Source organism: Brachycentrus maculatus, unplaced genomic scaffold, assembly GCF_059751285.1.
Source record: "Brachycentrus maculatus isolate JH-2025_06_01 unplaced genomic scaffold, ASM5975128v1 h1tg000498l, whole genome shotgun sequence".
NCBI lineage: Eukaryota > Metazoa > Arthropoda > Insecta > Trichoptera > Brachycentridae > Brachycentrus > Brachycentrus maculatus.
In genome coordinates, this window is record NW_028281244.1 from 802,572 (window position 1) to 946,750 (window position 144,179).

The following is a 144,179-nucleotide window of genomic DNA, read 5'->3' on the forward strand; positions in this document are numbered from 1 at the left end:
ATAAGTCTAAATAAATATGATCAAAAATGAAGAAAAAATCAGGTTTCGCAACTATGGCTTTAATAATATGTAGAGAAAGGTCCTTCGGAAAGGAAGAAACTTCCTAGCGAAACGCCAATCATGAAATTATACCTGTTTCAGAAATAGTTCATCCCTTTAGACATTTGTTCATACACAAATGACATATGGCAACTCGGTTACATATGGGTAAGGTAAGCGGTTCCACGTCGTGGCTAAGCTGGACATACGTCCAGTACTGATTGTCTCCTACGAACGTCTTTAATATTAAAATAGGCATCACTTTGGAAGAGTCGCGAGGAGTAGGTACTCACACAGACAAAAACGTCTCGTACGAACGAACAACACAGTTTATAACGATACAATAATTTAAAAAATTACATAAAAAGTTTAGAGTTTTATATGATACAAATGTACACCTAGTAGGTAAAGTTCATCATCCCTCTACGCGCTGCACTGTCCGCACTCGGCGTGGGTCCCTCCCCCCTCCCTCCTCCCTTCACCAGGGGCGCGGGCGGGGGGGAGGCTCGCTGGGTCAGTCCCCGTTCACTGTCACCGTCGTCCAGTTCCAGGGGCTGCTGTGGTTCTTCTGGCTGCGGACAAAACGACAAGTTAGGCAGTGCTACCAACCACACGCATCTTCTGCATCTAATTCAGCTAATCACCTTTAAAACATTGCATCAGTAATACAATGGAATATATTTACTCGTTTATTCAATCTTCTCAAATATGATTAACGTTAGTTAATTTTAAGATTTGACTAGACCTGTAAGTAGTTTAGTGTCTTTAAATATTTTTTTATCGATACACACACGATAAACACATTTATTTTAAAGTTGCGCTGATATACATATGATATGGTATGTACTCGTATTCCTTTGAAAAGAACATTTGACATTTCATTTAAAGAAATCAGCGCTGTCATCTATCTGTAAAATTAGTCAATATTTTGTGTAAAATAAGTTAATATTTTAAGAGCTTAAACCTTTTTTATGTATTTAAAGTACTTTCCGAATAATTTCCACACTCGAAATACTATATATTTATTTACAAACACCTGGACACACCAAAATATTATTATCCGCAAGTTATAATTGTAAGTAAAAAGAAACATACTCATTGGAGGATCATTGGGGATCCAATTAAATGGAAGAATTCTTAGGTGGTAATTTTCTTTTCAACCAATATTGTATAATTCAAATTTTTGACCTCCTGTGATTTAAAGGTCATTTAAATTTGTCAGCTTTTGTGACGCTTTAAAAAAAGTTCGCGAGAGAAAATAAAATAAATCATGATTTATGTCGCACCATTTAAAATTTAGCACAAGGCACAAATATACGAATACATGAATATATTATATATTACGAGCTACACAACCAGCAGTCGCAATCGGTAGCAAATCAGTAATAACACAAATGCTCAACTCATAAATCTGCGTGTATTTCTCGAATTAGTCAGTATTGCTTCCGGTGATCGCCAGATCGGTGATTAGTTCCGGCATTATAGTAACTACGAAACTAGTGGCCGACAGGAGGCTGGAGATGGGCGACAGGTGACAGAGACGGGGACTAGGATTGGCCCACATTCCCGTAATAGATGAACTTTACAGCGAGACCAGAAAATGCCAATGGCTTGTACTAGTACTAGCGTCGGACAAATAAATTAATACTGAAAATTCTACCTGTCGTCAAATTGCAACATCGCCGTACTAGAGACAGAAGACCAGACAGCAAAAATATTTTTATCGTATTGTACAGTATATGGTATACATTAAATATATCAAATGCAGACGCTTTAGTAAGTAGGTACTTATTAAAATACATGTATTGATATTTCTTCGCAATGAGCGGAGACACAGATAGTGTTGCATATTTATTCTTTTATTTTGTTGTGTGTGTACTCGCGTAACTGTAAGTTACGGATGAGAAAAGGCTGACATTTCAAACTCTCAAAATTATTGTATATCATTAGATTTCTTACATTTTTACGGCTATTTATATTGTAATTGGTTTTTAGAATATTATAACATTGCGCGTCGATACTATGAAGGAGGTTATAGAGATTCGTTAATCTCGATACCAGGTTTTAAATAAACCAAAACACGGAACAAGCCTCATATAATATATACGGATTCCATAACAAAAAATAAGAAAAATTATAATCTCAAATATAATTTCAAAAGAATTGTACAATATCCCGATTTTTTTTTTGGATTTCATTTTTGATGGATATTCTGGGGATGGCCCTTGCAAATATAGCTTATAGGTTATCTTTCCACAAACGTCATGTGATGTCGCAGTAATAATCCAGAGTCTCGACTCTGATTTCACGCTCTCTGTGTTGGTGCTATTTACTTTGCTATCTTTTTTATTTAAAATCGCTTAGCCAAAATTTAAAACTACTGTGGTGATACAAGTAAAGGGGGATTGATATCTAAGTGTAGCGTTTAATGATGTAGTATCGACGTGAATGTCACTACATGTAAGTAAATTTTGTAGGCGTATTTCTGTATGTTGCTAAAATGATTTAACGAGATGTTCTAAAAGATCCCACAGAGATGGATTTGGCTGTTTAAACACCGAGTCGAAGATATGTAACACGATGTCTTGTGACGCCTGTGTTTGGAATTATTTCCACAAAGGTTAACGGCCGACAACCGACAACCCGCAGTAATGAGAATCGGAGGCGACTTTAAGCTACTAAAATATTACCGACGCGTTTTGATCGTTAATTTTTCATAAGAGCCCGGAAGCTGTAAAAATATAATTATTTTATAAGTTTACAGCGGCACAACTGTAGACCATTCTTACATATCGCGTAATGAATTCGTATTGATTTAATGTTTCGTTTTTATGACATTCGAGCTAATTTTATGATGTATTTACATAACGTTTCAAGAGTTCAATGGACTTTTTAACATAACAGGCATGTTACGTCGTTATACTTACTAATGCTATTTTTATAATAACGTTTCGTAAGGCGAACAATGGCAGTCCAGGAATTATTATCAATTGTTTATGAGTTTTATATCGCGGTAAGTTATATAAAAATGTACACAAATTATACGGTGTTTGAAAATGATGCGGAATGCATCGAAACAAGTGTCACAGTAGATTTTAAGAAAAAGTGGTATTTACTAAGTAAAACATTGATTAAAAATAAATGAAAATTCCGTTGGAAAAATTACTAAATTTTTTAAAGAAGGCAAAACCAGTGTAATGTTGTATTATACATACATATGTAGAAATTAACGTCTATGAGGATCCAGGTTTGAATTTTGGATGGATCAAGATTAATAAATTGAGTTTCAATGATTTATTTACTACCCATACGTAATATTTATTACGCTATTTATCCTGACTGACTTCATCAAATTAATGCAACAGGTTGGTAAAAAAGGAAAAAATCAGCTGAAAAAGTACCGCTGAAATATAATTAAAAAAAACAACGTATTTCAACCAAGAAATTTAATTTCCTTCATCTTTTTTCTGTAATCGTTTTTTTTAAACTTATTTTTATTTAAACTCAAGTGACACAATAAAATTTCTTATATTTTAAGTTTGTTTATTAATTTTTAGCATAAAGTTGAAAACTAACAAAGTCCAAGATACATTAACCAACCCTGTTACAACGGGGTTGGAGTCCCAACATTTTAAAGAGGATTTAGACTACTATTAACCCCCTCCTGGTTACAAAAAACTTTTTATTAAAATAAATTGATTAAATTAAAGTGTTCAATTAAATGCATAATCAACATTTGCGTGGTGAAGGATTGGTGTATTGAATTGAAATAAAGACGATATGTATGGTTTTTATGCTTCGCTTTATGGATAATGCAATTTGAAATAAATAAACCGGTGACTTCTTCATATACAGTAATGGAGTAAATACGAAAATGAAGGTTCGATTTGTGTAAATAAAAACATTGGCATTTCAATGAATAAATGACCCAATAAAATAAATTAACACAACTTGTCATGTGCGTATGCAAATATGTACCCCACTCACCTCGCGAATTATATTATTTGGCGATGACGAACTAAACTGTTTATATTCATACCTACTTATAAATATGAAATATGTGACATAAATTTGGTATTTGGTTGCAAAAATATAATTTTACACTGTTACGTGAAATAGTGAGCTACTCCCACTCGCGACCCAGAACCAGTGCTAACATACTCGTAACATTAATATACATGATGTACAGATTTGCTTGTGACACAAATCGATGTATCATTAACGTGTAAACACACAATTTACAGTTTCTAATCATTATAATTTCTAGAAACCCCCTGGAGTGCCTCAAATCATGTCTTTATAAATTATAATGTATGATTATGAATGCTTATAAAGGGTCCGCCAAATAACTTTTTTTTTTTGAAAATTTTTTTGAAAACATCGAGTGTAGCTTCGGCTGTGTGGCACGTAGCGCCGTCCTGTTGAAACCAAATGTTGCCAATATCCTCCTCTTCAATTTTTGTGAACAAAAATCCGTTCAACATGGCCCGATAACGATCGCCATTGACTGTAACGGCCACTCCTTGCTCATTTTCAAAGAAAAATGGCCCAATTATGCCTCTGGACCAAAATCCGCACCAAACAGTGACTCGTTTTGGGTGTACCGGCTTTTCAATGTATGCGTGCGGGTTTTCTGTGCCCCAAATACGACAATTTTGCTTGTTTACATACCCGCCAAGATCAAAATGAGCTTCATCCGAAAAGATGATTTTTTTGGCAAAATCGGCATCTTCTGTAAGTCGATCGCAGGCCCACTCAGCGAAGCGAAAACGCATTGGATGGTCAGTTGGCTTCAACTCCTGAACCAATTGGACTTTGTATGGCGTCATACCAAGGTCTTTATGCAAAATTCGTCTCAATGATGTCTCCGAAATGTTCAATTGTTGAGAACGACGGTGAATTGATGTTGATGGCGCTTCACGCACACTTTCTGCCACAACATCGATATTCTCGGGTGTACGCACTGTTTTTGGCTTTTCACGCTTTGGTTTATCGATGAGGATGCCAGTTTCTTTCACTTTTTTCACAAGATAACGAACATACGGAGCTGACGGTGCTTCTCTTCTTCCAAAAACCGTACGCAATTTTCGCACACATTCTGCAACATTACCATGATTTTCAAAGTAATGTCGCAATATTTCCCAGCGTTGTTCAAGCGTATACACAACCATATTCGCTCAGCGGAAGGATAAAACTAATTATCTGTCAAATCAGACATGAGCTAAGTGTTACCATTCACGAAATAAGCACTAGTTGAAAAAAAAAACTTTAGATGGCGGACCCTATATATATATATATATATATATATATATATATATATATATATATATATATATATATATATATATATATATATATATATATATATATATATATATATATATATATATATATATATATATATATATATATATATATATATATATATATATATAATAAGGAAATCTTCCTCAATGAACACTTAATGGTCACGGAAATAATAGGGCAGCTACGAAATGAGTTACCTCTCAATAAGAAGAATGCACATTGAAAAACGTTCCTATTCAACCTCAGAACACTAACCATCTATAACATCATCACCTCCATCTGGATAATCTCCATCCTCCATTCAACTGCTTAATTGGTCTTATTTCACACATCTCCGCACTGTATTTTATTAATGCAGACCAACTACGAATGGGTAGTACTGTCTGCCAGCCGATCTAAGCTCTAAAAGGACAACTCTTGACACGTACCTTTCTGATGTTGGAAAATAATGCTTCGTAGCAATGAATCGTACAAGAAGTTTAAATAAATAAAACACACAAAAATTGAAAAAGTTATTTTGATTTATTGTTCCGCATTCGAGTGTAACATTAGAATCGTTCTTTATTACAATTTTATACTCCCAGAATGTTTACTTCATATAGCCCTTTCAACGTTTTCAATTCGTTTTAATGAAGGGTAGAGAGTTTCTTTTTCGATAAATCACCGTATGCGGGAGAAGAATGACTCATTGTTTCGGTTGAATTGACCTCTGTAACAAACGGGACATCAGTCCGGTAATTTAGAGTCGCGCTCTCGACTCGCCAGAGGCTGCAGCCTGTACCCTGTATTATGGCTGTAGAGTTCTGTCATGCGCATTGAAACGCCCGCGTCTGGTGACATTGTGCATATATTACCTTTTAAGTATAGTGTACATATGAAATAAATATTTTTAGATTATAAAAATAAAAATAATGAAAATTAGTATTACGAGAGAAAAAAGATACATACGAGTATCACTTGTTTATTTCCAATTTTTCGACATAAATACTGATTACTATACCATATTTGTAATAATCCTTTTCTCGTGTTATATTCTGTCCAACAACATGTTCTGTTTAAAGCAGCTTTTACATATTAAATCTGTGTTTAGAACTCTAGTACTCGTAGTGTATTATAAAGTTATATGGTATACCCTTATGGGTCCAAGCGTCTGAGGCGTCGAATACAAGGGGAAGTTAACGCGTTAACTGCATGGTGTGCAATATATCAATTTAAATTTATTAATATTCGGTAAAATTCCCGAAGTAAAGTTGCCTACACTACGTAGATTATATACGCTTAATTAACGTTTACGGTGCTCGCTACAGCGAGCTAGAACTAGCATGGATATATTTTTTGCAAAGTTCTAAAGTTTAGTGAGTTATTACTATACCTACATTCACAAACATGGAACTCTGCAGCAGTAATAATAATAAACAACTCCCATTTTTCCACAAGTCGACTGCTGTTGGTTACCGGCTACAAGTCGCATAACTCACCCGGACCCGGGACCCGGGATCCGGGACTCGGGACTCGGGACTCGAGCGAGAATCGAAGGGAGCGAAGGACCTAATTTAATTTGTTATGCCTATTAAGTGAGAACGGCGGGAACAAGAGATTTATGCCTTTTGCGCTGACCGGTGGCGGTGACCACAATCACCGCTTGTACTCAACTATTGCGATGTGCCTATTGTGCCGCCCACTAGGTAGGTAGGTCTGAGATAGTGGACAAAGCGTCAATTATTGCCATTTCAAACATGTGAAACACGCCATCAATATTTATAAATGCGTATATATAAATATATGATAAATTAATCTTTTATATAAAAGTTTGCTCGAATAAGTTAGCCAAATTGTTGAAGTTACACCAGTCTTATAAATACACTTTCGGTATAAAAGTACTGATTATTCACTGTTATCAGAAATTTGATACTCAGTATGATGAAACTAACGAATTGAAATGAAAACCATTATAGTTGAAAATTCAAAGAGCAATATTTAAAATATACTCTAGGAACTAAAAGCGGTTTTTGGTACTGTTGAATAAATTAATTTCCAGTAAGTTATTCAAGCAACGCCTCACTGAAAGAATTTCAGTAAATATGACTGAACGTATACAATCAAAATATATGACATTTGTATTATAAAGCACAAAAGCAAAAAAGCCACCCTGTCACATGTGACGCCATGGCGTATAGCGCTAATTTGAATGTTTATTTATTTATTTCAAGCCTAACTCAACTTCGTGTCGGGTTGTGGTCCCGTGGTAAGTATCGCGGACTCTGAGTCAGAGTTGCTGTGTTCAACCGCAATTTGATACATATTTTTATAATGAACCGGTTAGGTTCACTAAAATAGTATGAAATTGAAATATTTGCATATACATATCGCTCACTCCTTTCAAGAACGTCATAAATCAAAAATCGTCAGTTTTCAGATGTGCATATTTTCGGAATGCCCAGAAAATGTTCTATATCCCAGCAAAAGCGGCATATTTTAAACTTAATATTTACCCGCTACAGAGCAGAAAGTGTTGTTTTTGCATTTTGAAGAAATGGTATTGTTTAATTATCTTTTTAAATATACTAAGTATTTTTCAAATGGAGAAAAAACCTTCAGGTTTTACCTAAAAAGATCTGTTGCACAGTAAAAAGTTCAATAAGTGTCTTGATATTTATTTTTAATACATTGTATTATGTTTTTAAACTTTAAAAACGTTCTCCTGAAAAATCAGGTTTTTTTATTTATGACGTTCTTGAAAGGAGTGAGCGATATATGTAATACAAATACAAATATTTATTTTTTATAAAAAACATTAAACATAGATAAAATAGAGATATATAGGAAGTTAGATACGAAATAACAATAAGATTCATTTTGAAATGTTTGTAAATGTATGAAAACATCACCGGGCCTTAAATTCGGGAAGCTGCTTATTAGAAGAGGGGACTCGCACAGATACTCGTAGGGAGGTATTTATATTACATTAAGTCCTCATCCATTTATGAGTAGCTGCGGAGTGCACTGGAGCGATATGGGAGGTGGAAGACGGAAGGGCGGCGAGGGAGGGCGAGAGAGTACTTCACTCCGTGTGACTATAAACACGTTGCTCCGACTCCCGGGAGATTACTAGCTGCACACACAAAACTAGTCATACTTATCGACGACAGACAGATGAATCGTCCGTCGTACTACCGACAAATCGATTCGATGATTTCTATGCAGTTTTATCTACTCTTAAATTTTGAGAGATCAAAATTGATGTTTCGATCCGATATGATTAATGTGGAATATTTCGTCTTCCGTAATTCGAGAAGGCGTTTCAAAAATAAAGTATCACAAAAGTAAATATTTTATTATTGTTCGACGAGATTAATTATATAATAATCCTTCTACAGAAACATGGGCATCAAATAAATAAATAACTAACTAGGAAATACCATATTTCGAATGAGATAAAAGCGATCATAAATGAATGTTTTATTTTTAAATTATGTTATTAAGCTATGTTATGAGGGTGAGTTCATCTCCGTGTAGGGCTTAGGGTGGAATTCTGTTAGTAAATGTTATTTTAGAAAGGTCGTTTTCTTTTTTTACTTTCCTCATTATATTGTAATTATTGACTGGATTAAAAAATATTTCGAACATGAATATTTTTTTCGACATGGGTTGATCGAAAGATGAAACAGCCATCACAACATAAATATTCATCAGAATCATGTATTTTTTAAAAATTATATAAATATATATATATATATATATATATATATATATATATATATATATATATATATATATATATATGTATATATATATATATATATATTTATATATATATTTATATATATATATATATATATATATATATATATATATATATATATATATATATATATACATATATATATATATATATATATATATATATATATATATATATATATATATATATATATATATATATATATATATATATATATATATATATATATATATATATACATATATATTTATATCTATAAAGTAAATGTCAATTCAATAAATATCGTATAATATTTAGTATATAAAACAGGCAACTGAATAATGCATCCACCACAATATTGTTGTGAGCTTTGAGCACCGTGCTGGTGTGCTGGTGGTCCGGGTTCCCAGGAGGGTATTAATAAACATATGTATTTTTCCACTCCAATATTTATTTGACGTCATCCTGGACTGACGCCTGAAGCGCAGGATTGATTACCATGCCTTAACGCAATTAACTATCGAGATAACACTGCGTCTAAGTGATGCAGCTTCTTAAGCACCATTGAGTGTGGATGAGGGTAAAAAATTGAATGAGAAAATGCTGCGTGTTTTATAAATTTCGCCTCTTTTGTTTGCTCACCTCTTTAACATATTCTAATATTCTTATAGTCTAATATTCTAAATAGTCTTATCAGTTATTATTAGTTTTAAAAAATAAAAAAAAATTCTATCGACTAACTGATAAAAAAAATCACATGCGCAGTAAGATTCTTTTCACAGAATATTTCAATAAATTTATCGCTCTTACAAATTTCGACTAAATTTTGACGATTTGTCGATTTCAGGCGTCATGCTTATCACGTAAGAATCATACCGACTACGTAGAAGCTAACGTGAAGTCATAATATTTTAGTTGAATCCTGTTCTTTTGCTCACAACTTAATTTGAATAAGTGGAAGTTAAGGAAAAACTAAAATCATCTACGCCTAATTTTAGTTTTTAATTAAAAAAAAAGTCGGAAGATACATACAAAGACAGCTATGCTGACACTCGACTTACGCAACGAAGAACTTTTTGTCGTCTGGTTTTGAAGAATCCCTTTTCAACATATTTTTTTACTCTACCTTGGAAAAGGATTCACAAAGTTTTAACGTCGCTTCGTGAACCTATATCAAATTCGTTACCATCAGGCACGGGGAGTTTTCCGTTCATTCGTTATCTTTTTATATTTCTTTTTTTTTCTGTGGGAAGGTTATTGCACCACATCTTTGTTATCCTGGAAGTTGTGGGGCTTGATAAGTACAATGGTAAGTAAATGCTTACACATACATAAACAATAGATTAGGAAAGCTTAATGTGAAGAATAGGTGCATGAGACCTGCATCATTTTAAATATTATTCCCGTACAATAGAAGAACAAACCTAACGCTTACTATTTTCATATTATTTTCATTGACCTATTAAAAAAAAAAACAAAGTAAGTCGACTACGATATTTGCAGTATGCATACTATGTATAATTTCTCCGTTTATATTATAAACGTGACTATAAAGTGATATTTAATGTATTAGTAGCTAGTGGAAAGGTTTCACTCTGAAATAAAGTTAAGTAGGTTAGTATCACTTGACGTGTATGAATCCGGTTGAGCATGTGAATGGAAGGTGGAAGGTGGAAGGTGGAAGGTGGTAGACGGTAGTTGGAAAATGTGAACTTACTTAAATATCAAACGTTAATGGAATACAATTTTCATATTAATAACATTAAATAATTCTTATTAGAGTATACAATTATATTAATAATACCACTCGTATAAATATCGGTAAATACGAGTTCTACAAATTTAGTGACTGTGCTTATTTCGCAAAATTAGATGATTCTCATTTCTACAAATAAGATATTTCTTGGTAAATGAATTTATAAAAATGAAAGGAAATGGCGCAATCTGTATTAAGTTAACACAGATTTGATACCGACTAACCATCATTTAAACTTAATTGCGCAGTAAGGAGCCTATTGAGGTAAACAAGAAAATCTGCGGGACGGCATTTCCTTTTGAAGAAGCTAGAAAGTACGTCTGAGTAAGTATGTTGAAAGTATAATTTTTGTTTAAGATGCTGTCATTTCTAGCTTGCATATGGTGTACAGATTTTCGAGCTTGCTTGTGGTGCACATATATTTTAACTTGTTTGTGGTGCACAGATTTTGCGATAACTTATAATTACAATACTGAATGACTGTACCGAAAAACTTTATAATTCCGATTATTGTTACTCAAATATTGTTTGAATTAATTTATTCTCGGTTCATATTATGAATAATGTCATTAGTTACGCGCTATATGTTAGTAAATATGATCAAATAAAATAGAAAAAAATTAATAACAAGAAAAGTCTCTATAACAATTAGTAAGTAATTTTGATTATTTAAGTTACTTTAATTAAAATTATGAGCAAATTATATTTTATATTATTTGGTCAAATTATAAGCTCTACCAAAATTATAAATCTTGTTTTCAGGCGTCTACAAGTATATGAAATAATTCGATAAGAATCTTGCGTACATTTAAATAAGGGTCCGTAAAAGCGATCGATCGCGGAGTGTTATAAAATTTTCAATCAAGTAAAGATGTTCACATCAACTATAAAATGTATGACTTATGTGGCAATCTTTTTTTTGCCCGGACCGTATCTGAATGCTAGGACTTTTGAATTTGCAATATTTAATGAATCGAATGGTACCAAATTCAATAGAGCACATATAGAGTAAAACACTCAAACCCTTTACCCTGTAGGACACAAACATATTATGGATGTGTTTCCACAGGTAAATGATTGAATGGATTTTATGTATTTGCTGCGCCTGCGCATACTACTTGCCTAATTATCATTAAGTATATGCAAGTATATGATGATGCGTGGGACGAACATAGAACCACCTGCTACTGGCAGTTGCACATTGTACCGGACCTAATCCAATAAAGTTGCATTTAATAGCTAAACGCCATTGTTAAGTATAAAGCGATTAAAATAAATTATGAATATTTTTATAATAGCGCAACAACCGTAATCAGTGTGCCGTAAAATATAATGCATATTATATTCAGCGATTCTCAGAATAACGGATCAGATTATTACGTATTTGTGCAAACCTTGAATTGCTTCGGTTTACATTAAATGTGGTTAATCATTTTCAATCGTTATAGGAATCAAGCATTCAATTTCTATTGTTATATGTTTTAATCTTTCTTACCATTCCTTCCTCATATAGGGCATTACATTGTTAATGCACTGGTTTGTTGACCGTTAATTACATCTAGGCAAGTGTTCAGATATTCCGATATTAGGCTTTTCCCATACGAAATTCATATTTCAAGAGATAGAGGGGTTATCATAAACTCACGAATGATAAAAATATTTAAAAAAATCAAATTTCATTAAAGTTAATACGTGTGCGAAGACGGTAAGTTTTTATTTTGTGTAGTCCAATTCTTATTATTTCTTCATTAATGCATTAGATATTTATTTTGAAATGATTGGCAATTATTTATGATTATATGAACAAGTATTATGTACTAGTCTTACTCAACTGTTTTCGGATAGGTATCCTCCCATCGCTGTATGACAGTTGCCTTTTAAACAAATTCATTTGCATTGAATGAATAACGTTTTGAAATTAATGTTTGCTTATGTATCTGTTATTATTTGTCCGCCTCCGTAGTGTAATGGTCAGCACGCTCGGCTACCGTTCTGGAGGTCCCGAGTTCGATTCCCAGGGGGAGGGTCAAATAAATATAATTGTTTTTTTACACTCTAATATTTATTCAATATTACCCTGGACTGGTACCTGAAGCGGAGGGCTAATTACCTTTCTTTCATCAGTTAACGATCAAGATAACACTGTGTTTATATGATGCAGTGCCCTATGCACCACTGCGTGCGATCAAAGGTAAGAAGACTTTTCATTCATGTGTTAACGATCAAGATAACACTGCTTTTATATGATGCAGTACCCTTTGCACCATTGGGGTGCGGATAAGGGTTTGAATTGAATTATTTATCTGTATATTTTGTAAACTTTTCGGAAAAATATTATTTCACGTTAAAATCAATAAAAATGCTTTATTATTTACACTAATTTTTAAGAACAAAAAATGTACAAATTAAAATATCTTCTTATTAAGTTAAAGTCATATTCGATCAAAGATCGCTGACTCAGAACTAATTTGTCCTAATAAAAGATATATATGTTTTGGACATGAAATCGGATTAACAGAGTAAATAAAATAATAATCCCGAGTCGACCTTCTCTATCAGGATTCGTTTAAGAGGGGTGTTTTAATAACGCAAACTCACTCACAAAAAACCAAATAATTAACGAAATTGTTCAGTAGGTATTCGTTATTCTGGAAAGTCATGAGTTAATTTATAGGATATGTATATATATATTTAAGTACCTATATACATGTACATAAATATAAATGTACCAACTATAATTTTTAAAAATGCATGTTAAAGGAGTGAGGCAAGTTAAATAATTTGGCGATCTATCCTCTTTGCCTACCCCTACAGAGATGCCATAATGGTTAGTCAGTTTATAAATTAATTAATGTTTTACATTTTGGAGCAATAAAGTTTGGGTTAATGCGTAATGGATGACCACATAAGTGGGGAGAGTGGCAGTAGTTTATTGGTTAACGAGTTGTGTCTTAATGGGTATAATCTGCTTTAATATTGAGATGGTTTGGACATGTGGAACGAATGAGTGAGGAAAGAACAGTGAAAGAAATTAATGACGTGAATGTAGTTGGAAAAGGACCAGAGGAAGACTTTTTTTATAGATGGGAATTGTATTTATTATTTACCTTGCTTATTATGTACAAGGTTTATAGATCATTTAGTGGATTTTTGTTTCTTCTAGCTAATTCAATAAGTTTTTATTTGAATCTGTGTTGGGAACAGGAGGGATAATCTAGTGTGGGCCAGTCAGAAATTTCTCAGCATTTGCTCATTGCTGGGAGGAAAACACGTTGCACTCCTCAGGAGAAGCCGGACTGTTGACTGTCATCAGCAGACCTTCCGTTCCACTAGAAGAGGGTTTAGCATTTTGTGTCCTAGCTTGGTTTATGTTACCAATGGCCTTCACTATTTTTATCATGTATGATACCACCTAGGATACCGACAGAGGAAGACTGAGGAAAACTTGGTATGATCAGGTATGTCAAATACTTGAAAGCGGCCGGGTCAGGAATCGAAATAATCGACGGGTATATGGAGAGATGCATGAATGTGAAAGAGGTGAAGAATGTTTGCAAAGACGTAGTCTGGCGTTCTATTTTCTCTGCCTATCCCTGCGGCGAAGCGGCGAGATGGTTAGTTAGTTAGTTAGGAACGAAGTCGCTGTTCAAAGTGGAGAATGGACACCCTCCTTAAATTAAATTTGTCGTAACAGCTGTTAGCTACTAGTAGCTAGTAGCTACTAGACGGAACTAATCAAATTTGTGAAAATGTCACGAACCACTTAATACCATAATATTATTACGGGCTGCGGATAATATAATTATGAGAATATGAACTATATATACGTGTATTGGTCATATACGAAAATATAGGTACTTATAACTCGACGTCCTTACTACCTTACATATACCATATGCGTATACACTATTCATACGGAGTGAGGATTAATTTGGACAACTCGGACTCTACGGAGGTAGATTGTCACGGTCACTGTTCACATTTTTTGGATTATACCGACTTTTTTTATTCAGATCCATTTCGGCATAATTTTGTAAACACTGTATTGTATGCTGAATGCATCAAAACACGTGTCACAATAGATTTTAAGAAATAGTGGTATTTACGAAGTACTTTATAACTTTATAAACTTCTAAACTCTTTCCAGATAGAAGGCTGTAGGCTGAATGTCAACGGCACTCCCAATAATTAGTCAATGAATAAATGTGAAAATCCAAGAATTTTGATATTGTTGATGATGATCTCATATAACTAATATAAGAATGCTGAAAGATGGGTATTGTTCACAAGTTACGTAAAACACTACATTTGTGTTAATTATATTTACATACTCTGTCCAGTCCGAGTTGACGAAACCCAGTCGCTTTTTAAAAATAATAATAAGTGGTCAAAGCATATACCAAAAAATATATAATGAAAACCATCCAGAAATGTCAGAAATTGTCGATATTTAGGAGCAGCAGTGAAATGTTGCCGTATTGCATGGCACTGATTGCTACATAGTAGATATTATTATACGAAATAATTGATCGTAATTACGGGTGAAATAACTTGGATGGGATAAAACTCTCTTTATTTATCACTTGTCGTTCACTTTACTTAATAAGTAGGTACTACTTAAAAAGATGGATGGATGGGATGATTCAAAGTACACGATAATAAAAATTACTATTTTATATCCGCTTATTATGTTCAAATGGTAAAAAATATTGTATTCGTAAGTATGTAATAATAATAATTTAAAAAATTTAATTAAATTAGAAAATACAGGCTTTGCATTGCCGTTGTCAAAACTTAAGAGGATTAAATTATATATTTATTCATAATTTTCGACGAGCTATGCTTATGCTCGTACTCAGATATAAATCAAGATATTTAATTGAAGAAGATGACAAATATTGATTGCGGTTTGAACTCAAAGCCATAAAACACCAAAACTTATTTAATAATTTAATTCATGATCAAATTACGTATTTAATCAGTTTTCTATTTTGGTGTACAATTTAGTTGAAATATAAAGAAGGTGGAGAATACTCGACGAAAGACGCCGCATCTTATGGCTGCGGTATCGGAGTACGAGTTCGGTCAGTTAGTCAGTTTGAGAGTCAGCTGTCAACGAGACGAATGTTGCCATAATGACAACCACCGATGGCATCGAACTTACAACTTTCAATGTAAAAAAAAACTACCGAAGGCACACGAAGAAGAAAAACACGATTTCAACTGTCCCAAATACTAATAAGACACATGACAATTTGGATAAACAAAATATCATGAAAGAATTTATCGAAAATATTTAGTATATGTATTCATAAACAGGAGATGAAATTAAAAAGTGTCGTATTATAACCATTATGTTAATTTTTCAAAATAATTGCGATGCTCAATTAATACTTTATTACCACATCCGGTAAGAAATTAATGTTAAATTGTGATCAGCCACATATGTAGCTGAGAAGATTTTTTTTTTAAATATAAAACCATGACCGTAAATGCACGTAAAATACGACAGTTACTGGATAGTTTCGTTATGTAATTATATTTTTAACGCAACGAACCAATTAGAGGACAAGCATTTAGTACAAAACAGGCCAGTCACAAAGTTGAGGAGTCGTATCCGACGTCAGCTGACCCGTATCTACGGGACGCGCTTCGGCAGCAGAGGACGAGGAATAACTAACGAGGCATCCAGCTACTAGTAATCTAGGTAGCTATGGCTCCTAGTAGCGCTGATGACGTTGTCCGGTGACCGCTTGTACCGAGACCGAGCTGACTCATTCATTGCCTCGGGATGGGATTATGCAATCGGGTTAATTGGTAATTATTTAACGGACTTCTGATGGCTTGTATAATTTAATTTGCATCAACTGAAAACAGAAACTAGGACTCGCTAACTCACAAGCGATCCAAATAGGATTAGGTATGAATAGGTCAGTACGAGCACTGCTCACTTCACTCACTGGGAGTAATGAATCTCCTATTCATACATACATCCCTGTAATATTATACTCGTACAAATATTATGTCCCAGAAGTAGCGGGGAAAACAAGACATCTTTTGATATTTCTTTTTTCCTATTTGGAATCTTTTGGAGAAATTTGGTTTTGTGAGGAACAGATGTTCGAAACTTTCAGACTAATGTTTGAAAATAAAAGATGGTCATCTTTTTCTCAATGACGTTATTATATTAATTACTGATCTCTTGTAATATTTTGGAAAGAAGGATGTCACTACGTTGACAAGTAGCATCAACGCTTCAATTACCATTACATGGGCCGTCACCTACTTATGTATCAACGTTTGAACCATCATCAGGGCGATGTGTTACGGATTTTAATTATGATACTTAAATTCGGAACTTTAAGTATCATAAATAAAATTCCGTAACACTCTCGGAGAGACGGACTACCACAGAGGGAATGTTCAATAAATTATAACTTATGACGGTCAAACAACTATATGCTTAAACTATCCTTAGGTACATATACATTTAAGAATTTCTTTCACATAACACAATGAAGCACCTCCCTACAAAGCACGCGAGACACAATTAACGTAATCTATGGTGACGCACATACAAATACAAGATTCAAAACACAGAAACACATCAAATAAAATTTAACGCATAACGTTGAATATTATGAAATAAAGTTGTTCAACCCGCTTCCATTATCCATAAAATCATTCAAAATAGAAACTAAAATAAAAATAAGAGAGCTATTCATTGATGGATAATAGAAGTGGATAGATATGAAATGGATCGTATCATTTGGCCATGTCGTATTTGATTGTATAAACAATTTTATTTCATTATATTTTAATAAATAAATAAATTGAAATGTGCCCTCGACACAGGAGACACAGTGAAGGCACATTGTAATTTGTAATAATGAAATTAATAAATCAAATAATAATCTATAAAACGCGGTCAGTTTCTGAACGACCATGAAAATATTAGGATAATAATCTTCAAAAAGCTGTACATTGTTCTCGTTCCTTATTCCGATTTGAAAGAATCTCACATTCTTCATCTATATATATGGTATATTTGCGTTTTATTTTAATTTTAAGAGAATATGTTGTATATCATGAATATGATGACTGTACAAAATAATAACGTAACATGGATGAAGTATGTTATAGTTATTCAGTGTTAAGTTTAAGTAAATGAGTAAGTACCCATCACGACGCTTTTGTAGAGGTAGGCTGAGAGGATACATCGCCAAATTTCTCCGTCTTTAATGACACGCTTCACTTCTTGCACATACAACCACGTAGACGTTCCGACTTGTATGAGTCTAAGCACCCGACGATGCCATCTTCGGCCATCGCGTCTTCTACTTCCAGTCACATTCGCATTATTAATCCGTTTCACCGTTAATTCATCATTTAATCCCTCCATACACGAGTTATCTTAACACACCTTTCATTACTTTATCGAAATATAAGCCTCACGTTATTTAAATTTAATTTAAATTGGACATATTAACAATATGTCCATGTAAAAACGGCGGTAAAATATAATGATTAAATCGAGAATTGTTTATTTTGTACTGTCCCACGGGGCTGACGTTCGTGCTTTTTAGTTTTTGGTTTGTAACTACGAACACACTTTTATTCCCTTTTAATGTTAGAAAAGAGCCACGTAAATGAAATATACGAAACAGTCTCGCACGCTAAGGGGACACGCGACCACATCTTCAAACCCTCAATATCTTCTCAACGTAGGTACCTACCTTGTACTGTGCCGTGCGGTCGGGATTGTCATTCATGTTTTATCGATCTAAACTAAAACTTGGAATTGCGGTGTTAAATGTGTAATAACACTAAAACATTTTTTGTGTTCTGACTACAATAAAACAGGCGCAAAAAATAAATGAAACAACGTCGGACTAGGAAATAAGAACTCGGTTTTATTGGGCGTTAATTCCCGTACTGAATACCCATATATGCACGTTTATGATTGTTTCAAATGTGTTCATGCTATCGCTTGTCTATGTTCGAAAAAATATTTTTTATGGCATAATGATTGACACAGTTATTTAAAAAAGAAAAAAAAGAAGTAAAATAAGAAATGTATGTTTCTTTTGGTACAAACAACAGGGGTAGGAAAAGGGGGGTGAGAATCGGCCTAATCTCATTTTCTTCAATATTGACTTATTTACAATGAAATTTTTTAAAGACAATAGTGAATTAGCGCATACAACAAGGAAACCGATAAAAATAAAATAATAATGCAACTGTATTATTTATGTTTTATATTATTTTATGTGTATTAAGTTAAATTCAGTTGAAAGAATCTTTAGCGAGGTTCTCGACATCTCTCAATTTTTACGTAGCGCATAAATGGGAAGGTTTTGGAGATTTTATTTTAATTTCCCATTTTTCAATACCTAAACCACCACCAAAAGAAAAATTGTTTTGAAATATTAGTTCTAAAATACTAAGCATTTCCTTGTGTTAAAATAAATAAATTGATCATGAAAAATTATCTTCTATAACAATAAATATGAAAAAAATCTTTTAAACGTATCGGTTGGTTCAGTTAGTCTTTAAAGATATGCAATATGAATTCAAATTAGTAAAATAAAAACAAAAAAAAAGATAAAATACAAAAGAAGAAGAGTTACTTTGGTGATAAGTGATATGGAAAGGAAGGAAGGAAGCAAAGAGTGAAGCAAAGCAAAGGTACAACAAAAGGAATGAACAAACGAGTAGTTGGCGTGTTTTAAGATAGACGATGAAGACGTACCACACCTCTCCAAACTGCTAATGCCTCTTGTAATGGACTTTTAATTGCTGTCTGTGTAAATTGACTAAAGAGCAAATAGGTTCTATCAACTCGCACGCAAGCTTCGATACTAATGGTTGGCGATAGCACTCGGACTAACCACAACCAATCACACGTACTGGTGCACTCGGGAACTTTACCCACCAAAACATATTTTACACCAAATACACTAAAGTGTATTTTATTATAAAACTTAGCTACCTGATCATCACTCCGTTTCCTTGAAAGTAAATAGAATGCCAATGTTTGTGGGTATATCTTTGCTTATATTGACTTAGGTCTACATCAGCTATCTTTGAAGACATCTATATTTTACTGTTAATGATTTCAGACTTGTATTCTTTCTGAATTTCGTCCTTCTCAAATCACTCATACAGAGTTTTCTCAGACGTCATTCGTCTGACGACTTATTTTCCGACTGAAATCAGACTCTTTTCCTCCGTTGGTGGTTAGATATGTCGATTCAATTTACTTTGGGTTTTACTTTTATTCAATTAAATTTCTATGTGTACAATATGTATATACACACACACACACATATATATATATATACACACACATATATATATATATATATATATATATATATATATATATATATATATATATATATATATATATATATATACAATGTAAATATATTGTGCACATAGAAACTTATTTAAGCTACCAACAGAAAAGAGTGACAGAGTAAGATACTGATTGTATGTAAAATGTAAACCACCTCCGAGGGAGGCAACAATACGATACGAATGTGTATAAGTATATACGAGGCAAACAAGAAATCGATAATCATTATAAGCCTGACTAATACGCTGGAAGTATTATAAATGTCAAGGCAGCTTATTGTTTGTTGAGCTACCGAACCACAGTAGAATTTTACTGTCAAATCGATATTCAATATGTTTACATTTGTATCGGCCGATTATCTTCCTACCCACTTAGTATGGAGTGTAGAGCTTATAGCTCGGTACGTGGGGAATACGCGTATTATGCATGAAACACGGAGCGGTGCTAAGTGGGACATTGTCCCATTATTTATTTACCTCGGGAGCGGTCCTGCCCGCGGCCGCCATGCGCCATCGCCACCCCGATATAGCGCGCCGCGGACACTGCGCGGAGGCAGCGCGGAGCGACAGGCCAAGTGGCTCGCTCTGCTACGAGCTACGAGTATGTATATTTGGATTGTCATCCGACTACGAAGTACCGTGTGTTATCTGCCAATCCATTATTTAATATTTATTCGTTCGCTAGGCCACGAAACGTGAATAATATAGAGCGCGGCAAAGTACTTACGTTTGTAACGAAAGAGAACGACGCGCAATGTACGTATGAGTCTACGTTATGTATAGTGCATATATGTACTATCTTCGTATGTATGTAATGTTTGAAGTTTTATGTACATTACGTACATAAAAATATCTATAGAGAATTTTGGTAACGGAAATATGAATTTCGATTAAACTTCAATTGAGTGATTATAGATAGCGAGGGCGAAAAACCATTTAAGTATCATTTTTGGGAAATTTACTCGAGGCCTAATTCAGTAATGCTGTTAAATTCGATATTTCAATTGAATGTCCCTGTATCCTATACTCAACCAGTTCATATTTCCGTTAACACAAGTTTCGGAGAATATGACGATGTTTACTGGATGTAGGTAGGATACAGGAAGTAGAAAGCGGATTATTTTTTATGGATTTTTGGTTAGAAGGTCGAAATGTAAAGGCAATTGTGGATACGCGCAATGGAGGGTTAAAAATAACCCGGTAATTGCCTACAGAGTTTTTACTTTATTGTAATACCATTATGCTTAGATTTTTTTTAAAAACGGATAAATACCATTTTTATTTAAAAATATCCTTTGTCCAAAAATTATCCGACCAAGTTTTATTATTAATTTATCTATAAGCAGACTTTTAAAATAAAAATATAGAGTTATAAGTTGTACCCAATTCACAATTCATCGGTGGAGGCGCTATAGAGTCAAGGGTCTTCCTTTATCGTGTTCCAGTACAGCAACAAGTCCGCCATTACGCGAGTACTAGCTGATAGTATTAAAAGATTTAGGTAATTTGATTATTCATAGCTCAAAGTCGAAGTTTTGCGAGTTGAAGATGTTTCTGGAATTATAAAGTAAATATTATATAGTACTACGCCCCCGTGGGAGTATAAGGAAATATAGTACTATTCGTGACTTCCCCCTGCCGGTGAGGGGTGGGGAAGGGGGCAGGAAGAGGGAAAGGACTCATTCATAAACAGGCCACCCCCTCTCGAGTTCAGTTCGCCCCCCGCAGGCGCGCACAACACAGATCTTTCCTCAATTTAGCAACTAGGTGCTACTATAATATTGGGTGCCTACGCCTACGCCTACGTCAAGTTGCTCTCGGTAAAGGCTTGAATTTCTCCACGACTCTGTTTGACTGAAATGTTTTCAATTCGGTTTTGGTTCTAGCGATCTTCTTTCACCGCTTGTTACTGTTCTGTGGGCCCTGTTATAATGTCTCGGGCGCGAAAATAGACCTGCCAAAGTCCAGATACACCCTTTACTTTACAGTTCACCCGGCACAAACAGGGGTTTATATTTTTAGAATTTTATGGTTTGTAAAATTAACGGAAACTGTTTTAAATACAATTTTCTGGATTTTGTTTAAGCAAATTGATATTCAGAGATTGTCTATTGCAAAGCAAAAGAAGTGGTAAAAAAACGTTTCTACAGGTACTAAAATATTTTTTTTCAAAAAAGGAAATGATTAAAATAATGGAACTGTTTGCAGGAACCAGAAGGTAGGACCTACATAGGTGTGTCATAAAATGTCATTTTATCCTCTTTATGTAAGATTGAGGTATAAGTAAAAGGATCGAGATGGGAGTCAACTCGTCCAGACTGGTTGATTTGAAGGCTCTTTCAAATAAATAACATACGACGAAAATCAAACAATCAGCTGGAGGAAACTAGGTGAAAGCCATAAAATGTCTACGGAGAGTTCTACAAGTAATAGAGGAATCTACTCACTCGGGTTCCTAACCCCTCGCCCGCCGCTCGTGTCGCGTGCCGCGCGCCGCGCCGCGTGCCGCTCGGCGTGCGGCGTGCGGCGTGCGGGGCGGCGCGCGGCACGTGCCGGGGACGGGGCGGGCTCTCTGGCGCACGAGGGGTAGGCGCCCAGCGCCTCTTTATCTACAAGTTACGTCACCTTTAATACATTACCCGCTTATCTACAACCCCGGGGACCACAAACCTGGACAGTGGACAGTGCCCGATACTACAATTTACCGGGACACGAACGATCATTCCATGAAAGTTACCTTTTCATATATTAAAAACAAATCATAGATTTTTTTTAGCAAATTTGTTTCCCTGAAATTTGATTGGCTGTACAATTGTACAAGCCAGAACTCCGAATCTAACTTAAAGACAGAATTCTTCATTATTTTTTTATATTAATTTGGCGTAGTAAATACAAAGAAGGTACCGTTTTTAATCGTTGTGATGGTATGCATCCAACTGGACGTATTATTAGCCAGGGTTTAATTATCCAAATAGTATTTAAACTCGTTGTCTAATTAGCTGTAGGATCAGAACACCGGCCAATTATTGAATTTAGATTAGCCAAAACTCGATTAGCCGATTAAAGAATGAATAAAGACAATAATTATTTTTTTATGTGAATTTCTAATATAAGAACAGCAGCTTATTTCAATTTTATCCCGAGATGCCGAGATTTTTTTTCCACACACCATCCTTATGACAGATTTTGAACAATCAGTTTTAAGATAAATTAATTGGATGTAAACGTTAACTAATTACACTTCATCTTTGAATACGAGTATTTATTTTTCACAAGAGGATATATTCAGACAATTTATTATGATTAACGATTACAATAATGATTTACGAGAATATTATGAATGACGAATAGACCACCTATACTCCGTATTCCTGAGCACCCAACATACAGACGCTATATATTCTTATGGAAATAGCCTATGTATTAGCATAAAATTTTACTTTGATAACAGTTCCTTTAAAAAAAATTAAATAATTTTTTAACCCTTGAGCGCAAAAACCTAATATTTTAAAAAAAATCGAGAATAAAGTAAAGTTCGACCTGATAAGTAAATAGTGTCAAATAATTGTATAATCTTCGACCATTCCATAAATTATTAGAAATATCATTTTTTATATGTATCTACGAAAAAAACTGAGAAATTTATAAAATGTGAAATAAGACAATGGCACAACATCACTGTAATTCGGTATCTTTCTTTGTGAGCCGAAGCATTATATAATCAAAATAAATGTCCATTTTACCATTTATTTGTAGTTAAAAAAACTCAGCAAGTTTTCAGGAGATCTTTATTTCATGTTCGATTTCGTGTTATTCAGTTTACAGGTGCCATAATTAGGGTCACAACAAAAATAAATCTGCAGACAATGAATATAGAATTCAGGGATATATGTTACTATATGTCACGCGCCTCCTTGATCACTCTCCCTCGGGAACAGGGATAGCAGTCCCCTCCGGTCCCTCCGACACTTGACTCGCTAATAGCGCGGGGCGGGGAGGGAGGCAATCACTGCCGGAGTGGACCCCCCTCGCCGCGTGACAAAGGACAATTTATTGTGCGGCTACTTTGCGGTGCAAATTCCGATAGAGGGGAGATGGCCGACGCGAGCATCCACCCGACACGTAGGTACCCGTGCAATTTCATATAAATCAAATCTTACACTTCCTTAATTATACTCATTGTAACGTTAACCGTATAAGAAGTCGTGCAGTGGGTTCGTTATTTTCGAGTCAGAGAGTGACCCAGTTTTTATATGAACCTCGGTATCCGGGGAACTTTAAAATAATACGAATGTAAAATCTAAAAAAACTGTTAACCGAGATGTCGAGCAGAGGGACCGATACCCACTAGATGGACTGACCAAATCGAGATTGCCACAAATGAATTGGTTGGAGCGATGCAGATGACGGTATGTCGGGAGAGGCGGAGGACTACTACTCAAAATGTTTTAGGAGTAGTAGTCCTAAGGAGAGATTAGGCCGCGCCCTATAGCAATGAGGACAACGATTCATAAGAACTTTGTGATTTTTTCCATGTCATGTGCATATTAATTTTTGCTAAAACAAAACAATGTTTACCTAACTGACGTCAAAAACTCGATATTTTCCATTTTCATACACCCAATAAAATTTATTACAGCTACAGACAAACATTTCAGGGTATAGATCTACTCTTAAATCATATTTTTGTAACATTTAAAGGATAAGACAATGTATGAGAGATGTTCGAATGGTGAAACAAGGAAAGAATGCAAGGCTGTGAGCATTTTCGACAACAAGAAAGGTGTGTTTAGATGGTTTAAGCATGCGAATAGAACGACTTAAGAAAGAACAGTAAAACAAATTTATCAGGAGGATGTAGTTGGAAATAGAAACTGAGGAATACCGAGGAGAACTTGACACGAACTAGTAGTTCAAATACTTGAAATTGATCAAGTCAGGAGGCGAAATAATTGGCGGGTATGTATGAGGAGATGCATGAATGCGGAAGAGTCGAATATTGTTTGCAAAGACAGAGTGGTATGGCGTTCTATTCTCTCTGCCTACCTCTGCGAGGACGCGGCGCGATGGTTAGTTAGTTTTTAGAAAGGATGAGACAAGTTTGAGCGGTCTTCATCCAGGAAAATGACACGATACAAATAATATAACACTGTTGAACGATTAAGGGATTGGACCGTAACATACTATATTGACAGTTGAAAAAACAATTTAAAAAAATCAGTAATGTTAAAAAAAAACTTACTACTTTTGATGCGAGGATCGGTGTCCGACGAGTGACAGGATGATATTTTAAAATACAGTCTGTATTTCTCAAGAAACATAACAATGGTGTGCTTAACTTTAACAAAATATTAAATAATACACAACATGAAAGTGCGACGAACACGCGGTAATATTCGGTCGCTGTGACTTCTGTTGTTGCTGAATTATTATATTGTTCATTGCAACGCATTGCGCAATATTATTTAGGAGTATAACCTAAAGCTATATACATAGTTAAAATAATTGCTCTGCCCATACAGTTTTAATTTTACCATCGCAACGTTACTAAGTTGCGATGCTCTTTCGAATATAAATGTATATATATATAATATATATATATATATATATATATATATATATATATATATATATATATATATATATATATATATATATATATATATATATATATATACATAAATGTATATAAATGTATATGTATATATATATATATATATATATATATATATATATATATATATATATATATATATATATATATATATATATATATATATATATATATATATATATATATATATATATATATATATATATATATATATATATATATATATATATATATATATATATAACGTGGTAATATTTTCCTTTTGAAAATTAAGTGTAAATAATATGTAAAGTGGGTGTATAATAATAAAATAAACAATGTGTTGCTTTGTAATTAAAGTTTATTCTTAATTTATCTTTATAATAATTTTTATATCTATCTATCTATCTATCTATCTGATTCTGACAGTTAATAATATTATCGGAAGTCTTTTGTTTAATTCTGAGCGACGCATGCGGCATCTGGTGGTAGAACTGTTTTATGTAGGTACTTTTTGTAAGTACTTAATAAAATGTATAGGTAGGTACCTAGTTATTTTATTACATCTCCCCCCTTGGGGATGAAAATTCATAGTAAAATTTTCACTCGTCCTCTGGATCATCTTCTTGTATAAGTTTAGTGATATGATAAAGTTTTTTTTTTTTTTTTTTCTTTCTTTCTTTTTTCCTTCTTTTTTTTCTTTCTTGTTTTTTTTCTTTCTTCCTTTTTTTTCCTTTTTTTTTCGTTCTTTTTTTTTTCTTTTTTTTTGTATTTTTTTTTTCTTCTTGACCCTTTTAAAGTAGACACAGTTTTTCTCAATCCATTTGTTTTTTTCTTTTGAATTCCTTCATTTTTATTCAGATCTCTTAAAGTATCTTCTAATATAACCAAATGTACAACTTTTAATTGTTCATCTTCATTTTTATTCGATTCTAAAACTGGATTCCGGCTTAGACAATCTACTTCTAAATTCTTCTTTCCTGGAGTATATTTTATTTCATCTTTCGTAGAAGTTTTTTCTACTTTATTTTTATTTTCATTTTTCAAGCACTGTTTCTGTGTTATTTGTATGTCTTCATTTTTATTCTGATCTTTTGAAATATCTTCTAATTTAACCAAATTTACAACTTTTAGTTGTTCATCTGCATTTTCATTCGATTTTAATACTGGATTCCTGCTTAGACAATCTACTTCTAAATTCTTCTTTCCTGGAGTATATTTTATTTTATCTTTCGTAGAAGCTTTTTCTACTTTATTTTTATTTTCATTTTTCAAGCACTGTTTCTGTGTTATTTGTATGTCTTCATTTTTATTCTGATCTTTTAAAATATCTTCTAATTTAACCAAATTTACAACTTTTAATTGTTCATTTGCATTTTCCTTCGATTCTAATACTGGATTCCTGCTCATACAATCTGCTTCGAAATTCTTCTTTTCTGGAGTATATTTTATTTTATATTTTGTAGAAATTTTTTCCACATTATTTTTATTTTCATTCTTCAAGCACTGTTTCTGTGTGATTTGTAAATCTTCATTTTTATTATTAATCTTATCATCGTCCTTTGTTTTAAACCAGCATGTTGCTTCAGGGTGATATCGAGTTCCCTTATTTAATTTTTCACAAATCTTACATGGACTTTTATCTTTAATTTTATCACTAGTTCTTAGATTTCCACGTCTTCTTTGATTATCTTCTAATCGTTTTCTTTGATCATCTTCCAATTTTTCTCTCTCACTCCGAACATATTGTAGTAATTGTTTTAATACATCTAATGTTTCATAATCCATTTCCATTTAACAAAATTGTCGTTTTATAACGTGGTAATATTTTCCTTTTGAAAATTAAGTGTAAATAATATGTAAAGTGGGTGTATAATAATAAAATAAACAATGTGTTGCTTTGTAATTAAAGTTTATTCTTAATTTATCTTTATAATAATTTTTATATCTATCTATCTATCTATCTGATTCTGACAGTTAATAATATTATCGGAAGTCTTTTGTTTAATTCTGAGCGACGCATGCGGCATCTGGTGGTAGAACTGTTTTATGTAGGTACTTTTTGTAAGTACTTAATAAAATGTATAGGTAGGTACCTAGTTATTTTATTACATATATATATATATATATATATATATATATATATATATATATATATATATATATATATATATATATATACATACACCCACAGGCGCCGTGGCGTAGTTGGGTGAAGCTCGACTGCGAAACTGGCGTCGCGGGTTCGATTCCCTCCTATTGAAAAATAAATTCATGCAAGATTTATTTTAAATTTTCAGTTTGGGTGTGATTTTTTACGTTTACCTTCTCTATCCTTACTATCCTACCTGCAGACAAGCCTCTAAAAGATGTTTTGCGGTTTATTAAAAAAATATTATTAAAAAAATTATATTCCTTAAGCTAAATGTACCTACAATGTATTATACGTAAGTACAAGGTGGCTCAAAAGTTGTGACTCGATGTTTTATGGCTGTAATTTTTAACGGGTGAAAATGTCTACTATCGTATTTAAACTGTTTATTTGATGTATATATTTTTTTCTATCAAGTCGAGAAAACGATTTCGGTCAAGTGGCCAGAATTGATGACAATAAGAGACCAATTTATGGCATTTTCCATCACTCTTTCCAGAGCTTCCGGCGCTTGATTCTCGCAATATTGATGGATATTCTCTTTAAGGGCTTCAAGAGTCTAAAGTTTGTTACCATAGGCACGTGACTTCAAGAAACTCTACAAAAAAACGTCTGGAACGGTTAAATCGGGCGATCTTGCCGGCCAGTGCAAATCACCAAAACGAGAGATTAGGTGACCCGGAAATGCAGCCCTCAGAATTGGTTATGGCTGGTGTAATATGTACCGTTGCTCCATCATGTTTAAACTACATGGCTCAGTAGCACTCGCTGTCTAAAGTAGTCGTATGGCCCATGGCGTTTTCGAAGAAATAAGGCCAACGATATAGGTAAGATGACGCCCTTAGCATTACACCATGCAGTACCTTTGAGCGGATATAATTGCTATTCATGGGTTAAACGCAAGTTTTGAATGCCCAAGAAGTGATTATTATGCTTATTCACAACTTATCCACAGAGATGAAAATAAACCTCGTCGCTTATGATGATTTTCGATAAAATGTTGTCTTTCTCGTGGTCGAGATTTAAGATGGCTTGAGCGTAGGTTACACGCATTTTCGAGGATCAAAGAGATGTGAGTGTTGTGATGTGTGTTATGAGATGTTTTATTGATGTATATTATGTATCTGTTTACTTTACAAATGTCAAAGCAAAACTGACATTTGCCGCCATTTGCTAACCATTATGGCATCTTCCGATAGGGTCATGACTTTTGTTCCACCTGTTACTTCCTAATAAGAATATCCTTACGTACCGATCCTTAAATATTACGAAATATTTTGCAAGCCTAGTAGTCCTTCCTAACCAAGATGATCCATTATACTTTTATACGCGCTCGGGTTAGGGTGGAACGCGGTTTAAAATATAAGTCAAATTATATATAATATGGTAATAGTTATGCAATCGTTAATCAGAACGTGGTCATGGATTTTACATATTTAGTATTACCGTCGGCAGTGATAAGGACTTCTATCTGTATTACTTTGATCGCGAAACACATCGCGTGATTGTTTAAATACCGATAAATGATAAATAGTAGCGGGTCCAAATGAAATTCAAGTTTCTAAAATTCACGGGCGCCTTGAAGAAAGAGTTTTAACTTCGGTCTCTTTTCCGCGTATATTTACTATGTGAAGCGTGATCGTTGTGAAATCCTTTTGTTTTTTTTTTTTACAAGTGCAGTGCAGCATCCAAGAGGGAACAGAGCCGAGTATCGAGATTTCTCTGACGCAGACGTCCAGACTGGAGAGTCGCGGAGGTGAGTAGGCTTCAATTTACCTTCGCTTTCATTTCATTTGGGTTTCCGGTGTTTAAGTTTTCCATTGTTATAAAATTATTTTCCTATATAAAGTAGGTACATATGTACATTTAGTTTACTTCAACGTGTAATTCTGCGATATTATTAAGTATTGCGAAATTTATTGCGAACGCGAAATTTAATTTATTGCGCAAGCATACATGTGATTGCGTCTATTTATTTATTTTGTAAATGTATGTATGTATTATATATTACAATATCACTCGCATGCGAGAACGAATTTCTTCAATATAATATCTCCATAAAGCAAATATACTGAAAAGAAAACGGTAAACCGATATTTTTTATTTATCTTGCATTTCTGTTCACTCAAAAAAGTAATAATGAAATACACATTGTGTAATTTCAACGAGCCTAACGTAAAACATGAATTATAGGTACCTACGAGTAAAAAAAATAAGAAATTTCTTGGAGATTTAAAGTTTTTCGCACATTTTTACTTGCTTTAAAAATATATATAATGATAAAATTATAATATTCGTGCTATGGCGTGATGCCACACATTTGAAATTACTCGTACTGATATACAGTAAGCCCCCCTACAACGTTGAGATAGGTGCCCCTTTATCTTAGGGAATGTCTCAAGGGGTTAATGTTTTAAATTGTATTTTTACATTTTACTAGCGGAAATGACTGATATATGTAATTTAAAATAAAAAAACAAAAACATTATTCCCCCTATATCGTCTACTCCGATAACGCGATACCTGTCTCAACGTTATAGGGGGGTTTACTGTAAAGTGTATCTTTTACAATAAATACGTGGTGGTTTTGGTTTCATGGATTTTTTTGTAATAAAAATACCTCTTAAGAAAATCGTCATGTTCAAACTTATTACCATAGTACCTAAATACTTTTTGAATTTAAGAGCTAGGCTCTTTACCAGGCAGGAGTTCCCACAGATGTGTGATCTCTGTCCAAAGCTATGTTTTGTCCATTTATCTTCTCTCTTCCATATTATATTGTTTATTTTTATAAACCTTATTAGGTTCATTTTTATTATTCTCGAAACATATCGGTTTGTCTCTCGTTTCATCCATCTAATTTTTCCATACTTAGTCATCGTTCAGGTTTCACACATATAGAGCCATTCTCCAGTCACAGGTGTTATTAAAAATAACAGTAAATATTAATAATGATAATTTATATTTTGAGGAAAAACATATTTTCGTGATTTACATCTGCATTATGAATTCCTTGGGCGCGTCGGTTTATATTGCATAATATTGTGTAATATTCTGTGTTGTTGATGATCCCTTGGCATTGGCAGTATGCGGAGTGCGGAGTGCGGAGTGCAAGGTTGAATACCTCGGGGTTTATTAGCCCGTTTCACAATACCTAGCCCAGAACCGCGCATAATATGACTATCTACTATAGTTTCGTAACGCGATAATATAACGATGTTATACAATACACAATAAGGGAACATAACTAAAGTTATTGGGCTCAGGAGAGTACTTTGGCAGCACAAAGAGGTGTGCTATTGCTGAAGCTACATACACTCCTACATAGATAATCTTATGCGAGGATAGGCATACCAAATACTTATTCACAAATACAGCTTTCAAGAATAAAGTGTTTTGATTCATTCTATTATTTTATGTAAACATTATTGTGTTCGAGGTTTCTGATGCAACAAACAAACAAATCTAAATTGTAATTGCTTAATTGATTTCTGCGTTTTGGATATTAAGAAAAATAGGTTAAGATTATATACGAAAATACAGATCCTATAATTCGTTTTCTTGCAAATAATTACTCGAATCGGTCGAAAATATATTTCAAGAAAATATGAAGTACAGAAAATGTGCATTGTAAAGATGAACCTAGTTAAATAGCCCACTGATAAATTAGCGTCTCGTGCATAACCATATCAAAAATGGGAAAACTAATAAGTGTTTTTCTTATTAGTTTTCCCTCTTTTAAATCTTCTTTTCTTGTATAAGAATAAACAAAAGTTTGATATGCTTTGCTGGAAGCGTCGCAAGTTTTGTTGTTATTATTAGAATGAACAAAGAGGAAAAGAGGCCACTGTCGTATCGGTGTAGGTCTGCCGCCTTCAGTACCCACTCCTAGTTCCTCAGCAGTCTCGCTGTGCCCCGTGCGCGTATACTGTACAGCGCACAATGCGGCTGTAGTCTGTCTGCAGACCAGTGCTAATGACCTTACTCCGCGACTCGCGGATATCTAATAGTGTACCCGGTACCTTCTGCACCAGCGGCGGGGAACCTATAACACGCGTCATCACACCAAAATATTTCCGATCTTATTCATCAGGTCAACTATAGACGACCTGATGAGAGGATGGTTACTCGGTAGTGAAATAATGTGTTTGGGTGATATTATTAATGTAATGTGAAGTAATGAGAATGTTGAAATAGGAAGAGTTCATTGACTTTCAACAATTATATGCAATTGATGCAAATACTACGTATTTCGCATCATTCAAATTTCGTCTCAGTTCTAATTTCAATTGGAACAATTTTATTTAAATACCCGCATATACAACAATACAGTAATACGAGTACATCGCCTTACTCTACCGTTACGAAGGATATCTCGCTAGAACGCTATTATTGTGTTTATACGACACATATTGTAGTAAAATCTCACGCCCATGGCTAATGATTCTCAGGACCTTTTATATATTATATATTATTGGTTCTTTCATATTCAACTTGTTGACGATGACTCGGCTAACATAAAGTCTTTGCTGTGCGCATAACTATTGCAAAACGAGATATTACTGCGAGTGAGAATATTTATGTTGGAAAAGATTAGCCATCCCTGCTTTGATAGCAGGTAAGAAGTAACTCTACTGTTTAGTAAAACGTTTATGAATGCGCGCTAAACACTTGCCGTGTAAAGGAAACGGCGCGTCTACAGTATGCTGAGTATACACAGATTAAATTATAACTATTATTAAAATCTGTTATTACGTGTGATATCTACACCCGTGGCGCCTCATCTACATACGAATACCAACATGGCATTTCTCATCAACAAGTGATGCTCTACCTATATTCATTTATGTAATAAAGCAATGTCTTATTTTATTTGTACATATTTGTGTAAATAATAAGTTACGGCGCATTTTATATCTCGTAGTTCTGTCGAAACGAGATAAAACATTGGATCTGATAAGTTTTCCGGCGATATAATGGCTTGAGAAAATGAATAATGAATTATTAATGTCATAATCGTCGAAATAAAATTTAACGAATATTTTATTGAATATTTAATCATCGTAGTAAACAATAAATACCATACAATGAATTTTGGAAGTTAAGGTATACTGACGTAAGACACCTCCATTTTGGCAGTTAAAAATTAGTAGTGGTAAGCGCGTTTAGCTACCGTGCTGGAGGTCTCGGGTTCGATTCCCAGGGAGATCAAGATAAACACGATTAATTTTCTCTCTCACATTTATTTAATATCACCCTAGACACTTTGCTTGCGGCATTTCAGAATCAAGATACTACTGGGTCGATTCGATGCTGTGCCCGATGCACCCAGACTAGAGTAACAAGAAAATTGATAGAGACCGATGTCTCTGTTTAAATATTAAATAAGTCAATAATATTGAATATTGTAAATAATATTGGAAAGCTGGTAGAAAATTTAAATGTAGTGTTTGTTACTCCTTACCAGCAGAGACGAATAGTAAGAAAAAACTATTGGAGCATGATGTTATTATAATATTTAAGAGTAGATCGCGTGCTGCGTCGGAACTTGACTGTGTGTAATGAATTACATACATGGAAATATTATGTGTATTACTAATATGATACATACCCAGTAATAAGTATGTTACTTACTAGGCACGAGAATGTGGGACTAGTAGGTCGATATAGAAGGCATTCAAATCGTGTCGCTTCGTGTTATATCTATGTATGTGCATGTTGTACGTAGTGCACTCGCTGTTGGTATAACATACTGCTCGTATGTTGTGTATTCAGTACGGAATCGCTCCGGTAGTGGTGTTCCATCGCGAGGTCGATATTCTGCCATCCAGCGATGCTATGTGTGAATCTGTGCACTACCCTACGAGGTAGATAATTGTAGGTACTCGTAAAAAGTTAATAAGTAAATAAAGTAATAATATTGTTTAAAACGGAGACTCGTATCTTGTTTGAGCCTTTTCAGAATTATATTGGTCAGGTCTTTTCGAGAAAATCTTTGAACATAACGAAAACAGCAAAAATTGCCTCCCTGCCCTTCACTGTCTATCAGTTAAAAGGAAAATCATCGTAAAGATATCGCTCGTCTTTGACGTTTACAGAAAGTAAAAGGAAATGTTGCTCGGGAAAAATGAGCGAAACTCGAAATTCTAAATTCTTTAGGCTTTTAGGTCAAGCGCCGGTGACTTACCGGATGAGTACTTAATGGATGAGAGGAGGTTTTATTCAATACGTAGGATAAGGATCCGTTCAATCTTTATGTAGACTCGTTAAACGGAATGTTTTTTAATCTTTCGGCAAAAATTTCCATAATAATCGAAGAAATATTTTTTATCAGATTGTTGCATCAAGTGGAGTTCCACGGGGATACCATTTGGGACCAGTATTTTTATTGTTTTTCAATTATATAGTTTATATGTTTGAGTGAATTGTTATGATGTTTATTGTCCATGGCCTTAAGATCATAAAAGATAACTTCCCATATTATTCTAAAGTTTTCATACGTTTTTACGTGATGATATGTATACCATTCCCATTTGAATATTATTATAATATATATAATATTGTAGCGACACAGTGCAGTAGCCAATTCACCAGAACGAATACTTTAAGGAAAAACGGAAGTTGTAAAAGGACTACGAGAGGGATTGCGGGTTATTGTTATTTAGTGCGTGAAGACCTCGGAAGAGTTACGCGGAGCAGTTAAAAGAAAAGGGGGGCGAGTGTTGTACGGAAAAATAAAAAAAAATCCTGGCTTTGGACATAGTTTAATGTTTAAATCTATAGTGAAGAAATGAAAACAGACGTCATGGATATTCGGTTATTTTTACTGTTGCGAGGCAATATTATATTTCTAGAATTAAGTACTACTAGTAAATGAAAAACTAATTTTCAATATTTCTTATAAAGTTTACTTATAAAGCAGTTTTGATCAGATATGCGATCAGTATCGATGATCGGTAAGGTTATGATTTGGTATATATTTATCTACGAAAACAGCCCCACGTCCTTTCCCTTTTTTCGTTCCTCGCTCCCATAATCCACCCCGTCGACGGAGTCTGTCAAAATTTTAACGATGAGGGTGAAATATGTAGATCGATAGAATATCCTAGGTGACCGATTTTAGAAGCAAAACAACATCCCCAACCGCCCCGCTGTCGAATTTCCTTCTCAACTCGAGTGGAAACAATACGAGATGTCTCTTATTTACGTCCGGAACAATACCGCGAGCGACCGAGCGTGAATGCGCGATCGAACGGTCATCGAATGAGACAGAGCGGCGTTTATCAGCGATGTTTTCGAGCGAACAATTTAAATTTCCATAATCGAAAAACAACATTGTTCGAAATTAAATTGCACGGTGGAATCCAAAACACAAGTGACATTTTTTGTTAAATATATTTTGAGATATTCAACAAGAAAAATAGGTTTACTAATTTAAATGTGTCATTTATTTTCAAATACATGCTTGCATTAGTACAGGTATGCAACGCGAGTACTCATTAGTAGTCATTAGCTGCTATCCTTTTCCTACCAATTATCTATTTTCCACATATATATATATATATATATATATATATATATATATATATATATATATATATATATATATATATATATATATATATATATACATGGTGCATGGCGGTGGGTCTCATACGAAACGTGTCACCGATTTTCAGTAAACTATAAATAATACGCACTTGTAGATTTGTTGATGTATTTATGAGATGAGTTTCTCACCTACACACATTCATTACGTACGAGTAAACATACAATTCTCTCAGCACTTGTGACATTACTTACAGAGGTGAATTTTCCAATTCCCAATGTATGTACTCGTACATATAAACGAACAATAATTTGGAATTAGCCCTGTTTTACTAGTACGGAACAGGAGACGGCGAGTACTCGTATTAAACAATTATCAAGTATCATTATTGATCAAAGGTGACCAATTCCCATACTACAGTTGCGTAGCTAGTTATCCTTAATTAGTATGCAGACTGACCTTCGCTGTCTCGCTATATTGCCTATTTCTCTCGAGCCCTCACCCCGTATACTCTGCGGGATGACCAGAGCCTTCTACATCCCCGCAACGCCCTTGGCGGCGATTACTTCCACTTTGTGATCATGTTTTTGATGAAAATTGTTTCCCCTTGTTGCTATTTTGGGGATGCCTCCCTGTCTCAATCTCCGCACCTCATTTGCATTCGCATTAGCATACATAATTCTGATAAAATACGAGTATTAGATAATTTCTTTCAAAATAAACTGTCACTTTTGTTAAGTATTCTGTCCATGGAATATTCACTGACACGAATAAAATTTAAGGAAACGAGGGATCCGATACAAAATATTATAGAGAGCTAAATGTGGATTCATTTTATTTGTGAAAGTAAACTGTCAACAAAATGTCTACTCCATTTATGTGAAATGATTGCGATTATATTTTATTTTCCAATAATCCTATATTCCACTTTGTGATCATGTTTTTGATGAAAATTGTTTCCCCTTGTTGCTATTTTGGGGATGCCTCCCTGTCTCAATCTCCGCACCTCATTTGCATTCGCATTAGCATACATAATTCTGATAAAATACGAGTATTAGATAATTTCTTTCAAAATAAACTGTCACTTTTGTTAAGTATTCTGTCCATGGAATATTCACTGACACGAATAAAATTTAAGGAAACGAGGGATCCGATACAAAATATTATAGAGAGCTAAATGTGGATTCATTTTATTTGTGAAAGTAAACTGTCAACAAAATGTCTACTCCATTTATGTGAAATGATTGCGATTATATTTTATTTTCCAATAGGATTGCTTAAAAGATTTTTTGAAACATTATTCATTGCTTAACAAACAAATGAAAAATCACCGGTAGATTGTGAATGCGTAAAATACAACGAGGTATTTCTATAAATTTATTATTCTACAAACGTCATGCAGTTGAGAGTAAAAGGGTTTGAGCGTTTTCTCGCTCTCTGTAGTACGTGATATTAATTTTACTACCCTTTTTCGTTAAAAATTAAAAACAGATTACTGTCGGATGTGAGAGTAAAAGAATATTGACATTTTGATTACATATTTTAAGGTTATAATTAATGTTTTATCGCGCTCCGTGGTCGACAGCTTTACGGTTTTTCGGAATGCAATGGAGACTAGCATAATATGGAACGAATACTAGCAGATAACAGTCGTCTATTGCTAACCATAATAATTGTATTTATGCACCTAGCGACGCCGACGTGTACCCGAGCACTGTGTACACTGTAGTACTGTACATGTTATGATAAGAGAACAGCGTTAATAATTACCGGATGCAGTAATAAAGTTACTGCGAAATTGCACGCTTTAGTAATAATTGATTGATGAAACTGAATTATCCCGTCGCAATCTGTGTACTAAACCATGCTATTCTTTATATCCACCTACTCGCGAGGAGATCAATCGTAACGCTGGCGCTGTTGGGTGAAACCGAATGAGGAATTTATTTAACGCTAAGCCGGCAGAAAGCGCTAATATTAATATATTGAAAAAAAATTAAATGGTTTTATATTTAGGCTATATTTCATCGATAAGATACACGTGTGAGAATTGTTACCCGTACAAAGTCGCTGTGTACCGTCATATTTACGGCGTTGCATTTATTTAATACACCAATTTTGCTTCAGCGATCGTTTTTATTTCGCTCACTACCCGGTTCTCTTACCCTTATCTGCATCCGACGGCGGATTGGATCCATCGTTATTTATATCAGGGTAAGGTCATCCGTCCTGCGCTCCAGCTTCTTGGATCTAGTATCGGAATAAATCACCAATCCTCTTAAATTTTCAAATTATTAACACACGATAGGGGACGTCAGATTTTATTATTATTATTATTTGAACTTTGTTACCGGGTTATTTATATTAACAAACGTCGAAATCCTTAAGATGAATATGCTCTGAAGTCTTCCATGTTTCCTTCTCGTCAATATTGCTTCGTCTCTGTGAAGCATCGCTCGAGGGATAAAACCGGTATGGGTAAACATCAACACCAGTTTGAAACGACAAGTAACACTAATATGAGAACTGCTGAAATCGAATGAATATTTTTAAATTAAATCTTGATTTTACACAAAGTGTAATATTTTAGAGAGATAGTGGAAAGAATGCTGCAGTTAATTAATAATTGCGCTCGTCATGGATTGACTTACCGACCGAACTAAATTATTTGTTTCCGCGTTACGTAATTCTAACCGTATTCGATTTAGCTAGCTTCCGTACCTACTACCTACTACCTACTACCTAATGGACGTTGTATTCGAGGTTACTCGGGTTCAGTTCCCGGCTGGGTCAATAGAGCCGAGTGTCCTCTTCTCACGTGACACGTAATATGCTAACAGTGTACAGACTCGGTGCCTTACACACCATTATTTGAGATTACTGAGATTATTGAGATTTCGTCTCTTTATATTTTTTTCGCAATGTTGAGAATCGTTAAACGCCATCATATGGTAAAGGTTCTAAAAATATTAAGCGGAGTATTATAGGTAGTATTAAAACTAGAAAGGTGAAATACATTTACTTCGCTATTTAATTGAACATTAAAATTAAAAGTGGAGCAATAAATTCGCATAATCGGAATGGCCAAAATACCGATTTTTGAATTGAGTCCACAAAAAACACAAATGGAGTATTGCGTGAGAAAGTTTTCAATTCATTTAATTCTAATTATTAGTATTGTATGTAACTGTTGGAGGTCAATGGACTACATAATGTATAGATAAATATGTATCATTTCTAGGTACCAATATACATAAACATACTTTTCAATTTATTTTAAATGGGAATATTTACATAAGATTGAGTGTGTCCAAATAATTGTTCATAAACCAAAGTTTCACCACGGAGTTATTTTTACGTTTTTAAGATCTCAACAAATTAAAGATGAAGAAGAATATAGACTTCCATATTTTTCTTCATCTATGTATGTCGAGATGTCAAAAATGTGAGAAATATTTACTTTTGTTTTGAAATAAAATTGTCTTTAAATTGATGTTCAGTGCCAAACCAAATATATTCAAATATAAAGTGGCGTTCAAAAAAACCGTACATTTCATAGGTATTTATTATAAGTACAATTCAAAGGGAATTATTTTTATTGATATTATATTGTTAGTATATGTTATTGCTTGTATTTATGAGTAGATTATTACCAAAGAGGTGTCTGAAAAGAGAGGAAGCGTCTTTTTATACGAAGGAAATATGGCAGTCTGGCCATTCATAGGGCTCATCACTTTATGGACTGAGAATATGTGCTGTGTCATGAGATTAACGATATATCTAGGAGTTCCAGAAAATTGAGTAGGGCGGTGGTCAATCATAGTGAATGTTGCACGTGTGTCGAGTGATCACTTAACCAGCTTATGACAGATCATGAACCCTGTATGTATAGGGTACATACCCAGACTTCCATATTCTTCTTCATCTATGACGTCAAAAAAGTGTAAAAATAACTCCGTGGAGTTATTTTTAACAAAGAGGAGAAAACCTAGATTTGTTAAAAAGTATTTAGACTCAAAATGTTATGTATAATATTATAATGCGCTTAATTGATATTGCTTTTTCGAAATTGGTACGAATCTATTTGCGTAATCATATGAAATAATGCATAATACGAGTATGTAGTTTATATTTTATTAAATTTAAAATGTATACATAATTAAATGTTTATGTGGAATAGAATATTTTTTAAAAAGAAATAAATAAAAATTGCGTTATTGTGTATATAATATAGCCTGCCTGCCTTGTTGTGTATACTCGTATAACGTAGAATTTTGTCTAGCCTCACACCAGTGTGATGATGTCGGTTACGACGAAACCCAGTTGCTGGTTCTCGATAATACTAAGTAATTTACAAGTAAGCATTAAGATAATTTTAGATGATGGAGTTCTGTGATGTAAAAGTTAAGCACCATATCAAAATACTGGCTTATACGAGTACTTACATAGTTATTGTTTTGTGCACGATGCACGATGTCAACATTATTTGCGCAATTAAAAAACAGATGTGGAATTATATTGAGAAATACTTAACTGTATAATTTAAGCGAATTATGTACATATTTTGTAAGTGACTAATAAAATTATCGTGATTATCGCATGGTCCAGTTGCTTTTGGAAGGCAAAGAAATGTGCTTATGTTTCTGTTTCAGACGAGAGACGCCATGTCGGTGGTCGGTAGTCGGTAGGTACCATACCTAGTCAATATGTAGGTGCGTCGTGTAGCTGCTAGCTGCATACAATGGAGTTGATTTGGTATGCAAATTTGCCGCGTTCCATACAGAGTCTACAGGACTCTTGTATCCCTATACGAGTGTAAGTGTAACCTTAGTTCGCTGTTAACTGGTCGCCTTGTTCGACTCAGTAACACAAATTCGTTTCGTGAATACTTTTAAATTTATTCCATGCTGAGAAAACTTTTTCAATCGGTAAATATATTATATCGCTTCAAAATCGATAAAAATCTATTATGATTTTAAAAAAGATTCTATTTTTTATATCGATGAAATATTTTCTCGAATCAAATATTACTAAAAGCGAGCAAAAAACATCTTCCTTTCTGAAGTTTTAGTTCAGTGTTATATCACGATACCAGCATTTGGTGTGATCAAATGTTTTTGTAGTAAAGGATCCTTTGATTTTTTCCCAAAGCTTAACTGTACGTATATTTTAATATTGCCCACGCATTATGGCCTATTCTGAAATTTACCTTTGTGAGAAAAGGTGGATGGAAATGCCTTTGTTTAGTGTATAGTGCGTATGGTGTTGTTAAATAGAGCTGTTTGACAAAGTTTTTAGGATTTGGTCAAGATACGTTTTTAAATAATTTCAAAACTTTAATACCTGCAGCGGGCATATAATTTTATATATTTATTTATATCGAATTGCATTTGGATGGTAAATGGAGACAATTATTCGTTTGAAAACCATAAAGTTGAACTCATCGGAGAAAATTCAAAATATTTTACATTTTTGTTGATAAATAACAAAATACTCTGTGATCTTTGATAAAATATTTTAACCATGTAAAGTTCATTGTTCAAAGTGAATCAAAAGATAATGAATTTGAATGGAGCTTCCCTTGAAACGCTACGTATTTTAATCCAAAAATAAGAGCTAAAATTATTTTAATATAAAATAACGATTAGATATACCTTACAACATTTTGAGTGTGTCCAAATACTTGTTCACAAAATCTGGATTATCTCCAATTACAGGAGTTATTTTCATATTATTTTTTGACATTTCATCAAAGATGAAGAAGAATATGGAAGTCTGGGCATTTACGCATTTACATTTTTTCCCGTAAATGCCCAGACTTCCATATTCTTCTTCATCTTTGATGAAATGTCAAAAAATAATATGAAAATAACTCCTGTAATTGGAGATAATCCAGATTTTGTGAACAAGTATTTGGACACACTCAAAATGTTGTAAATAAATTATCTGGTCAAATTATAAGCTTAATAATAAAAATGAAAATGGTATTTTCTGGCGTTTCTCATGTGTGTGATTATAATCCGGGATTCGGATCTCACATACTAATATAAGAGTTTCTGCTTAATAAAAAAGCTTCTTTACATCTCACCAATAGATGTCTCTAGTGAAGTTCTAGTGATTCAAGAACAAAGTTTCTAAATTGGTTCATATATATAGAACTTCGAAGAATTTGAGTAGTGTGGTTGTCAATAATGGGTAGAATTGGTGAATGTTACACGTGTGTAAAGTGATCACTCAAACCAGCCTATGACGGTCGTAAGCCCCGTAAATGCCCAGACTTCCATATTCTTCTTCATCTTTGATGAAATGTCAAAAAATAGATATACCTTAGTGTTCTTTATATTTTTATATTTAAAATTATCTTTTATCACTGATATATAACGATATGACATTGAAACTAGTATTCTGGACGTAGATGTGTACCGCGATGGATTCTACATATCGCCCACTCCTTTCAAGAACGTCATAAATCAAAAATCGTCAATTTTCAGTTGTGCATGTTTTCGAAGTGCCCAGAAAATGTACTATATCCCATATTTTTAACTTAATATTTACACGCTACAGGGCAGAAAATGTTGTTTTTGCATTTTCAGGAAAAGGTATAGTTTAATTATTTTTTGAAATATACTAAATATTTTTCAAATGAAGAAAAAACCTTCTGGTTTTACCCAAAACGATCTGTTGCACTGTCAAAAGTTCAATAAGTGACTTATATTAATTTTTAATACATTGTGTTATATTTTTAAACTTTAAAAACGTTCTCCTGAAAAATCAAGTTTTTTGATTTATGACGTTCTTGAAAGGACGTTATGGTCGAATTAGTAATGTACGGAATAATCAGTTTTAAAAACGTAAGCAAGGGAGAAATCCCCATAACGAATGTTTTAGCAGTTTTGCAGGAATTTATAATTTGCAATCACTAATTACAATATAATGAATTGAAATAATTAAAATTGACATTAGCTATCGTTCAAATTTTACTTGGCTATCGTAAGATAATCGCATCTGAGCATCCGGTTTTTATTCATCCATGTCAGGACAAAAGCCGCGTTCAATATCTTCAACCTTCACGTACTGCGTTGGGTGCTGAAGGGGAAGAAATGTATCATTTTATTTATCGTGAACCCAGTTCTCCTGAACGGATTAGATTTACTCCAAAGTAGATTTGCCTCTTCAGGGATACTGCGGGACCTTGGTGGCAGTAAGGGGGTGCGGCAGGGGGGGGGGAGAAGGGAAGGGGAAGGGAGGACATCGACCGCTCCATAATCCGTACCGGAGTGTAGAGTGTGGAGTGAGAGCACGTACAGAGTACACAGTGCCACCCATAACCTCAGATGCACTCCTCGAAAAGAAATGTAAATTTTACAGGAATGCTGCAAGAAGGCTCAACGACTCGTGTCGTACACTTTTTAAGTACTGCATATCTCCTGACAGTATCGTGAAAATAATATTTTTATAAAAATATTATATTGCTGAAAACAAAGGGTAATAAGTATGATAATCATAATCTGTATGTTGTATGAATTTAAAATGGAATTTTTGGTATTGTTAACTCTTTTGCGAACATAAACATATATGTTCGCATGATACACTCAAATATTGAAATGCGATACTATTTTCAGGTAAGCCCGAACGGCTTGTGTACGTACTGAACACATACACAAGGTGGGTAGGTACTCGCAAGAATATATACTCGTACATTTCTATACTTACTAGAATGTTTTTGCCATTGGTTTGCATTATAATAAAGTATCTAAGTATGTATATATAATATGAGAGAAATATATCATTTATACCACGCTTATAAACTACTTGCATAAATAATTATAACAATGTTGCCCAGGTAGATGTGTTTCTACATATGTAGGTGTAAAGTATATAAGCGTATTTTACAGAAAGTTTTTTGCTGATACTTTGTTGCACATTTTAAAAACTTGATAGAAGGACGGATGTCCATCCCCGAGGATGACAAGGTGTTTGTCGAAACCGTTTAGAAAAAGCACTAAAAATAAAAGTAGTAAATAACAAAGTGTGTGTACTTATTTTCTTTATTAATTAAATTTAATAATGAAAATAAGTATACCTTAAGAAGATGACGATGCTATGTTAAAAAAACGTTTGTCTACGATGTATGAGTGCATCAAGCTTTAATTGTCTAAGGCGAAATGCAATTACATATACATAACCTTGGGTATTTAGGTACTTCGCTTGGTAACACCTACTTGCAAAATTGTCTCGTTTCCCGTCTGTCCGTGTTCCGGTCCTGACCGGAAGTGGTGCTCAGTACAGTAGTACCCCGCCATGGATCATGGATATTCACGGGAACAGAACAATTATATTGGTTGCGAAACTAATTGTAACTAATTCATTCAATAAATTGAATGGGATATATTAATGCGAAGACGTGGAAAAGCTTTTCATGGAGGTAAATGAAAAATTAAATTAATTGGTATAGTAAAAAAATTAAATTTAAATGTGACAACTCAAATACTATTAATATCATATATCTACTCGTAACTCGTATGTAGCCGAGAAAGACATGAAATAGTGCTTCACACCGTAGCTACGCGTAGGTACGTCAAAAATAAATTAAATCTAATTTACATTTTAATATCTTAACGTAGATGAAGAGGAATATGAAAGTTTGGGTATTTGCAGGGCTTATGACATGTCATAGGCTGGTTAAGTGATCACTTCACACGCTTGAAACATTCACCACTCTACCCATAGTTGTCAACCACACTACAATTTTTTTGAAACTCCTAATATATCATAATTCTCAGGACGCTTTATGTGTGAGTTCACTGAAGGCATTTATGGCTGGTTGGAGAAAGCTTTTATCCTTCAAAGACCTTTTTATTTAGATACATGGAAGATCGTAACCGAATATATGATTTTCAATTTTTGTGCAGCCTTTAATTTGACCGGATTGCTTAAATCGATTTTCATTACTTCGTTGGTTTGCGGTGAAGTATCCCCAGAGGACACGCTCACACGCTTGTGATATTCCGTAAGCTACCAGAACAAATTGACCTAGGAATATATTTTTAACGGTTGTGGCAAAATATCAAATTACATAATCCTTCAACCCCATCAGGCGGATATGTTTTGAACCTTATTCCGTAAAAATAGATTGTAAATCTGGTTTAGGGGCGATTTGTGATGTAACATCAGTAAATCCAATAATAATGGAAACAAGGGAAGTTAAAATCCCTATTTTAACTTCCCTTGTTTCCATTATTATTGGATTTACTGATGTTACATCACAAATCGCCCCTAAACCAGATTTACAATCTATTTTTACGGAATAAGGTTCAAAACATACTTCCCCCTGGAAGTAATCAAATCGTACGGCTCGATTGAATAAGAAGATATAAAGGAATATTTGGAAATTAATTAGCTGATTCTAAAGATAACACCCGAGTAAAGTCGATTTCCCTTAGTTTTGATCCCCCTTGAAATCCAACCCGAGTCCTCCAGCATGGGAGCCAAACGCGCTGACCACTGACTACGTAAACACTACGGAGGCGGACAAAACTAATCGAGTAGTGTTTTTTCGGTTAATTGTTTTATTTTAAAGTTTTTAAAATTATTTTAAAGGCGCCATTCTTTGTTTTGGATTAAGTAAACGTTTTACTCCAATTTCTCGAGGAAAACGATACCAAATAAAGTATTTTATAATTGTATGAATAAATAACGTTTATATAGTAGAAGTGCTGCGCTGTTTGCTCAGCTTTTACCACAATCGGTAATATTCGTTCTAGGCTCCCCCCGCAGCGCTTGGCTGTATCCACTGGTTTATTTCCTTGTTTCTGGTCACTGTGCCGTGTGCCGTGTGCCGTGTGCCGTGTGCCTTGTGCGTAACAATATGATATAATGATACAGAGAGATAGGTTACTGGCATTATGCTCCACTCGGGAATTAGCGGTGTTGCGTGTTTGGAAGGGTGCTTTTAAATATAATACGATAACTTGATACACAAAAAATAAAATTGGTCCACTGGACATCTGGTTAGTAAGGTTAGCAGTTCAATGAATAGGTACCCGATTTATGATTTGGGAAATCAGTGAAACGAACGGTTGATCAAATTTGATTATTGATAAAAAAATGCTAATTCTAGGATGATGGGTATTTTCTTATTTAGTGTATGAAATCCGATAAAGTTTTAACATATCGTCCCTTACCCGGGAAATGATCGGAAACGCCAGATAAGTCAAAGTTGTTTTGTTTCATTAAATCTATTCCAAATAAATATAAGCGTTATTTAAAAAATGCTAATTCTAGGATGATGGGTATTTTCTTATTTAGTGTATGAAATCCGATAAAGTTTTAACATATCGTCCCTTACCCGGGAAATGATCGGAAACGCCAGATAAGTCAAAGTTGTTTTGTTTCATTAAATCTATTCCAAATAAATATAAGCGTTATTTAAAAAATGCTAATTCTAGGATGATGGGTATTTTCTTATTTAGTGTATGAAATCCGATAAAGTTTTAACATATCGTCCCTTACCCGGGAAATGATCGGAAACGCCAGATAAGTCAAAGTTGTTTTGTTTCATTAAATCTATTCCAAATAAATATAAGCGTTATTTAAAAAATGCTAATTCTAGGATGATGGGTATTTTCTTATTTAGTGTATGAAATCCGATAAAGTTTTAACATATCGTCCCTTACCCGGGAAATGATCGGAAACGCCAGATAAGTCAAAGTTGTTTTGTTTCATTAAATCTATTCCAAATAAATATAAGCGTTATTTAAAAAATGCTAATTCTAGGATGATGGGTATTTTCTTATTTAGTGTATGAAATCCGATAAAGTTTTAACATATCGTCCCTTACCCGGGAAATGATCGGAAACGCCAGATAAGTCAAAGTTGTTTTGTTTCATTAAATCTATTCCAAATAAATATAAGCGTTATTTAAAAAATGCTAATTCTAGGATGATGGGTATTTTCTTATTTAGTGTATGAAATCCGATAAAGTTTTAACATATCGTCCCTTACCCGGGAAATGATCGGAAACGCCAGATAAGTCAAAGTTGTTTTGTTTCATTAAATCTATTCCAAATAAATATAAGCGTTATTTAAAAAATGCTAATTCTAGGATGATGGGTATTTTCTTATTTAGTGTATGAAATCCGATAAAGTTTTAACATATCGTCCCTTACCCGGGAAATGATCGGAAACGCCAGATAAGTCAAAGTTGTTTTGTTTCATTAAATCTATTCCAAATAAATATAAGCGTTATTTAAAAAAAAAAACACCTTTAATTTATAGCGATTCAATGATTCTCCAAGGATCAAGAAAGTGTACGATTTTTCAAAATTATGTGTGTTTATTTTGTAATTATTTACAAAAAAATCTGTATGTACTTGCGTACTGGTGTTAGTCTGTTTATAACCAAGTATACAATTATTGCTTCCTAAAACGTAATCTAATATGCAAAAAAGATGATTTAATTTTATTCATAGGTAATATAGGTAATTATGGAAATAAAAAGCAATAAAAAACAAAGAATTATATTTAATTTTTAAATGGCTGCTAGATATTTTATAATGTTAATATTGAAGTCTGGAGCTGAATGGCTGGGGGGGGGGCTCCGAGTTCGATTCCCAGGGGGGTCAAAATAAATATTAGTGGTTGCTCACTGTAATATTTATTTAATATTATCCAAAACTTGTAGCGCAGGATTGATACCTCCGTGTGAGTAATGATCAAGATAATACTGTGTCCAGAGATTGCAGTGCTCTATGCACCATTGGGTGCGGATAGTGGTTGCAAAAATAAGATTTTTAGATGTGGGTTAAAAGGGTTAAAGTCAATTTATTAAGAAATTTCGAATTTTTGAAAGTCATTATTTAATTAAGGTTCTTGTAGAAAGAAAACCATCTGGTTTAATTCGATGAATTGGAATAAGTTAATATGAAGTATTTGTTTTTCTAGGTGTTATACATGGTACGTACTTGCGCAATAGTTTGGCAAATGAATTGATATTCATTACGATATTATATGTTTATACAATATCGCCTGGCGCCGAGGCGGCACGATGACTGACAGGAATACTGACTTCGTGGGTTTCATTTCTATCAATTGAAAATAACCAATATCGTGAGTATCTCCAAATCTTTGTACGCATATTTATTTTTTTCCCCCGATAGCTTACCATCAATATATCATATATGTCTCAACAGAGACGCTGTAATTTATTAGAAAGGTAATCCTGAAGTCTAGGCATTCTGTACTCTGGGAAGTTCGCATGCCATATATAGGGTCCGCCATCTAAAGCTTTTTTTTTCAACTAGTGCTTATTTCGTGAATGGTAACACTTAGCTCATGTCTGATTTGACAGATAATTAGTTTTATCCTTCCGCTGAGCGAATATGGTTGTGTATACGCTTGAACAACGCTGGGAAATATTGCGACATTACTTTGAAAATCATGGTAATGTTGCAGAATGTGTGCGAAAATTGCGTACGGTTTTTGGAAGAAGAGAAGCACCGTCAGCTCCGTATGTTCGTTATCTTGTGAAAAAAGTGAAAGAAACTGGCATCCTCATCGATAAACCAAAGCGTGAAAAGCCAAAAACAGTGCGTACACCCGAGAATATCGATGTTGTGGCAGAAAGTGTGCGTGAAGCGCCATCAACATCAATTCACCGTCGTTCTCAACAATTGAACATTTCGGAGACATCATTGAGACGAATTTTGCATAAAGACCTTGGTATGACGCCATACAAAGTCCAATTGGTTCAGGAGTTGAAGCCAACTGACCATCCAATGCGTTTTCGCTTCGCTGAGTGGGCCTGCGATCGACTTACAGAAGATGCCGATTTTGCCAAAAAAATCATCTTTTCGGATGAAGCTCATTTTGATCTTGGCGGGTATGTAAACAAGCAAAATTGTCGTATTTGGGGCACAGAAAACCCGCACGCATACATTGAAAAGCCGGTACACCCAAAACGAGTCACTGTTTGGTGCGGATTTTGGTCCAGAGGCATAATTGGGCCATTTTTCTTTGAAAATGAGCAAGGAGTGGCCGTTACAGTCAATGGCGATCGTTATCGGGCCATGTTGAACGGATTTTTGTTCACAAAAATTGAAGAGGAGGATATTGGCAACATTTGGTTTCAACAAGACGGCGCTACGTGCCACACAGCCGTAGTTCAGTAGTTTTTTTTTTATAGCATTTTCAAAAAAAAAAAGTTATTTGGCGGACCCTTTACATCACCATAACAGTGAAAGACCTCGCAGAAAGTTCTTTCAGGTCAGTAACGTGAATGTAACACATTGCTTTAAGTTACTTACATCAGCCGACGACAGGCCCCAGACTTGTGTTGAGATGTAACAATATTAGTAACGTTAACAATACTTAATATAACGTGGGTGACATTTTGGATCATAACTTTCATTACATAAACAAATGTGATCGCAAAATGAATGCTCAAAGTGTTCCAAGTATCCCAGATTTAGTGTATATGTATGTATAGATATGAAGTTCAATTGTTTTCTATACCTGATGTCCGATTAGTGAATATTATTGAGGTGATGAGTAGAGTAACATAAAACAATGACATAGTTTTTAATTAACCTCAAAGTATTATACGAGTACTTTCAGTACAAAAAGTGTGAGGTATGTGAGTGACGCCGCATGTTACAAAAGACAAAGCAGACGGTTTTTTACTACTCGCTTCCAGTGGACAATTTATTCGAATGCTATAAAAGGAGAAAGGAATAATAATTGTATTGTTGACGTTTCTACGTCGCGCCTCCAACAAAGTCCAAAGTCTCAATGTTTACCATGCAAATTATATTCTTTGGGTATTATGTAGCCGTACCGTACTTGCGCAAAAAGTATATTTTTTATAACGTAAAACATAAGTCATTTTCCGAGAGCTATCTATGCAATCTCGTTTGCTATCATTGATAAATAATCTTGCTATCATCGATTAACATATGTACATAAATCACTGATCATGGCTCACTGATTGATCATTAGTAAGTCATTAAAAAAAACTAAAAAAACTCGCGTACTCGATGATTTTTAAAGCTCGACCGGTTAAATAAATTCTACCCTCACCTTTTAAAAATCATATTTTTCTCTAAAACTACTGTCGACCTTTACCCCTTGTTCTTAAAAGCCGAAGCCATCGTATGTTCTATATACAGCAACTGATGAAGAGTCATATGTTTGTCAAGATTTCCTAAGGCAATTTCTTCTTCGTGAGTTACAATCTACGCGATGATCGGTTCGCTTCTTTCGTGGTCGGAATGGGAGGCAAAAGAGACAAGTCCCTGACTAGCTGTGCCGAGACGGCGGCGTCGGCGGTAGCGCGGCAGCCCGCCGCCCTCGCGGAGTGGGACCATCCGCAGTTGCGGAGCTCCTCAGCAAGCCGCCCTCCGGCGCGACCCGGAAGAACGTTGCATTCGTGATTTTTATTTTTCTACCGAACATTTCAATAACTCGGATTTTATTCTACGGTCATGTTACGGGATTTTTATAATTTAGATTAAAATATATTTTTAATGCGCCTTCGAGGTGATTTTCACGAAAACGGCGCTATATCAATTATAAATTATTATTATTATTTGATCGATGATTATTCATTAATTTATTATTAATTTATTATCAATTTATTATTATTTATTATTAATTTATTAATTATTAATTAATTCCAATAAATACCCCTCTTTCGATTCCTGATCAACATTCTAAGATTTTTTTCCTAATATAATACCTACATCTAGTATTATATTAGGTGAATCAGCCTCCTCCGAAGAATTAGGTAACCAAAACGCGATCAACCTTGAAAACGTCAATCCAATATCCCACTAACTATAATACATGCTCGTATGTAGGCAGGATACGCGTAACGTGCCACTGCATATATACTCGTACGTACGTGCATAGCTTGTAAACTTCGGCTGAATTTTATAATCAAATGAGCCATTTAATTCCGCGTTTATTATTATTATTTGTAATTATCGAATATGGCGTGAACATTACATTAATTAGAATACAGTTTGTGTACATATTAAAGTGTGCCTCTTTTAGCGTAATTTTATTTATGTTATATTTATTGACGAATAATATTAGTTCATTTAGTTAAGAAATTGTCAGCCACTGTCTCTTTAAATTTAAGAGAGATCGAAACACTGCATCAACTACATCTCCAATAAAGTAAACTGGGTTTGTAAAATATAAAAGTTTAACGTTTGAAGGATATTGAAAAATAATTGTCATTAGATTAAATAAATCGATAAATAATAAATATGTGGACATATTATGTATTTGTGTAATATTATGTACGATATATCGTAGTCGTACAGGAGAAAGTGACCAACTACCAAAACGTAAAACGTTCAGGAGGGCCATTTAACTGACCTTTGCTTGCCGAGAAAATAAACACCAATGCAGTTAGTCATTTTACATAATAGTCGATATATTATGCTTCCAAGTTTAAAATCCTTTGAGATTATTTCGGGGCAATATTAAGCTAGTAAGATATCAAATAGTCAATGATCACGTTTTTGTAAAACAATGCACTTGGTCACTTTCTCCTGTATGACTACGATATGTATATAATGAAACTCAGAATGTGTATTGTTTATAAAGTGTGTGATATTTAGAAATTGATAAAAAAAGTTACACTTATTCAAATACCACGCAATTAAATATAGCACGTATGTTTATCAAATACAATACTCACTGATTATTTTGATCGTTTACATATTATGTGTACCTACAAACATGCATTAGATACATTATATCTCATACGCATGCAGGTACACACGTAAGTTTTCACGTGCGTGAAAAGTAATGTGTCAACAGGTGATTATGCTTTCGTGTTCCATTTTTCATGCTGTAAATCGCCAGTGATTTGCTGTACCTACCTTGTATCTATGTCATAAGAACGTAATGTTTCAATTTAAATTATTTTAATGAATATAATTATAAATTTTCCCAGTTGGTAACACAAAGAAATTGGTAGAAATATAAGTTTATTTTTATTTAGAAGTTGCACTATTAGTCACATCGGTTGCACTATTCAAGGATATGTATTTGGTATAAGATTGTCATTAAGCTTTTTCCAAAAAGATGTGAAAATTTATGGTTTATTTCGGAAATACGTAATTTAAAAACATTTGATTGAATATTTATAAATCCTGTGATTAAGGCGGGTTCTCCTTCGCTGAAGTTATAGTATATTTACTTTATTTCTTTGTGATGAATAACAAAATGAAATCACGTAGATCTGTCATGATCTTGAAATTACTTACGTACATCCTAGTACGAGAAGGCATGGCGGGCATGGCGGGCATGGCGCGTGGCATACATTAATAAATACACATATGTTACGAGTGGCGGATTTAGCAGCTAAGAGGCAACAGGCGCAATTCAATTTAGAGGCCCCCCTCTAAAAAAGGTTACCATAATTTGGATGCCCGCAACATTAACAAAAACGGGACATTCGACAAAAATACGTTTTTTCGTCATAATGAAAATTGATATTTTTTTCACTTAAAACACAATTACACTTCTTATCGTCACATTAATTTTAGAAGTACTTGTTTAGTCAAGTATTTGGTAAAATGTCTATTTATTGAAGTATTTGGACACTTTATCAGTGGATAGCAGTCTAGTGGACTGTCGCTGTCCATTTTCATAGAAAACTGAATAAGGAAACCTTACCATATTTAATTATTTGGTATTATCTTGATATTTGAACGAACTATTGCCGTGTCATATTATGTTTCATAGCCGCGTGGAAGGGGAGAAACTTTCGCACAAAAATCCTCTCGCGTTATTTTTTGTAAATGCAACGGGTATTCGAGTAAAATTCAATACTTATTTTAAACAAATACGAACAACGCGAGAAATTATGAGATAAAATCACAAATAACATATTTAATAGTAACGTCCATAGAACTGCAAGATCTAAACCACAGCAACACATCAAACGAAACCTGACACATGCCTCTTTTGGCCAAATCAACTTAGATTATTATGCGGTAAAGTTGTATGTACAAACTGCTTCCATTATCCATGAAGTCATAAAAATATTAACTAAATACATATACATAAACAGCTATTTATAAATGGACGATAGAAGTGGGTAGACCTGAAATAAATCGCATCCTTCGGCCATGCCGTTTTTGATTGCATGTCATAAATAATTTTCTTTCGTATAGTTTTGTAAATATTCATTCAAACCCTTATCCGCACCCCGATGGTGCGTTGGGCACTGCATCGTATAAACGCAGTGTATCTTGATCGTTGACACACGAAAGAAAGGCGATCAGCCCTCCGTTTCAGGTACCAGTCCTGGGTAATATTGAATAAATATTGGAGTGGAAAAATCTCTTACGTATATTTGACCCCCCTGGGAATCGAACCCGGGACCTCCAGAACGGTAGCCGAGCCTGGTGACCATTACACTACGGAGGCGGACAAATATAAATAAGTATTGTAAAATGAGCTCTCGGCAAGGGAAATCTCAGCGAGAGCACATTATTTTAATGTTTAATTTGTAATTATGTGTATGAGGATTACTTAATAAAGCCACACTCGCACTTGTATTTCTATTACTTATTTAATTGCACATATTTTTTTAGGATTTATCCGATCGAAATATTTAAAAAGGCTCTTAAAAAGAAATGATTCAGCCTCATTATATAACTGGGTATTTTTGAAATCCTTAATTTTTGAATTACGTAAATCAATTATAACATATTTTTGAAGAAACGCGCCTCTTACGCCTGTTTGATAATCGACGTCTGAATGTTACAGATTTTCTGTTGTTAAAAGTGTAGTCATTTCTGGGGGATATTTCGTCGCTTTTAATGTTGTCATTTAGCCTCGGTGCGACTGCTTTCTTTAGTTGTCACGAATTTATCCGGGTAACCGATGGTGTACATTTTAGCTAACCAGTTGAATTCCTAGTCTTTTCCTAAAGTCTCGTACTGCGTACATTCCGGTTCGGGGACGTATTACGCCATACATATATTATTAGTTTATTCGCGACACTTTCTCGTTATTTATTTTATCCAGGATGCGATGTTAAGTGATGCGGTAAATATGGCGACATCGCCATTCATTACATAAAAGCTTCATCCAGAATTTTCATACCTCGAATCGCGACAAAAATTCCTTTTCCAGACGACCAATCCGTACTAGGCTCCGTGAGAGTCCAGCGCGGCCCGCGGGGGGCGAACTCCTAACAAAAAACACGACTCCGGTCTCGCGGTAAAAAAACTCCCGGAGTAAATGCATTTCTCCCCTCGACTGTGTCACTTCGTTTTATCGTCTCCCATTACTTCACTTTCTCCCGAGTGGACCGGCGGAGCGGGAGAGGGGCGAGCGCGGCCCCGAGTAGCGAGGGAGGCGCGCCGCGCGGGGCGGCCCCGCCGGCGGGCCTGGCGGGGCGCGCCGCTCGACTCGGGGCCCCGAGATCGCGAATCCGCGGGCCGAGATGGGCTCGGGTCCCACGGAGCCGGCTGGCCTTGAACCGCGCATGCCCCCGCCCGCCGGGGCGCGCGAGGGCGCGGGGAGGGGCGGGGAGGGGACTTGCATCTCCCGGAGACTCGTGGTCAGAGAACAGAATGTGATTGCGGATATTTTTGTAACGAATAAACTCAACTTTAGGTGAAATAAATACACGTAACAAAATAAGTGTTGATAAAATGACGTGAAATGAAATGAACTGGTCGGGAGGTTCACTTTGGATACATTTTTCAAATATATGCTTCTTAATCGGCGAATTCCGATGTAGAATCTTCGAAATCTTTAATATAAAATATTTGTACACCTGCGTACATATTTACTCCGTTCGAGATATTTCAAAAAAACATTTTGGATTTTTCCCCATATATTATTTTTTATTTCCATCGGATATGAATTCTTCTTGTCAGCGGAGGTATTTTGGCCTGTTTTTAAGTTGATAGTATACTTAATATTGTAATTTATTTACCCTGAAAAGTTACTTAAAAGTAACGAACACCGGACTATGATTTGACATCCTCGCAAATCACGAGGATTTAATTATTTTTAATTTGATATTTTATAAAAGTAATGGAGCCATATTTATTTTGTTTACGATTGCTCTCTAGAATATAGACATATTTATCAAACGATTAACATGATTGATAATAAATAATAAAAAAAAATATATAAAACAAAAACATCAAATAACTTTTGATTAAAAAAATGACATTTTGGCGATCCTAGGAGATTTATGAATTTCTCGTGTTTGTTTCTAGGTAGGAAAAAATGCGAAGAAGAAAAATACATTTTAATATAAGGGTGAAGACTGACCGGAACCATTTCGTCGTAACGTAACACGTTACGATGCGAGCATTCAGGCAGTCAGTACCTACAGCGAGCCGAGCGCTCCATCCATAGTTTCGGATGCTCGCCGCGAGCGATGTTACGGCGTTACGTTACGACGAAGAGCTCCGGTCAGTCACCACCCTAACAGAAGTCGTGTTCGCAGAGGGGATATCGAGCATCGAACCGCGTATTTCCATTTGCGTATTCAACAGAACGCGGTAGTGCCTCCAAACAAGGATGGATTCGCACCCAATATGCTCGTATCTTACAAAAACTTGTTAAATTCGCAACACCGTCTTCGAAGTGCTCTCGGGTTTGTTGATTGAGTTCCACAAACCCGTATTTTGGGATGTACATTGCGGGCGCGGGGTAGCGGAGTAGCGGAGTAGCGGAGTAACGGAGAACCTACCATAAAACCCCTTTATCGCGATAATGCGAATTCAATACGTTTTTGTAGGTTGATGTCAGTTAAACATCCGCGTTCGTTCGAAAGCAGTACTATTACCCTATTGGACACGCAAACGCAAATACGCCACCGATGGTGGAAATAGTTTAGATTCTCCATGGCAGGAGACAATAAGGCGGTATAGTGTAGCGACGTGGCGCGCCGGCGCACTGCTCGGCCCTCCGTGCTCGGGTCGATGGCCTCTCCTCAGGGCCCATTCCCGCTTCCACTTCACACTCCGAGGAGGCCGCACCGGCAGCCGCACTGAGGGCCCCCCACCCTGCTGAAGGCCGACGAGATGAAGCTGACCTCGCTCCCAGGATTCTCCATCTCTCACCTCTCTTTATTGCAAATAAATATTTGATTCCGATTCTGTCCTCGCAATATTTCCGGGACGACAGACTGCGCGGAAAACGACACGTGTCTGTACAGACACAGTCTATACAGACCTAGCTTCCTCAACCTCCTGAAATCGAGCAAAAACAAATCTAACTTCAGTGTGTCAAAAAGCTAATTAAATAGTAATTCGGAAGCACCTTCCTGCCGCTTTCATGCTTCCTATCACCTACATCCGGCGTAAAGCTCATTTCGTGTCCTTATCCTTCGTTTTAGATTGTTCCGGTTTCGTTAATCAAGTCCAGCAATCATGCATGTTTATACCTTATTTCTTCATCAATTTCTTATACATTCTTTAAAACTGAAAACGTCAAAAGAAGCGTATGTATTTTTAGTAATAAAAAAACATATTCGGCCAATTCAATTAAACGAATTCCATAGTCCAAAGACGTTTTCGACACTGTTTCACGAAATCAAGCCGCCGCCAGGCACATTGCTTTAAGATTTTAAGCGTATTTTCAGAAACAAAAATAAGATAAAAATCTTGACATGTAATGTAGCTCGAAAGCATATTGACTTATAAAATCTTATAAAAAAATAAACTCTCTGAGCAAACATACATAGTCGGGTTATTCAATAGCCGTCGGAGTCATTTTGTATCTTTAACCCTTTGAACGCGTTAAGCAAAAAATAAAAGTTGATTTGAAAAAAGCAAATTTTACATTAAAATATAGTATTGTAAAAAATCCTTTTATTTCCTTTTATTTGTGTACCTTAGTCCATGGCTTGTAAAAGCCATGGACTATAGACGATCTACGCGTCCAAGGCGACTTTAGTCGATTTACGCGTCCAAAGGGTTAAAGAGGTATATCTATATATATGTAGAAAGTCCCAACATCGAAAGGTTTACATCAGCAACATCAAGTGGGAATACAAGGAGTGTACAATTTAAGTAATTACTTTGTCTAAGCCATTAAAAAAAAGGTTTGAATATTCAATTCCTAATTAAATTTGATGCTCACCAATATTTTAAGTGTGCAAAAAGTTTTCGTATTATGTCATTAATATACTATAATATAATATAATATACACAAAATGTGGAGCCACAAAGATTTCGAGCTCGTGAGAAAAACTAATAAAAATCTTCTGTAGCCCGAACGGTATTCCGAATTCAGAAATATAGGTTTGTTTTAATTTTTAGTGAGAGTATATATACACAAACATACACACTGTTCTAGATAATTTGTCAGTATGAATGTTATGTTTAGCATTTTAATAAGAGTAATAGCTTAATTCACAGATGAATTAGGCAATGAAGAATAGTAATTATGAGTTATTATAAAATGGGGTTAGGAAGATAAAGCGCGAGCAGTAAACAATATTAACATATTAATCGTACATTTATAGAGTTTACTTCACTAGTATGGATTTCCATGGTAATTACATAAATAAATAGCTCGTTACGAACGACAACATTATAATTATGGAGATGAACATCGGAGTAATTATTTGGTGGTTTAAAAACTGCCAGAAATAGCTGATATTTTCCCTACAAGTGGTAAAAACTATTACCAATAATGATATAATACATATTTTAAGATGTACTTATACTAATGCAAAAACATGTTTATATTTCAACAATGAAATAAATAAATTTAGAGTCGAGATGTTAGTGAGCCATATGTACTACATATAATATGTTAATTGATTAATATATTTTACGTAGATTTCGTTTCAGAATAATAGAAAGGTTTTATTCCCAACATCGCCAACAAGAAATTGCAAGGTCTAGAAGTCTAGATACACATGCTATATTTTAGCAAGCGCTACTCAGCAGCATGTGTGCTACTTTGGTAGAAATGAGTATGCTCAAAAATCGACAGTCGTTCGATGTTCGGGCATGCTAAATGCAGCGCGGGTGGAAGGAGGGGGGGTGTTTTGAGCATGTGTGCTTATTATAGCATGCTAGTTTCAAATCACGTTTCGTAATAGGGTTTCGTGCGCACCTTCGTTTTAAAGTGTCTCGCTGGGGAGATGAAAAAACATTTAAATTTGTAAATTTACCTACGGTACATCGGAACAATGAATGCCTCTGGAATCCGCGAACTCCCCTGTATAAAACAATATTGCAAGAAATAATGCATATCAAGATTTGATAACCAATACGAACGACCTAATTTTGGCTGTGAAATTTATAAAAGCAAAAATTAAGAATCGTCCTTTTCCTTATGTTTTTCTTTCTTAGTGACAGAAGGTTTTATTAGTGGCAGAAGGTTTTATTAGTGACATAAGTAGACACCGCGTAAATTGAGAACCAATCTTAATCTAGTATAAAGATTCCAAATTCCTATCGGAACGTAGCGGAGTTGTATTCTGTATGCAGATATGCGATATACTCGCGCCCGTTCAGTATTTACTATGCACACATACTGGCTGTAGCGCTGCACCGGCGCTCTACTGGGGGAGTGTGAGTACTGCGCGCTGCTGCACTCGGACTATGTCACGCTTCACGGTAAAGGTTTAATAGATTCGTGCTCGCGGAGAACAATCTACCTACTTCTGCTGCGCTCCCATACTCCTCGCTTCCATACGGGAGTATACGGTGGGTGACAAAGCGGAGTGGGTCGCCCGTTGACAGAAGGCATACTAAGTACACTCGTTCCTATTCTTACTATGTTTGATTGGATTCCCTATGACTCGAGGCGACCGCCGGACTATTCCAGCATTCTTCGAACTATATCTAGAACCATTTCAAAACTAGGAAAAATGGAATAAGGCGATTGGTGTGATGGGGATTTTAGCTATCCCGACAATACTTGTACGGAATGGCCGCAACACGATGGCGATGACAGCTTGATATACTCGTACAACACTTACTCCCTTTTGTGGTGCTCGTAGAACTGTCCCAAATATTGATCTCGTTACTATATCGCTCACTCCTTTCAAGAACGTCATAAATCAAAAACTGTCAATTTTGAGTTGTGCATGTTTTTGGAATGCCCAGAAAATGTACTATATCCCAGCAAAAGCGCCATATTTTTAACTTAATATTTACCCGCTACAGGGCAGAAAGTGTTGTTTTTGCATTTTGAAGAAAAGGTATCGTTTAATTATTTTTTTTAAACATATAAAATATTTTTCAAGTGGAGAAAAAACATTCAGGTTTTGCCTAAAAAGATCTGTTGCACAGCAAAAAGTTCAACAAGTGGCTTGATATTCATTTTTATTAGATTGTATTATGTTTTTATACTTTAAAAACGTTCTCCTGAAAAATCAAGTTTTTTGATTTATGACGTTCTCAAGAACGTGAGCGATATATGTTGAATTTGTTGCATGTACACTAGCTGTACCAGCCCACGCATTGCTGTAGCTGGTCTGCTTAGATGGAAAAGAAAGAAAAATAAGAAACACATTTTTAGTATGTTTGATTTCGCGATTAATATATTTTTTTAAATCTTCGAAACGACGAAGGAATCGAAAGTATTGAGACTCTAAAATGCTGGAGACGTCAGTGATCGATAGTATTGTGTGAGTTGCCGTAACGTTTAATAGATGGCGCTGTATTGCGGACAAAAAGGTGTTTAAAAAAATATGTTGACTTATCTCAGCTAAAACGCCGGTCATACTAATATAAACCACGTCATACTAATATAAACCACGCGCATAATTGAATATAGTGTTGTGTCAAAAATTAAATTCAATCGGCGAATAATTTTAAGAGATCAAATATTTTGATGAAGTGCGTTCCGGGACCTTTTTTGTTTTAAAAAAGCCCTGTGTATAAGTGTGTAGGTGTTCGTTGTTATATTAGTACCGAAAGTTAGAGGTGCACTACTAGCATAAATAATTGTTAAACCCGATATTGGCTATTGTGTGTAACAATGCATTATTTATTTCAGTTGGCGGAAATTAATTCCAATCGGAACATTTTCCGAGTGTTGACCAAAACTTTGATCGGACCATAAATCTTAACATTATGCAATAAATCTGACATTTCCAATATTGCCCTAGAGATAAAATGGAGAAAACATATATTCACTGCAACTTATTTTGTCAACAACAAAAACAGCGTATATTTTAACTAAGTAATAAACGAAAAATGAAATACATTGTATTTTTTGCTGTTGTTTGAGCTTTTACACTAGTTTTAATTCGTTAGTCTGAAACGAGTCTAAAATAAAAGTTCGCAGACTTCAAAATTCGCAGACTTCAAATTCAGAACGCGAACGACCGTGCTAGAGGTCGGTCGTGCTTGCGCGCGCCATTTTGTTTGTGAAAAATGTATCGGAATTAGGCTTTTTTTACATTATATTTTGAAAAAACTAATTATTCTTATTTTTTAACTCCTCGCCTTTCAATAACCTTTTACCTTTCAAAACCATATATTTATTTCGAAGAAAAAATATTTCTTCAATAGACAAACAGTTAGAACATAAGTAAAATTCGAAATAAATCACAAAGGTCAAGATTTATAAAAAAAAAATCCTCTCCTATATCTATAAATATAATGTGTCTTAGGAGATATTGCTTTTAACGTTTTATACAAGGAAAGATTGAGGGGCGAAGAACTCAGGGACGCCGAAGGACATCATGGCTGAAAAACCTACGACAATGGTTTGGCAGAAGCACCAAATCTCTGTTTCGAGCTGCAGCATCAAAATTGAAAATAGCCATGATGATCGCCGATCTTCGTTGGAAGTGGCACAGAAAGAAGAAGAAGTTATCGAGATATGTTATAAATGTCTCGCCTCTCTACGAAGCAAAAATGGGAAAGGAAAAAAATATCGCATACAGTTACTACTTGTTCAACAAAAATCTCTCGCACGTACTCGTAGATGGGCACTCGGACAATGCGTATATGTATACAAGTTTCAAAATCAAGTTTTATGTATGTTCAAAACATTCGTAGAAAGGTGACCGCCACGTGAGAGTTTCAAGTGATCACTTAAGCTGCATTCATATTATATTTTACCTTTTTATATATTGTGGGACAACACATGTTCAATGAGATATGAGACTCCAAGATGCAATCAACCATCGTGTCCGTGTCACTCGATGCTTGTTGAGTATTAATATTCAAATTGTACTTCTCATTCCGAGTGAATTTTATTGTAAATAAACATGATATAACAACGGTGAAAATGTATTTTCCTGCTTGGAATTTCCAAGGGCTACTTCATATCTCAACCAACATTTAAATCACACCGAGTTTGTTATTACCGTAGTTTGAGTTCCTTCTTTGGCATTGTGATTTCTGGAACTACAACCCTGTTACGTTAGACGTCAACTTGAATAGTCTATTTTCAACTCAAGGGTGAAAATGATATTGTTTCTTAACATATTTTGCGACAAAAAATAATATAATGAAACTATTTCTAAAGTTGAAGAGTAGAAATTGAATTTCTTTAAAGTTTGGTTGTCACGGCAGGACTACAAATAGCTACTAAATGTAACGTGAGGCGAGTAGTTTGGTCCGCTGTCTGCCGGGCGCTGGGCACTGCGCGCTGGTGCAGCAGCAGTAGGCAGGAGCGTGACTCCCCTCATTAGGGTTAAACGGGTCAACTAACGAAATGGATGAGAGACTGTTTATCTCTTGATACGGTCCTTTCATGTCACTCGGAGGAGTTCACTAAACCTACCTCGCTGCACTACACTCGTAATTACTAGGATTAAATTGATGCAGGTCTAGTAGCTATCTCATGCTTTCTTCCATTCATTGTAGTGAATTTAATTTATATATATATATATATATATATATATATATATATATATATATATATATATATATATATATATATATATATATATATATATATATATATATATATATATATATATATATATATATATATATATATATATATATATATATATATATATATATATATATATATATATATATATATATATATATATATATATATATATATATATATATATATATATATATATATATATATATATATATATATATATATATATATATATTATATATATATATATATATATATATATATATATATATATATATATATATATATATATATATATATATATATATATATATATATATATATATATATATATATATATATATATATATATATATATATATATATATATATATATATATATATATATATATATATATATATATATATATATATATATATATATATATATATATATATATATATATATATATATATATATATATATATATATATATATATATATATATATATATATATATATATATATATATATATATATATATATATATATATATATATATATATATATATATATATATATATATATATATATATATATATATATATATATATATATATATATATATATATATATATATATATATATATATATATATATATATATATATATATATATATATATATATATATATATATATATATATATATATATATATATATATATATATATATATATATATATATATATATATATATATATATATATATATATATATATATATATATATATATATATATATATATATATATATATATATATATATATATATATATATATATATATATATATATATATATATATATATATATATATATATATATATATATATATATATATATATATATATATATATATATATATATATATATATATATATATATATATATATATTATATATATATATATATATATTATATATATATATATATATATATACATATATATATATATATATATATATATATATATATATATATATATATATATATATATGTATGTATGTATATATGTACATACCGCCAGATTTAGGGTTTTTATTTGTCTGGTAGTGCCAAGTCTTTTTTGGCCGTCCTTTTCTTACTATTTATATCTATTCCATTAATGTTTACACCTATTTGAAAATCACAAATTATGTAGGTCAAAACAAAACAACTTCAAAATAAAGTTCGAAAATTAATTAATCAAAAATTACGAAATCGAAAACCGAAAAAGTTTAAAAATTGTATTGCAAAAAAGTTTTTATAAAATAATGCAATTATCATAATCACGGTAAAAACATTAGTAACTATTAAATTATATTATTATTGGATAATAAATATTTTAGATAGATACGAATGATGACTTACTTCCCGAAGAGCGGATGCCAGAGGGGAGTGTGGGGGTCGTGCGGCAGCTCCTCGGGGGGGTGCGTGGAGCTGCCCACCTCCGACGGCTCCTGCAGGTTCTGCAGCGACTTGACGGTGATGCGCGGCCGCGGCTCCGGCGCCGGGCCGGCCGGCGCGCGCGAGCTGCTCGCCTGCTTGCTGCTCAGGTAGTTGTTGTTCTGGTAGTACGAGTGCGGCGGGCGGCCGCGCTGGCCGGGGCTGTACTGCGTCGGGGCCGGGGGCCGACTGGGGTAGCCCGCCCACGGGAAGGGCGGCAGCACCGCGCTCGGCGCCACCCCCGACCCGGCGGCGCCCCTCCAGCCGCGAGCGATCGGACTAGTTCTGGCCGAGTGTCCTCTGGCTTGTTGGTGTTGCTGTTGGTGCTGCTGTTGCTGTTGCTGCTGTTGCTGCTGCTGATGGTGATGTTGAATTTTTGCCGCTTGAGCAAAAATATTCTGAGCCTCCGCACTTTTCAGGAAATTAGCCTCCATGCTGTTTTTGACGGATCTTTGGAAATTGGAGCCGTTGGCTTGCGCCATGGCTTCTTGCCACATGGCCAGCTCGAGTTGGTTCCCGTAATCTAATGGAGGGATGCCCGGGTACCCGGAGGAGTTCATATATCTCGACTGTTGAGAGAACATCTGACTCAGATCGGGGTAGGCCGACTGGGGGGGATAGCTCTGAGGAACGGGGGGGTTAAGTGCTTTGAGGAAGTCGGCATTCTGCGAGCAGGCCATCGCCGCTTCGAACTGACTGAGGTAGGGCAACCAGAGCACTTGGTTCAGGGCAGCTGACGTAGCTGCGTCTATATCTCCTGCCATGGCCTCAGCCGCGGGTGCCGCTCCCATCCCGGCTAGAGATCGCGGTGGATTATCGGTTGTTGGTGGTGCCGCTGTTGAGTGTACTCTCGAAACTTCCGGTACACTATGAGGAGTACTAGGTTTCGACGTTTTTTGTTCTTTGGGTTTATGGGAATCTTTTTCTGACATATTTTTTTGCCTTTGAAGAATTCCTTCGAGTTGTGATAGTGATACTACTAAAATATCAGGGTCTTGAAGGATATTCGGGTACGCGAAAGCCTCGGGTAACCTTAGTTCTGGCCTTTGTAATAAAAGAGACGGTATTTCTCTAGCGGGCGCTATAAGAATGGAGCTAAATCTCCCCTTAGGAACCAGAAGAGGATCGGGCACGTCAAATTCTGAACTACACCTCAATAGCTCTAATTGCTCTAGAGGACTAAGATCTGAAGAACTTCGATGAGTTCTCGAGTCGTTTTTCTTTTGTTTACCTTCTAAACTGCAGTCGCCAGATTTTGAAAGAAGCTTGTTTAGTTTTTGTAAAGGAGCTTCGTCGTTAATATCTTTCCTGTGTCGTTTTTCCTCGGGTTCCCCGAACGATTTAGTTTTCTTTACCTCTTCGGAACAGCTGCTTACAGTCGGACTGGCTGATTTTCTACTTTTGCCCAAGTTAAGAGGTTCGTTTTGATGTTTTGTAATAGTTAGTTCTGAGGAGAAACACATTTTTGGAGAGGGAGAAGCGAGTAATGTCTCTAAAAACAAAGATTTAGAATTGCATCTACTGTGAGGTGTTGGAAAAAGTTCAGGCGATGGAGGGACAGCTGGAATCCCACTAGGCTGAGGGGATTGTACAGTATCCGAGCCTCTCGATACAGGTCTAGGGCTCTCCATTCTTTGAGGTGAAGGATAAGGACTAGCTGGCCTTTTGCGACAACTTAGGTCTTTTGGCATTTCGTCGCTTTTGTTTGAGAGCTCATCGGTTACGTCATCTATAGCGTCGGAAGTCTCTTTGGGTGACGCATTCATACGTAGATCCGTGGGCATGTCATCTCCAGAATCGTGACTCTCGCTTTCCTTATCTCGAATACTGTTTTCTTTGATCGATTCATGATCATCCTCATCGCGAACTTTATTAATTTCCGTTTGAATGTAATCAGATTCTGAAGCTTGTTCTCCCGAAGAGTAACCTTCTGATTCAACAATTTCATTTTGATCATTTTCTATCTCTGATTGAGTTTCTTCTTGTAATATCATTTCATTTGATAAATTTTGCTCTGAAATTTCTTCAAGGTGGTCTTCAGTATCTTCGAGTTTAACGTTTTCACACTCTTGATCTTTTCCATCGGCTAAAGGAGAATTTGTTTTTTCGCCTCCCGGTGATGATAGCGGGATCGATTCATCTATTTTTTCAAATGCTTCATTTGCATATTCTACACCTTGATCGACATTCTCGCAAAGGTGTTCACCCGCCAAATCATCCGTTATCTGTTGTAAGTGAAGAAGACCCTGAGCTGCCGTCATACTGTTTTGTCCCGGCGAATCCAAGGATTGTTCTAGTCGATGAATTATGTCCGAAACTGGGGCATCGTCCATTAACATTTCTTCATCGTCGTCCTCATAGTCTCCGTCAGTATTTTCGTGATTTTCCGAAACTATGTTCGAAATTTTATCAAAATCATTTCCAATTATATTATGATCTTCGCAACCTTTTTCTACTAAAGAATCTAACAATTCATTGGCATTTATTGTTTCGTGATCGTGGTTATCTAGATCTACAGGCATATAATGACTTTCAGTTATACTCTCGAAGAGATCTTTGGCAGCGACCATTCCACCTTGGAAAACATTGTCTTCTTCTATCAACTTGCCTTCGGTTCTCGAGTGTTTTTGAGAGAAAAACTCATCTTGATCTACATTTTCATCCGCTTCGGGAATGTCAAATGTTACAATATCTCTGTCGCAGTCGTCTTCCGACAAGAATGGGAATTTCGCAAACTGTCGATGGAGGGAATCGGCCGATGTCTGTTCTTCCGCGGGTTCCGCGGGATCCGGGGACCGGTCACGCTGCTGGTTAAATTCTAATTCCGCGACGGCGAGTAACTTATCTAATGGGGTAGGATTAAAATCTCTTTCGGGAAGCGTATGTTCGGGAGAAGCGGATCGTTCTCGTCTTTCGGAACGTTGCGGTACGTGAATGGTATGAGATGGAATGCTTATTTCTATATCCGGCAGATTCCACGCACTCGGAGAATTGTCTTTGGAATTGTCCAAGTCCGGCCTCGAGCTCCTATTCGGAGAATCTTCTCGGCCGCTTCCCGCGGAAGGATGCGATCCGTCTTCGGAGTCCGTCACCCGGTGACGGCTCGCTTCCGGCGAGAGGGGGACGGGGGTGGCGACGGGAGAGGGCGGCGGATCGATAGCCAGGCGGCGGGAGGCTCGGAGGCGGCGCGCGGGCCGAGCTCTCCGGGCGGGCGGCGGCACCCGCGGCACCCGCGGCTCTGGCGGCACCGGCGGCACCGGCGGCAAGCGGATGGCGTCGAAGGTCTCCGTTCGCGGCAGGGCCCGCCAGCCGAGGGGCGTCCTCGTCAGCCGGAGGCGGTTCCTCGAGTCGTAGTCCTCGCAGTGCACCTGGAGCACGGCCGTGTCCAGCTGGCGCACCCACAGGAAGAGCGGACGCAGGCGAGGCGGCGGCAGACCGGCGCCCCCGGCGCTCTTGCTGCGTCTCGGGCCCTGAGCCCCCTCACCGCGGGGGCCGGGGGGAGCGCTGCCCGCCCTGGCGCCCGCCATGCGCCCCCTCAGCCCCGCATGTCCCCGGCCCGCCGCCGCTCCCCGGAGTGGAGCCCGTATTCTTCTCTTCAGCGGGCGCCCCCCGCCCGCGCGACCATCCCACGCACTGCACGGCACTCGGGGCGCGCCGCTCGCGCTGCACCGGCACGCCGCGCGCCGTCGGCACCGCACTCACTCGCTGCCGCACGCACTGCACTGCACTGCACGTATTCCAAGGGCGCGGGGCTGCTCCGCTCACTGCACGATACTCGGCGCTCGGCGCTCGGCGCTCGGCACTCGGCGCTCGGCTCGGGACGTACGATCGGCGCTGCCGCTCGCGATGGGGCGACTGGCGTGCGCGCGCGCGGGGCCGGAGGGCGCGGCGCGGGGCGGGGAGGGCGGGGGCGTGGCCTCGCGGTCCGCCCTCCCTGCCACGTGCGCGGGAAAAGCGACTTTCTAGGCCTTTTCCGTAAACAATGCAGCTACCCGTATTTTTAGAAATGATGCTAATAATAACATTACAGATATAAATGTACGATTATTATATTTGATACACGATTGTAGTTTCGTGAAACCAGTTTACTTAATTGGGGCTACTGCAAAAAAACAAGGAAATAATTTTATTAAAAATCACACGGTGGTTGACAATTAAATAATAAAATACAACTCGCGCAAATTCAACAGCCCATCAAAAAGGAGAGGGAAAGTTTAATATCTATTTAAATTCGTGAAATATTTATACTACGGTTAATATGAAATACGAAAACATTACATTTTTACTAGTTCTCTGGTAATAATTTATCGCTTATTGATCGGTTCACAAGACACGCGAGGAGTAGGAGTGTCGAAAAGTAAGAGAAGTACATAAGTAGGTAACCAAGTATTTAATTATATAGATATTTATATATAAACTTATTACCTTATGTCTAAAAATTAATGAACATATTTTTTGTAATTACTCAATAGAAAATCATCGATAAGATATTTTTTCTCTGAAAGGTGCTGCAATCCCTACTAACTACATTTGTTACATACCTGAATGGTAAATAGGGTGCGCAGTTAATATATTTGGATATCGATTGATGATAACAAATATAAAAAGTAAAAAAATAATAAAGGAAAAAAATACTTATTAAAATACATTTTCAATTGAAAATCTTTGCTAAGATTTGAAAACATGTTCTAGATATACAAATATGGATCATGAAATTATTAAAACACGAATTTTATAATTTTTTTTCATATAGATACCATCCAGGTCTCGTCGTTACCGACATCGTCAGTCCAGTGTGACGATGTCAGTAACGTTAAAACCCGGTCGCTGGAAATATAAACAAATCCTCCAAAAAAATTATTATTTGTCAGTAACGACCGGCTGGCAACTGTCGTTATTATTTGTAGTTATTAGTTATTAAGAAATTGGGTAGACCTATCTATACCTATTCAAAACTTTATATTATTTAATTATTGTAAACGGTGTAAACATTCCTTTGAAATATTGTAACGATCGATTCACCTTATTCCTCATTCGGCAAGTTCCCACTCGGCAGTGATGGAGTTGATTTCCTAAAATGCGCTAAAGACGGGAGTGGCTTGGCGCCTTGTACTTACGGCGTGCTGGAGATGCGCCGGCACCAGGGAGGCTCTGGAGGGGAGAGCGCAATGTGGGGACTGGGGACTGGGGACTGGGGACTGGAGACCTACATCATACTTTTTCTACGAGATTATACTTTACGTACTTCATCCTTAAATTCAGATTTAAAACATTACTAATAATAAAACAAATTCTATATACGATGAAAAAAAAATCTTCGAGCATATTCTTTATTTTGACGACATCTTTTCATCAACCATTTCTGCTCTCAAAACTAAGTAGTAAAAATATCTTAAGAGTTTTTGTCATTAGGGAACTGAAACCGTATTAGTTAGGTGCATAATTTTTTTAAAAATTAAAAATCTTTATCAAATAATTCCAAACAATTTGGAAATATCATTCAGCGAAAACTAAACTGTCAGTGCACAACGGAGTCCTGTCTCCAACCCTAATGTATGGAAGTGAATCTTGGAGTTGGTAAAAGAGGATGAAAGTAGACTGAATGTAGCCGAAATGGGGACGATTGTGAGGGTAAACCGATGTATGATGGATGTTCCAATGATGATGTAAGGAACGAGTCTACTAAACCTGGGAAAAGCATAATCGATAAAATTAAGAAAGGTGTGTTAAAATGGTTTGGGCATGTGAATCGACTGAATGAGCGAACAGTAAAATAAATTTACAAGGCGAATGTATCTGGTAGTAGAAGGAGAGGAAGACCGAAGGAAACTTGGCATGATCTGTATTTCAAATACTCGGGCGTAGTCAGGTCAGGAGTTGGAATAATCGACGGGTATGTATGAGAAAGATACATGAATGTGGAAGAGGCGAAGATCTCTCTGCCTACCCTGCAGGCAGCGGGGTGATGGTTAGTTAGTTAAATGCGTAATTTATATTTATACCTCAATTAGAAAGATAACTTGTTTGAAAGGAATTAGATTAGAATTTATCTTAACTAGAACTTAATAAGAACTTAAGTAAACAATTAGATCGAGAAAGATACAAATCGAAATGTAGTAAATATTCTGCACGACATGAACCTGATGATCCGATATCAACTGGTCAATATTTACGTTTGAATCAATAAGGTAACGACAGAAATATTCACGTTCAGTGATGCACCGATTTACTTTTTTTGAAATAAGATTGTTATTCGCAATAAAAACTTTTTAAAACAAGTATGAAGAAGAAAATGCTTTCTTGCGTTGGCGAAAAAAAATCTCAACTAATAGCAAATAACGCAGCATAAGCGACAGGAACACCTTTCTCCAGCCAAACTATCAGCAGGCACCTACCTAACCCTTACTTAACTGTTTTTTTAAGTTGTTCGCGTGTCCCGTTAATTATTATTGTTTGGTCAATCCTTTAATGTCACATTGCGAATATTTAATCTACTGGAATATGTCGGTAGTCACAACACCTTCTCACATTTTAATGTTCGCGAAGGACATTTAAACGTTGAACTCGGACCAAAAGTCACCGTCCTGGAAGATTGTCAATGACAAGGTAGGGAACTAGGGAATTTTGCTTTATACTCTATTCACTACGCTGTGCATTACGGTCGCGTGGAAACGTAGCCGCGCTACGAGTTCGCAGTAGGCTCGAGTCCGATCCGTGAACACCCTTTTTATGTTCCTCATATGGACCCCACCCCCTGAAAGTCTACCGCGGATATATGGCATGCTATGGCATGCGGTATGTAAATTATCTACTAGATCAAATGTTTATTTTTTTAAAATATTTGATTAGTAAGTAGTTTTCTGTATTGACAAAATTAACATCTAACTGATAAAAAAATCCTTTAGGGAATGTTTAGTAGGTGAAGTAATGGATCGACGTGACCGAATTTAGAAAATTCCAATAATCAGTTTCCCTGCAGCATTCAATACTGATTGCAATCGAAATATATTATTGCTCAGTATACATTATGCATCACTATCGACTGACATAGAGGCTATAAATGCATTTCTTAAATGACGGGAACCATCAGCTGGCAGATTATCGCGAATGCTCGTACTTCGACTTAGACGATAAAAGTATGGATTCGTTTTGTCGATTTGTGTTTTGAGAGACGGATCAGAATTGAAGGCTGTTTTAACTTTCGTTAGAATGGTATATTTGGGAAGTAACTATCTTATAACCGATCTAATTCTGTCCTTTAGTTTGAGAATGATCGTTGCCTTATCGCTATTCACGATGTTTTACCGGAAAATGATTGGTAAAATAAATAAATAATAAATTGGGTTATAATACAATTATATACGGTTTACAGTACATATTGCATTACCATTATTTTGAGATAATCTTTTAAATTCAGTTGGTTCGATCGGGGGGGGGGGTGTTGGTAAACAGCTCGGCCGTTCCTCTCAGCCCTCTCCTTCGCACCGCCCGCGCCCCCGGGACCGCGACACTATGTCCGTCCCTTTCTCTCGTCCGCTTAGCGTATCGGCTCCGTCAGCCGCTACACATACACTCATCTCCCTCTAGGATTGATGACCTCCTTGTATTCCCGTTTCCTCGTCCCGGTTAAATTTAACTACAGACACTACATAATCAAATAATTAAATTAAAATAACCAAAAATAAACACTTAAGAAATAGTTGTTCACCGTGAAATATCCTTGGAGGTAATTAGGTAACAAAGTTAATATTATATTTGGGGCATGTTACGCGACACGACGCGTTCCTGTCCCGAATGTGCCCTAGGAGTGCCTAGTGAGAGTACGCGGCCTCCACCGGCGCCGGCGCCAGCCCTCACGTGATGCGGAAATACCCAGGTTTAAGGCGCCAAAACGATACATAAAAACTACGTTATGTAAAATACCGCAAAAATCACATCTTCAGTCAACACGTGTCTGGGTTTTGAAAAATCACGGAAAAATGAAATTTTCTGAAAAACTGAGTAAGGGCGTTTGTGCACTACATAGAATTACACGGAATTTTACCGTCCGGCACTTTAGTTAGCGTTTAAAAACGATAATTGGCTTGAATTGGCTTGTGCTTTTATCCGTCTTTCTTCCGATCGGTGCTCTTGATCGGTGCGTGAACACGTTGCCCGTAAATTCGCTAAAAGTCGCTTTCATTTTTCAAAAACGGACTGCTGGACGGTAAAATTCCGTGTAGTGCCCAAACATAATATGTTTAAAAAGTATGTAAAAAAAATCCACTCTCCGCTAGTAAAAAATAAGACTTGTGAAATTTGATGTGTGGCGGTAATACGTGTATTGAGACAAGGCGGCAATAATGAGTTGAATGTGTTTTGATCGTACCCCCTGACGATTTGTTCGGTCCCCTGCTCCCCCGGGACTTGGGACTGGAAGGCACACGGCCCGCGCTCGAGAAACACACGTTTCACTAGTGCAGGAAGATCAGGAATTATTCATTGTAAAAAGATGAGTAGATAATCATAAAACTCTACTTACTATTACTATTGGTTTACTGGTGGTTTACTGTTTTCCTGTGTATTTAAATAGGTATTAAATTGGTAATGCTTTACCATTAATTATAACTATGTATTATCAAGAATAAATATTATACAGAATCATTCATTTTTCGGTTTCAAAGGAAATGTAAATAAAACACACACAGCGATACATTTTTTATGAAAATTTTATATTATTATAAAGTTTGGACTTATAATAATATACACATATATATATATATATATATATATATATATATATATATATATATATATATATATATATATATATATATATATATATATATATATATATATATATATATATATATATATATATATATATATTTATATATATATATATATATATATATATATATATATATATATATATATATATATATATATATACATATATATATATATATATATACATATATATATATATATATATATATATATATATATATATATATATATATATATATATATATATATATATATATATATATATATATATATATATATATATATATATATATATATATATATATATATATATATATATATATATATATATATATATATATATATATATATTTATATATAAATATATATATATATATATATATATATATATATATATATATATATGTATATATATATATTTATATATATATATATTTATAAATATATATATATATATATATATATATATATATATATATATATATATATATATATATATATATATATATATATATATATATATATATATATATATATAAACATTTTTTTTTATGTTTATATACATTATTGCGATTTGTATAAGTAAGTGTCTGATATTGCGAACAATAATAAAAATATGTAAATTTATTGGAGTACTTCGCGACCTCTGTGTCCTTCGTTACGAATCATAAACAAGCTTTCCGCGGAAATTATTTCCTGGTTCGTGCCTCGGCTAAAGAGCATGTGGTGTGTAAAGAATTTTACTTTAGTTTTTATATTTCCCGCTAGGAGGCGTATGAGCGAATAATCAACCATACAATTTAGATAGCTATCTATTGTATTAATTTATTGCCGTTAAAGAAGGATAGATTTCATGGTCGCTAATAGTTCACAAGGTTGGTAGTGAGTCGTCCGTATCTCGTATCACGTTCACGTAAATCTTACGGCCTCGAACAAAGTACATAATAATAATGGAATACATGTCATGTTACTGCTGTAGTATAACCTATCGCTATGATGCCCGACTTGCTACTTCTTTCTGACAAATTATAGCAATCAATTAGTTAAGATAAAGAGTACTTAAAATACCATTCGTTTTGAATGTACATTGTTTCAGATTAGAATAATTGTATGTACTTGACAAGAAACGTGATATAGGTGGCGAAAAATAATAATTTGTAAATGCATGCAATAGGTACCCTTATGAAATAATAAGTAAGTAAATGAAATGAAAAATCTTTCTGAAATACACGCAAGCTTCGGCATTGTTGATTCACTAATTATCTCGACTTGAAATAATTTTTCGTCAATGCTTGGCTTATTGCTTAGGTATTATAAAACAATAAAATATTCTGTGTATTAAAATGATATAGGGATATAATAAAATTAAAAGTTGATTAAAAACCACTTAACAATTTTTTTTGTAAACTTTGTCCAGGCAACCACAAAAACCAATAACTTAGGGCTCTCCTACAAAATCGATTATCTGCAAAATGTTTGTACGATACAAGATTTTTAAATTAAAGCTGAATAATATTTTTTTCTTTATAAGAAATGTGGTATAGAAATTTTATATACGCATTTTGTCGCTTGAATTTTTAACGATTAATCAAAAACACCAAAAGCAGCTGAAATTGACATTCATAGGTAGGAACTAAAATATTTTGTTTAAAACCTTTTCAATATAAGGTTCTTAATAAGTAGTGTGGTTGTTAGCACTGATAACATTCGCAAGAATCTACCTACGTATAATCTAACGTGCCAGTAGTTATCTGATCAATGCAGGAATTCAGCCTAACCCTTTTTTGGAATTATTTATCTGTATGGACAAAAGTCATATATCTTCACAAAAATTAATGGTTATAGCTACAAAATTTTATTTTAATCGGTAATATAACAATATTATGAATTTTGTTTCTATGGGGTGTTCGCCCTCTCCCCTCAGATGTCAAAAAATCATCCAATTTTATACCGACGACTAAAAATTCAGCACGTGGACGTGTGTGTAGGTACATAGTGATATACCGACCAACATATCGTAGTCGTACAGGAGAAAGTGACCAACTGACAAAACGTAAAATGTTCAGGAGGGCCATTAACCGTTTTTACACTTTTAAAACATAGAAATATTGTATTCACGATTGTGATTGTTTTTGTGTGAAAAGAGATGTTTGCTTATATTGAAATAATATTTTTTTTAAATTATCATCCTAAAGTTTTTAAAATTACTTAAAGCAGTTGGTCACTTTCTCCAGGCAAGAATCTAGGAAAAAATGCAGATAGTCACTTTTGATTCTTAGAATGAGATTGGAAACGTTAGTTACAGAAACAAAAGTTTGATTCAAACCATTTTATGTTATTAATTTATATTAAGAAAGAAACTTTTTTGGAAAATAAACTAGCTGGTAACATTTTAAAATTTTGTATTTTTTTTTTAAATAACTTTTTTTTTATTAATATACAAAAATTAAAGAAGTATCTATTATTCTGACTCACATTCAGTATTTAAGTTTGGTTCTGGTGCTCTGTCTTCTTTAATATTGACGGAAAGTGATCTGTGCCACCTATACTATTCCCGTGGAATTGCACCAGTATCACCATCATCAAATCTTTCTTCTTTTTCTTAGTTCTTCTTTGTATAAATAATTTAATGTAGGAAAAATTACTAAAAATCCTCGATTTTAAGATCTTCGTTATACGAATACTAATACATATTTTTTCCTGGTCTAGTGTGCTCATATCGCAAGCATTTAATTTGCAGCCATGAAACAATTTCGCTGTCTTTATTTTTAATGGGTTTTTTGTCATGTTTTTGGCAAGTGATTTGAGATCTGTGTATGCCTCCGTGGTGTAATGGTAAACGTGTTTAGCTACCGTGCGGGAGGTCCCGGGTTCGATTCCCAGGGAGGGGGGGGTTGAAAATAAATATTAGTGATTTTACACTATAATATTTATTTCATATTACCCTGGACTGGTCCCTGAAGCGCAGGAGTGATCACCTCGCCTTAATGTAAGTAACGATCAAGATAACACTGCATCAATACGATGCAGTGCCCTATGAACCATTAGGTGCGGATAAGGGTTAAAAAAAGATTTGAGATCAACCATATCGTCGTACATTAAATGGATCACTCTTTCTTGATTTTTACACATTTTCATTAATAATTTACCTCTACTGGCCATTTGACTTCGAATTTAGTCACTTTGTTTCTCTAGAAACATTTAAATGTCAAATGTTTCATACAGAACTTTAACTAACTTCATGGCGTTGAAAATCGTTACAACAAGCAATAATGCCAACTGTCACTTGGTCACTTTTGCTTGTAAAGAAAATAAACATCAATGCAGTTAGTCATTTTTAACAAGTCAAAATACTATACTTCCAAGTTTAAAATCGCTTTGGGATTTTTTTCAGGGCAGTATTAAGCTAGTAAGATGTCAAATAGTTAATAATCACGTTTTTGTAAAAACTGCAGTTGGTCACTTTCTCCTGTATGACTACGATATAATAGTACAACCTCGCACACGCAAACTGCAAGCAGAAGACGCATGTTCGGAAATTAATGTTTTCTTTGAAGCCTTTACGTATTTTATAACTATTAGGTCCTGATAGATAGATGGGGTCGAGTGTTATAATATGACAACCTTCAAATGTGTAGTCAATACTATTTATTTATACATAGCTAACGAGAATATCATCGCATGGAGAATGTCGCTAGGTGGCGCAGTCAGTCAGACGGACAGTCCGGTAATCGCGCAACCCGTCAAACTTCCAACCAACGCCTCTTACGATAAAATTACGTTTGTGTCCTGACAAGGATCGAATTCGCGATTCGGGTGACGTACGCCGGCGTATATATAAGAAATAGTCCTACTCGTGTCATGCGTGTAGGTTGTATGTCACCACCGCCACCGGCACCGGCACACTCTCGAGAGTGTCCTCCCGTATTATGGACAAGTAGGCTTCTATTATGTACCTGGCGCATATTGTGACACCCCTCCTCCCATCTCTCCCCCGCGGCCATCACGTGTCGATTTAATCGAGTCATTTCACCCGTAATAAGTGTCGCGGCGCGCGGCGCGGGGACTATCGAGTTACGGATGATGGGGCGAAGGGGAACAGCGGGAGACGAGCAGTGAGCAGTAGCAGTGAGCAGCCTACCTGCCAACTTGCCAACCCGTCAAGCAGCCCTCCTGCCCTGGATACATCGCTTCATTACTCATTACCCACCTTCCCCTCCGCACCCATCCCCGCTTCACCCGCACCCGCTCGTGCGAACAAATAACACTCTCTAATATTATATTCTTTTTCTTCCGAGAACGCCGAGTAAAAGCTTTTTGATGGAAATGTTAAATTATTATTTTATCTTAGTACGAGAAAAGTACACGCCGCGGCCAAGGGGGTGAGCGAGAGGGGAGAACGCCTAATAAAATAATCCCACCAGTGACAGACAGCCAAATAAAATGGGTTCAATTTAATAAAAGACGAAAGAAGAAAATAAATTTACGTACAATATTATATATTTTTAGTACCGGATGAAATCTCTTGTCGGTAGTTCCCGAGTCCGTCCCGGGACCTGGGACCATTACGGACACACCTGCTGCCTCCTTTCCTCTACATCTAGATCCCGCACCCGATCTAAATCTCTATCGAGAGATTTCACTGTCCTTTTTATAAATCATAATTTGTAGTATACCCACTAACGCGGCATGAGCCGGCTCGGCCCGATGTCGCGGTCTAGCGAGGGTAACTACGAGTACAAGATAAGGAAGTGAAGAATATTTACACGTTCTACCTAAGACTAATCTTTCGTTATAAAAATAATGGATCTAGACACGAACGACATAAACAACAAACACGATTTAAATAAATCCAAAACGTGAAAAGATAATATTTTTAACATTAGAAATGTTTTATTATAAATTCAACTTAAGGATTAAATCACATAAAATACGCTTAAATATTCCAGAGACGATTTCATTTCTTAACATACTTATTTAACATCAGTGGACCATTCCATCGCATAGTTATATAAATCAAATATTAACATTTTAAGTTTTTTGTCAACATAAATAATTTCTTTGTTAACTTCAATTTTCAATTACCCTATAACAGGAATACCAGACACTGAAAAAAAAATCGTAAAACAAATAACGTCGATTTATCAATACTAAAACAAAATCACAATGTTTTATTATTAAAAAATGTTTGCTGCAAAAGTTTTCTTTTGATTCGAATATCCAATATACTCAATTAAGTAAATTTATTTATAAACGAGTACATACAAGTTTTTCCACTGGAAAGAGAATTACTCTACATATTTATTTCCCGAAGGGACTCGTACCTTGTCCAACTTAGAAACTTGTGTAAGTACGGGTGTGCAACCTCGAGTACCCTAGCCATTTCTGCAATCATTCTTTTCCTACGTAATACTCATCCTCCGTATTATTTCCCATGTAGCGGTATGTCTTTCAGCCTGAGCTTATTGAATTATTCATTTGTGTCCTATGGAACATATTTTAGTACTAAATTCGAGGAACCCGAGTTAAGGGTTGATCAGCTCTCTTCCGTATAGTTGACGATCAGGGTAAAGCCGCTTCGATTCGACGCGATGACCTACGAGTATGTGTGCGGTGTCTGGGCACGGTCACAAAAATAATAGAACTAAAAAACATCGTTGTAGTTACAACTTTTTTCGTAGAAGGTTTGAATCTAAGAAAAAAAAGAGAAACGCGATTTTTATAATAGAAACATTGCGCCGTTTTCGTATAAATAAATCATTCCAAGAGCGCCGATAAGTTTACAGCAAAATATATGTATGTAATAAAATGTAAACTTTGCCGAGAGAGCTAAAAAGTAATGATCCTAATTATCCGGTGGAAAATATTATAAACTAGACGTTATGACAAAGGCGGAGAAACCCCGAGACTAAATTAACTGTACTTTATTCATCTTACATAAATGAAAACCCACTAGCCCCCCACGTGACCCCACATCGCTACCGCCGAGAGGGCATATTTAAATAATCTAAAAGGTTGCGTAATTTTATGCAGTAAATCATTTTTACTAGTCGTACGCATACGTCGCCGTATTTCTTGGGATCATTTCATTGTATTTGCCGGCGTGTTACGTATGAATGATATTAGTAATTGAAAATAGATAAGTAATAAAGAAAATCAGTGGAATAAAAGCGTAGATAATAAATATTGTTTCCTGTTACGTGGAGAGAAGGTAGGGCACACGTTTGTATCACCTCCGTATCTCGTCTCCCGTCTACTGATAAGACTTCATACAATTTCACATGTAACTAAGATAACAGCATAATCTAAGTATTCCTGGCTCGTAATGTAATACAAAGAATCAATTATGATTATGTCATTTAGATAAGAAAGTACAAATTTATTTCTTACGCTGAAATAAATGTTTTCCATGATTTTTCTTCAGGAATGCGTGAAACACTTATATAAATGATATATAAATCGTTTAGAGACAAGTAGTTAAAAGGAAAATAAATCTCAGGAAATACATGTAACCTAATATAATTATTTTACCAACATGTATATATTATATGTACTATTATATGTGTATCTACACCAATGATGACACACGATCTGGAATATCGAGTAAAAATATGTTTTTGTTGAAACAGAATAAGACGCACAACACACAACACGGAATTACTAATGCGATAAACATTCAGCAATACTGATGAAGTGATGAATCATTGCGAATAGCGGTGGGTAAGGTACGAGTAAGAGTAGGCGATCCGTATCTTTCCTCCGTGAATTGGAAAATATACGGATATGTGATCGAGTTAGGTAGGGAACGGCCTAAAGTTAGTGAATGTTAGTTTAATTACAAATTGGAATCCGGTCACTCTATAATTCTATATGAACTATGAACGGCTCATTCAAATCCACTCATTTACGGACAAGTTTTATTTAGAATAATTAAAAGTACCTATTTACCTATATATTATATGCGTCGTTTCGTTCCATTTTTGTGATCCACACATCTGAATTTTTCTATATTAATTTTGATTGTTTAAAAAAATGTTAGGTAAGGTTAGGTTTGATCATCATTTTGTTCACTAAAAAACGATGTCGCGGTTGAGAATGATTTTGCTTTATTTTAAGACTTCAGAATAAAACTTAAGCCGTCAGCGTCAGTAGCGTCCAGCTTGTGGGTCGGGCGTCTGGAGCACTGATGTCAAGCTTAAAAGTTAAAACATAATTTTATGAAAAATACGAGAAGCGAAAATAAATTAAAATATTGCCAATTTCTGCAAAAACAGTAAAATGAAATAAAATCTTTAAAACAAACGCTCTTCCCCTTCTTTTTTAGGTAAACACACATATTATATTTTATGCTCACAATTGAATGGAAACCTCAAGATATAAACATATGTTCATGTCTTGAGGTTGAGTAATGGTTCTGCATTTTTTCACAAATGGAGTTATCGAATCTGATGCGGATCGTATAAAGGAAATATGGCGTGATCATTTCCACAAGGCCTTAAATCGCCCTCCTCAACCAATCATCCTCGATATTCCCACAGAAGCTGCGTCAAGCATTCCGCGAGCGGTCGCCATACCTGATGGTCCACTACCGACACAGGCAGAAATTAAAGCTGCCGTGTTGAAATTGAAAAATGGGACTGCTCCTGGTGCTGACGGTATCCACCCGGAATGCTTGAAATGCAGCGTTACTGGCATTATTGGCCCTTTACACCAATTAATGTCCAGTGTGTGGGAAGAAGAGCGATGCCCAAGAGACTGGGTAAATGGGGAGATTACCGCGTACATAAGCAGGGTGATCCATTTAACTGTGACAACTACCGCAGCATTACGCTACTCAACGTACCAGGGAAGGTGCTTGTCCACGTAATCTTAAAAATCACGTAAAACCAGGCAGGGTTTCTGCCTGGCAGGTCGTGTGCGGATCAAATCCATAATATTCGCCACATTCTACAGCAGAGCCAGGAATTTAACAGTTCTCTGGCGATGTGTTTTATAGACTACGAGAAAGCATTTGATAGTCCGCACAGGCCTACACCCTGGAAAGTACTGGAAGCTTAATGGGTGCCTGCGAAATTAGAGGAGCTAATTAAGTCTCTTCACCTCAATAGTGAATGCCGTGTGAGAGTTGACGATGTTGTCACGGATTGGTTTGGGGTCTCTACCGGAGTCAGACAAGGCTGCGTCCTTACGCTTCTTCACTTCATCATCTTCATGGATTTCATTCTTCGAAAGTCATTACCATCTGACCGAGGTATAACCATTTCCCCCTCCCGGAAACTCTGCGACCTAGAGTACGCAGATGATGCTGTTATAATTGATGACTCCGTCGAAGGTTTTCAATCAATCGTCGACAGGGTAAATATGTACGCTCATGCCTAGATGCCCAACAACCCTTGACGTTGAGTAACCAGCGCATCGAAAGGGTCGAGAGTTTCAAGTACTTGGGGAGTGTACGCGACTGAAAATGGCAGCCTTTAAAAGGAACTGGAAGTGCGATTAGGACTCGCAGGGTACGCATTTAACAGTATGAAGGCTGTCTGGAGATCGGATTTATACTCGGTAAAGACCAAATGCCGTGTATACAATGCCTGCATTGCTCCTGTTCTTATACGGCTGTGAAACATGGCACCTTACAAGGGCCCAGAGCAGCCGTGTACTGAGCTTTGAGAATAGGTGTCGGCGAAGAATTTTAGGCGTGCGGTGGTTTGACTTTGTGAGGAATGAAGAGATGAGGCGTAGGACGCAGCAAATCTTGGTCACAACTGTCGTCAAGAAAAGGCGATTCAGTTGGCTTGGCCATGTACTCCGCATGCGTCTTGATAGCCTAAATCAAGTTTGCCTCTTTTACAAGGCATCAAGTTCGCGACGCCCACTTCTGACAATTCGTCGGCAGTTCTCGTCAGAACTTCGGGACGCGTATCTGACTTGGGAGGATACAAGGGAGCTGGCAGCCGACAGAAAAGCCTGGAGACAGTTTGTGGACTCCATATGCTCCACCTAGGGAGCGGATATGGTTAGATAATATGATAATCTTCATTTTTTGTGAGATGACAATATTAGAAATACAAACATCACATATTTCATTCAGACTATGACAACTAAAAAAATATGTTTTTTACAACGCTTCCATTATATTATATAACTCTCCAAATTACTTAAATTTAAAAAAATCTCACTGGCTTTGCTCTCAAAACAACTAGATTATTTATGAGAATAAAAATTATTTCCAAACAATGTACATTAGAGTGGGCCGATGACGTTTTATTGCGAATTTAGCAATGAAAGCGGTCTAAAAAGTTGCATTTCGGATTGCACATAACGAGAAAAATATTTTAAAAAAATATTCGATACTACTTTTGGCCCTCAACCAGAGCTCAAAGTTTTCGGAAAAGCCATTTTTTTACGCTTTACCAGCTGCCATTTCGTAATTTATTAATATAGACAGTCTAATTAAATGTTACGATGTGTAATATACTTTACTTAAATAGCACATAAAGGCAAAAGTTACACTTAACATTGTTTTAAATAGGTAGCGTTGTTTTAGTATGTCTTTATATCCATCAGTTTTCGGCCGGCGCGCGGCGCTCTAAGGAATCGGTTGCGCTGTCCGTAATTTTCTTTAGATCCCTGTACTTTAAAAACGAGTTAGATTTTAAAATATTTTATAATTTAGGTTACAAATTATCTTAAAAACGATTTAAGTTATTTTAAATACATTATTATGTTAATTAAAACCGAAATGAGTTCATCTAAACCCTGTATAAAATAATACTAGATTTTGGTTTTTAGCCTCTTTTATTTTTGGAATTTTTCTCGAACCGGTTTCAAAAAGAACTTTGTTATTTTCAGGGATAGACATATACATGTATATTCCAGAAGACAACAAGGTTTTTGTCGAAACCAGTTAGAGAAAAGTATCAATGGATGTGGTAAAAAACCAAGTTCTAGTTTTATTTCATACAGTTTTATAAAATGTGCCACAAAATATCTGCCAAAAATATTCAAGAAATAAGTTTAACCCGCTACTAACATAGACATAGTGAGATAGTTTGTCCCATATTAGGCGTACCATCAGGTCAAATCGTAGAAACGGTATAAAAATGATGATAGGCACTATTGACTTAAAATAATCTTCAAAAATTCATGGGAAAAACAGCCGAACTTCAAAAATAAATCGAAAAATTATCGCATATCAAAACAAGGTTACAACACCTTTGTTTAAATGAAAATGGAATAAATATTTACAGGAAACTACAGAATCAGTGAGTTAAAAATTATTCCCTGAACCTTCATCGTCCAAGAGGAAAACTTTACAATTATAACAAGTGTGTGTAAACGATTTGGTTTTTCCGACCGATGGGCTGCAACTTTGACTTTTGTTGTTCTAAAAGACTACAAGCCATACTACACCAATATGATTTTTACTTATGATTTTTACTGTATCTGTAAACCTACTACATACTCTAAGCTGGGACCATCTGTGTCAATCTATTACTATTGAACATTGTTAACCTGAAATCGTGAAACCTGAAAAAACCAACAACCTGAAAAAATGGCACACTCTCGATAACTGACAACTGTTTATTTTAAAATACACAATTAATTGTCAAAGTTTACGCTTCAGCGTGGTTAATTGTAATAAGAAAACCATAGGATAGTGCAAATTATGTAATTGAAATAATAAGTTTATCCGGAACTTTGGGGATGATTTAAAATCAAAAAAGATCCTGTCATTCAAAGGAATGCTTTTTTGTTCATCCTATAAACTCAGTTTCAACATTGTTATTGGATACCAGAAGCCATATCGGGACCTTAATTTGAGAAGAATCATCGAAACTCGGAAGAAGACAGATGCAAACCTTAAGGTTATTTAAGTTACCGAAGCTCAATTTTCAAGCTACCAACTACATAGAAATAGTTATTAGGGCTAAATCATAAGTTACACAACCACCAATCTTAATTAAAATATCGGACAGCTTTTAAGAGATGATTTTAATAAATCGAAGATCAGTTTTTACTGTATCCTCCATCCCTTGTCACATGTAGGCCTTATGGTGAACGAAGCCTCGATAACAGTAACTGGCCAGAAAGCAAAAGATGGAATTATACGAACTAAAATAATGTACAAGACTAAAATACCATCATTCGATAGTAAGAAACAGTGTAAATAAAAATAAAAATACTTTTATTTTCGCACTCTGCTTTATATAGAAAAATTTGTGAATTCCGTAATTTTTATGGTTTGAAAAATAAATATAAAGCCAATTTCTAAATTTCTAAATATTTTTTTTTCTTGTTGAATGACTTTTCTTTTATAAATATATATTTTTTTCTTATAAACGTGAAATTTTATATTTTGCGGGAATTGAGAATTTCGTTGAAAAATATCAAAATGTAAAAATTTCAATCTTGGTTGGTTTGTCGTTTTTAATTAACAAAATGTATTTAAAATAATTTTAATTGTTTATAAAGATAATCTTTAACATATACTTAATCACACTTAATATTATAATACATTTTAAAAGTACCGGGATATAAGAAAAAACACGGAGAGCGCAACCAATCTCTTTGAGCGCCGCGCGCCGGCTTAATACTGATGGAAACAATGACTTACTAAAACAACCCTACTGATTTATAACAACAAAAAGTGCAACTTATGACCTTGTGTGCTTATTAAGGAAGGTATGTTACATATATTAACATTTAATTAAACTGCTTACATTACTAAAATACGAAATGGCAGCTGGTAAAGCGCAAAAAAATAGCTTTTCAGAAAACTTTTAGCTCTGGTTTAGGGCCAAAAGTAGTATGGAATATTTTTTTAAATATTTTTTACGCTATGTGCAATCCAAAATGCAACTTTTTAGACCCATTTGTCTTTGATGTCTAAAAAAATAATTTTTTTCATACATCAAGGGCCCACTCTAATGTACATACATAGATAGAAAGTGAGGCAGAGGCGCGGGCAAGGGGCGGGGGCGGGGGGCGGGGCCGGAGAGATCGATTGAATATTTTATAATACATAGAGGATAACAACCAATTAGGTACTGCGTGTATGTAAATATAAAGACAGGTAGTTGGTAAGTGGGTGGTATTTGTCTTTGGGTGAATGGAATAAATACATTTCCCCTTCGGGATGGATTGTGTACACGTACACGTACACGGTACACGTGGAGGGTGGGACCCCCACCCGCGACTCTCCATCTACTGCTCGCGTCGAGACTTTAAGGAACCAGACATTACATGTCCCAAGTTACATTCTCACGTACTGAAAAATTAATATCCTATTTCAAGTAAGACTGGTAATCCATCGTGATTTCGGTAACGCACCACGCGGTGGCTCTGGTCACATAAAATAAAAGTTATCGACCTGTTGCTTTATTATTATATATCATGCGATTCTACCAACACATGACAGTCAAAAACTTCAAATAGATGATATGGTCAATCATTTGTAGAATGGTGAATATTAATCAGTGTATAGTTTATGATTCACATCCGTATTCAATGGTGCTTAGGGCACTACATCAGACGGACGTAATGTTAACTTGATCGTTGATTATGTAAGTCAAAGTGATCATTCTACGACCTTAGGTACCAGTCCAGGATAATCCCCCCAAAGGTATTCACCGATAGCTTTAAAATGTTCGCACAACGTTGCGTTCGAATACGCACGTGTTTTCGTATCTATATAAATAAAAAATTAAATGCTGATTTCCAAAACCATAAATATCCTAAAATGATATTCACAAACAACATACAAATTACTATGAATATAATAATAAGGTGATAATAAAAAAGGAACAAACCTCGAAGCGTCGATAATAAGGATAGGGAGAGAAAATTTAAAAAGTACATTACTTACACCCAGATCAATTTAAAATAAATATTTCGTGAATTAATGCTGAAGTTGGAGTTGGTCGGAATCAAACCCCGTTTCGCAGTCGAGCGTTTACCCAACTGCGCCACGGCGCTTTCGTAAACCAGCCAATAATAGGTCGTAATCCCTTCAAATTCCCAAACGTCCATACTCACACATCAAGAAACTTCTTCACTGTGTAAATACATCCATAAAATCACGTCGTTCAAATCTTTGAAAAAACAAAACAACGGGTACACATTAAAGTGGGCGTTTTAACGCGTACAATTTGTACATACACCTATGTATATATGTATTTTAATAACCGTGAATGTATATAAAGACACATTCGCCACAACTGTTATGATCGTAATTTAAAAGTTAAAAAAAAAGTTAAAGGAATTCGTTCGACGCCTAACTTCTAAATAGAGTTTATTGTGAAGGAGAAAGAAGTGGTAGGTATTCGATAAAATTCAACAGAATTTATTAAATAATGTAAATCAACCAGCCTCCAGTAAATAACATCCCCTTGTAATGAATATGGAGGATGTAATGAATATTAAGGATAGAATTTCTTCTTTAGAAATAATGGAAATAATTTGGAGTGTATGACTAACTAGATAGGTACTTATGTAAAAGGTAGATATCATGTTAACATTACATACTCATATGTATCTCTATTATTGTTTTCATTGAATAATTATGTACATTGAAATCAATACAAGAATATATATTATTTATCTTTTAAGTAGTTATATATTGTAACATATAATTAAAACCCAGAAAGGGTAATTGATAGTGGCAATTAATATAAATAAATAAGAGTAATAATTAAACGAGGAGTAAGGCAAGGCAGCTCACTTTTGCCCATAGTATTTGACATTTACGTTTATCCGAAAAATAACAAAAAATGCAATGAAACAAAAACAGATTAATAGGAAATTAATATTTGGTAAAGAATTTGATTTTCAGACGACATATCAGCATTAATTAAAAGCGAAATAAAAACGTTAAACTAGACACAGCTAAACTAGGCATCAAATAACACAGCTTCAATATTCTATATAGAGAAACAAAGACATTTGTGTCACCAAATTCCCTTCAATGTCCATAACAATAGAATTAAAGCAAGTTCCCTAGGAGCGAGTCAAAAATTTGAAGTATCAAGGATGTACAATCACACAGGATTCCAGGTGCAATAGTAAAATATATACCAGAACAGGTAGAGCTAAATAGGGATTTAGTATGAAACATTATTTCAGAGTAAAAATGTAAAGAAGGAATTTAATACAAGATATGTCTGCATAGCACTCTATGGAAGCTAAAACTGGATGATGACAACGGCGTATAGAGAATTTTGATTTGAATCATTTGATTTGTGGTATCAGTAAATCAGTAAATATATATATATATATATATATATATATATATATATATATATATATATATATATATATATATATATATATATATATATATATATATATATATATATATATATATATATATATATATATATATATATATATATATATATATATATATATATATATATATATATATATATATATATATATATATATATATATATATTTATATAAATATATATATATATATATATATATATATATATATATATATATATATATATATATATATATATATATATATATATATATATATATATATATATATGTATATAAATTCGCTCAGCTAACAGTTATTAAAAAGTTATTGATATTTTTATACTTAATTTTATGGTACATATTACGTTCCGTTTCATTTTAAAATTCAATTAAGTTCGCTGGCGCTAACAGTGCTAAGGCCGGTTGGTGCCGGTCCACGAATTTTCATTACTTACACTCTTTCACAATTTCTTCATGCATGAAGTATTTCTGTGTTTTGGATTTCTTTCTCCCTAATCTTATTTCCTTCAAACGATATTTTCATATAACCAGTTATAAGAAAAAAATTAAAATGTAATAGAACGGATTATATTATTGTTTTATGAATATATATATATATATATATATATATATATATATATATATATATATATATATATATATATATATACATGTATATAAATATGTGTATATATATATATATATGTATCTATATATATGTATATGTATATATATATATATATATATATATATATATATATATATATATATATATATATATATATATATATATATATATATATATATATATATATATATATATATATATATATATATATATATATATATATATATATATATATATATATATATATATATATATATATATATATATATATTTATATAGTTGTTTGGGCCTCGATCCCCGATTTTTGATGAAAATAATGTAATACCTGCCTATTGTACACGACATGGTTTTGAAGTCGGTAACTATGATGTACATAATTCGGTAGCAGGTACCTATGGAGGGCGCTAACCCTAGTCGTTCAATACTATCTCGGTACATTATTTTTCTTGTTTCATGTTTCCTACGCTATGTTTAGAATTTGCGGACTGAAAGGCCGCATGACGATTTATATATTATTAGAATAGGTCACTTAATCATTTGACGTTTAACGGGTTGACAGGCGCTGTGGCGTAGTTGGGTAGACGCTCGACTGCGAAACTGGCGTCGCGGGTTCGATTCCCGCCAATTGCAAAATAAGTTAAAGAAAGATTTATTTTCAATTGGTCTGGGTGTTTTTGATGTATTTTTCACATTTACTTTCCTTATCCTTACTATCCTACCTACAGACCAGCCTCTAAAAATAGAAGCTTTGCTGGTTATTCCATTAATTTAAAAAAAATGGCCTACTGTTTGTTTTCCGAAAAACACATTCGAAATTCCAAAAAGAGGAAGTAAAATAAACGAAGAGTCTCATCGGGATGTTCTAATGTAAATCAAAATGTTATCGAATATTATTATAGCCACGCGGACATTTCAATTTAATTCTATTTTCTTAGACCTATGTTGTGGCAGATTGGACTCGAAATTTGACAGATTGGACCAGAAATTTTGAGAACGCGACACTAACTTCTGGACCATAATCCGACTAGAAACATTAAATAGTCTAAAAATGGTTACTGTGTCATGTTTTATACCTTAGTGTTGACCATACGTGGCCCGAGAGACCCGCTGTAGAGAAATGTGGTTCTGCATAATTAATACAATTGTTTTATTTTTATTCGTGTCCTTGACGAAATAAGACATACGACTGCCTCTAGATGTCGTGATATATTACGTCAGATGGATAATATTTTAATATTGTTTTGTGGAATTATTATCCAACACGATTTTCACAAAATGTATCTACGTGTACAAAATATGATGTTCCGCAGAAGGGTAATATTGTTTGTGTAGAATGACTTGTAAAGTTCAACTTGTGAAGTTATCGTATCTGACATGATGCGGTATTGGTGTGGCGGTGTGGCGGTGTGGTGGTGCGGTGGTGCGGTGGTGTGCCGCCACAGCATCCCAGTATTATTTAATAATAATCTTCCCCTTCGGAAGAAGTGATCCTGCCAAGCGTTATTACGTCCCAACTCCTGACACTTTTATCCCGAAATCGTGTTGCTATCCTTACGCATTGTTCTTCGTCGGGAGACGCGTTCAATTTTACAACATATTATTGTTACACATAAAGTCAATTTATAAAGAGCCTTAGTGAATATGTTTTAAATTAAATTTTCAACCACCGTTTTCGCTATTTTTTATTACAAATTATGATTACATTACATAAAATGGTTTTCGGATATATTTTAGGCTGAAAAAGAACCCTCGATTGAAATTTTGAGTCCTCATAGTACATAATATTCTGTATACTTTTACCGCGTAATATTTATAAGTGTTACATTTCGAGGAGATTTTCAAAGGAGAGATTGAATAATTATAGTTTTGATGAGAAATTATTGTACGCACTTACTTATGTTCTGTTTTCATTATGCAAAAAACTTATAATTTACCTATGTAAAAATTGCGCTTTAATATGAAATAAGAAAAAAATGTAATTTAAAGTGTTCAATTTGAAATTAAATCGTGTGGGTTATGTTACAATATAAACTGAAGCCATTTATGGCCGAGATAATTCAGTCGTAAAGTGTGTTGTTGTGTTGGCGCCTCAATTTGACTGCTGCCGAATGAAATCATCGAATTCCATTATTGGCACCGACATATCCGAGCCCATTATTCATCACGCGTCATCGAGTCCACAATGAAAACATACTCGTACGGGCGCGAGTGTTCGGAGAACATTTAGCGTGGAGTGTGCTGGACTCATCGCCCATCTCTCGCCCGTTCCACCACTCACGCCGTGCGACACCGGCACACCAGACATACGAGAACTTGTACTTGCTATCTACACAAGTCGTAACGCATCTCTGAGATTTTGTATTTATTTAAAAGCAACGAGATTAGCTCTATAGATTATCATTATTATAATTACTACCTTAAATCGGAAAGGTTATGTTATATAATTTTATTAATGTTGGAGAAACGAGATTAATGATTGCATAATAGAAGTGTCAAAAATTTAATCATCAAAAACTAGTTTTCAATAATTTTCGAATTAAGAAATAAAGTTACCTTTTATACGTAAAACTCAAATATACCTTAATACATATTCGTTTATGCCAATCACTACACTACACTAATACATATTCGTTTATGCCAATCACTACACTACACTAATACATATTCGTTTATGCCAATCACTACACTACACTAATACATATTCGTTTATGCCAATCACTACACTACACTAATACATATTCGTTTATGCCAATCACTACACTACACTAATACATATTCGTTTATGCCAATCACTACACTACACTAATACATATTCGTTTATGCCAATCACTACACTACACTAATACATATTCGTTTATGCCAATCACTACACTACACTAATACATATTCGTTTATGCCAATCACTACACTACACTAATACATATTCGTTTATGCCAATCACTACACTACACTAATACATATTCGTTTATGCCAATCACTACACTACACTAATACATATTCGTTTATGCCAATCACTACACTACACTAATACATATTCGTTTATGCCAATCACTACACTACACTAATACATATTCGTTTATGCCAATCACTACACTACACTAATACATATTCGTTTATGCCAATCACTACACTACACTAATACATATTCGTTTATGCCAATCACTACACTACACTAATACATATTCGTTTATGCCAATCACTACACTACACTAATACATATTCGTTTATGCCAATCACTACACTACACTAATACATATTCGTTTATGCCAATCACTACACTACACTAATACATATTCGTTTATGCCAATCACTACACTACACTAATACATATTCGTTTATGCCAATCACTACACTACACTAATACATATTCGTTTATGCCAATCACTACACTACACTAATACATATTCGTTTATGCCAATCACTACACTACACTAATACATATTCGTTTATGCCAATCACTACACTACACTAATACATATTCGTTTATGCCAATCACTACACTACACTAATACATATTCGTTTATGCCAATCACTACACTACACTAATACATATTCGTTTATGCCAATCACTACACTAATACATATTCGTGTAGTGTAGTGTTTTCTACTCAACTCGTTTTCTTGCCATTCATTGTGTAGCTATGGATAATTACGCACACATGAACGTATAATCTAGTGGAATTTTATATAGACTCTTCTATCCACAAATAAGTATTCAATATGTTTAAAAATTTTTTTTAATGAATTTTGAAAGAATGATCGATTATAATTCTTAAATATTATATTATAAACGTATTTTTTAAAATAAAAATTACTACATAAATTTGCGTTATTAAAAACACACATCATTTGAAAATTTTTCACTAACCTGGTTAACGTCCATAATATAACCATTTAGGGTATTTTTTTAAGAGCTTTGGTTTTTAAACTGGCAACATTGTTTCTACAGACAGTTGACAGATGATTTGAAGTCAGTACGTTGTGCCATTTTACCATGAATACACCGAATAAACATTTTGCACGTCGTAGGTTCGGTGAATGGGCCGAAAACAATATTCAGCTTCAACCTCTTTTTCAACGCAAAAAATTGTTCACCGATGATGCACATTTTTAACACGACTATGTCGATAAGCAGAATTACCGAATTTGGAGTGGAGAAAAACCAGAAGCCTTCGTCGAGACGCCCTTACATCCATTAAAAGTTGCTGTTTGGTGTGCTTTATGGGCAGGTGGAATCATCGGCTCATATATTTTTTTATAGAAGATGCCGGCGAGAATGTTACGGTCAATGGAGAGCGCTACAGAACCACGATTACTGACTTCTTCGTACCTCAGTTGAACGGCATTGATGTGACAGAGCTGTGGTTTCATCTAGATGGCGCAATATGCCACAATATAATGACTATATTATTTCCGCTATGGTATTTAATATAAAAAATATATATTATGGAAGAAATCAGTCGCTTTTTAGAATTCACTATTGTCAAATATTACGTGATGAATCAATGAATTGATTATCAATATTATTGAGTGTGAATTTTCCGCTTTATATGTTATTTTATGAGCCACACCGCGTGTGAGCGTTAACCCCTATCAGCTGACCGCGCTATATGGAGGGTGATATTAGGTGCTAGTTTTCCGCTTACATATTACACGCGGAGGTCTCCCGTTCCCACCCTACTCGGCCCGTGGAGCTGAATCTAATAAAAAATGCCACAATAAAATCTCCGATATTGCTCCATAAATAGTGTCTAAACGGGCGGGGAAGGGGGACGGGGGGACGGGGGAAAGGAAGAGAATTGTCACGAATACTTCCCGTTCGAAGGGCACTAAACTTGTCCCGGGAGAAGGAAAACTTTTTGGGAAGCAAAAATATTTCACAATATCGTAACACAGCCATACCACACACAGCGGAGCACCTACAGTCGGCAGTCAGTGAACACAGCGGCAGGAGATACTGAACGGCGCAGAACCTGGTCGGGGGACATAAAACACTTTGTATTCTGAAAACATTGAATAACAAGGGGCTCTGTATCTCTCTTACTTCTAACTTCTTACGAGAATTACTCAACGCGTATATCAACGCCTGAGGAACTTTTTGTTTGTTAGTGTCGCGATTATTTCACCAACTGAGACCATGTTATAATACATGTAATACTTAGAGAGTACAATACAACATTTTATAAGCGTTGTAGGTTTAAAAATAAACTTAAAGCAAGGAATAATATTCTTAAAGTTGTAAATAATTATAATGAGAATAAACGCGGTCTAGTCTGCCCTCACAATTAAACGGTTCATGTGGTCTTTTGGCTTGGCGCCGTGTAGCTGTCGGCCGAAGCTGCTCCTTAACCCATCGGACTATCAGCCGCCAACCGTTGGCGGTAGGTATGTTTTTACATTTGCAAATCAGCCACCGTTTAAGCCACGCCCCCATTCTTTGTAGTTCATACCATAAAGATACTTTCTTGTGATATCTACAAATCAGTAGAGAAAGCTTTTTGTAATGCATTATTTCTTATAATTTTAATACAAATTTACTAACGACACTTGACCAAAGATGTCCCTGTAAGGATAGAATTATCCTTTTGATTGAAATATCAACTAAAATCAGTGAGAAATCAAAACTTTACATCCCAGGAGTAATGTTTTTTGAGTTATTTTTTCAAGTTTTCATGTTAATTTATCACATTTCTGATCTAGACACACGATAAAATACGTGCATAATAGTTATATGTACCATATCTATTGGTAAAACAGTAAAAGTTATAATTATATGTGTTTATTTTTATAACTCGGGTTGAATTTCAACGCCGTTGACGCTGCAGCCACGCGCGCGGCGTCATTGCTGTTGGACCGCGCACTAAACATCAAATGTTTAGTGCGCGGTACCTTTTTCTGCATCAAAGATTATTTCTATGTTTGTTCTCGTTTTATCAGGTGCAAAATATTAGCGCCCCTTGTTTGACAACCCATATCACCTCCCCTCCGGGCGGGGCAACTTTCTTACTTGCGGAGATACATTCAATTAGTGTCTTTATATACATGTTTTGAAAAAAAAAACTGATATGCGGATATACTTCTATTTTTGCAATTTATTATTGAAGCTTCATGAAAAAATATCCTCGCAGTAAAAAACACATAAAATTATTGAACTTTATGGAGTACAGTGGAAATTTGAAAACCCCAAAACACGCTAGCTCGCATCGACTACGTTGAGAAAGTTGGGGCTGGTACGCCCCACCAGTGCCTCCAGTGACAGCAAGAAGACCAGCGATACCCCCGCCATCTGCAGATGAATATCCACAATGACGGGACCTTAACAAGCTGCTCTCCGGCATTATCATTACGCGGTGAGGCGTGCTGTCCAACATCTCGGCCATGCTCCAGCCCAAGAAGACCGAGAAGAAGTCATTAATACGGTGGCTCCACTTTCCTCAGAAAATGGCGCTATATAAATTATCCAAGATAATTTTTATTATTATTAATGTATTTATCATATTATTAGTAATTAGGTTAATGATCCTTATAAAAATAATTTATTAAAAAAAGGAATTAACAATCAATATTTACTAAATCACCAAGACTCGGACTCTTTTTTAATGCAAAATCGTATCGCTTCTATCTGTCGGGTAAGAAAATATGTTACTCTATTATTGCAATAAATAGTGCAATAGGATTTATATGTTGAAATCAATCGCTAAGCTATTTTTTTTACACTCCAGTAAAATATATATGTAGCTTGTCCCAAAATATATCGGAAAGAATAAACCCGAATAATCTCCAAAAACTTTTAAATATCCGGATATCCAAAACACGGTGAAAGCGATCCCGGATACTGGGGAGTCTGTTTATCAATAAACATATGTACAAGTGATACAAGTACACGCGCACCTACTTCTACGGCACATACGGTAGTCACCTACGACATAACGAACTAGAGGGTAAAAAATAATTCTTTACGGAGAACGAGTACTACTAAAACATTATACTTTAGTAATAACATACCTTTCGCATGTCTGAGGTCATGTACGTATTTATATTACCTACATATATGTATAACATTTATATACAAAAAGATAACGTGGTATTGATATTTGTATCGTGATGCTCGGATGGTGAAATAATGCAGGGATGAAATAAGCATTACAGATAAAACTAAGAAAGGTGTGTTAAGATGGATTAGACATATGGAACGAAAGAGTGAGATAAAAAAGTGTGAGGGGAATATAATAAGAAATAGAAACAGAAGCTTGCATAACATTAAAGGTCTCAAATCTGGCTTGATATAAGATATTTATATATTTCTCGAACCTGTTATTTATTCTATCTTCAAACATAATATATTTGAACACGAGATTATTAAGTTAAATTCTATAAAGTTGGATGAATATAGAAGGATGAATAGAATACAGAAGTAAAGGTTTACGTTGGGAGTGGGGGGGAGGGGGGAGGGGGGAGGGGGAAGGTCGAACCTTTGGTACTTTATATTCAAATCTTAGTTTAGAGACAGACATCTTTTATTTTAGCATAGTTAAAACTGTAATAAACGTATTAGTGCAATATACCATATTATGTTTAATATTAAAGCCATTTCAAATTCTTGATTTTTTAAAACAAATCTATTAATATTTCACAAGTAGTTTTTGTGTTGCTAAAACTACTAGCTACTAGCTTACTTTATTACAAGACATCTCGGTTAAATTGTAGTAGAAGTTAGTAGATAAACGGTAGGGCCTTTCAAGTTGTTTAAGGTGAAAAATGAGAACCCTCACTTTGATCGGCATAAAAACTCTCATTTTGATTGGAATAAAAATATATAATTTTCTACGGAAGAATCTGTTTCGAAGAGCTTGTCGAAAGATTACACGAGCTAACGGCGTTCTCGATGTTAATACAAAGTTTTTTCCTTAGGGTTTGGACAAAATCGGCCCATTTAGGGGGAGAGAGTGAGTGGTGGTGCTCTACACACATGTATAATATACCATATATGAGTAGGAAGTATGTGCAATCGAAGTGATTTCTGAAAAACACGAATGGGGAAATTTTCCCTCCATTTTTCGGTCATTGTATTCGTCCTCTCCAGCGGGCCCTAGCGAGGTCGCCTCTCCGCCTACTCGCGCGCTCCGGTGACGCGACCGCGGCGCCCCGGGCAGGCGGGGGCGCTCCGACCGCGGCGCGGCAGCCTCCCGCGGGCGGACCTTGCTGCGCGGGGCGCGCGTGTAGCCGCGACCAGCCGCAGTCGGGACTGCCTAATGCACCGGGAGATTGATGATGTTTCCCAGGAAAGGTCCCGCGGGCGCGCGGGTGTGGGTGCGTGTGTGCGCGGGTGTGCGCGTGTGTGCGCGCGTGCGTCCAGGACGGAGAGGGGGAGGGCCTCTTCATAATACATTTTATTTGCGGTTCCGTTCTGTGCTCAATAGCCATGAAGTGATAACGGGGATGTAATGTATGGCCCGCCAGTCTAGTGCGCTATCATCGCACCGCAATACTAACATACTAGATACATACTTTTTCACTCTCACATTTCCCATTGCTCGGTATTCTGTAAACACGACAACATCGCATTATGTTCATAAAATGAAAAAGAAAATAAAATCCATTAGGTGTATTTCCATGCAGTCTTCATATTTTCACGGTTTCACCATCCTCTCCCTATTTAACTAGTAGGTATAACCTAGTGAACTAGTCGATGTCCCCTGTGCGTAGTTCTAGCGCCTCCGCTGTATCACCTGTGTCGTGTGTCACCTCGGGCGGATTGTAGGTTCTCTGGAATCCAGGAACAACGGAGGTTCAGTTAATAGATATAGTATTATGAATTCGTGTATGTAACTTCACCTTAATTCGGAAACTTACTTTATAGAGCAGAAAAGAAAATCAACACTGCGGCCAGAGTAAAGCCTACTACTTCCAGACATCTCTGCTCACTGCTCACGTACCGACATACCCACTTCCTGTTCTGATACAGCATACCTACTGACTGGCACAATCATCATTATGTTATAATTAATTTCCTACATTCCGCTTCTGAGCTCCAGACGAACGTTCCCCTCACCGCACACTTGATGTCGATCACTAGATGGATTATGCAGTAATATTCCTCCAGGTGTTGCTCCTGACCAGGACACCATTAGTGACGGGTAACATTTTCTAAAGAGGCATTTTAAACGCATTTCTTTCATAAGCAAACCGTGATCAAAATTCCGATTATCGAAGTGGATTTACTTTAGAATCAATAACGAAATGTGAACGAATAAAAATATTATTGGAATTACACCTAACCAAATAAACAACAAATCAGTTTCTAATTAGATATCTTTATTACATTTTAAATAAAACGCGAGTCTTACTTTTTCCAGACATATTTTTATATTTAAAAAAAAGGTTACTTGTACGTATATTGAGACAAGTAGATGGAGAAAATCCATATCTCAGAACTATTTCCACCTCATTTGGTTTCAGGGTGTCAACAAAAAAATAACAATTTCATATCGATAACTAAAATGTTCTATTTCGTTATATTTGTTGGTGGGCGAGGACTGACTACATCTTATTTGATACTAGCTACTACGAGTATACGAGGTCACGCGTTGCTGTAACTCAGTCTGGTTAAATTGAAAAGAAGGAAAATAGAAATCTCACATAATGTTTAATTTCACAAAGGTTGTGAATCAATAAAGATATCAAAAATGTACTTAAGAGCAGTGTTTAGTGTCAGAAGCAGTCAAGCAGCACGCTGTTTGCCAAGAGCAATATTTAGTATAAGTGTGCTGCTGTCTAACTGGCCAACTGACGTGCCGGACGGTAACATTCCGTGTAATTCCGTGTAGTGGACAAACGTCCTAGCAAACGTGTTACAATAAACTACTGCCATTTAAAATGTACTTAAGAGCAGTGTTTAGTGTCAGAAGCAGTCAAGCAGCACGCTGTTTGCCAAGAGCAATATTTAGTATAAGTGTGCTGCTGTCTAACTGGCCAACTGACGTGCCGGACGGTAACATTCCGTGTAATTCCGTGTAGTGGACAAACGTCCTAGCAAACGTGTTACAATAAACTACTGCCATTTAAAATGTACTTAAGAGCAGTGTTTAGTGTCAGAAGCAGTCAAGCAGCACGCTGTTTGCCAAGAGCAATATTTAGTATAAGTGTGCTGCTGTCTAACTGGCCAACTGACGTGCCGGACGGTAACATTCCGTGTAATTCCGTGTAGTGGACAAACGTCCTAGCAAACGTGTTACAATAAACTACTGCCATTTAATGTTTTATTATACCAGTTTTTTTTAATAAATTATTTTTAACTATAAGGAATTTAAATACTGCACCAAACTCAATATTTGTCATTTTAAAATTAATGTCTACTTAGTTACTCGTTTCACCGATTTAATTCGAAAAACGAATGGAAAAGGGGACGTCTCTCTCCCTCGCAGTAATTCTGAGAATATTGAAAACTACTCACGTACCTACCTACCCACTGACTGACAGCAAATGAAATGTAAACTACGTGTAGTTGCGTATGGGATCGGTACACAAACACATTAATATTAGTACCGAGTCATGTGTACATACAATATGTATGTCGAACTAATGCTGGAGGCTAATGCTAATACACAATGTTCGATAATATTTGTTTTTCTTTTTTTTTTATTGACAAATGTATTGACACATGTTTAGCAAAAATCCCCAGGTACATAATATATCATTATCAGATATCTACACATGTTGAATTAAAATAATTATCAAAAAAATACGGTTTGATAAATGACGTTAAAAAATCTGCCAATTGATATTACCAGTTTATCAGTGAACATTATGAGACTTCAAATTCCAAGGTATACATATTTTATGAGCGATGAAATTGTAAAATGGTTATTTCATTTATTGTACAATGCGGTGGAGATTTGCCACGGAGTGGTGACGCCGAATCAAGACTCCCGCAGAGGATTGCGTTGTCGTATAATATGCATTAGGCCGGGCCGTTTTCAGTTGTCTTTTTTGGATTTCTTAATGGGCACTTAAACCACCTGTTTGTGACCTAGCAGCCCGTTTTCATTCTAAAAGCTCACAACATTAATTACATGCATCATCTTACACTGATTTTTTGACCAGTAGGAAAATATAACTGAATCACCAATATTTCAATTGATATCTGAAAAATATATCCAACAATTTGTCACACGAAAGGAGAGGGAAAACTGTCGTTTTTGGACCTCTCACATCATACTTAAGCAGTTAAAAGGACAATAAAGAACGTAACAGCTTCAGTTACATTATGCAGAAAATTTGGAAAAGGAAGCTAGGTATATAAAAACCCAGATAAAATATCGAAAAGCCAAGTAATATCGAAAGCAATAAGGATTTTTGCCAGGATAAATTATTTTGTTATAATTCTTCACACACTTTACAAGAAAATTCCTCCCCAGCTAAACGAAATACAAATCGCCAAAAACACACTGCATGAAGCTTACATAGAATCACAGGATCAAAAAACAGAAACACATCAAAGAAATACCAAGTATTGTAAAATAATCTTTAAGTATTTCGCAATAAAGCTCTATAACCTACTGTCATTATCCATAAAATATTCAACTTACGGAAGGAAGGTCATTAACCCACGTCATCCATAATCGCACGAATAATTATTGGCAAACAACTCACAAATAATTTATTTATCAAATACAGTCGGGACAAATTTTTGCAACTCTAAATTGTTTATATTTATGTTGGAGTAAATAATATTTTTACGAATGGCACTTTGGCAAAATTCAACATTAATGTGTTACTCTTTCTATTTAATCTTGTTATAAAGTGCATATATTTTTAACTTTAACAATAACTTTTTTGATGTTTTAGCCTTACAGCAAAAATTAAACTAAAAAACAAACGAAAAACAGTATTTCAGAGTCGATCCGGAGACATAGGATGATTTCCGATGTGTATAAAATTTTGTATATACGGTAAAAACGTCATTTGGCACCTTTTTGTGCCCAATAGAAAACGGATAATTTTTTTTACTCCATACAACCGTGGCCGGTCTAATATGCATATCCCACGTCTGATCAAACGTCGCGCGTCGGTAGTGACTGGCGACTGGCGACTGTCGACTCGACGCGACCGACAGGTCCGGTCCAAAAATATCGTCTGGGTATTCCCGCATACGCTATACTTATTTAAAAAAATCACTCATAAATATTGGTTCGACACTCCCATTAAATCAATTCCAAAACATAATTTTATCTCGGAGGTGACACTCACGCGCTGGTAGTCTCACAAAGTTTCGTTAGCCATTCGTTCCAAATAAAGAAGGTAATTGTTCGGACGGACGTCTAGCGGCTCGCTGGCGGATGGGGTCAGACGGCGTTTCCTAAATTTGTCGGAAATAGAACAGAAGTTGACACATGCCAACCCAATCTCCTAATCTCCGTTCACTCCGATCTGTCACGATTCCTCTTCTGTTCTTTCTGTGTATGTTTTGTGCATGCGCTTAATTTCGGAATTGCCCTTTTTCAGACTCGTCCGATTATGTCGGTAACTAAGAAACCCGGTCACTAGTCATACAAAACAAAAGTGCAAAAGGTATGTGTTATTACCCAAAATGAAATTCCACCAAGAAATTTCAGCACAAAACTTCATACTAATAAAGTGATTCATTATTAAAAATAGGTATCAACTTGCGGTAGAGTGGGTTTGAATCCAGACTGTCTTCGAGACACCCCGAGACCAGAAGCCGACACATTTTATCCGTGAAAATGTTTTTATTTTATTGTCATTCAACATGCGTAATTTTGTTTACCTACTTTGATTTAATATTCAGTTGAAATACTCACCCGCTGAAGTACTAGTACAAGTATACTTGTATGATGATATTGTGTAACTCTCGATTCGATCTTCAATTTAACTTAATTATTTCGGCAGACATGTTTTCAATTAGTAAGAAAAATAAGAGTACGCTCAACCTTGCGACTTAATGTGAAAATGTTATATGATAAGTATACATACAAGCATAATATTGATATGAGTGGTAAGTATTACCCGTATTTGCCCGGGATTTTGATTTTTGTATTGTTTTATGGAAAAAGTTTGTTTTCGATTTTGGTTAGAAGAGGAAGCCTTCCAGTTCAACAGTAATAAACATTTCGGGCGAATTTAGATCCGAGCCTGAGGATTTATCTACTGACTACCAACGTAGACATGCACTCTTAGTTTCATCAGATTAGACCCGAACATAGCCCTAACACAGGTGCAATGTTTGTATATGTGGACGCCCCGCCCCTTAGAGCTATGATGTATGTGTATAAACAATACCTCAATATTTGATAGATCAACTCTCATGGTGAAATCTATAAATAAACTAAACTATGTTGGTATCCACATATTATCGTATGCAGTATTTGGTATCGCTGGGGTTATTAGAGGTACAGGTATAGATACAAATACAAACACATTATCAATTAATACAATAGTACAGGTATAGCGTCCAGCGCAGACGTTATTCGAGTGCTTGCTCTTTGCGCCAATTGGAATGTTTCGTATAAAAAATGCCTCGGAACCATCAAGGCGAGAATGTTACTGAATTCTCTTACAGGTAAAAACATATATACATACAAATATAGACGCGCTGTCGACTTGATACATACAAGAATCGGCGAGTAACTGGACAACCGGTTTGATATTCGGCGTTCCGAGAAGCTGTTTTGGCCAACATGCTAATTATGTTCATCGTCGTCTCTCCGTCATTTCGCGGTGAACTATCAATGTTTTGTTCTACCGATGAGCGCGTGAGCACACACGATGTGACGAGCGCGGGCACGAGGTGGCGACCATTCGACATGTAGGTTGTGTTTATCCACCTGTGTGTTCCATGTCTACAGTCGCAAAAGGAGACACATGTCCATATCCGATCAAGATGAGATTCTTCATGAGATCTTCTCACTAAATTTCTTGTCCATTAACACCATCGAGTGACCTCATTGACTTCACAAGGGCTCACCTTTGCCGAAATTACTTGAACTTAACTTGAATCCACCTGATCCCCTGTTGTTGATCGTTGTGACGTAATTATTGCGCAAGAAATAAGTGTCGAGAACGAGATTCGTCACGACCTGCGGTGGTGCGGTGGTGCGGTGCCGCGCGCGTCCTGCACGCGCCAGGCGCGTACTGTGCCGACCTCGACCCGATCACGGACCTTTCTGAGAATTGAAAATTATTTCATCAATTTGGGTGCGAATGGGACATTCGATCTTCGTTCAATTTTGCCCTGAATTTCAGGAGACAAATACCTCTCCCACGTGATTCCAATCAAAATTAATTGAGGAGGAAAATAGGTTGGTAGGTACCTATTTAATGCGTTGGCGTAGTTAGGTAGCGAGGAATAAATACTCGAGACCGTACACCCTTAATTTTTCCGTAACGTGAATTTAGCAGTTTCGTTTTTATCAATTTTCATATAGGTATTGTCATTTTCGTTTGCGAGTAGTAACTACACATTTTATAACAAGGGTCGATAATAATGGAAAGTTCGAAAACAAAAAAATATATAACTAAAATTTAAAATTATTCATGAATGTTACACATTCAAAATAAAAATAAAAAGTAAGAATTTGTTTAACAAATGACGATCATACATATAACAGAATAATCGAGTCGACCCGTTCCGGGCAAAATATCGACTATCGTTAGTACCACTTGGATATAGGACATTTAGCTTTTTCAATAATTCTACACTAAATCTAAATTAATAAACACACGATTTGTTCCTCACTATTATGAATTAGTTGTGAAGTAGACTCGTGTCTTGTGCAAATAAGTAAATACCGAATTCCAACTGTTATGATATTAAAGAATTTGACAACATTTTTGTGATCGTAAGTCGACATTAGATATACTTACATACATATGTGTGTGGATAATAAATACTACACGCGAATGTAAGTATTATACAGAACACAAAGCTTCAGCTGGAGAATGGGGAAATATGTTTTTAATTGAATTTTCCTTGTTAGTTATGGAATATTCTTATAATTATAATACCTAACAAAGCAACGTGGTATCTAACGATGTTTTTAATAATAAACACATTTTTATAATTTTTCTCCTACTTTACAATCACATTTCAAACAAAACACCTACATATCTATAGACAGCGCTGGATTTAGCGCACCTACACATATTGAAAAGGGATGGGAATCGTACACGTGTGTAAATTAATACCAACACATTAATCTCCCGTACCAATTGAACAATGCAAGCTCGGCACTGCTTATCGGTAACAGAGTCATTTCCCTTCTGGGTAGGTATGGTAAGATAAGGTTCTCTTTTACTCCATCATTCAGTTTTGATCTTTCTTCGGAAAATGATATGAGGTCGACAGTTAAAAGAAGCATCATTGAATGTTGTTTTTTTCTCTTTCGTTTCTTCAACGACACCTTATTCTTTTTATGTAAACTAGATTTTATAGAAAAAAGTTTGACGTTGCCCACTTTATCAAGCTGATATACCTTGGGATGTTAGAAGGGGGGTAGGGAGATGAAAGAAAATTCTTAACAGAAATATATTTAAACTAATTTAATAAAAAAATACATAAACGAGTTTAACTTAAAATAATCTTAGTTGCTATCTTAATTTAGCTTAAATTAAATTTATCCTAACTTAAATTAAACTTATCTAACCTTTGTGAAAGCCGCTGTATGTAGAGCTGGGGGGTGGCGGGCTTTATGACGGACCGCCGCACAGTGGGGTATATTAGCGATCTGGGCGGCCAAAAGTCACTTTTAAAAACATTGTCGCAGGTGTATGAAAAATATAGCAATATGAAAAAGAGCATTTTGTTGATGACACACAATAATTGTTATCCCCCCACGCTCATCTCACGTATCTAATGGTCAGTCGCAAAGTTGTTGTTATTGTGCGTTCAAATGTTTCTCTTTCGCTGTTCGTTTAGTACGCATACATTTCAGTGATTATTAGTATTTTTTTGTATGACGCGTATACAATTTAATAATGGATTGTAATAAAGCAGGTAAGAGTGTCTATTTTACATAGATTTAAGTTGCAATAGCTAACATATTTACTTAAATAAAACTAATTTAAATAAGTGCCTTTAAATGGATTTTTCCTGATTTTTTTTTCAAATTCAGGATATTTAGTTGTGCTTCCGAGCATTTCCCGGCAAAAATTTTGAATGTAGATAATAGCTTAGCCCTCTTTCTTTATATAAATTGAAAATTGGTTTGCGGATTTTTGCTCTTTTTAAAGAAATCGCTATTTTCAGATGAGTCAGCATAATAATGAAAACTGAACTACGTACTGTTTTTTGTCTTTAAATTGTTACATTTTTATTTTAGGACCAGTGGATGTTAGATTAATGACTAGAAACAGTTATTTATTATCATGCAGCAACAAAATCCTAATAAAATTAATGAAAAGTTAGAATGTTTGAAAAATTACCTATTGAAATCAGATAATTTGCCTGACGAGTATGCAAAGAAAATAAACCACGATTTTTCGGATTTTTAGGTCTGAAATGAAATAAAGATGGACTAATGCACTCAAAAAGGAGGAAAATTTCTTTATAAAAAATCAAAATTGGCTTGACGGAACTTTTACAATTCCTAGGGTAATGAATCGATCAGGACGACCATCAAAGATCATGAGCTAGCATAAAAAATTACTTCAATTGATGCGAATTTGATATATCGTCTGAAAGGTATATTAGAAACATTATCAAGCGGACATAAAATTGATACTTAAAAGTTTTCTGTGTATCTTTAGATCAAACTATATCCTTGGAATCCAATGACTCCTACGATGCACAAAATTTTAATGTATGGATCGGAAGTTATAGAAAAAGTGTTTTCAGGCAAAATATTGCTCGAAAATTTTCGCGAGAGGCGTCATAACAGGAATGAGATTGGTAACTCGTAAAAAAAGCAAACCTTTTTTAACAGAGATTATAGCATTGTTGTTCCCAGCTGAACTCAATAGAAATATCAATGAAGAATCGTCAGATGAGGAAGAAGGACTGTGTCCGGACGAGGAACCATGGTCATCTTTCTCGGACTAATATTTTTTTAAATTATTTTTTGTACGATTTTTCATTTATATTTTTTTTTACTGATTAGTCTTTTTAACTCCATATAATACAATAAATTAGTCAAAAGGCATATTTTGAATCGATTTAGAACGAAAAATAATATTGGCCGCCCAGATCGCTAATAAAGGGTCCGCCAAATAACTTTTTTTTTTCAAAAACAGGGCGCAAAACATCGAGTGTAGCTTCGGCTGTGTGGCACGTAGCGCCGTCCTGTTGAAACCAAATGTTGCCAATATCCTCCTCTTCAATTTTTGTGAACAAAAATCCGTTCAACATGGCCCGATAACGATCGCCATTGACTGTAACGGCCACTCCTTGCTCATTTTCAAAGAAAAATGGCCCAATTATGCCTCTGGACCAAAATCCGCACCAAACAGTGACTCGTTTTGGGTGTACCGGCTTTTCAATGTATGCGTGCGGGTTTTCTGTGCCCCAAATACGACAATTTTGCTTGTTTACATACCCGCCAAGATCAAAATGAGCTTCATCCGAAAAGATGATTTTTTTGGCAAAATCGGCATCTTCTGTAAGTCGATCGCAGGCCCACTCAGCGAAGCGAAAACGCATTGGATGGTCAGTTGGCTTCAACTCCTGAACCAATTGGACTTTGTATGGCGTCATACCAAGGTCTTTATGCAAAATTCGTCTCAATGATGTCTCCGAAATGTTCAATTGTTGAGAACGACGGTGAATTGATGTTGATGGCGCTTCACGCACACTTTCTGCCACAACATCGATATTCTCGGGTGTACGCACTGTTTTTGGCTTTTCACGCTTTGGTTTATCGATGAGGATGCCAGTTTCTTTCACTTTTTTCACAAGATAACGAACATACGGAGCTGACGGTGCTTCTCTTCTTCCAAAAACCGTACGCAATTTTCGCACACATTCTGCAACATTACCATGATTTTCAAAGTAATGTTGCAATATTTCTCAGCGTTGTTCAAGCGTATACACAACCATATTCGCTCAGCGGAAGGATAAAACTAATTATCTGTCAAATCAGACATGAGCTAAATGTTACCATTCACGAAATAAGCACTAGTTAAAAAAAAAAACTTTAGATGGCGGACCCGATATATACCCCACTGTGCGCCGTGCGATGATTTCACTTTCTCCTTCGCTGTCTTCTTTCTGCTTTTTCGTTTAGATCTCCCGCTCTTCTCCTTACTTGAACGCTTAAACCCTGGTGTAGGTATGCTTCCTCTTTCTCCTTTTTCTGTTCCGTCCAGACTCATGGTTTCTTCTTTATTCTTCTTTGATAAGAGCTCCCGCTCTTCTCCTTACTTGAGATTTAAAACCTGGTGTAGGTATGCTTCCTCTTTCCCTGCTTTCCTCTTTGTCCTTCGCCGTTCAGATCTCTCGCTCTTCTCCTTACTTGAAGGCTTAAAACCTGGTGTACGTATGCTTCCTCTTTCTCCTTTTTCTGTTCTTCTTTCTTCTTCTCTCTTCTCTTTGTTCTTTCCTGTTTCCTCTCTGTGTCGCTCCCATGTTATAGTTTTCCTCGACTGCGGAATTTCGAAGTCCGCACATGACTTCTCATTCAAGGTGTATAGGCCGTAATTGCGAGGTCCGACTTGAGTTAAGTCGACCAAATTACATAGTTCAGAATTACCCTCTCCCGACTGATAATCCTACTGATTCGAGTCTTCTCGAATTACTGACTCCACTGATCTCCTCTTCCGACTGATTCGACTGATTCTCCTCTTCCGACTGATTTCGAATCACTGACTGTATCCCGTTATATTGAGTTTCTTTCCTGGAGATCACGCTCCCAAAACTATCTGTCATTGGTTAGCAACGAACAAAGGTACCACCCCCAAAATTAATGTCTAGACTCCAAGTCACCTTCTTAATTAGGAAACTATGATTAAATTTGCGCTGTATAATAAAAAAAATGCTTTAAAAAAAGACTACCGGCAAAGGGTAATTGTTAATCCTTTAAAAGGCTAAATAAAATCTATCAAGGCGACATATTTAGTTTTTATGACTCAACCCTTTTAGTAATTTTTATTACAGGTAATCGAAGAGAAAGGATTTTACATATTTGAGCGCAATAAAACTAATTGACCTAAATTGTTATTGACAATTGATTATTTTTGCCAGCCTAGGAGGATAAACGTGGATTCATCACGTCAAGTTTTATGGTGGATTACTTATTCTCGCACTGAACATGTGGGATGTAGCTTTAGTCACCGATATAGGTGTCTGAGGGTGAAACACAGGTTATGTACTCATTTTATGTTGAATGGAGGTGGGTACATGTACACACTGGCAGGTACTCGTACATGTACCTACACGAGTAGAGCGCCATCTGATTTCGTGCTTGCCATGCAAAAAGACAGAAGACACTCAAACGTGAAATGGTATTGGAGTCAGATGTCTCGATTATTAAAAAGGTAGGTGGTCTTCGCAAACATGTAATATTATGTGTGTACAATAATACGTACCATTATATTACATTAATAAAAATATTAATAAAGGTTCCGTATTTGGAATGTACAAATTTTCATACCTACTTGTCTTCATTCTTCAAACCCATAACCGCACCCTAATGGTGCATAGGGCACTGCATCATACAAACGCAATATTATCTTGATCGTTAACACACGAAGAAAAGGTGATCAGATCATATTGAATAAACATAAGAGTGAAAAAATCACTGATATTTATTTGGCCCCCCTTGGAATCGAGCCCGGGACCCCCGGAACGGGAGCCGAGCGTGCTGTCAACGGTAATGACACTACGGAGGCGGATGTGTAGTTGTAGGCATGAAAATTTCACGACACCATGTTTCGCTTTGATACGATGCGAAGAGTGACCTTTAAAAATGCTCCCGGTCATTCAAATTAAGTCTCCAGGAAATCTGCTATCGGATAAATATTGCAGAAAAGTAAAATGCACGTGTGAATCGAATATGTGCAGGAAAATGTTAAGTACGTAAATTTATAATGCGCATATATTTGTTATCTCGATGAGATAATCGAAATTTCGTGGATATTTATTTTCAGCCGAGGTATCGCGGACTGCGTTCTATGTACATATGTAGGTAGATGCTAGAGTTAACAGCGGAAAGGATCTGTCAAGTGTAGAGTCCTCTGCGGGCTGTCAGGATGGAGTGGGATGGAGTGGAACCTCTCGATGAAATAGCCCCGCACCGCGACCACTTTATTTAGCTATAGTTCGTGTCACCTGGATCAGGGTAAAGCGAAAATATCATAAATGCCTACACTGTTCCACGAGTAGGTCCAATACATAGGTACTCGGATATTGTAAAAAATCAACAAACTCAAAAATTAAATGGACACTTTAAAACCTCACCGCACTGATTTTTTCAAAAAAATTAATAATTACAGATAACATATTCGTTAAACATATATTATGGTACTAATTCGTGACAGTTACTCAAAGCCTCATACAGTTGTTTCTGATTTAGAATAACGCAAAACGGGAATTGGCGAGTGTAGTGCGGTGAGGAGAGGAGATGCGGAGTGGACGAGGGGTTGAGGACGGAAGGGGATGGACTTTATTAAAAATAATGGTATCGGGGCTAGAGCGCTAGAGCAGTCGGCAGTCAGCAGCGAGCAGCGAGCAGTCCCTTTGGAGGGAAGAGTGGCCCCTCTCGGAGGAGGCAGTTTATTCGCCGATAAAACAATTAATAGCCTGTAAAGCTTCGGGAGATAATTCATATAATTTCCTTGTTCCCTGGAAGTTTGTTCCATTCCCCGCGCCCCTGCACCTCGCACCCCGCACCCGCACCCCGCACCCCCACGCCGTCCTCGCTCCCCAACTCACCCGTGTCTTGTAATAATCAGTTCATAGATTCTCGGGATTAGGGGGTAAGTAACTAAGAGGTATTATTATCTGAACTACCTTTAGAAAGTCCGCCCTATATCTACTTCCATATTCTAAACGGGAAAGTATTATAGTGCGCACAATGTGCTGATAATTAAATACTGCTAGGGTTACATCTGATGTCTATTCTGCTGTTAATGGTTTACTGACTCCCATTATTTCGTAAGAACTATTTCTATAAGAAGTATAAATCTGGTAACATTAATTTAATTAAAAAAAACTATAAATTTAAAACGAAAACAATTATATCTATTAAACAGTGTACAATATGTTGTGTGTGTGCTTATACATATAAATATAAATATATATATATATATATATATATATATATATATATATATATATATATATATATATATATATATATATATATATATATATATATATATATATAGAAATATAGAATATTATGTAGAATGCACTCCTGGCGGTCGTGTACCTGGCATGTACTCATAACGCGACAAATGACAGATTGGAGAAGAATTCTCTGGCATAGAGGAAGGGGAGGGGACCCCCCAAATCGAGACAATATTGGATCTACGTATGTACCATTAATTCTATACGGTTTCCTTTCAGATAGGGATTATTGCTCACTGCCTACCCACTCCCCGGATTAGGTATTGCTACCCGAGAGTTGATGACAGGTACAAAATACTAACTGTACTCACTCCCCGACGATAGTAGTAAGTACCATGTACTTATATGTCAATACACTTATTACATTTTTGGAAAAGAAGCTAATGTCCACAAGTACCCGTTCGTCGATAGGCCGTGGAAGGTGTTCGTTTTCCGTCACCCTTCCGGTACTCGTGAACCGCAACACTGATCCGAGGAGCCTGCTCAGATATCCTAGGAATTCTTTATTACCTACCGTAACTATTATAATATGCATGCACGAGTAGGTATACCAGGAAAGGAAGAATAAATAATGCGAGTGTTTGGTTTTGAACGAGTATCGGAAGAGCGTGAATATGTTCAATAGTAGAATATGGTAAGAACGAGAAGAATAATTATTTATAGTATTTTATTTTTAGTATTTATAACGTTGGACTTTGTGGAGTAACAGCAATAACGAAAGGCTCGAATGAAAGTAATTTTTTATCAAAGATGTCTTAACAGAGATGAAGTAACTTTATAGGAGAAAGTAATGTGGAGGTCAGGGCATTTACAAGATAAACGCGTTGTCATCAACCAGCGTAAGCGATCATTATATTTTTCATTGTTATTGTATCAGGTTAATGTTTGGCACTAGTACCTACATACATATATTATTCGCACTGTGTGAGTTAGAGGTGACATCTATGGAGATCATTGTAAAGCGCTCGAAAATACCTTGATAACAATCTGCCTGGGGTAAAATTTAATAATAGCATATAGTAGATATATTGAAAAACAAAGCAATTACCACGGTGATATGATAAATAGTACAACATAGGTTTTTAATATTTTTGTATCAATTCATGTTTTTGGCAAACAAAAGGGCATGTTTGCATTATTCACTTCATCCGAATAAATATTTGGTTAGTTTGTAGGGAAATAATGCTATGCAAAATGGAAAATGGCCAAAGGCTCGCAGTAAAAATGCTGCGCAAGTATGGGAACTGAGCGTCCCGCCGGCGCCGTCCCCCCACCCCTACCTTCTCGGCAGACTGACCGCATCCTCCCATGCTCTGGACTCTACACAACTGCAATAAATATATGCAAATAAATCTGAAGCGTAGAGATCAGTGAAGAAGTACGTATATATGAATAGAGAAAGCCAGTAAATATTTTCTTAAAACTATTATTAATCTTCAAATCTTACGTGCGTATGAATATGCGAGTTGAATATATAAGTACTCGTATATCACCATTTTCTGCCTTTGTCGGAAAGTAATACAATTCGTCGGCCAATTATCGGAAAGAGTATTCTCGTGTTACCCGAGAGTGGAGTGTGCGGAGCGTGCGGAGTGTGTGGAGAGTGATACGGGTTGTGCGCGAGTCAGGAGGTCCTCCGAGTACCTACCTCGGGGTCGGGGGCAGGCAGTGCCCGTCAGGAGGAGAGAACTGTCACCGGATACCCCTCGCCGCTAATGGGACCCCCGCAGCACCCTCGTCAATAATTCAGAGCGATTCCGATAACAAGTTCTGCCGACCTCCGGGAACGGATATTATCTCCCGAATTAAGCTCCCTTCTCCTCCCACTCTTCCCGCCCGCGCCCCTTCGATGGCCTCCGCGTCTTCCGCAGTTCGGCTCTCGAGATTCCTCGCGGAAAGTTATTCTTTCGCGAAACTTCTAGAAATTATAACGGTTTCGATGAAATATCGATCCGAGTACCGAGTACCGACCACCTACTACTGACTACCGACTCGCATTGCTGTGCGGAGCTTCCGAGGGGTAGGAAGGTATTCCGAGAGGCAAGAAGGGGAAATATCTGTTCAGAATACGATTCTATTGTCCCGCGGTACGATTATCCTTTGAAATATTTTCGCGTTGAATTTTCCTTTCAAATAAAATCAATATTTAATTAAGGCGTATCAATACGTTCCTAGGGCGATCCTGGGCCAGAGAGTACGGAAGCCCTTCGAGTTCGGGTTGGGGAACTACTAATATACGATTACAATACAAAATGATTGCGACTGTAAAGGGAGAGGTACAAGTCTCGATACGTAGTAACGCATACATATACAATACTCTGGTTATCTGATCTTACCGGGTTGCCCTTACTCTTAACTTACCTAAGGCTTACTGATGGCCCGAGGCGAGGAGCGAGAATACGACATTTACAGATCAAAATCTGGATCTAAAGAGATAATATAATAGTTGATAAATAATTAAAATACACTATTTAAATACCTTAAGGGTGGGCCTCTGATATTTGGAATGTGAACTACCAGTTATTTTGACTTTGTATGGTTTATACCTACATTATCAGTACATGATACCTATATTCACGAATTGACAGAAAACTATTTTCATTCATATTATATTTTGACATCTCAACAAAGATGAAGAAGAACATGGAAGTCTGGGTATTTACGGTGCTTACGACCGTCATAGGCTTGTTTAAGTGTTCACTTTATACACGTGTAACATTCACCAATTCTACCTATGATTGACAACCACACTACTCAAATTCTTCCATATGTATATTATCCAATTTCGAAAAATTGTTCTTGAATCACTAGAATTTCACTAGAGACATCTATTGATGAGATGAACAGAAGCTTTTTATTGAGCAGAAGCTCTTTTATTAGTATGTGAGTTTCAAATCCTGGATTATAATCACATACATGAGAAACGCCTATGACGGTCGTAAGTCTCGTAAATGCTTCATATTCTTCTTCATCTTTGTTGAGATGTCAAAAAATAATATGAATAATAACTCCTGTAATTGGAGATAATCCAGATTTGTGAATACACTCAAAATGTTGTAAATTATTTTCATGTTTATGAAATGGGACGCTTCACGCTTGAAAAAAATTGATAAATATAGAAAACTTACTTGCAAAATAGCTAGTCTTCTATTGTATTGTAGATTTTTTCTTATTAAAGTGGGATTTTATATTATGTGGGAATTGAGAATTTCGCTGAAAAATATCAAAATGTAAAAATTTCAATCTTGGTTGATTTGTCGTTTTAATTAACATAATGTATTTAAAATATTTTTAATTGTTTGTAAAGATAATCTTTAACTTATACTTAATCACACTTAAAATTCTAAAACATTTTAAAGGTACCGGGATTTAAAAAAAAACACGCAGAGCGCAACCGATCCCTTTGAGCGCCGCGCGCCGGCTTAATACTGATGGAAACAATGACTTACTAAAACACTACCTATTTATAACAACAAAAAGCGCAGCTTACGACCCTGTGTGTTTATTAAATAAGGTGTGTTACATATCTTAATACTTAATTAGACTGTCTATATTACTTAAACACGGAATGACAGCTGGTAAAGCACAAAAAATGGCTTTTCCGAAAACTTTGATCTCTGGTTGAGGACCAAAAACACTATCAAATATTTTTCTCGTTATGTGCAATCCAAAATGCAACTTTTTAGACCGCTTTCATAGTTGAATTCGCAAAAAAAACGTCATCGGCCCACCCTACCAAACATGTATTGAAAAATTGGGTTGATCGAATGGGGTATTGTTATGGCAGTCATTTGAACGATGTTGTGGTTTATTCTTAAATGGAAAAATTCAGTCTTTCTAATAAAACCATATTGTTGGAAAAATACACTAATGTTTTTTTTATAGCCGATTCAAATTACAAATGTAAGATAGCTCATTCCTTACTTTTTAATGTAAAAAAAACATCACCTGTATTCGTTGTGCAAAATAGCAATGATTTCAATAACTTAGTTGGTTGACCAAGAAAATGATCCGTACACATTATATATATAGATATTAGATATAGATATAAAATGTATATAATATATAATGTCCCGACAAAGTCTAGTCGTCCAGTGAGTCAAAAGTTTTTTTTTTAATATTTCATCACAAAAACAATATTTTTATGTGAACCTTCAGAATGTCTGTTTTGTCGAAGCGCGTGAAATAATACTTCAGGTTTGCTTTACCTACGTGGTCCCGTGTTCAGATATCTGAGGGGGCTGCCAGGAACACTGTCCGAAGGAGATGATCGTGTGAATAATAAATGACACGAATAAAACACGGATAGGGTAAAGAATGGAGGTTTTCCGAAAGTCCTACTTAATGATTCATTACTGGAGTACAATACGATATTAGCACATACCGCCCTCACTGCCGCCCTCACATACTGTAGAAGGAGGCACCCAAACGGCAGCGGCTAGTAGTCAGCGGTGTCCAGTCGCCCTAGATGCCGGTAGAGGGTATATCACTAGACCTCCTCCTTTACCCCTCCCACATACATTTCCCGAATGTAGCGAGAAGATTTATTCTTCTACGATATTAGTTCAGGCTAGTGAGCGACTTAATGAAGTCGGGGTAATATGGAATGTTTCCTCATGCATTACATCAGCCGAGCTCATATTCGGGGTCCTGGAGGACCTCAGCTTAGACCCGCAGAGGGGAAGTAACTTATAATCTTGCGCATCTCAATCGAGTATGTAATCATACGGCTACTACATACATATGTATGAGAAAAGTATACTGAAATGGACTTGGACATGTCACGGATATAATATTCACAGATAAATCTGGCATATATGCGAACGTTTCATATCATTAATATAACGACGATAGGCATAAGGGTGCCTACATGATTTAAAAATAACGTTAACTTCAACTATTCATTTATTAATATTAATCATTATTTTTCTACGACTTCGATTAGTTCCTCCGAAATGGGCAATATTTGGAGTCTAGATATTCTTTTTTTTAACAAACTCACCAGTTTTTCCTTGTTTTGACATATTATTAACAATGTTTTCATTTCATATACTCGTATTTACACATGATAGGAGTATAGGAGTCGTAATAATCGTCGGGTATGTATGAGGAGATGCATGAATGTAGAAGAGGCAAAGAATGTTTGCAAAGACAGAGTGGTGTGGCGTTCGATTCTCTCTGCCTACCCCTGCGGGGAAGCGGTGTGATGGTTAGTTAGTTAATAATAATAATAAAACCCTTATCCGCACCCCAATGGTGCATAGGGCACTGCATCATATAAACGCAGTGTTATCTTGATCATTTAGACATGAAGGAAAGGTGATCAGCCCTCCGCTTCAGGTACCAGTCCAGGGTAATATTGAATTAATATGACAGTGAAAAAATCACTTATATTTATTTTACCCCCCTTGGGAATCGAACCCGGGACCTCCAGAACGGTAGCCGAGCGTGCTGACCATTACACTACGGAGGCGGACGAAAATGGACGTGATGGTTAGTTAGTTAGTTAGGATAAATTGATTTCTTTAATTTGCATGTATTAACTTTTCAACGAGTATCACTTTATTTTTTAAAAAATTGTTCTGTTGAATAAAAGCACCGAAGGGGAATAATCCTTGTATACCTTACGCCAAAAGAGTTGACTTGAACGAAACACGAATACCGATGCACCGCTTGTCTATGGAGTATCAAAAAACTTACATTATATTCGAGTGTAAGCGACCCTTAAACCTATTCAATTAAATTCAAACCCTTATCCGGACCCAAAGGTGCATAGGGCCACTGCATTATATAAACACAGTGTTATCTTGATCGTTAACACGCGAAGGAAAGGTGATCCGCCCTCCACTCCAGGTACCAGTCCAGGGCAATATTTAATAAATATTAGAGTGAAAAAATCACTTATATTTATTTGACCCCCCCTGGTAATCATACCAGGGACCTCCAGAACGCTAGCCGAGAGTGCTGACCATTCACTACGGAGGCGGACCTATCTATATAAATATAAAATATGTATTATTTTATCATTAAAACCTCGGTATTACATTATTTAAGGAACTAAAAAGAGCTGTGTGAAATGGAAGAAAGTGGGGAAGTTACAAAAACTTACAAAAATGGAATGGTACAATTTGGATTAGAGAAAAACCTCGATTTAAGGTACTTTTTGACGTTTACTTACCAGTTTAGATTGTGTCGGTTCTTTTTTTTTATTTACTAAATGATATTTTTGCCACTTCAAAAATGTCACCACCTAGTGCCGCGCTCTTACCCCAAATTTTTACTTTTTGTAAAAAAAATTGTGTAAAAAAAACAATTACCTCGCTATTATTTTTTATTTTGGCTCGTTTCTCACATAATTTTCTTAGAAATAATTATTTTTCCATATCTTTTAACATCTATTTTATGTTATTTAAAAATAATTCACTTCAAACGGTAACATGAAAAAACGAAATTGACAGGCGCCGTGGCGTAGTTGGGTAGACGCTCGACTGCGAAACTAGCGTCGCGTGTTCGATTCCCGCCAAGTGAAAAGTAAATCCAAGAAAGATTTATTTTCAATTGGTCTGGGTGTTTGTGATGTATATTTCCCATTTACCTTCCCTATCCTTACCTGCAGACAAGCCTCTAATAGAGGCCTTGCGGGTTATTCCTATTTTATTTTATCTAGAAAAAAACGGATTACGGAAAAAATATTTTTAACAGAATTGCACCAACCGATTGTACCTTCTTATTTTGCTGTATTTGTGTAGGTATAATTTCGAAGCTGCAAAAAATATGCCTTATATTGGATATTTAAGGAACAGAAACAGACTTTTTGGTATAATTTTGTTCTAGACGTTCTTCTTCTAAGATAGTTCAAAACATTTTTTGACGTACCTACTCCAAACTATGAACATGTTTATGTTGTGTAAAACAGTGTTTATACTTAATACTTACATGTTTTAAACAGTAAATTTTAAAATGACTTCAGTCCGAAGAATTCCCTTATTTTAGAGCCTGCTTGCTCTGGACAAATATGGAAAACTGACAAATCATGATAAAGGGGATTTGACAATATAAAAAAGAAACGCTTTTGATTACAATAAAATGTATTTATCTTCGAAACGAAAACATAATATTTGTATCTTAACAATCACAATAATAACACAACAGATAGTAGTAAACACAGATAACAAAACAATATTTAAAAATTAGACTATCATATTGTATCACGTGGTGTCCAGGAATGTCTTGGAGTTGTCGAGCAGCCTCGCGAGGGGAGGGGGGAGGGAAAGGGGAAGGGGAGGGAAGGGGAACGCATTCAGAATCATATTATGTACACATTTGCTGTAGAAAAAGAGCACAAGACATATAATTTATTTTTTGTATAAAAATACTTGGCAACACTTAACGCTTACTTCAGTTCAATCTGGAAATAATTTGTAAGCTGGAAGGCCAATGGTTTACAAATGCAGTATATAATTCTAGTTATTACTCTTTCCATACAAAACACTTTGGAAGAATTGGAATACAAAAACAATTATAGGTAACTATAATACTGTACTACGCGGACACGGACAGTGGACAGTTAACCGAAACGCTTAGTTTAGTAGAGACTAAATAACAAATAATATAAATATTATTCCAGATTCTCAAATATCGTTCTAACGTACATAGTAGCTAAATATAAAATCAGATATCACGATTATTTATATTTCGGGTACCACGGGACCCATCATGCTAAACTGGAATCATCCGTTCCAGAGACTTTGCTATAGGTCCAGAGGATGGACGCCACTGTCGGAGGCTGGGAACTGGGTCTGGATCGACTACTCGCATCTCCGCTACCGTCGAGTAGTAGTACTGAGATCAGACTCCCAGGATTATCATCCCCGCCACGAGAGTCGCAAACTATTCTTAATGTTTTTGGGATAAGACACTCGCTTTACTTTCAAACATACAGTAAAATACACTTGTAATTGCCGGTAACTCGCGGCAATACCAGTATTAAGTACCAGGGAATACGAATAAAATTAGCAACCTCTTTCGGTACCTAATCCAGTCAATATGGCTTTCTCCTAATTACAAATCACGGATGGGTCCAGCACTGGCCGGTGCAGGGTCGGTGCCGGTCAGTCAGCGCGGGGCGGCGGGACCGGTCGGTGGCGCTTCACACGTTGGTGGCGCTTCCGTTGCAGCCGACAGTGGTGACTCCGATGGCTTCCGAGGACGCTCTGCGCCACTGTAACCAGGGGGGAACCTGTCACAAAAGCGAATACTCTTTACTCACTTACCGGTCGTTCGGCAATTAAATCGGTGTACATAATCAATACTAATCGGACAATTTTCTGGTACAATATCGTAATCGTAATGTTTATGGAATCTACTCGATAAATATACGTTAGACCGCGAGTAGAGGCCTTCGAGTTGTGGTCATATAGAAGAATTCTAGGAATTTCCCGGAGGTTTTCGACAGAATCGAAGAAGGGACACCTTGCACAGTCCTTCTCAGAGGGGCGGGCCACATAATACGCCAGGTTTACGAGGACGCGAGCTGCACCTCATACCTGGAGCTGAAAAGGGCTGCGGAGGAGCACTGCGGGTGGTTTTGCCGGAAAGGTCGATCGATATCTCATTGATCTTTCGACTGACTGGTTCTATCTGCGTTGCGTTAATTTTACAGAACATCGTATTTGTATTCTTAAGGTTATTACCGTTAGTTAATTTTGAAAAATGTGAACTATGAGCTCGGGGGCTGTCATAAGTGTTGATATAATAATCATCTCGATACAACATAAAATCCGCAACAGTGATTAGGAGAGTTGTTAAGAAGGGGAATCATTTAAATAATTTAAAACTTCATTATTAAAGAAAACGTTTGTTTTTTACCACTTTTTTACCAGCTTATTTTATGACTAGTTTCGGAAGCTAAACTTCCATCTTCAGTTCTAAGTGTAAATTTACATGTTTTACAACAAAGTAAAAGCCGAAACAATAAATAAAACTTCGTTCCTTTACAAATCTTGTTTCGTTATTATACAATATAATTGACTGCTTTTGGCATGCTAAATTCACTGTTCGTCAATTGCCACGATATTTTTTTAGGAGGGACGGAATATTCTGACTCCTCGTGGAGGCATCACGATGAGGCATTGTTTCCCGGACCGTCCATCGGTAGCGCCGGGGACGGGGCGGGGCGGGGGCGGGGGCGGGGGACGGGCGACACGGAAGGGGCGGAGTAGAGACATCCGGACTTCCTGTAGGTAGCACTATCGGTGAACCTACAGAACAGCCATCCTCGGTAGTATCTGGACAACAGTAAAACTCCTCTTCCGAATTCGCGGAACTCGCGATTGACATGTTGGATAACATCCAAACATTTTGTGGAAAATTTTTCCAAACATGACACATATTATAGTAAGCGGCTGGGTGCTTACTGGTCTTACTTACTCTGGTGCTGCACGCGACGATTCCGTACATCAAATTTTTATCTCGTCTCATTCATAATAATAAAAAAAGTTTTGTACAGCTGAGAGTCCGACAACTGTGTGCTCTGCGTAGGAAATTTGGCAGAAATCCAGATTTCTCGACACCAACTTGACTAGTAGGTACGTAGATAGCGTCGCTCTTCTGAGTATACATATGTCGTGTCTGCGTTTGTACAAATTTCACAGCAGAGAATTACATGATCGCAGTTGTAAACTTTAATTTGCCTTTATAAGCTCCAAAGTGTATATTTTTATTAGATAATGTGTACATTTTTTCAGCGAATTTAGGTATTCAAAATGATTACCAGATTGGAATTTGCGATGTTACAATAAAATTTCCAAAAAAACAGTCGGGACAGTAAGTCTGGAGAGCGACGATATGTACTTAATTAAACATACCGATAGAAACAAAACATCGGAAATAAATAGTGAATAATTAGTTTGCTTTACCCATAGAGCGATTTTCCTCCACAACAGACGACGAACGGCCGGACGGACGAAGATGAAAAAGATGATGATGCCCTGGACGGCGTTGAGTAGGTCGCTGCAGTACCACAGCGGACCCGGCCCGCCCGCGGCCCACGAGATGACCTCCAGCAGCCACGACAGTCCCATCACCAGAAACAGCACCAGGCACAGCCGGAATCTGTCGAGCGGAGTCGGGCCGGTTACCGAGGGACGGCACGCGAGACCGAGCCGGGCGAGAGCGCCTACCGACTTCTCGCTCTACCATGACCGCGAGTTACGCGGGTCTGCTCGTAAATACATACTATCGTTTGACTTCGACATATGCACCAACTACTCTAGATAAGTGCGATCGGGGCAATGAGTAAAGTAAAGGTGTTACTATCTATCTGTACACTACAGATAGTCGCGATAAATATGATAACGGTTTCACAAACATACTCGTATTATTATGAATTTTGTACCGGCATAATTCGGATTTGAAATATATATACCAGGAAACTATTTTTATTACAAATAAACTTGATATGATATGAACACTTAAATGTAATAAAGTTTGTAATTAAAATATGCTCGATAGATTTTATTAAAAAGTGTACGAATATCTAACTCGGATTCTTTGGATATTTTACAATGAGTCAGAAATACGAAATATTAGTTACCTATTATACTATAAGTCATTATATTAAGAGACAAAGTCAAAGGTAAACGCAGCAAAGGTGGCATACTTATATCCTACATTTGATTACACTCGAGAGTGGTTCCGCTGTAGTACTAAATCGCTGTTTAGACCAGTTGCAGACAGAACAGAAACGATGACTGCCAACCTTCAGTGTGAAGCGGTACAATAAGAAGTACGATTATAGACAATACACAAATATGCACGATAAACTATTTGGTATGTGCAGATGTCGCTCACTCCTTTCAAGAACGTCATAAATCAAAAAACTTGATTTTTCAGTAGAACGTTTTTAAAGTTTAAAAATAAAATACAATGTATTAAAAATAAATATCAAGACACTTATTGAACTTTTTACTGTGCAACAGATGTTTTCAGGTAAAACCTGAAGGTTTTTTCTCCATTTGAAAAATATTAAGCATATTTAAAAAAAATAATCAAACAATACCTTTTCTTCAAAATGCAAAACTACACTTTTTGCCCTGTAGCGGGTAAATATTATGTTAAAAATATGCCTCTTTTGCTGGGACGTGGTACATTTTATGGGCATTCCGAAAACATGCACAACTGAAAATTGACGATTTTTGATTTATGACGTTCTTGAAAGGAGTGAGCGATGTGTGTAACGCTTTTATAACGTCCATCGATGTACATGTAAAAGTTTAAAAATATAACAAAAGTACTTTGTTAAGATACTTATAGTATATAATATTTTAATTGCGTAATATACCTACTATACCCTTATGCAATTTGTATGTGGATAGGCGTATGTATTTACATACTGTTTTATTAATATACGGAAAGGGCTCCGTAAATATACACGATATTATAAGACATGTTCATTTAGGTACTCAGTAGGTACTCACGTAACTGCTTCACAGCTGTATATAAGTAAAAGCATGTATGCACAGAGCGATGATAAAAATCTAATTATCATTAATATCATTATTGTGCCTTATATGTACACATTATACACATAAGTACTCTTAATTTAATATTTATATATGCATGGCATAATAAGCTCGAATCCGTTACTCAGTTTCCGGTAAACTGAAATGAATTCGTACTTCGTGTTGTACAATAATCTCAATACGGTTCTTATACAGCTCTTTATTATCTTTGTACGTTTTTTTGTTTATGACAATAGCCAATTGAAATTAGAATTTCCGTAACAAGATAAAACGTACATATTTTAACACGATACCAACATTATAAACTGATATTTCCGCGGCTTGAATTTGTGTCCCATTATATGATGGCTCGGGAGAAAAATGTAAAATTAAAGTATTTGACTGTCGCATGTCTGGCGAATGCTGAGTGCATGTAGCAAACAAATCCTAGCGAGAAAACGTTTAAAAAATATTCGGCTAATGATAAGGCTGGGAGGTATGCGGAGGGGGGAGTAGTAGGAAGAGTTATCTCCGTTATGACTGTTTTCCATTAAAACTTCGGCATCCCTAATCGGGGATCTACACCCCCCCTCCCCCTGCCCGGCTGGAGCCCTAGAACAAGTTGCAGTACCCCCCGCTAGTACCTACCGTGATCAACTTTCTACAAAGTGTGAAGTTGTGCCCAACTGTAAGTAGTAGGGGATACGTACTCGTCTCTATTAAGTAGTATAATATACGCGAGTCTAGTTAGTACGTCCTCGCAAACTACCGCCAACCTAAATAAATATTTACAAAAGACGTTCGAGTAAGGAAGCCTTCGATAGTAAATATTTCCATACCGCCTGTTTGAGTTCTATTGGGTGCGGGTGGGTGTGGGGTATAGAAGCGAGCGGGAAGGTACGCACATTCTGGCCGAGGTCTCGATGCTGGAGAGGCTGCGGGCGAGGGGCTCGGGGCGCCGCGCGTCCAGGGGGCGCGTGACCTCGGGCCCCGCGCCCACCACCTCGAGCGCGCCCGCCAGCGAGAGCGCGGCGCGCTGCCGCGCCAGCGAGTAGGCGCTCAGCGCGAACAGCACGATGTTGGCGCCCAGCAGCACGCTCACGGGCGCGTAGAAGTAGGCCAGCGTGGAGGCCTCGCTCTGGAACCAGCAGCCCGCGGCGCCGAAGTTGGGCCGCAGCAGCGACAGTGGCAGGCCGGGCGTCTGGTCCAGCAGCAGCGTGAGCAGCGTGATGAGCGCGGGCGCGCCCCAGCCCCACAGCAGCCAGGCGGGCGGCAGCCCCGAGCGCGCGCAGCCCTCGTCGCTCGGGGCGCGCACCGCCGACCCGCCCTCCCGCCCGCCGGGGTTGAAGCGCTTCCTGCGAACGGACATCCTTTACGCGTGACCATAAGCGAAACAATACCATTTCGAGAAAAACGTCACAAATGGAAATATACCCACCACATGGGTATCTTAATGGTAAGATATCCAAAATGCTGGATCTGTTTTGGGGGGCAATTTTAATTTTATTATTAACGAGTTGATCGTCTCTTCTTCGTGTGCCTTGTTAGGTCCACCCGGCGCGCTGGGGGGATCACTATAGCAAAAGCTTCGCGGTCCTGCGCCGTCCAGAACAACTCCTCTACTCCTCTCATCCCGGTCCAGTCGCGAATGTTGCGAAGCCGCGTTATCCGCTTTCTGCCAGGTGGCAGACATCGAGGACCTCCTCGGCGTTCTTCTATTTTCCCATCATTATAATTTGCAGAATGTTGTTACATTACATTACTCACTCGCTACTGTATATTTACAGTAGCGAGTACTCAATTGTTTCCAGAGTGAAAATATCAGTTTTTTTATTAAAAAAAAATAATGTGATATTTTTCAACACCGTTGAAAGATAATATACCAAAAAAGTGCCTATTTAGTGACCAATTTTTTTTTCTTAAAAAAAAAAAAAATTAAAAGAATATATCAGTTTCGGATTCACATTACTTGGCGACTAGTGCGCAAAGCTATAGAGCTTAAACAATTCGTTTTAGACATAATGTTATGCAAAAATTTTACGAAAGTTCTTTCTGTTATAATTAATATTCGGATTAAGCTACTGGGTAACTTTTGCAATTATGCTTCGTGAGATTTCAACTATCCCAAAATGTTAAAAGTTGATAGTGAAACAAAAATTTATGTTAACATTATCCTTTCCGTTTCTAATAGTTGGTGTTGTAAACATATTGATTTTATTTTTATTTCTTAAATATACATGTACATATAATTTATCCGCATTTTGGCTCCTCAGGCATAGCCTGTGTTGAGCCGAAACACAATATCCTAATACGTATAGATTGAAAGACACGCGTGCGTCGCTTCGGTTTCAGAGCGCAGATCTTCCATAGTGCATAAATAAAGGCTCGGAATTAAAATAACATTCGTCGTTTTAAATATTTTAGGAAGAATGTAGATTCGGGATTTTAATTTTCATTATTCAATTAGCACATCGGCCCGAGGGAATTAAAAAATAATGAAGGGGAGCGCCGGAGGAGCCTCCCCGTGGCCTGAGCGGGGGAGGGGGGGAGGGGGGGCGGGCGGTGGGAAACTTCATTAAAAAGGATCAAATCATAATATTTTCACATCGTGCGTGAACATTTTCCGGTCTCGCGAATCGGGGATTAGAGGAGATAATGGATAGCGGATATGGGTAGTACGGATGGGTAGTACGGACGGGTAGTACGGGCAGTGGTGGACTCACTCTATGTTGCAGTAGGTCTCGACGCAGAGCAGGTTCAGCCAGAAGAAGCTCGCCAGGAAGGCGAACTGGATGACGTGCGCCGCCATGACGCACAGCACCTGCGGCAGGTCGGGCGAGGCCAGCTGCGTGGTGGCCAGCGAGAGGAAGGCGGCGCCCAGGCAGCCCGTGTGCGCGGCCAGCACGCGCGCGTGGCCCTCGCCCGTCAGCGCGCGCACCTCGCGCAGCCAGTGCGCGCAGCACGTCAGCGCCAGGAAGGGCACGGACACCAGCATCACTGGACACCGGGTACAAGTGTTTACTACTGACTCGTCTCGACATACGCGAACAACAATATGGATGTCTGAGTGATCTCTTTATACAGGTGTAACATTCACCTTTCTGCTCATGATTGACGACCACACTACTAATTTTTTGGAACTTGTATATATATAACCAGTTTATGATTCGTTGCGGGCCCTGTAAATACTCAGACTTTCACATTCTTCTTCATCTATGTTGAGATGTCGATATAAATAACTCCTAGGCAGAGAAACCCAGGTTTGTTAACAAGGATTAGGACGCACTGAAAAATCTTTTAACGTTGCCGGTCAGGTTGGTCCATGCACGCGTAGGTTAGAGTACTAATTACACTCCAAAAAAGAACCTTCGTAAACTGAGAAATCTCAATGTTGGCATAACCGTACGAGCGGGGGGGGGAGGGGGGGACCGGGTAATACGGTCGAAATGACAATGGAATGGAAATATTGGAAATTCGGCCTCTTAAACATTGACATACATACTCGTATGTGATGTAGGCATCGCTAATAAGTAATAAAAGAGCGAGTCAGTGTTCGGGAGGTTAAATTCGGTAAACTAGGGTTAATTATTTTGAAACCCGTGATTCGGAATGGGCGGAATGAGTTCAGTAGGCGGTATCCTTCTCGTTAATTTCAAACATAATAGGTAGTGTGAGTCTGGTGTAAATAGGTAATATGCGACGTACGAATGGCGATGAACATGAGCCACGCTCTGTCCCTGCTGGAGGGGCCGGGGTCCTCGGACTGGAAGCAGACGAGCGGCAGCGCCAGCGCCTCCCCGTCCACCCAGAAGGCGTCCACGCAGAAGTCGCGCGGACCGAGCATGGGCGGCAGGTGGTAGGGCGCGAACAGCGAGCCGTTCCGCAGCAGGTAGAACTCGTCCTTGCTGTCCCGACCCGGCTGCAGCATGTACCTGTCGCGGGCGAGACGGTTAGCACAGACAGCTAGCGCGCACACCTGACGCGACTACTCGGCCCGTCGGACACTCACTTGCCGTACGGACACGGGTTGCCCACGATGGTCTCCCACTCGTTCACGTCGTAGTCCCAGAAGCCGCTCCGGTTGCTGTCGAAGAAAATGGGCTGCAGAGGGAGGGTGGAGGGGGCGCATTCGTGCGACTCCTCGGACAGGTTCTGCCCTACGGGGCAACACTTGCCCACCACGGCCATGCGGCTGCCCGAGTTGCTCGCCTGCGTCTGTGGACCGAAAACCGAAACACGGTAGTGTAAATTATTAACGTAGAATACATACAAATTGATATTATTTTCAATTTATATTTCTAATTATCGAGCATCGGGAAATATGAAGGTTACTCGCGACGAGATGACGAGTAATGATTGCTCGAAAATTACACTAGACTAATCTGGGTCGTCGGGAATCCTCTCCCAGAGGGTAGAAGTGCCCCCTGCTCCGCCGCCTTCTGAACTCCACTATCGCGAGAAAACGAGTATCTACATCGCGTTCTTTATTATCTGTTCATATACCTACCATAGGTACAGGTACACAAGGTAACTTACAATTTTTGGGTGAGGGAAATTTATGAAAATATGCACTTGTGTATGTCCATTGGTAGAAAAATCCGATAAATACTGTAAATAAGTAGGGAGGTACATTTACATCTAACGACTGCCAAATGTAGAAAAGGTAATTGATTTATTAACGAGTACACATGTACGTGGGTGGTATTTTATATTCGCGGAATGAGAATGAAAGAGTTGACACATTATTATTTTTTTCGTCGATTTTTAATTTTTAGGTGTAAGTATAAAATTTTAGTCCATTATTATGTTCAGTCGTTCAGTGGCATTCACTGAAACAAGTAATCATGTTGACTAAATTTTTACAAATGTCTAATATTATGTTTTATGTGATAATAAATTTTGATGAATAATCGCTTTTAGATTACAAGTCTATCTATACTTTGAAGATTAAAGTAAATAAAAACTAATAAAAATAATTACATTTTAAAAATTATATTTATAAAAAAAAACTAAAAAACAGAGATTCATTGAGCATCTCAAAAGAAATATAACAATACAAAATTTGCATAAAAATATTCTGTGTATTCAATAATTACACTGTCATTTATTGGTGCTTCAATTAGTAATACGGATGATTGTGATTTGTCATAACGATATGATACTATATATCAGACATTATAAATATGCGATATATGTCAGTGATTCCATATTTTCCAGATAACGAGAAAAAATCGCATCTATTATATAGTTCCGGATTTTGTTGTTAATTCGTCGGGTTTGTCAAAACACAGTGATAAATATTACTTAGATAACGCGTGATACCTCAGTTGTTCATATATAGGATCTGACGTACATATACAACTATCTCATTCTATCGCTTCGTAACGCGTTAACGTCGCTATCTTTGGTCCTCTCCCGTGGCATCGGAAGGTGTAGCTCTTTTTCTTCTTCTCTCTGCGTTATATCTTTCTTCTCTCTCATGTAACGAAATGTGCTTAGTAAACGTGACGCGTCTTTGAAATTAAACTCTCTATTCGCGTCCAATCATCGATTATCGAATAGCCGCCTAAGAAGTTGCAATTAAAAAATGAAAATGAAGATTACTTTTGGAATTCAATTTTTCGTGTGGCGACAGAATCACGATGTATTAATTTTTTTCCAATAGATAAAACTCGAGTGGAGTTAGACACTTCAAGGATTAAGTTCACGGTGTAGGTGGAACTGAGGTCTGATCGAGAAAGATTCCTTAGACTCGACTTAGTTACTGGAGACCATGTTTGACGGTTTTCAGGGCTGATAACTATCACGTCTTACATGAATGTGTTCGCTAGTAAACGAAGTGATAATAGCCCGTTGCTCGGTTGAGCAGGTTTAGCGGAATACACGTGTACACGTGTACAGTGCACAGGTACGGACGCAGGCACGATGTACGTACCGAAGGAGTGGCCCCCGTGGGGCGCGCCGGAGGGGCCGGGAGGGGGCGGGGGAGGGCGGGAGAGGGGAGGGGCGCTACTTCACGAAATAATCAATATATTCTAACCTCGTGCGCCATCATTTTCCGCGATTCTTAAAATTATTTCGTATACAGTATACAGCATACGGCGGTGTACTGTACACATGTACGCGGATTAGAGTAGGATGTGGCGGGAACACCGTAACAGGTGAAATTCCCGATGGAAATTTAGCCACTCAATTACCTATAGATTATCCTCTCGGAAACATGATGTACCTAATATACTACGATCATATTATTATTACTAAACAACTAGTATTTACAGCGTCGTAAAACGGCGTGTCTTTCTTATTATGAAAACGCGATAAATGATTAACTCGTAACTCCGTTACTACAAAACAAACTAACAAAATTGGTAGACCTACATATACTCGTATACGTATTTTATATACGAGATTGAATAAAACGTATAATTTAAGTTCAATTTTTTCATTTATAAATGCTTTACTCAATATTGTAATAAGAATATTGAGTAAAGCAGGACGAACCCACAACGAGTCGAAATAAGTTGGAAGATGGTTTTGTTGCTCTCTTTTTCTATTATAAAGTTAATAAAACCTAATACCTAACCTTCATTTGAAAGCCGATCGTAGTCTACTGCTTTACCACAATTATTTATACACTTAAAATATTATTGAATCGGTAAATTATATATTTTTGTCAATTCATTTTGAATATACCGTGTAAAGCCATCCGCATCATAATGTCTCGAATTGGGAACTGCAGTGGAAAAATAAACGTCATCGAAATTAGTTCGGAAGTGCCACAAAACCCGATTTCTCCATACGAGCCCTTTCCGGTGTCCGGTGGAAAAGTGAACTTCTCTAGAAAGGTCACAGAACCGCACTTCATTTTGTACAAAAATGCAGTGTTACGCAAAAATAAAATTATTGAGAAAGGATTATATAAGGTAATAAGGACTTCCAAACTTTCACACATGAATGGATTGTATAGCGTGCAACACGTGCAAATGATGAAATTATTTATATCAAAATAAATGTTTTGTTTGGGCAACGTTCCGCGCGCTTCGCCCATTTTACGGCCGCCATAAGCGTCTAACCGAGAGGACTATTCGCAGTGTGGTGCATAAATTTGAGTCCACTGGTTTAGTAATCAATCAACCAATACCTGTACGTCAACGAAACGCAAGGTCTGCCGAAAACATCGTCGCTGTCCGTGAGGAGAATCTGAGGCAGTCGATTTCGCGTCGCTCACAAGAACTCGGCCTTTCGCAGATCACAACTTTTTACAAATTTTGCGATGATTACCAACTTCTTTTTGCCTGAATTGGAAGATATGGACACCAACGACACGTGGTTTCAACAGGATAGCTGTGCGTGCCACACAGCTCATGCCACATTGGACACTGCCATATCACGTGGAGGTGATGTGAACTGGCCACCGAGATCGTGCGATTTGACCCCGTTAGACTTTTTCTTGTGGGGTTTACTTTAAGTTTGTGGTTTGTGGCTTATTCGCAGGTCTATGCGAATAAGCCACAAACCACAATGACCCTCAAAGCCAATGTACCCATCCCATAGATCAAATTCACCGTGTAAAATTGGACATTTCGGATGAGCGTCACCCATAGAAGCTGGGCGGACATTTGAACAATGTTATATTCCATACATATTGCCGTTGATGGGCCATCCAAATTATATAAAAATTTGAAGTTATCTCAAACATAATTTGTTTTAATAAAATTTAAAGAAAGGAAGCGAAAGACCCTAAATAAGCACGTAAATATTTAATCGAATTTAGCCCTTATTTTAATTGAATTTAATACCATTGATTAAAAAATTATAAAAATGTGATATTAGAGTTTATTTTACTAATATCTCAACAAAACTGGTGGATAGGGCACAGCATTGGATCACCACAGAGTTACTTAATTTGATTGGTAATACTCGAAGTGTTCCCAATTTTTTTTTAAAATTTTAATAAAAAAAACTAGTATACCGTAAAAAATTAAAAAAAACCTCACTTTATTGTTCGATGGTTACACCCTTAGCGCGGATAAAAGCATCGAGTCTGTCCGAGAAGGCTTCACACCTGCACGTAGTTTGATGGTATTTTGTCCCATTCTCGGCGAAGAGTAATATTTATGGGGTCGACCGTCTCACATGGTTTGGTCAATACTTGGCCTCCAGAATGGACCATATGAAAAAGTCAATTATGTGTTAAATGAAGCTGGGAACATTGAATTGGGAAACGATCGGTGAATTACTTCGGGAAATTTAAGATTTTGAAAAAAACAAATATGTATTTACATTTTTATTTACACTGATGACTCGATGAACTTCATAGCGCCTCAAATTGATTTGATTGTGATTCTTCATAAGTGATTATCAATCCTAATCAATCTTCCAACTGCAATTCTTTGATACGGATTATATTGGGCGCATCGTGTACGGTTTGAGTTTCGTTTGGTTATTTAACGAATTCAATGTATGTTATTTACATGAAAGATAAATGCCAAATGAACACTTAATGCAAAGCTTTCTGGTAAACTATGATGATTGTCGTTCTATGTCTCCGGCGCGTACATGAACAAAGATGATGGTTTTCACAAAAACAAATGTTTAACGTGCGCGAACTCTGCATTCTGAATCTATTCGCTCGTCGTTCCTATTCAGTCGCTCTCGCATTCGAAGAAATAATAATAATTGGGACGAAAACGACAGGGAATTGTTTTCAGTCACTCCAATCTGTCGAACTTACCTCGACAATTTTACATTATTGATATCCTCAAACTCTCGAGTCCTCGAGTCGCTAAAGCATATTTGAATGGATTACTGGTTATGTCAAAGCCTGCAAAGTCAATTTACCTTTAAAGAATGACTGATCAGAATGAGTTTTCGCAAAATGTAAACTCGGTTTGAGCAAAATTTCTGAAATTCCACTTGTTTTTAAGAAATAACTTTTTTAAATATAATAGATTTCACTCACCGAGAACTCCATCCGTTGAATGTAACTCATGTGGCAATTTCCATTGACATTAACGCGGGTTCATCATATTTTTTGTATATTCCGAAGGGAAATTTATTTTTACCTACATACTTATAATAAGAAAATGAAGGAAGTAAAAATTTCCTTTTTTATTTCTCGGGACGAACGTTTCAGGAATCAAAAAATGTCAGTCGGCGGGGGGAGATTTTCGGTTGAATTTATTTTCAGATTTTTTAGGACTCCGAAAATTTTCACCGCCGACGCAAAATTCTCGCTTTTAGGTTTTCAGAATTCTTCTGTACCCCGCTTTAAATCAGAATCTTTTTAAATATTTATATGATAAACATAAATTCAAATTTAAGAAAAATTAAATTCGTTGGCGTATTTTTACTAAATAATATTATCGCGGGGTAGTCGAAGTCGGGAAGCCTCTGTCAACAACGGTGACATGTCTCGACGTACCGAGAGGAGTATAGTACAGTAGTACAGTGGTACAGTAACAGGGAGTGGGCCTTAATTTGAATACAACCAAATATTAGTAGGTACGTAGGTATCTGAAAGTTTAAAATTGTACGGGGAAGCCATACAGATTGTACGTTTAATGAGTTCGGGGTATTATTATAGGACCATGAGAATTAGGTATTTGTAGGGATAAATAGCACTGGGTGACGAGCGACACTATGATATAGTGTCACTATATTACAGTGACTAGTAGTGACTGGTGCTAGTGGTGACGCGTAGCACATCGCTGCTTATGTTTATATTTGTCTTTTACGCATTTTTTGCATAATTAAAATTAGAAAATTATAGTAATACAATAATACAAAAACGAGTTCTATAATATTTTAAAATTCACGCGAAACACGATGCATGACAGCCGTCTCAATACGCGAGTTTCGCGATACAAAGTCGTCGCTTGTATGTACGTATGCGTGTGAATGTTTAGTGATGCCGGTATTGCCGTATAATTACCATTCTGTACGTGGACGAGAAGGTTTATTCATCATCATTTCATTCAGTAAAATCAAAATTTTATAACCCGATGAAGGAGTAGGGGGTCATGTCGACCCGGTACTCTATGAGCCATTAGATTCAAGTCAAGTCAAGTTTATTCATCGAAATCACTCTCAAACGAGCGAAGGTGTAATGAAAAAAAGTTTATTTATTCGACAAAACATGTATAGTGGTATGAATAATATACAAAAATATGGTTACTTTATTTGTATTTAGCGAGGATTGTGTTAAAAATAAAAATATATTATCCGGACAACTGGCAGTGCGCTTCTCGCGAAACAAAATATAATAAGGAAAAGCGATCACTTCGCTCTGCTGAATTACTAACAAAGTACATACTCCCGAGGAGATAAACAATGTATTAGAATTTTCAGTACTCGCATAAAATAGAGTGATATTGTTTTTAACTTTTGAACGAGCATCGGTCGGTCTCGGTTACAGAGAGGTAGTTGATTGGCTTATAAATTTGAACTTACGAACGCGAACGGTCAGGAAACTAAATTATAAAATCTACGACTCGTACATGTATCACACATCATACACGAATAGATTCTACAATAGATTATTTAAAATACATATCTACGGATATAGGACGATTTGAGATTTGGGGGACGGATGCATAAAACCATTTTAATACCGATCAGTGTTATACTTCATCAATCCGGAAGATGCGGATGAGAAGTTTAGGATTCGGGGCGATTTATTGTTTAGAAAAGGTAAAGTAAATAGTAAGCGAAGTTTTTACCTTGTCGCGGGACGCCCCATTTCCCGGAGGAACCTCCGGCTCCGGGGCTCTCCTCTTGGCGCGGGAATCTCCGTCACTATCGGCACTGTCAGCGTAGGGCACCGCCAGCAGGCTGGAGAGCAGGCGCGCGGCCAGCGGCGCGGGCGGCGGCGCGGCGCGCGGCGGCGGCAGCGCCAGCCCCTGCCGGTCCCAGTACTGCGCGCGGCCGGGCGCCGCCAGCGCCAGCAGCAGCGCGCCACACAGCGGCAGCAGCATGGCTCGGCACTCGGCTCGGAACGCGAGCGCGGACACTCTCGGCGAGCGACGAACGCGACGTATACGACGCGCCGCGGTTCGGCTGATACTGACTGACTGCCTCCCGCCGCGCGCCGTACTATCACCCCCCCCCTCCAACCCCTCGCATGCCATGAATGAATCATGCAATATCGCTCGGATGTTACCGAAACTTTTCCGGTAATTTCTCTGTATTTAAAAACGTTTAGGCACAAAGTCATTAATTGTTTTATTATTATTGTACAATAAAATACACTCGACTACAAGTTGACAGGCAAATAGATAGATGTAATAAAACCACGCAAAAAAGGGAAGGGTAGTAAAAATCATCACGCTGCTTTCCGCAGGGGTAGGCAGGGAAAATAGAACGCCACACCATTCTGTCCAAACATTCCTTTTCCACGTTCATGCATCTCCTCATACATAATTTGGCATAATCGATCGTCCCAAGTTTTTCTCGGTCTTGCTCTGCTCCTTTTTCCAACTACATTCACCTCATAAATTTGTTTTACCGTTCTTTCCTCACTCATTCGTTCCACATGTCCAAACCATCTCACACGCCTTTCTTAAATTTATCGTTTTGTCGCACATTCTTCTGAGAGATCGCATTTCGTAATATTATATTCAAATAAAATATATTTTTTTATTGAAAAAATAAATATTTTATTATTAATTTACAGTGTTGTCTCGCATAACGAACGTTAAGCACAACGAAATTTCTGTTCGTCCATTACGCCACTCGCGGACTGTATCGGATCCAGGGAGAAGCAGCAGAGGACACTCGGGTGGTGAGGCACGCGAGCTCGTTGAAGAACACTGACAACTGAAGAGTTCCAAGCACTTCTAGTCCAGCGACACGATGAAGCTCAAAGAGGAGCTGACAACGAGGAGGAGCAATCAAACCAACCAATATCAACTGCCGCCATCGAGAACATGCTGGTCAAATGGGTTTCTGCAAGGTAATCAGAATTTAACATAGCCTAGCAAAACTTGACTAAACCAAATTAAACCTAACCTAATCTAGCATCAAAAATACTAGAATCTTACAGTTATGTACTAACCTAACTTAACAAAATTTCATAACTTAACCAAACTTAACATGACTTTCATCCCAGCAATGAGCAAACGCCGTGAAGCCAATGAATAGCTTTTGGTCACCTCGTGCGTGTGTGCGTTATTGAAACGGGAAGCCAGAAAAGGATATTTAAAGAATTCTTACTTACAGATCGTTTATTATATAAGCTCGTACACATCAATTACTATTGATAATTACTATTAATATTTAATCTAATGAATTAATGAAATATAGAAGTACAAATGTGAAGCTAGATAAACACGTCGGTTAGGACCAAGCGGTGCAGGCAAATCTCGGCCTCTTCTCTTCGGTTGGCCGCGATCGTTGATTTCGTTCGGGAATCTCCGTAGCGAATTCGTATTTTTCAGCGGTACCAATTTGGCGGTGTAGCTAGACGCCTACAAGCTCAAACTGCATTATCCCTCCTGTTCTCAATACAGATTTAAATAACTCAACATTTTACCTTATTATATTATCCTTCCTGTTCTCAATACAGATTTAAATAACTCAACATTTTACCTAGAAATAGGCCTTTTTTTTTAAACAAAAAAATTCCGGAATTATTTTTTTTTCTTATTCAAATATCATTTAATATTCATATTCAAATATCATTTTGACGAATTATATAAATATGTATTGTATTTACGTATACAAAAACATTGTTCGTCTGATTGGTTTGGAAAATTTAAAAAAATATACTTATCCATGAAAAAAGGTGCCGGAACGCCGTTTCCTCGCGTTAGGGCGCTTGTCCACTACACGGTTTCCGTGTAATTCCGTGTAATTATACCGTCCGGCACGTCAGTTAGCGTTTTAAAACGACGATTGGCTTGTGCTTTTGTCCATCTTTCTTCGGATCGGTGCGTGAATACGTTACGCGTAAATTCGATCACGCTATAATGGTAAAGCGTGATCGAATTTATGAAAAATTAAAGCGAATTTATGAAAAATTAAAGCGACTACGATGGCGTAGTCGCTTTAATTTTTCAAAACCGGACTGCCGGACGGTCGAATCCGGGTAGTGGACAATCGCTCTTAGGGGGCTAGTGCACTACCCGGAATTTCACCACCCGGCAGTCCGTTTTTGACAAAGCGACTGTAACAGTTTAGCGAGATCGTATTTACGCGCAACGTGTTCACACACCGATCAAGAGCACCGATTCGAAGAAACAAAAGCACAAGCCAATCCAAGCCAATCATAGTTTTAAAACGCTAACTGAAGTACCGGACGGTAAAATACGTCCAATTTTTGACGTTTTAATCCCCGTCAACGAGAGCACAAAATTCTCAAAGTAAAACACTAAACATTGAATTTTGTTCAGTTTTGTAAAGTAAGATTAAGTTTGGTTTTGTTAAGAAATGTTGGATTAGGTATTTTTATGAGAGTTGCATTTATTATTTACCTACAACATTTTGAGTGCGTCTATTTAGACGCACTCAAAGTATTTACTTGTTCACAAAATCTGGATTATCTCCAATTACAGGGGTCATTTTCATATAATTTTTTGACATCTCATCAAAGATGAAGAAGAATATGGAAATCTGGGCATTTACGGGGCTGACGACCAAGAATTTGAATAGTGTGGTTGTCAATAATGGGTGGAATTGGTGAATGTTACACGTGTGTAAAGTGATCACTTAAACCAGCCTATGACGGTCGTCAGCCCCGTAAATGCCCAGACTTCCATATTATTTTTCATCTTTGATGAGATGTCAAAAAATAATATTATTTACCTTGTAAAAAAAAATACCTACGAAGTTTATATTGTAGATCAGTTAGTGGATTTTTGTTATTTCTAAGCAGGCCTTTTTTACATGTAAGGGCGTTTGTGCACTAAACGACGCGCACGTGCACGTGCACAACGCATACGTGATCGCGTGCACACGCACTCGTGCAAGCACACGTGAAATAACACTTCTAATCAAACGTGCAAAGTCACGTGTCAGCTCACGTGCAAATACACGTGCACTCACGTACATGCACACGTGTAGTAACACGGCATTTACAGTGCAATAAAACGAGCATTTATACGTGCAATTACACGTGTTATTACACAAGAACACATGCATCTACACGTGCAATAACACGTGCATTTACACGTGCAATTACACGTGCATTTACGCGTGCAATGACATGTGCATTTAGCTCGTGCAAATACACGTGCATTTACACGTGAATTTAACACGAGCAATTACACGTGCAATTACACGTGCAATTACAAGTGCAATTACACGTGCATTTATGCGTGTTATTGTACGTGTATTTACACGTTAATTGCACGTATAAATGCACGTGTAAATGAACGTGTCAAATGCACGTGTAATTGCAAGTGTAAATGCACGTGTTAATGCACGTATAAATGCACGTGTAATTGCACGTGTCATTGCACGTGTAAAAGCATGTGTAATTACACGTGTAATTGCACGTGTCATTGCACATGTAAGAGCACGTGTAATTGCACGTGTAAATGAACGTGTTAAATGCATGTGTAATTGCAAGTGTAAATGCACGTAAAAATGCACGTGTAAAAGCACGTGTAAATGCAAGTGTCATTGCACGTAATTGCACGTTAAATGCACGTCTTCTTATTGCACGTGTAAATGCACGTGTAAATGTACAATTACACGTGCAAATACACGCGGAATTACACGTGCAATGACACGTGCATTTACACGTGCAATTACATGTGCTTTTACACGTGCAATAACACGTGCATATAACGTGCAATAACACGTGCATTTAAACACCTTCGTTCAAAAACGTTCAATAACACCTGTTATATCACGTGCATTTACACGTGCACTAACACGTGTAAACGAGCAATAACACTTGAAATTACACGTGCAATACCACGTGCAATTACACATGCAATCACACGTGCAATTACATTTGCAATGACACGTGCAATCACACGTGCAATTAAACGTATAATTACACGTCCAAGTACACGTGCACACGCACAAGTGCAGATGCACACGTGCACAATCACATGTGTACACGAGCACACACGCGTAGACGTGGACGTGTATGCTCACGTTGAGGTTATCAGCAGAACTCAAGTTAGATTTAAAATATGGGTATCCCGATCCCCCGGGATTGTTTAGAGGGATTTGGTTCGATCATTAACAAGAAACGTATGTTCACGGGAATAACGGTGGTGCGAGGGAAATATAATTGAGAAAGGTATTTCTTCTGTAGAAACAATCTTTCTTTAGGTTTTTTTTTGAGGTTATCGTTTTCTGACAAGTTCAAGTTGATTGGAAATAATGACAACGAATATTGAGACGACGGATCAATAATGTATTATTGTTAGAAACTGAATCTTCCTATTTTGTACAATATATTAATGAACAAAACTTTTAATTTTATTTAGAAACCGATACACGGAGAAAACAACGCGTCAAAAGGAACTGTCAAGTTGATTGGAAATGATGACAACGAATATCGAGACGACAGATCAATAATGTATTATAGTTAGACACCGATTCTTCCTATATTTTTTTTACACACTGTATTATAATGAACAAAACTTTTGATTTTATTTAGAAACCGATACACGGAGAAAACAACGCGTCAAAAGGAACTGTCAGTGACATCGATAAACACAAATGAAGTCAGCAGCAAAACGATCCTGACCAAAACAAGTATTATTAAAAAGGGCAAGTAATTTTTCCATGTCTTTGCATTTTGCTTTGACCTTTTTGCACAATCGTCATTACGTATCATCATAATATGAGTTCATTTCGACTTATTTACCTAACATATATTCGTGTAACGTATATCCGATATGGATATAACGTATATCCGATGGCGTATATGTTAACATCTATGTACATGTATTAACGTATATACACCCATCATTGGGTGCTAGGTAAAATGAATCATCAAATCATATACCTCTTTATTCGCTAACGACGAATGCAACGTAAATATACCATCAAGCTTACACGCATAAATAACACCAATACACGTACAAACCAATCAAATCAACCAATAATCAACAACAACAGCAATAAAGCAATGATCAATAAAGGTTTTTTTTTTTTTTTTTTTTTTTTTTTTTTTTTTAAGTCCCTGACGTTTCCCCTTACAGGACAAGTCATCTACTATCCTTCTCCCTCGCCTCTTAGAGTCCTCCAATCGCACGCGCATATTCCTCCATAGACTATAAAATCATATGTTTTTCGATCAACGACAATAGTGAAAAATAATGAATTCTTCTCACTTGTTCATTTCAGGCACACTACCGCCACCTGTCTACCGGTAGAAAGCAGAAAGCAGATTTCTTCTACCATACATCGATACGGAGTTTCCTACTATTCGTCTACAGGTGACAAAATATCTTCATAAAATGGTATGTTTAATTCATTTAATTATTTTTTTTGTCTTTCATTCATTTTTCGCTACTTAATTTAGTTTATTTTATTCTACTTTGCGTACAAGATAACAGTTTTGTAAAGTGGATTTTATCTTCTTCTGTTTATTTATTTATATTTTCTGTTTGATTTTTGACAAATTTCGTGTTTACTTACGTTCTTATGTAAATAAATTAATTTAATCTTTTTTGGCATTCGCAAAGGCGAAACATAGACATTTTAACTTCAAAAATCTGAAAAATCCTTTTGATCTTTTTCACTTTGATTTTTGCTCTTTGCCCTTTGATCTTGGCCCTTTGACCTTCGACATTTACCTTTGACATTGACCTCTGACATTTTTCTTTGACCTTTGACATTTTTCTTTGGCCTTTGACATTTTCCTTTGACCTTTGACATTTATCTTTGACCTTTGACATTTTTCTTTGACCCTTGACATTTTCCTTTGACCCTTGACATTTTTCTTTGACCTTAGACATTTTCTTTGACCTTTGACATTTTTCTTTGACCTTTGACATTTTCCTTTGACCCTTGACATTTTTCTTTGACCTTTGACATTTTCTTTGACCTTTGATATTTTTCTTTGACATTTTCCTTTGACCCTTGACATTTTCCTTTGACCCTTGACATTTTTCTTTGACCTTTGACCTTTGACATTTTCTTTGACCTTTGACATTTTTCTTTGACCTTTGATATTTTCCTTTGACCCTTGACATTTTTCTTTGACCTTTAAAATTTTCCTTTGACCTTTGACATTTTCCTTTGACCCTTAACATTTTTCTTTGACCTTGACATTTTGACATTTTCCTTTGACCCATGACATTTTTCTTTGACCTTTTTTTTTTTTTTTTTTTTTTTTAATTTTATTTTTATTAAGGTTAGGTTGGGTTAGGTTGGGTTAGGTTGGGTTAGGTTGGGTTAGGTTGGGTTAGGTTGGGTTAGGTTGGGTTAGGTTGGGTTAGGTTGGGTTAGGTTGGGTTAGGTTGGGTTAGGTTGGGTTAGGTTGGGTTAGGTTGGGTTAGGTTGGGTTAGGTTGGGTTAGGTTGGGTTAGGTTGGGTTAGGTTGGGTTAGGTTGGGTTAGGTTGGGTTAGGTTGGGTTAGGTTGGGTTAGGTTGGGTTAGGTTGGGTTAGGTTGGGTTAGGTTGGGTTAGGTTGGGTTAGGTTGGGTTAGGTTGGGTTAGGTTGGGTTAGGTTGGGTTAGGTTGGGTTAGGTTGGGTTAGGTTGGGTTAGGTTGGGTTAGGTTGGGTTAGGTTGGGTTAGGTTGGGTTAGGTTGGGTTAGGTTGGGTTAGGTTGGGTTAGGTTGGGTTAGGTTAGGTTAGGTTAGGTTAGGTTAGGTTAGGTTAGGTTAGGTTAGGTTAGGTTAGGTTAGGTTAGGTTAGGTTAGGTTAGGTTAGGTTAGGTTAGGTTAGGTTAGGTTAGGTTAGGTTAGGTTAGGTTAGGTTAGGTTAGGTTAGGTTAGGTTAGGTTAGGTTAGGTTAGGTTAGGTTAGGTTAGGTTAGGTTAGGTTAGGTTAGGTTAGGTTAGGTTAGGTTAGGTTAGGTTAGGTTAGGTTAGGTTAGGTTAGGTTAGGTTAGGTTAGGTTAGGTTAGGTTAGGTTAGGTTAGGTTAGGTTAGGTTAGGTTAGGTTAGGTTAGGTTAGGTTAGGTTAGGTTAGGTTAGGTTAGGTTAGGTTAGGTTAGGTTAGGTTTTTTTTTTTTTTTTTTTTTCCTTGTTGTGTTACTTAATATCCCTTGTTTATTATCTACCAAGGTGATATGTTGGGGCTGTTTTTAGTGTAAGTGTGTGCTTCTACGTGTTTTGTGCTTTGAGTTCCTACATTAGCTGTGGCATGGACTATTTATTCTTTCTGACATTTGTCTTATGGCTAAGGGAACCATGCGAAACCTTAACTAGAAAGAGTTATGCTGAAAGAAAAAAGCAGTCTTTATTCATGTTCATCGGGATTTTGGAGGCTAGCTCCGTTTACATGGGCATAGGTGGTGGCTGCTTTAATCCTGTGGTTAGTTTTGGGCATTGGCTGAAATAAATTGCATTTTAGTAAAAAACTTTTAATGTAAATCGCTCCAGTTATTTATTCATTTTTTGGATCCTGTTTATTATTAATTTTGCATAAGATGCAAACCGTCTGGACAGTGAGCTGTTTTGTAGTGCTTTCTGAAAATCATCGATTGGAATGTTGATTTTGTTGCATTCCTTTTCCAGATCGTACCGTTCTTTGGCGAACATCGGGCAGTGTAGAAGTAAATGCTGGACGTTTTGCTCGCTGATGGTGTCGCACGGGCATGCATTGCTACTCTTCAATTTAAATCTGTGCAGATACGATAGAGTAGCTCCGTGTCCCGTTAGGATTTGTGTCGTCTCGAAGGTGGGTTTATTTTCTTTACCGAACTGCTTGCAGTCTTTTAGACTTTCGAAGAAATATCTAGTTACCGCTCCTGTTGAGCTAGTTCGGTACCGTTGTTCCCATTCTTTGAGAGACAATTCCCTGAGCTCCCGTTTGGCATAGCTCAGTGGAAATTCGCAGTAAAGCTTTGCAGTTTTGACGTGCAAGGCTGCGTCTTTGGCAAGTTCGTCCGCTCTTTCGTTTCCGGCCAGTCCATTGTGTCCCCGGATCCACAGGAAGTTGCACTTGATGCCTTCCTTCTCGAGATTTCTCGAGGTTTCCTGTATGCAGAAGATCATCGGGTTCGTGGGAGATCCGTCGGCTAGCGCCTGTACTGAGCTTTTAGAGTCTGACAACAAGTTGACAGTCTTCCAGCCTTTCCTTTTACTAGCGACCCAGTCCAGCGCCTTCACAATGGCGAAGAGTTCGGCTTGGAATACCGTGCAGTAGTCGGCCATGGGTAGCTTCTTACTGTGTACCTCTCCGGAATTGTCAAATGCGGCGAAGGCAGCGCCCACTTTTCCTCCGGTCTTGCTGCCGTCCGTGTAGATGTCAATTTCGTCAATGGGGAATTCCGTTCTGGCGTACGTTTCCGGATGTTCGGTCTTCAGGCCCACTTGTTCGCTCGGGTGGGGCAGGTCGGTGTAGTTTACCCTGCCTTGGTATCGAACGTCACTGGGGGTGTCGGGGATGACGAGTTCCTTTTTTGTGCGGTAGATGTCTTTGATCTCTCTTATTTTGATGTCCAACGGTGTCAGGCCTGCTATCGCTTGAACAGAGGTAAGCGACGTGGTTCTGTAAGCTTTGCATATCCTTATGCCCATCGACCGTTGTATCCTGTTGAGTTTATCTTGGACATTTTTCCTTTTTGTGGCATCCGCCCATACCGCTGCAGCGTACGTCATGGTCGGTTCCACCACCCCAGTGTAGATGGTTTTGACGATATCTGGGCTCAGACCCCAAGTGGGTTTGGCCAGGAATGTCAGTCGGTTCGCTATCTTGGCTGCCTTTTTGGTGACCGTATCGACGTGTTTATTCCAATTTAGATTTTCGTCGAGCACCACTCCGAGAATCTTGCAATCTTTCACGAGATCCAGTCTCTTACCTCTCATGAAAAGATTGGGCGGTTGCGCCTTTCGCTTCGTGATGAAGAGGGCGTTGGTTTTTTCTTCGGAAAACTTTAATTTGACTTTGTCTCCCCACGAGGTGACGGTGGAGAGCGTTTCATTCGTTATCTGTTCCAGACGGTTCACATCTTTGTGGGTGACAATTAGCAGGACATCGTCCGCGAATGCTTGAATATGTACGTTGTCGTTGTACTCTTTCTGCAGTAATTCATCCAGGACGATGTTCCACAGCACCGGACCGCAAGCAGAGCCCTGTATGCAACCCTTATTCGAGCTCTTGTTCGAATACGCCCCGGCGTATCTGATTTCTACCATCCTGTCCGAGTGGTAGTCTCGAAAGACATCGTATATGTTTTTCGGACATTCAAGTTTGGCTAGTTGATTCAATATGTGGGGCCACCACGCGTTATCAAAGGCTCCTTTGATATCGAGGGATATCACACAGACGTGTGCTCCCTTTTTTGTATACTGTTTGATGAGAGTGACCGCGTTCACCATGGCGTCTTCGGCACTCTTCTGTTGGGTGAATCCGTATTGGTTAAGACTTAGTTTTTCAAGTTTGTTGAATCTCCAAGAGATTCTTTTGATTAAGAGTTTTTCTAAGACTTTTCCAAGTACGGGTAGCAAACCTATGGGCCGGTAGGAAGTCACGTTTCCGTAATCTTCCTTTCCGGGTTTGGGTATAATTTTGATTCTGGCTATCTTCCATAGGGCCGGGAAGCAGCCGAGTCTGAGACTCGCATTGAAGATGCTATGGAAGATATCGGGAATGAACTCAAGGGATTTTTGGCATATGTCGGCCGTGAAGTGATCGCGGCCCGGCGCCTTGCCCGAATCTATGTTGTCGAGTATGTTTTTGATTTCCTGCAGAGTAAAGGGTCTGTCGTCTCCGGTAGACAGGTTTTCAAGCCGGCGATTCCTTATCTTCAGTTGCTCTGTAGTTTCTCCGCTCTCGTCGTCATCCGGGAAGAAGTGCTTTAGGAGTTCGGTTGCCGACTCCTGCGCTGAAATTGTTTGTCTATTGTTGAATTTGAGCGTTTCTGGAGGTCGAGATTGGTCGTTTCTCAGTATTCTTTGCACCGTGGACCAGACAGTGTCTTTGTTTTGTCCGGTGCAAAAATCCTTCCAGCTTTTAGTTTTTGCCGTGGAGATGGCTTCTTTATATTGCTGTTTGATCTGTAGGTAAGCAGGTAAAGTCACTTCGTTCCTTCTGCCTGCGGCTGAATTGGTCATCTTCCTTTTCAGTCGGATGACCTCTTTTTTGAGGTCGGTCAGTTCTCGCGTCCACCAGGGACACTTTTTGGGTTTGGCTAATTTAATGTTCGGTATAGACGAGCGACAGGCTTCAGATATTGCGTCCGTTAGGATTCCTACCTGTCTATTTAGAACGCTCGGTTCCGCGTTAGTGTCTACTTTAGCTGAGTCTAGTTGTTTCTCTTTAAGATATGTAATTAGTGTTACTTTGAATTTTTTCCAGTTTGCCTTACTGGTTTTGTATAAAAACGTCGAGGCGTCTTTTTGTTCTGCGTTAGAGTCGGTGTCTAACCGGATGTAGAAAGTGATCGCATTGTGGTCAGACAGTGCGGCCAGTTGGCGGTCCACTCGCCATTTTTCTACTAGGCCGATCATGTTTGCCGAGCATACCGTGATATCTATGATGCTGGTCAACAGGTCGTTGCCTCTGTGAGTTTCGAATGTGGGTACTGTGCCCTCATTCATTATGTGCATTCCGTTTTGAGACAGAAAGTCGACGACTCTGTCTCCTCTCCTGTCCGACCTTTTGCTGCCCCACCAGACGTTTTTGGAATTGACGTCCGCTCCGATGAGGATTCTGTTAGCGCTCTTGTCGTTGACGAGCGAGCTAGTTTTGTTCAGGCAGGAGTCGACATCTTCACTCGGTGCGAAATACTGAGACCCTATAACGAGATGGTGAGTTGTCGTTTTAATCTCGATAAAGATGCTGGTGTAATCGCTATACTTGTCGAGAAGTATACAGTGTTGCGATAACTCAGTATTGAAGATGACGATTGCCGCTTTTACGGGGGAACTTCTATCGGTCTTTTGATAGATTTTGCCGTTGAAAGTGGATTTGTTGATCTTTCCGGTGTTCCCCGTGTACGGTTCCTGGATGAGAGCTATATCGTATTTTTGCTGAGCAGCCTGTTGGAGAAAAGTCAGCGTGGCGGCCTCGCATCTCTGGAGGTTAGCCTGCGCAACTTTGACGAGTCTTCCGGCTTTACTGGCCATAGTCTACCATGCTCCTGTACTTGGCCAATTGCCGTTGGTGGGCGGGACACTCCGGGCTGAGGGTCTTATGGCTGGTGTTCGTTTTGGTCTTGTAGACCTTGTTGACGAGAGTGCAGTTGTTGCACTTGATGTCTGTCGTTTTGTTGCATGCCGCAGCCCGGTGTTCCCCACCGCACCTCCAGCACACCTCTTTGTTCTTGCAATGAGCCACGGAGTGTCCGTAGCTCATGCACTTTTGGCACGAGATGACTGCCATGTATTCTGACAGCCATACCCTCTCGAACCCGATGTTCACCTTTTTTAGCTCCATGAGCGTGGACCATAGTTCCGGTTCCACCGAAATTATGGCGCATTTTTTGTTGCTGTCCTTTTTATAGGGCAGCGTGAATATAACTGTCGCTTTTGGAGAAGAGGCTTCTCCGTTGTTCAGCGCGCTGTTTTGGTTGAAAAGAGCAGTGATTATCTGCTCTTTGGACAGACTCGCGTCTATCCCCTTTAGGATGGCTTTGGGCCTTATTTTTGTCCCAATTTGCGCCTTTAAATTTTCACTTTTTGCAATCTCCTCATTGAGGATTTTGCATTGCTGTTCGTCATCGCACTGGATGACGATTTTGTTATTTTGGGCTCTTTTGAGGGATTGGATGCCAATCCCCAGAGCTGCCACGTTTATTGTATTCTTGATGGTTTTTTCCAGTGTCTCACTGGCTGTCGGTGTCTTGCCTTGGACTACGACCGTGTGGCGCGTAGTCGGTTTAGTGACCGGTTGGTCCCTGTGCACGACCGCTGTCGAGGCGGCGTTTGTGGAGGCAATCCTCGCGTAGCTCGCTCTCGGAGCGGAGACGGAGGGAGCCTCAATTCGAGCTGTGGAGATTCGGGCGGCCAGTGTCGCGCTGTGCCTTATCTCCTGTTCCAAGGCCTTCTCATTGAATGTCAGTTGGGTGGCAAGTATTGCACATTTGTGCTCTGCTTCCTGAGCAGCGTTAGCAATTATGATGTCATTAAGACATTCCATTAACTCTGTTTTGATAGCGGTTTTAATATTTCCGCAGTGGCTGAGAGCATTAAGAGCCTGTTCGGCTCTGGTTTTAATTAGCTTTGTTGCGCTATTGGTGGTCATGTTAATTTCATTTTCGTTGTTACCATCTTTGGATGTAGATGGTGAAGGTTGAAGCGTTGGGGTGTCGGGAGGGTCCGTTTTCTTCTTTTTAGGACTCATTGCCTGAGATGGTGATGGAGTAACTTACTTACAAGAAGTTGAGTACGACAGATAAAGTTGTTGTTGGTTACGGTTATCGATTTGAGAGCTGAAACTTGCGAAAGACAGTTAAATGGTGATATTGAAAGTCGATGGCTTTGGCTAAAAAAAAAAAAAAAAAAAAAGGTCGTCGAAAAAAAAAAAAAAAAAAAAAAAAAAGGTCGTCGATTGAGTTTGGGCGGTAAGTGGATGGCTTTGGCAAAAAAAAAAAAAAAAAAAAAAAAAAAAAAAAAAAAAAAAAAAAAAAAGGTCGTCGATTGAGTTTGGGCGGTAAGTGGATGGCTTTGGCCAAAAAAAAAAAAAAAAAAAAAAAAAAAAAAAAAAAAAAAAAAGGTCGTCGATTGAGTTTGGGCGGTAAGTGGATGGCTTTGGCCAAAAAAAAAAAAAAAAAAAAAAAAAAAAAAAAAAAAAAAGGTCGCTGCTTGAGTTTTGAGTTGAAAGTAGCAGATTCAATTGGCCGGCTTACGAGTCGAACAGAGTGGCGGTAGGCTTGTTTCTCGTTGACCTTGAAGTGTTTTTTCCAAAATTATAATTTTGAAATTATAAAACACTTGTGAGACAAGGGCGCGGAAACACTGAACACTGAACACTAAATGGCGATTTTACGAATTACGAAAGATTTCGAATTGCGCAAAATAGATATTAGACAGATTAAACTAAGTGAGTGATGTGAAATTTATTATATTTATATTGAATATGAATCTGATTATTTATTATTTATTAAAAAAAACAATACTAATAATAAAAAAAAAGAAATAATAAAAAAAAATACCTAACTTTTGAATTAAAAAAAAAACGATTAATTAATTAATATTAATTAATTAATTAATATTTAAAATGAATCTAATTTGTTATTTACCGAGCGAGTGATGCGAAATTAAACCAAAAATTTGCGCAATTTCGAGTGGAGATTACCGATTCGAATTGGAATTCGTCCGGTATAGCCTGGTACTAGCTAGAGGCGCTAGGTGCTAGGCCCGCGTGATTTGATTACTACCGATTCTAAATTACTTATCAAAAGGAAGCTGCGCGAGATGGACAAAATTTCAAGTTACGGGGGGGGTAATTGAACGATATAAAATTGTTAGTAAAAAGATTTAAAATAAAAAAAAGGTGGATATGCGTGCACTACTGTATACTATATTATATGATAGGGAGGAAAGGAGGATAGATATGTACTACGCTGATAGTGTGAGAGATGAGATTTGATTTAATTCACTCACCGCAAAGGCTGTGTAGCTGGGCAGTGGAAGCACTTGATGCTCTCAAAGGAGGTAACACAACTGAATGATGGAAAATATTGATTTTAGTCTAACTATATTTTTTTACTATTTACTGCATTCTCTATCTGTGGACGATGTCTTGGTTCTCTCGTTGGTCGGCCAGGATGTACCCTTTGTCTTCGAGAACCAGATGTTGGAGACTATCGACACACGTGCTAGCTGCAGTGATGCAATTT

The 144,179-nt window shown here is 36.6% G+C and overlaps 2 protein-coding genes and 1 long non-coding RNA gene across 7 annotated transcripts; 1 reads left to right on the plus strand and 2 right to left on the minus strand.

Annotated features, from left to right (window-relative positions):
- Nucleotides 1-543: 543 nt before the first annotated feature.
- Nucleotides 544-66,652, minus strand: LOC148301955 (uncharacterized). Of its 2 annotated transcripts, XR_015838722.1 has the most exons (3): nucleotides 62,727-66,652; nucleotides 22,631-22,792; nucleotides 544-611 (listed from the first exon to the last, which is right to left on the minus strand). XR_015838722.1 is itself a non-coding variant. In XM_088272451.1 (2 exons), exons 1-2 carry the CDS (start codon nucleotides 66,326-66,328, stop codon nucleotides 554-556), a joined length of 3,660 nt encoding a protein of 1,219 aa, XP_088128577.1. In that variant the 5' UTR covers nucleotides 66,329-66,652; the 3' UTR covers nucleotides 544-553. The 2 variants fall into 2 exon arrangements, 1 of the variants encoding a protein (XP_088128577.1); XM_088272451.1 differs by lacking the exon at nucleotides 22,631-22,792.
- Nucleotides 66,653-114,830: 48,178 nt separating this feature from the next.
- On the minus strand, nucleotides 114,831-134,917 carry LOC148301956 (G protein-coupled receptor Mth2-like). Of its 4 annotated transcripts, none has more exons than XM_088272448.1 (7): nucleotides 133,087-134,917; nucleotides 129,984-130,516; nucleotides 123,272-123,477; nucleotides 122,968-123,194; nucleotides 121,986-122,259; nucleotides 120,168-120,617; nucleotides 114,831-116,000 (listed from the first exon to the last, which is right to left on the minus strand). In XM_088272448.1, the coding sequence occupies exons 2-7, from the start codon at nucleotides 130,389-130,391 to the stop codon at nucleotides 115,877-115,879; spliced, it is 1,689 nt and encodes a 562-aa protein (XP_088128574.1). In that variant the 5' UTR covers nucleotides 130,392-130,516; nucleotides 133,087-134,917; the 3' UTR covers nucleotides 114,831-115,876. The 4 variants fall into 4 exon arrangements, with proteins under 4 accessions (XP_088128574.1, XP_088128572.1, XP_088128573.1 ...); XM_088272446.1 differs by lacking the exon at nucleotides 133,087-134,917 and adding an exon at nucleotides 117,679-117,874 and having other exon boundaries at nucleotides 129,984-130,440; XM_088272447.1 differs by lacking the exon at nucleotides 133,087-134,917 and adding an exon at nucleotides 117,679-117,874 and having other exon boundaries at nucleotides 114,831-115,982; nucleotides 129,984-130,406.
- LOC148301957 (uncharacterized) lies at nucleotides 127,198-130,890 on the plus strand. The gene is made up of 2 exons (XR_015838721.1): nucleotides 127,198-129,218; nucleotides 129,332-130,890. It is a non-coding gene; the product is annotated as an uncharacterized LOC148301957 (long non-coding RNA).
- Nucleotides 134,918-144,179: the final 9,262 nt, after the last annotated feature.

What these genes read in the sequence shown, in the direction of transcription:
- LOC148301956 (XM_088272446.1), bottom strand. Translation starts at nt 130,391, where the DNA reads ATGGCATGCGAGGGGTTGGAGGGGGGGGGTGATAGTACGGCGCGCGGC. An exon ending in GAGACCTACTGCAACATAGA is followed by an intron (nt 120,618 to 121,985) that starts GTGAGTCCACCA and finishes GTCCGTTCGCAG; the next exon opens with GAAGCGCTTCAACCCCGGCG. An exon ending in GGAGGAAAATCGCTCTATGG is followed by an intron (nt 116,001 to 117,678) that starts GTAAAGCAAACT and finishes CTTTTGTGACAG; the next exon opens with GTTCCCCCCTGGTTACAGTG.
- LOC148301955 (XM_088272451.1), bottom strand. Translation starts at nt 66,328, where the DNA reads ATGGCGGGCGCCAGGGCGGGCAGCGCTCCCCCCGGCCCCCGCGGTGAG. An exon ending in TGGCATCCGCTCTTCGGGAA is followed by an intron (nt 612 to 62,726) that starts GTAAGTCATCAT and finishes TTTTGTCCGCAG; the next exon opens with CCAGAAGAACCACAGCAGCC.